Source organism: Capricornis sumatraensis, chromosome 8 (genome assembly GCF_032405125.1).
Source record: "Capricornis sumatraensis isolate serow.1 chromosome 8, serow.2, whole genome shotgun sequence".
Taxonomy (NCBI): Eukaryota; Metazoa; Chordata; class Mammalia; order Artiodactyla; family Bovidae; genus Capricornis; species Capricornis sumatraensis.
In genome coordinates this window covers 8,988,927-9,104,617 of record NC_091076.1, presented here as the reverse complement: position 1 = coordinate 9,104,617, position 115,691 = coordinate 8,988,927, and the positions used below count along the sequence as shown (strand labels likewise).

The 115,691-nt window shown below is 43.1% G+C and overlaps 2 protein-coding genes across 5 annotated transcripts; both read right to left on the bottom strand.

Moving 5' to 3' along the window:
• Window positions 1–27,177: 27,177 nt before the first annotated feature.
• Window positions 27,178–62,065, bottom strand: PLAAT3 (phospholipase A and acyltransferase 3). 2 transcript variants are annotated; one of them, XM_068976036.1, is made up of 5 exons: window positions 62,021–62,065; window positions 61,472–61,549; window positions 43,259–43,361; window positions 40,414–40,682; window positions 27,178–27,249 (listed from the first exon to the last, which is right to left on the bottom strand). In XM_068976036.1, the coding sequence occupies exons 2-5, from the start codon at window positions 61,484–61,486 to the stop codon at window positions 27,214–27,216; spliced, it is 423 nt and encodes a 140-aa protein (XP_068832137.1). In that variant the 5' UTR covers window positions 61,487–61,549; window positions 62,021–62,065; the 3' UTR covers window positions 27,178–27,213. The 2 variants fall into 2 exon arrangements, with proteins under 2 accessions (XP_068832137.1, XP_068832136.1); XM_068976035.1 differs by lacking the exon at window positions 27,178–27,249 and adding an exon at window positions 30,649–33,536.
• Window positions 62,066–66,519: 4,454 nt separating this feature from the next.
• On the bottom strand, window positions 66,520–110,246 carry ATL3 (atlastin GTPase 3). Of its 3 annotated transcripts, none has more exons than XM_068975843.1 (13): window positions 110,161–110,246; window positions 96,894–97,108; window positions 96,614–96,757; window positions 89,980–90,084; window positions 89,427–89,477; window positions 86,661–86,717; window positions 85,744–85,836; window positions 84,649–84,787; window positions 74,665–74,792; window positions 74,010–74,066; window positions 72,850–72,921; window positions 72,041–72,472; window positions 66,520–71,294 (listed from the first exon to the last, which is right to left on the bottom strand). In XM_068975843.1, the coding sequence occupies exons 2-13, from the start codon at window positions 97,098–97,100 to the stop codon at window positions 71,208–71,210; spliced, it is 1,572 nt and encodes a 523-aa protein (XP_068831944.1). In that variant the 5' UTR covers window positions 97,101–97,108; window positions 110,161–110,246; the 3' UTR covers window positions 66,520–71,207. The 3 variants fall into 3 exon arrangements, with proteins under 3 accessions (XP_068831944.1, XP_068831942.1, XP_068831943.1); XM_068975841.1 differs by lacking the exon at window positions 110,161–110,246 and adding an exon at window positions 109,832–109,896; XM_068975842.1 differs by lacking the exon at window positions 110,161–110,246 and adding an exon at window positions 109,832–109,896 and having other exon boundaries at window positions 96,614–96,754.
• Window positions 110,247–115,691: the final 5,445 nt, after the last annotated feature.

The window sequence follows — 115,691 nt, the reverse complement described above, 5'->3', positions numbered from 1 at the left end:
TTTAGGGATATGTCTGCTTTAAAAACCCACAGGCTGAAGGGAATTTCCCTCTTCAGGCCTGTGTATGTCATTGGCCAGCTGCCCCATTCACAAATTCCTTCCCCATGCTGCCCTCCTCTCTGCATTTCCCTGCCAATATTTGTTGACTTCTGAGTTTGTCAAGGAGGCTATGAGGCACATGAAGCACCCTGAGCTGAACATCTTTGTTGACTGTACAGTCTGTACTCAGCTTACTGACACAGAGTCTGACTCACTCTCCTCTCTCTTGCAGGCCAGAGGTTTTGCAGCAATCACCATGGCACTGGGTGTGATAGCCGTATTCGCTGGAGCCGTGTTCTCAAGAAACTAGCAAAATCAATGACCCGAAGGGAGTGTCTTGTCAGCAGTGGCATTAGACATTCAGGGGAGTCTTGTTTTGCTAGACAGTTTTGAGAGAATTAATAGGTAGGTTGATAGGCAGTCCAAGGCCCCTTTAAGGAGGAAGTAAACTTTCCTTCTTTTTCATATTCTTTTGCCTTAGTCTCATAGGCCCTGTGAGCTCTGATATGTCTTGCTCAAGGACATGCTTATTTTAAAGTTCTGTGTTAATTTGCAACAATCTATTTCATTTGAAAACTGGCCTTTTTAGCATAATATATCTTACTCCTGGGTATGGTTTTCTCAGATTCTGTGTCTCTATGTTAGTCATTATAATTGTAACAAATGTTGCCTGGGAGCCTGTTTCCTCACTGCTTAGACAACAATAATACATCTCTCCCAGGGACAGAGTGCTTGAAACCCATTCTTCCACACTAGCCTTGGGCCAATGTTATCTCAATATGTATGTTGCGGGAAAGGGGGTGGATAAAACTTTCTCAGTCTTGAGGTTTTCTTTTTATCTATTCTCAGCAGCCAGTTGAAAAATATATAATGCCTTGCTTAAATTAGTAAGATGGGCCCTCTTTCTACCCCCTTCCGATATCTATGCCAGAAGCTTTCTCTATCCTTTTACATTAAATTAAAATCTTTGCTGCACAAAGCTCTGAGTGACTGAGACTGCATCTTTGGTCCTGGAGTTAAATCTTCTCCTTTGCAGACCACAAATTCGACACCAAACACCATAAGCTATCAGTTTCTGGTTTGGTTTGCGGATTTCATTTTTTCTTACAATAATAAAAACAAAACCCAATAAGGGAAGATTTTATAGAGGACATGCATCAAGATCTGCCTGGCATGAAGTCTGTTGAGATTGCAGCCAGGCTCTGTTCCTGCTGATGCCAGGCTGTGCTCTGGTTCTTTGGTGATTTTCTCTCACTTTTTTTTGTGGGCTGTGGTCTTTACCTGTAGGAAACAAAGTCCAGCACTGGTAATCTCAAGTAATGGGTGTTTCCAGTTGTGTAGGTACTGGTCACCAGCAAGGAAAACAGACAAACCTGACTGATATGCAAGAACAAGAACCAAGGGCAATCAGGACCCTTGACCTGAAACTAGACCCAGGCCGGCTTCTAGGAGTCAGCAGCTGGAGTCTGTAGATGTCCAGTGGGGTTCAAACCAAACCAAACCACAGCCAAAATGAAAATTATATGCTCTGGCCAGTCTTGTTTAAAACCTCCCCTGCTCTCCACAGCTTTTCTCTGCTTTATCACTTCCATCCCCACAATGATCCTGTATCCTCTCCTCTTGGGGCTTGTCACAACCCCAAGTCTCTGATCCCACACCCACTCCTGCGGCTTCTCTTCCCATATCCACTCAGCTTCATCCCTACCCCCTGGCCTGAGAGGAGCTCCTAGCACAAGCTCCTGAGAGAGAATCTGATTGGCTCATTCACCACACTGAGCTGTCTACCAATTGGTTGACTGCCATTGGGTCAGGTGGCCCCACTAGGCCAATCAGCTCTGGCCAGTGGAGCCAGGTCACATGGTACAAGGCTGCCTCAGACCTTATGGAGTGTGGGTGTGGATGGTCCTATACCTGACCTGCCTGCTGCTGAGGCCTCTGGAGAGGGCTTAGGGAAGGAGGTATGACCATTCCTGGTTGGACCCTTGAGATTTGCTGCTATCACTCACTGGGCTTGGCAGATGTTCAAAGTGACCATTTTCCTGAAAAAAGCTTTCGTGCATTCCTCAGAGGCACCCTGATGGGGCCACTTTGTCCTTCAGTCCACAGGACAAGTCTTCTCCTCCATCTAGTTGCCAGTGTTTCCTTGATCAGCTCCGGTTGTATGGGGACCATCTGTCTGTGGAATCCTGGACAGAACTTATAAATGGCTCCTTGCCAGCTCCCTCCTGCTTGGACCATATCTGGTCTAGGATAAACTTGTGCCCTTTTATGCCCCAGTGTTGATAAAGGATAATTTTCTCCCAGTGTAGTTTTTTTTTTTTCTCTCTCTCTTTCGGTTCAGCCCTATTGATGTAACATGTCATGCCAGCTCTCAAGCTCCCCAAACCTAAGAGACACAGGCCAAACATAGAAGGGTGTGTATCTTAGAGCCCCTTCTCTTCCATGGGACAGAATGTGATGTGGACAGATAGACTATAAACCTCCAAACTAACCATATGGGAAAAAAAGAATGAGAAAAATAAACACAAGAAAGCAAATCAAAACACCCAGTTCAGAAAGAAAGAAAAATACAAAAAGTGTGCTGTGTAGAAACAACCAGATAAGATGGAAGAACTAATTCCAAATAAATAGATAGAAATAGACCATAAATAGAAATGAACTAAACTTGCCAAGTAAAAGCAACCATTACACTGGATTAGAAAACTAACCAGGGAATACTGCTTGCAGCAGATAAAATGAATTATAACAACACAAACACATGTTCAAATGATGGACATTTTACATGACAACTCATCTGATTTCTTTAAAATGTTAATGTTATCAAGAAGAAAAATTGAGGGTGTGTATAAATTGTTTTAGACTGAAAAACATGTTGGAGGCAAAACAATTAAATGAGAAAAATGATTATAAAAGCAATCTGGAATAACTGGGAAATTTTAAATATAGAAAGAATTTTACACAACTAAGAAATTATGAATTTTATTAAATGTGATAGGCATGAAATTTTATGTAAAGCACATGATCCAGTTTAAAAATAGATGCAGATAAAGCAAATATGACCAATATAAATTTTTAATCTATACACTGGGTATATGAATGATCATTGTACTTGTCTTTCTACTACTTTTTGTATATTAAAGTTTTCATATAAAACATCTTAAATTTTTCTGAAATTTGAACTTAATAATTTAAATAAAATAAAACTTTCAAAATTGTTTCTATAAATTATATAATTATTTTTAATTAAAAGAAGATATGCTAGGCCAGTGCTAACTAAAAATTGGTTAATTAGGAGTACTAATTAACTAAAAGCTTGTATAGCATTTTCATATTCTATAATATAGGCTTTAAAGCAAAAATGTTTACAAGACAGAAAGAAGATAAAAAGTGGGGCATAATAAGAAATACACTTGGTCTTTGTCCTTGGTTCTGGGCCAGAGCACCTAAAATCCTCAGAATTTCCCGAGTGATACGCTTGTCTTTGCTATTTTTAAGGAACTCCTTTGATCAACCTGAGTTTGTGCTAATGGGGTGACTTAGACCCTAAGATAGCCTTAGGATGGGGCTGGTCATCGGAGAGACTCAATGATTAGAGGGTTGGAAATTTCAGGCTACAGATCTCTAAGAAGAGAACATGGGAGAGGTTGCTGAAGATTAAGCTCTATAAAAACTGTTCAACGAGGAGACTTGAACTTCCTGGTAGTGAACATACCAAGGTATCCGGAGAGTGGCTGCCTGAAGAGGACAGGGAAGCTCCTTGCCTCCTCTGCCGCCACGCCTTGCTCTATCCACCTCTTCCACTTAGCGGTTCCTGAGTTGTATCCATTACAATAAATCACTAAACATAATCCAAGTGCTATCCTGAGTTCTGTGAGCTTCTCTAGCAAATTATTGAACCATCAGAGGGGTTGTGGGAACCTGTGATTTTTAGCCCATTGACAGAAATACATGTGGCCTGGGACTTGCAAGTGGTGAACAGCATCTGAAGGTGAAGGAGGGCAGTCAGGGTGCTGAGCACTGACGTTGCAACGTCTGTGCTTAGTATCAAAATCGAACTGACTTGTTGACCAACCAGTTGGTATCTGGAACTCGGAGAATTACTGGCTTGTGTTAAAAAATACTCCACAACAATTCTGATAAAAGTTGCAACTCAGTAGGAAACTATGATAATTCTAAAATTGTTTGCATCTCATAAAAGTCCTCAAATAGGTACTGAAAATGTTAGCTTGTTGCAAGGGGAAACTAACAAATTGACCATGAGAGTGGGAGATCTACAGACACCTCTCTCAGGAACTGATAAATTAAGGGTACACAAAAACCAGTAAAGATACAGAAGCTTTGAAGAAGTTACCTACAAGCTGGTTTAATGAACACATACAGTACAATTGTGGAATACAGATTCTTTTTCACCACACACAAAGGAATGCTTATGAAACTGACCATGTCCTTGACCTTGAAGCAAGTCTGAACAAATTTCAAGGGACTGGTAAGACAAACATCATTTTTTCTAAACGTAATGCAGTTAAGTTAAAAATCAATAACAAAGAGATAGCTAGAAAAATCCTATACTTTAAGATATTTTAGAACACAGTATTTGATAAATTATGAGTCAGAGAAGGAAACCCAATGGAAACTAGACAATATTTAGAACTAGACAATTACAAAAATATTAAGATATCAGTATTTGAGTCATTCCACTAAAGAGACACCTACAGAGGAATTTATACTATGAATTCTTACATTAAGAAAGAAAAAGGTGCAAATTAATGAGTTAATCAATGTAAAGAAATAGAGGGAAGCAATACAACAGGAAAGACTAGAGATCTCTTCAAGAAAATTAGAGATACCAAGGAAATATTTCATGCAAAGATGAGCTCAATAAAGGACAGACGTGGTATAGACCTAACAGAAGCAGAAGATGTTAAGAAGAGGTGGCAAGAATACACAGAAGGACTGTACAAAAAAGATCTTCATGATGCAGATAATCACGATGGTGTGATCACTCACCTAGAGCCAGACATCCTGGAATGTGAAGTCAAGTGGGCCTTAGAAAGCATCGCTACAAACAAAGCTAGTGGAGGTGATGGAATTCTAGTTGAGCTATTCCAAATCCTGAAAGATGATGCTCTGAAACTGCTGCACTCATATGCTAGCAAATTTGGAAAACTCAGCAGTGGCTACAGGACTGGAAAAGGTCAGTTTTCATTCCAGTTCCAAAGAAAGGCAATGCCAAAGAATCCTCAAATTACCACACAATTGCACTCATCTCACACGATAGTAAAGTATTGCTCAAAATACTCGAAGCCAGCCTTCAGCAATACGTGAACTGTGAACTTCCAGATGTTCAAGCTGAAAGTTAGAGAAGGCAGAGGAACCAGAGATCAAATTGCCAACATCTGTTCGATCATAGAAAAGGCAAGAGAATAACAGAAAACAATCTATTTTTGCTTTATTGACTATGCCAAAGGCTTCGACTGTGTGGATCACAATAAACTGAAAAATTCTGAAAGAGATGGGAATACCAGACCACATGACCTGCCTCTTCAGAAATCTGTATGCAGGTCAGGAAGCCACAGTTAGAACTTGACATGGAACAGCAGACTGGTTCAAAATAGGAAAAGGATGTCAAGGCTGTATATTGTCACCCTGCCTATTTAACTTATATGCAGAGTACATCATGAGACGCTGGGCTGGAGGAGGCAAAAGCTGGAATCAAGATTGCCAGGAGAAATATCAATAACCTCAGATATGCAGATGACACCATGCTTATGGCAGAAGGTGAAGAGGAACTAAAGAGCCTCTTGATGAAAGTGAAAGAGGAGAGTTAAAAAGTTGGCTTAAAGCTCAACATTCAGAAAACGAAGATCATGGCATCTGGTCCCATCACTTCATGGGAAATAGATGGGGAAACAGTGGAAACAGTGGCTGATTTATTTTTCTGGGCTCCAAAATCACTGCAGATGGTAACTGAAGCCATGAAATTAAAAGACGCTTACTCCTTGGAAGGAAAATTATGATCAATCTAGACAGCATATTAAAAACCAGAGACATTACTTTGCCAACTAAGGTCCGTCTAGTCAAGGCTATGGTTTTTCCAGTGGTCATGTATGGATGTGAGAGTTGGACTATAAAGAAAGCTGAGCACTGAAGAACTGATGCTTTTGAACTGTGGTATTGGAGAAGACTCTTGAGAGTCCCTTGGACTTCAAGGAGATCCAACCAATCCATCCCAAAGGAGATCAGTCCTGGGTGTTCATTGGAAGGACTGATGTTGAAGCTGAAACTCCAATATTTTGGCCACCTGATGTGAAGAGCTGACTCATTGGAAAAGACTCTGATGCTGGGAAAGTTTGAGGGCAGGAGGAAAGGGGACGACAGAGGATAAAATGGTTGTATGGCATCACCAACTTGATGGACATGAGTTTGGGTGGACTCCGGGAGTTGGTGACTCAGGGAGGCCTGGCGTGCTGTGGTTCATGGGGTCTCAAAGAGTCGGACACGACTGAGCGACTGAACTGAACTGAACTGAATGAGTTAATCATCTAATTTAAGAAGATATTAACAGAAAGAATCATATAGATGGCCAGTGAAGAGAAGGGAAGCGAAAATCATTCAGTCATGTTGCACTCTTTGTGACCCTATGGACTATACAGTCCAAGGAATTCTCCAGGCCAGAATACTGGAGTGGGTAGCCTTTCCCTTCTCCAGGGGATCTTCCTAACCCAGGGATCGGACCCAGGTCTCCTGCACTGGGCAGATTCTTTACCAGCTGAGCCACAAGGGAAGCCCAGATGGCCAATAGGTAAATGAAAAAATGCTTAACAGTAATAATCATCAGGGTAATGCAAATCAAATCTACAATGAGATATCAGTTCATGGCTATTATCATAAAGGCAAGAAATAACAAATGTTGGTGAGAATGTGGAGAAAAGACAAGCCCTGTCCCCTGTTGGAGGGAATGTAAATGGATGGAACCACTATGGAAAACAGTAAGAAGGTTCTTCAAACAATTAAAAATAGAACTACCATATGATCCAGGAATCCCCCATCCAGGTATTTATCCAAAGAAAAGAAAAAATTTAATTTGAAAAGATATGCGCACTCCAATGTTTGTCCCAGCATTATTCACAACATCCAAGATACAGAAAAAACCCAAGTGTCCATCAATCAATAAATGGATGAAGAAACTGTAGTATACAAAATGTTTTTGGTGGTTAAAAAAAATTTTTTTTAATTTTAAAAAGGTGCTGATTCACTGCAAACTAAAAAATGAAAAAAATTGTGGTATATACATATGGAACAGGACAGCATTCAGTCATAAGAAAGAATGAAATCTTGCCACTTGTAACAGTATAAATTGACCTTGAGGGCATTATGCTAAGTGAAATAAGTCAGATAAATCCAAATACTGTATGATCTTACTTATATATTGGATCTTTAAAAAGACTCATGCTTATTGACACAAAGACCAGACGGTGGGTCTTCGGGGGTGGTCAAAGTGGGTGAGGGAGGTCAAAATGTACAAACTTACAGTTATAAGATAAATAAGTTATGAGGATGTAATTTACCACATGGTTCAGTTCAGTTCAGTTCAGTCGCTCAGTCCTGTCCGATTCTTTGCGACCCCATGAATCACAGCACACTAGGCCTCCCTGTCCATCACCAACTCCCGGAGTTCACTCAAACTCACGTCCATCGAGTCGGTGATGCCATCCAGCCATCTCATCCTCTGTCTTCCCCTTCTCCTCCTGCCTGCAATCCCTCCCGGCATCAGAGTCTTCCAATGAGTCAACTCTTCACATGAGGTGGCCAAAGTATTGGAGTTTCAGCTTTAGCATCATTCCTTCCAAAGAACACCCAGGGCTGATCTCCATCAGAATGGACTGGTTGGATCTCCTTGCAGTCCAAGGGACTCTCAAGAGTCTTCTCCAACACCACAGTTCAAAAGCATCAATTCTTCTGCACTCAGCCTTCTTCACAATCCAACTCTCACATCCATATATAACTACTGGAAAAACCATAGCCTTGACTAGATGGACCTTAGTTGGCAAAGTAATGTCACTGCTTTTGAATAAGCTATCTAGGTTGGTCATAACTTTTCTCCTAAGGAGTAAGAGTCTTTTAAATTCATGGCTGCAGTCACCATCTGCAGTGATTTTGGAGCCCAAAAAAATAAAGTCTGACACTGTTTCCACTGTTTCCCCATCTATTTCCATGAAGTGATGGGACCAGATGCCATGATCTTCGTTTTCTGAATGTTGAGCTTTAAGCCAACTTTTTCACTCTCTTCTTTCACTTTATCAAGAGGCTTTTTAGTTCCTCTTCACTTTCTGCCATAAGGGTGGTGTCATCTGCATATCTGAGGTGATTGATATTTCTCCCGGCAATCTTGATTTCAGCTTGTGCTTCTTCCAGCCCAGCGTTTCTCATGATGTACTCTTCATATGAGTTAAATAAGCAGGGTGACAATATACAGCCTTGACGTACTCCTTTTCCTATTTGGAACCAGTCTGTTGTTCCATGTCCAGTTCTAACTGTTGCTTCCTGACCTGCATACAGGTTTCTCAAGAGGCAGGTCAGGTGGTCTGGTATTTCCATCTCTCTCAGAATTTTCCACAGTTTATTGTGATCCACACAGTCAAAGGCTTTGGTATAGTCAATACAGCAGAAATAGATTTTTTTCTGGAACTCTCTTGCTTTTTCCATGATCCAGCAGATGTTGGCAATTTGATCTCTGGTTCCTCTGCCTTTTCTAAAACCAGCTTGAACATCCGGAACTTCATGGTTCAAGTATTGCTGAAGCCTGGCTTGGAGAATTTTGAGCATTACTTTCCGAGCATGTGAGATGAGTGCAATTGTGTGGTAGTTTGAGCATTCTTTGGCATTGCCTTTCTTTGGGATTGCAATGAAAACTGACCTTTTCCAGTCCTGTGGCCACTGCTGAGTTTTCCAAATTGCTGGCATATTGAGTGCAGCACTTTCATGCCGGGGTCCAGCTCCAGCAGGGAATTCGAAGGTGGGGACGGCGTTGGCGTCTTTGGAAATAACTTACTTAATTACAGATAGAGAGGGATTAGAAGATTAGCAGAGAAAAAGAGGCTGAATAACTTGGTTCACATGGAATACCAATCACCACCTACGCAGGCCGCAGGCGTCTTCCCATTCTCCCGAAGGAAAGGAGGCACTGAGGCCCCCCCCAGTCCGATCTTAGAAGCCCAGGCAAAATTAACAGGCTTGGTGGGTACCCATGCACCAGATGGGAATTCAGCCAGAAAATAGTAGGAGAGAAAAAGGGGCTGAATAACTTGGTTTACGTGGGATACCAATAAAATTCCAAGACAAGGAATTTGCACCATCTACGTTGGGCCACCGGTGCCACTTGAATATTGGAAGGTGCCCCTCCTTGGGCTCCTTCTTGCGTGGGCTTGAAAACTGGGGCAAAAAAGTAGACTTGGAGGGCACCCACGCTCCAGATGGGAATTCAGCCAGAAAAACGGGGAGCAGAAAAGAACAACATGAGGGAATCAGTCTTTCCGGAAACTGATCTGATTTCTTTATTTTTGGGTTTGCTTATATACCTTTTGCTACACATAGGAATGAATACAGAGTCACATGGGGGTTAGCAGTCCTGACCTTTAGCAAAATCAGGTGCCTCACATAAATGTATAAATAAAAGGTCTTAGGAATATTACATCATCTTCTGGCCATGAGACCCGCTGACATTTTATGATCCTTTTTTTCTGATAACCAAAAAACTTATTTCTTCCAAGAGTGTTTTTTCTTAAACCAGGCACCACCCTCCAAATAAAGTTACATTCCTATAGGGTGAGGGTGTAGTGTGTTACAATCAAGAAAGGAATTTATTTAACCCAAGATTAACATGATTAATCTTAAAGGTTAATGCTTATTTCTCCTATATGCTTAAAGGTTAATACTTACTTCTTCCTATATGCTAGTTATATTCATTATAAGGGTAGGGAACATGGAGATTTAGCAGCAAACATCAGCCCAACAAATGAAAATCCTTTCACCAATGCTCCCCTTAAGATCTATTTAGTCTTAAGATAGCACTAAAGTTACATTTTTACATAGCAAGGACACAGTGATTTATAACAAAGTACAGTGATCTATTACAAAAGAGAAAATTCATTAACTCAAAAAGTCTAGTATTGTTAACCTTAAAAACTACTATATTTCCTTTTCTATAGTCCAAATACATTGATTAATATATTCCCAGGTGCCTAAGGATATGGAGGCCTGGTGGCAATCATTGACTCAACAAGAAGAAAAAGCCCTATGCTAATTAAGACTCTCAAAATACTCCAAAACTCTCTGTGCTGCTTATGGTTGAGAGGTAGTAAACAATCATGTGCAGGAGTGTGGATAATCCTGTCACACAAGCTAGTTTATCGGCAGAGAGGTTTGACCTGAAACATCCTTGTCCCACCCAGGGGAGGGAATTAGCAGCAATTATTGACACAACAAATGAAAAACCCTTCACCAATATAATTCCTAACCAACCCACTATACTAATAATTTCCAACTCCCCAAAAGAATTTGCCTTTAGTAAGTCCAAAACATCTCATGCCTGTCAGGTTGGGAGGCTGTAAACAATCACATGTGGCCAGACGAACCTATACAGGTGGGCTAGATAACCTTCAGAGGAGTCTGAAACACTCTTGTCACGCCCAGGAATTTTTATTGCCTTGGAGCTGCACGTTTACTCCTTCTCTGAGAGAAACGGTTATGGGGGAGAGCCCCCCGTAAAGTCAGAGGTGTAGGTGAGAGCATAAAACAGACTCTGGTTTTGGGGTTAGATGCTCGGGAACAGGGGGTTTCCTGAGGCTTGATCACACCTTTGCGTATGCCAAGCCTCCTTCCTCATGACCTTTGCCATGGGCGGAGTTCCTCACACTGGCCCCTGGCACTTTCACAGCATCATCTTTCAGAATTTGAAATAGCTCAACTGGAATTCCATCACCTCCACTAGATTTGTTCATACTGATGCTTTCTAAGGCCCACTTGACGTCACATTCCAGGATGTCTGGCTCTAGATGAGTGATCACAGCATCATGATTATCTGGGTCATGAAGATCTTTTTTGTACAGTTCTTCTGTGTATTCTTGCCACCTCTTCTCAATATCTTCTGCTTCTGTTAGGTCCATACCATTTCTGTCCTTTATCGAGCCCATCTTTGCATGAAATGTTCCCTTGGTATCTCTAATTTTCCTGAAGAGATCTCTAGTCTTTCCCATTCTGTTGTTTTCCTCTATTTCGTTGCATTGATTGCTGAGGAAGGCTTTCTTATCTCTTCTTGCTATTCTTTGGAACTCTGCATTCAGATGCTTATATCTTTCCTCTTCTCCTTTGCTTTTCACTTCTCTTCTTTTCACAGCTATTTGTAAGGCTTCCCCAGACAGCCATTTTGCTTTTTTGCATTTCTTTTCCATAGGGATGGTCTTGATCCCTGTCTCCTGCACAATGTCACGAACCTCATTCCATAGTTCATCAGGCACTCTATCTATTAGATCTAGGCCCTTAAATCTATTTCTCACTTCCACTGTAAAATCATAAGGGATTTGATTTAGGTCATACCTGAATAGTCTAGTGGTTTTCCCTACTTTCTTCCATTTAAGACTGAATTTGGCAATAAGGAGTTCATGATCTGAGCCACAGTCAGCTCCTGATCTTGTTTTTGTTGACTGTATAGAGCTTCTCCATCTTTGGCTGCAAAGAATATAATCACTCTGATTTCAGTGTTGACCATCCGGTGATGTCCATGTGTAGAGTCTTCTCCTGTGTTGTTGGAAGAGGGTGTTTGCTATGACCAGTGCATTTTCTTGGCAAAACTCTATTAACCTTTGCCCTGCTTCATTCCACATTCCAAGGCCAAATTTGCCTGTTACTCCAGGTGTTTCTTGACTTCCTACTTTTGCCTTCCAGTGCCCTATAATGAAAAGGACATCTTTTTGAGGTGTTAGTTGTAAAAGGTCTTGTAGGTCTTCATAGAACCATTCAACTTCAGCTTCTTCAGGGTTACTGGTTGGGGCATAGACTTGGAGTACTGTGATATTGAATGGTTTGCCTTGGAAATGAACAGAGATCATTCTGTCGTTTTTGAGATTGCATCCAAGTACTGCATTTCAGACTCTTTTGTTGATTATGATGGCTACTCCATTTCTTCTGAGGGATTCCTGCCCGCAGTAGTAGATAAAATGGTCATCTGAGTTAAATTCACCCATTCCGGTCCATTTTAGTTCACTGATTCCTAGAATGTCAACACAGTGGTGACTATAGCTAAAATACTGCATTACATATTTGAAAGTTTCTAGGAGAGTACCTCTTAAAAGTGCTCATCACAAGAAAAAGAAAAGTTTGTAACTATGTATGATGACAGATGTTAACCAGATTTGTTGTAGTGATCATTTGCAATATATCCAAATATCAAATCATTATGTTGTGCTCCTGAAACTAAGATAAACAAAGACGATGTTGTATGTTAATTATACCTTTTAAAGACTGAAAAAAAAGAAGATAGAAAGAGGCAGAAGGGAAAAATAGGAAGAAAGTAAAAAGATATGAACCAAAAGAAATGAATCAAAATAAGCAACAAAAGAGAATGCACAAGTTAATGTTTTAGGGGAAAATGGAGATATAACTACAGATGCTAAGGAGATCAAACAACAAGAAATCAACAAATAACATGAAGACAATAAATTACTAAATTTGGATGTAATTAATACATTCTAAGGAAAAGGAAAGGAAAGTGAAGTCACTCAGTAGTGTCCGACTCTCTGCGACCCCATGGACTGAAGCCTACCAGGTTTCTCCATCCAAGGGATTTTCCAGGCAAGAATACTGGAGTGGGTTGCCATTTTTTTCTCCAGATCTTCCCGACCCAGGGATTGAAACTGGGTCTCCCACATTGTAGGCAGATGCTTTACCATCTGAGCCACCATTCTAAGGAAAACATGTTATCAAAATTGAATCCAAGATGAATCCAAATAAAAAAATCTAATCATCTCTATTACCATTAAAGGAATTAAATCAGTAGTTAAAAATTGTCCCACAAAAAAAGGCAGACCTGGATTGTTTTACAGATGAGTCTTACCAAACATTCAAGCAATATATGGATGACATCTCTGTGGAAAAATTATTTAAGGACATCAAAGGAAATCTAGTGATTGGAGAGAGATACAGTATTCATGGATAGGAAACCTCAATATCATAAATGTCAGTTTTTCTCCAAGTTTCATCTCTAGATTCAATGCACTTCCAAACCAAATTCCAACAGGGTCTTTGCTGAAATTTGCTGCCAGATTCTCAAGTGGACCTCCAAAAAGTAAAGAGGCAAGATTAGCTTTTGCATTGCCAAGAAGAAATACCAGACAGGGAGACTTGCGCTATCAAATATCAAGATTATTATAAATTATTGTTGTGATCAAAACAGAGCAGGGGTATATAGATAGATGCAAGAAAAGGCTTATTATAGGAATTGGTTCACATGGCTACAAAGGCTAAGAAGTCCCACGATCCACCATCTGCAAGCAGAGAACAGAAAGCTAGTGTTATAACGGAGTCCAAGCCCAAAGGCCTGAGAACCAAGGGAGCTGATGGTCCAAGTCCCAGTTCCTGGCCTGAGAACTTGCAGCGTGGGGTGCTAGGGTAAGCTCTGGAGTCTAAAGGTCAGAGAACCAGGAAATCTGATATCAGAAAGCTGGAAAAGATTGACCTTCCATCTCAAGAAGAGAGAGAGTTCTTCCTTCACCTTCTTTATTCTATTTGGGCCATCAGTAGATGGGATGATGCTCATTGTCAACCTAAATAAACCTGACTCTTTGCGACTCCATGGACTGTAGCCTGTCAGGCTCCTCTGTCCATAGAATTTCCTGGGAAGAATACTGGAGTGGGTTGTCATTTCCTTCTCCAGGGGATCTTCCCAGCTCAGGGATCAAACACAGGTCTCCTGCATCGCAGGCAGATTCTTTACCATCTGAACCACCATGGAAGCCTAGAAGGTGATAATGAGGTAGAAAGCTCTTATTTGGGATCAAAAAACTACAATGCAGAGCACACAGATGTGAATAGCAACCTAAACTGTGTCCTACTAGGGAGTAACAGTCATGGGCTTTTAAAGACAAAGAAGGGAGGCTTGTTTGGCAAAGAATTTTAATTGGTGCCAGATGCAGAAGCCAGTCCTGGCTGAACAGGATTACTAAAGCTATGACTAGAGCAAGGTGAAAACCCGTTGCTATGACAAGTTTTGGGGATTACCCAGGTGGCACAGTGGTAAAGAATAGGCTTGCCAGTACAGGAGACACAAGAGACATGGGTTCAGTCCCTGGGTAAGGAAGGTCTCCTGGAGAAGGAAATGGCAACCCACCCCAATATTCTTGCCTGGAGAACTGAGCACACACACACAACAATTTTTAGGTGTTTTTTCAGAGTCCTCGGGATTTGTGGTTTCACACAGTTCAAAAGCTGAGGTTCCATCCAAGTAGCATGTGGGAAAGGTCCACCTATTTAATGGCCTTCTGGTTCCATTAAAAAAAAACTTGACTTTTGTGATTCCATTTTGTTTCACATTTCTCATTGCCCACAGGTGAGAGCAGATCTTCACTTAGTCTACTAATTCAAACACTTAATCTCACCTGGAAACACCCTTACAGATACACCCAGAAATAATGTTTCATCAGCTACCAGAGCATACCTTGGCCCAGTCATGTCGACTCAAAATTAACCATCACAGGCAAAAGTATAAAATTTTTAGAAGAAAATGCAGGAGAACATCTTTATGACCTTTCTGTAATTCTGTAGCACAAAATAATACAGAAAATATAATAAAGCACAAAAAGGTAAATTTGATTCCATCAAATAAGAATAATAAAGTAAACGAAAAGACAAGCAACATCTGGGAGAAGATATTTGTAACACAAAAACTGACAAAGGATTGGTATATTCAGTATGCATAAAGAAATCAATAACAGAAAGACAACCCAACAGAAAAGTGGACAAATACATTAATGGGCTTTTCACAGAGGAATGAATACAAACGTCTCACAAACACATGACAAAATGAAGCACTTCATAAGCAATTATAGAAATGTTAATTGAAAGACCCTGTATGCTGCAGCTAGCTTGCTGGCAAATATTTAAATACTGAGCAGTTATACCTCTGGTATTCTGCCAGTGAAAAGCTTCATCTTCCATTCTTTTTCTAACAAAGCCAAAGGTCATACCCTACAATCCAGCAACTCTGGTTTGTGACCCTTTAGCAAGTGATAACTTTTTTTTAAATAAATTTTTTTATTTTAATTGGGGATTAATTACTTCACAATACTGTATTGGTTCTGCCATACATCAACATGAATCCACCACAGGTATACACATATTCCCCATTCTGAACCCCCTTCCCTCCCCCCTTCCCGTACCACCCCTCTGGGTCATCCCAGTGCACCAGCCCCAAGCATCCAGTATTATGCATTGAACCTGGACTGGTGATTTGCTTCATATATGATATTACACATCTTTCAATGCCATTCTCCCAAATCATCCCACCCTCTCCCTCTCCCACAGAGCCCAAAAGACTGTTCTGTACTTCTCTGTCTCTTTTGCTGTCTTGCATACAGCGTTATCATTACCATCTTTCTAAATTCCATATATATGCATTAGTATACTGTATTGGTGTTTTTCTTTCTGGCTTACTTCACTCTGTATAATAGGCTCCAGTTTCATCCACCTCATTACAACTGATTCAAATGTATTCTTTTTAATGGCTGAGTAATACTCCATTGTGTATATATACCACTGCTTTCTTATCCATTCATCTGCTGATGGACATCTAGGTTGCTTCCATGTCCTGGCTATTATAAACAGTGCTGTGATGAACACTGGGGTACATGTGTCTCTTTCAGTGCTGGTTTCCTCGGTGTGTATGCCCAGCAGTGGGATTGCTGGGTCATGAGGCAATTCCATTTCCAGTTTTTAAAGGAATCTCCACACTGTTCTCCATAGTGGCTGTACTAGTTTGCAATCCCACCAACAGTGTAAGAGGGTTCCCATTTCTGCACACACTCTCCAGCATTTATTGCTTGTAGACTTTTGGATCACAGCCATTCTGATGGGCGTGAAATGGTACCTCATTGTGGTTTTGATTTGCCTTTCTCTGATAATGAGTGATGTTGAGCATCTTTTCATGTGTTTGTTAGCCATCTGTATGTCTTCTTTGGAGAAATGTCTGTTTAGTTCTTTGGCCCATTTTTTGATTGGGTTGTTTATTTTCCTGGAATTGAGCTGCAGGAGTTGCCTGTATATTTTTGAGATTAGTTGTTTGTCAGTTGCTTCATTTGCTATTATCTTCTCCCATTCTGAAGGCTGTCTTTTCACCTTGCTTATAGTTTCCTTTGTGCAGAAGCTTTTAATTTTAATTAGGTCCCATTTGTTTATTTTTGCTTTTATTTTCAATATTCTGGGAGAGGGGTCATAGAGGATCCTGCTGCGATGTATGTCGGAGAGTGTTTTCCCTCTGTTCTCCTCTAGTTTTATAGTTTCTGGTCTTACATTTAGATCTTTAATCCATGTTGAGTTTATTTTTGTGTGTGGTGTTAGAAAGTGTTCTAGTTTCATTCTTCTACAAGTGGTTGACCAGTTTTCCCAGCATCACTTGTTAAAGAGATTGTCTTTAATCCATTGTATTGGATTAAAGTGATAACTTTTATTTAGTGGGTCACAGTCAGTATTTTAAAAATCATTCAATAAAGCAGAATGTTCAGTTCAGTTCAACTCAGTCACTCAGTCGTGTCCAACTTTTGCGACCCCATGGACCACAACAGGCCTCCCTGTCCATCACCAACTCTTCCCCTCTCCTCTCTGCCCTAAAACTTGGTGAGTGTTGACCATGACCTTGACCTCACCAGCTCCTTCTGAACCTACATCTCTAACTCTGATGGCTTGTCTTCAGGGCCTTCTTGTCTACCTAGCACGTAGCCTGGCTCCGCTTAAAGCCAGAGCAATTCTCATGTGAAATCTGACTCATGTATCTAAAGACTTGTATGCCTGGGCAGAGTCAGAGGAAAAACCAAACTCTTAAAACGATAAAGGCTGGACATCCAGGCAACAAAACAGACAGACATCATCTTGACAAAAAGATGGCCTTGGTCAGTCTAAACTGCAGATAAGCTTTTATTTAAAAAAAAAACAAAGTCTGTTGGTGGTGATTTCCTTGTTGGTCTGCAGCTCTGGCTCAGAGGGGCGCAGGTACAAGCTGAGACCTGAGGGTCCAGGCTGGGTGGGGAGCACTCCTGCGGGCAGTCCTCAGAAGGCAGGAATGGAGGGCTCGGGGAGCCCAGCCCCACCTCCTCAGTCACGCTGTCCATATCAGTGGGACCAGGAGTGTGGTTCACAGCAGTGGGCCTGGGTGGGCTGTCAGAAAGCATCCTTGTCCCCCCTCATCTTCCATCACAGCAGCCCCTCTGCTTTCCCTCCATCCCTTTATCCTCCTCCACGTGTTCCTTCTCCCTTCTGGCTCAAAAATATCCACACTCCCTGAGTGCTCACCACAGCCTGCAGTATGAGAAAGGCTTTTATTTAGCTTTTGAAACAACCCTGTGATGTAGGAATGGGTGCGTGCATGCTCAGTTGCGACAACTCTTTGCAACCTGAGGGACTGTAGCCCACCAGACTCCTCTGTCCATGGGACTCTCCAGGCAAGAATACTGAAATGGGTATACATTTCCTCCTCCAAGGGATCTTCCCGACCCAGGGATCAAACCCTCGTCTCTTGTGTCTCCTGCATTGCAGGCAGATTCTTTACCGCCGAGCCACCAGGGAAGCTGTGAAGCAGGACTAATTACTTCCAAGTTCACACTCAAGGGCACAAATGCTGTGGTAAAGGAACTTCTCCAAGAGGCAGAGCGGGAATCTGACCCTAGGAGACTCTGACTCCAAAGCCTGAACTTAAAAAACAATTAATTTCTTTAATTGCAAAGGTAACATGTAAATACATTTTCCTTGTTAACAATAACAACACCACAACAAAACAAAACCAAAGCCCAATCAAAACTGTCAGCATTAAGGCTAAAATCCCTTTCCACCATCGTCTCCTATATAGACAGTTTTTCCTTTAGACAGCTGGGTGTGTGCCCTTCAAGATCACTTTTCTACTCATTTGCAGACATAAGTATGGCTACCTTTTCAGTATTGTGTTGTGACTTTAGATTTTGCTGCAGTTTTTCATCTGGTTCCCTGAGTATAGCTCATTTAACAAATGATCGATTGGATCTTTTCCTTTATCAGTCTTTGAAATGATATGGTGAGTCTTTCATACCTTCCAAAGGTAACAAATAAATTTGAAAATATCATTATGAGCACATAGATTTCAATCTATTGGAAACGTTTCAATCTCTGTTATTCTTTTTAATGTGTAATCTGTCACACCTTTGGCCAAGTTGAGTCTTGACTCCTATAATCAAAGGCTTTGCTCTCAGCCATGTCTCCCCACTATCAGCTGGCATCCTCTGCCCACAGCAGTCGCTCAGCCCCCTGGTCAGGGTGTGGCTGGCTCAGCCAGGTCCCAGGGAGCTGCGGTGCTGGCTGACCTCAGAGCGTTCCTGAGATAAAACTCCTGTGGGAGGGGCGTATCTTGCATTCTGAGTGTGACCAGGGCAACATACCTCTTGTTCCGGCAAACTCCAGAAAGGCACTCCCCACCGCCAACCCCAACCACACTCTGTGATCCCCAGCCGGCTCAAGGCCTGGAGCCCAGACTTGAGCTGTCCCAGGATGGCCTTCATGTCCTGGGTTCATAAAGGGCATAACATTGGAAACATTCAGAACTAGGTTTTGGTCTTGCTTTTCTACCTACAGGTGAGAAAGGCCATCTAATCTTCATGAGCCTCAGTCTTCCCATCTCTCAAGTGAGGCAGTGACAGGTCTTACTCGCAGGAATGACGATAATGCGGCTCCATGTTGAGCACCATGTCTGGCATGTCGGGCTTTGCAGGTTGGAGCTCCATCACTCATATCCCTTGCCCAGGGAACGGGGCGGGTGGCCCTTTAGGAGGCATATCAGACCTCCTGGGAGTCAGGACTCACTCTCTGACACACACATACTCTGCACATACAGTGCACTCACACCCAACTTGTGTACATCACTCTGACTCACTGCCCTGCTGCATGTCCACCCACACTGCCTTCTGGACCCCCTCTCTGTCTCGCCTTTGTCCTCTAAAGAGCGCCTTTCCAGCCCAGTCATCCCAGTAAAGGGAGGGACTTCTCACCAGTGCAAGAAGGGCTCCCAACTGTTGACTGCAGGTGATGAACAGAGGGAGCCTGCAGGCTGGACTGGGGCTCCTTGAGGGTCAGGTTCTAGACTGTTCCCTGCCAGGGCTGCCCTCTGCCTGTCTCTGGTTTTCGTGTCTCAGGCCAAGCCAAGACTGAGACTTGGAGACCTGACTGAGATTCCTGCCTCTGGCTGTGAACACTGGGCCTTCTCCGTGAGCAGGGGCTGTGTGAGCCATCTGGCTCCCTCAAGCAAGGACGGGTTCTCTGTTTAAGCCCCAGGGTTGAGGTGGAGAGGGGGAACAGCTGCACCAACATGCACTGGTTCTCCCTTCAGTGCCTGGCACAACAGGCACTCAAGGGCCATTTGCTGACTTCATCATGCTCCCCACCCCCACAGTGTACCAAGGGCTCGTCTTCATTAGAAGTGAGTTCATGGGCAGACTGTTGACTTTATTCTATTAGAGAGTGGGGTTCAGTTCAAGCCAACCCCCAGTTCTTGGGAAGCATCCCTTCCTGGGTCCAATCTCCTATATATTAGTTGTTCTGGAGGGAGGAACAAGAATGAAAAATAGCTATTTCCTTCCAATCATTAACAACTGGCTGCACAGTGTAAGGAGAGGAGCGTGGGCCTCCCAACTGGACAGAAGCAGTTGGGGATCCTCGGTCTCCTGCTCCCTGACTGTGCAACTTGCACACGTGACTTCCCCACCCCCCTGCTAAGTTCAGCTGCACTCTCTGTAGAGCAGATAATAATCCCTACCTCTGGGCTGTGTAGGGATGGAGTGAGGGCGTGTGTGGGGAGGCACTGGGGCAGGCTTGGATAGGTCCTGGACCAACTCCCTGCTTCCTTCCACAGCATCACAGCATTAAAGAGAATGCCCTAACCCTGGAAATAGCATGAATTGGCCAAATAAAATAGATACCTGCAGGTAATGGCATGTTAAGTGAAAGTGAAAGTCATTCAGTCATGTACAACTCTTTGCGACCCCATAGATATACAGTCCATGGGATTCTCCCGGCAAGGACACTGGAGTGGGTAGTCGTTCCCTTCTCCAAGGTGTCTTTCCAACCCATGGACTGAACCCAAGTCTCCTACATTGCAGTCGGATTCTTCATCAGCTGAGCCAACAGGGAAATCCGAGAATGCTGGAGTGGGTAGCCTATCCCTTCTCCAGCGTATCTTTCCTACCCAAGAATAGAACCGGGTCTCCTGAATTGCAGGTGGATTCTTTACCAGCTGAGCTACAAGGGAAGCCCTTGTATGAATGGTATGTTATGCAACCACTAAAACAGCTTTACAGCACATATGCATATACATAGGTGTGCATGTATTTGTATATATATATGTTTATATTCAAAATAAATATATAAAGTAGACTTATTGAAGAACATTTACTAATAGTAAATTGACCCCTTTTGTATATAGTTCTTTGACTGCTGACAAACTCACATATCCATGTGACCATCAGCAGAACCCAGAGTATAGGAGAGTCACTCACCCCTAAAGCTCCCCCGTGCCCCACTGTTGTCAGCCAGCCCCTCACCCCCAGCTCCACACCTCAGCTCCTGTGATCTCTTTTCTCTCCCTATAGCTTTGCCTTTTCTAGAATGTCATAGAAATGGAATCATACAGAAGCTTGCTTTTTGTGTCTGGGTTCTTTAACTTAGCAGAATGCTGAGTTAATGAATGTTTGACATTCATATATGTTGTAGCATAAATGAACTTTGTTCCTTATTACTGCTGAGTGGTATATTGTTTTATGCATGTCCCAGCATTTGCTTATTCACCAGCTGAAGGACATCTTTGTGTTGATATTTGATTGCCAGGAGAAATATCAATAACCTCAGATATGCACATGACACCACCCTTATGACAGAAAGCGAAGAAGAACTGAAGAGCCTCTCGATGAAAGTGAAAGAGGAGAGTGAAAAAGTTGGCTTAAACTCAACATTCAGAAAACTAAAATCATGGCATCTGGTCCCATCACCTCATGGCAAATAGATGGGGAAACAGTGGAAACAGTGACAGACTTTATTTTGGGGGGCTCCAAAATCACTGCAGATGGTGACGGCAGCCATGAAATTAAAAGACGCTTGCTCCTTGGAAGCAAAGCAATGACCAACCTAAAGAGCATATTAAAAAACAGAGACATTACTTTGCCAACAAAAGTCAAACCTGTGGTTTTTCCAGTGGTCATGTATGGATGTGAATGTTGGATTCTGAAGAAAGCTGAGCACCAAAGAATTGATTCTTTTGACCTGTGGTGTTGGAGAAGACTCTTGAGAGTCCGTTGAACTGCAAGGAGATCAAACCAGTCAATCCTAAAGGAAATCAGTCCTGAATATTCATTGGAAGGACTGATGTTGAAGCTGAAACTCCAATACTTTGGTCACCTGATGCAAAAAAACTGACTCACTGGAAAAGACCCTGATGCTGGGAAAGATTGAAGGCGAGAGGAGAAGGGGACGACAGAGGATGAGTTGGTTGGATGGCATCACAGACACGATGGACGTGAGTTTGAGTAGGCTCCAAGGAAGCCTGGGGTGCTGCAATCCATGGGGTCGCAAAGAGTCGGACACGACTGAGCGATTGAACTGAACTGAAGTGAACTGATGGACGTTATCATACAGGTTTGTTTGTATGCATGAACGTATATTTTTATTTCGTTTGGGTAAACACAAGTAGGGTTGTGGAGTTACCGGTAAGTCAATGGTTAATCTTAAGAAACTGCCTACCCACCCCCTCAAAAAAACGAAACAAAATGCTCTTGTTCAAGTTCCCCTCAGCAACATAGGAGAGGGCGCCCTCTACTGGGGAAAGGAAGAAGCCCATCGCGGAGATGCGGAGTCTGGGAGGCAGAAAATGAACCCCAGAAGGAAAATGAACCCAGGAGAGACTCGAGGTTGGGGAATTCTCGGGGGTACAGACAGAGGAGACAATGTGCTTTTCTCATGAAAAAGAATCAGTTCTTGGCGACGTATATCCATGCCTATATTGACCTTGTTTCCTCCACCTTCCTCTTCTCGTTGGGATCGGCAACCCTGGCAAAACTTAAGCACTGCCCATCCTGGTACTGACTCAGCAGAGCCTCTTTCTCTACCTCCATCCCTGCTCCTATAGCTGGAGGGAGCTGGGGCAGGGACTTTTCTTAAATGGCATTTTGAAGCAAAATAAAACAGGTGAGCTAAAAACACACACGAGTGAATTTGGAAGCTGGTCATTGGATAACTCGGCTGTGAAGAGACGGACATTCCTCCGCAGTCTTCCGGTGAGCCCCGCTGCGTCCTTGCAGGTCCAGCGGCTTCTCCCTGATGATTCCAGGCGCATCACTGGGAGATCATTCCAGCTTTCCAACAGGCATATGCATATCCTGCCACCGCAGCTGAGCCTTTAATGCCAACAGGATATTCTCAAGAGGACTTTAGAAGTATATGTAAATGTCTGATTTTCATACTTGCTCTTCACATTGTGTGCAATCAGACAATAGTGACTTAAGAAACATGGGGAATGCAGAAATGACTGCAGGGCAGCAGTAAATATAGTGCGCTTTTTCGCAATATAAGTTGGATATTTCTTTTCATGCCTGAAACAATTTTTAAAGCTTTTTCGTACTAGAAAATGCAGCCATGTTTCACCAAAGTAGACGTACTGTGATTCGAAATCCAATAAATGAAGGCAACGCATGGCTTTCCAAGAGAGAAATATTTGAAGACTGAAAGAAAGTGGGTGAGGCCGGCAGCCAGCCTTTAGAGGTGAATCAGAGAATTTAGAGCTGGGAGAATGTGCACAAGACCAGGCCAAGTGCTTTCCATTTACACATGATAAAAGCAGGTGAGCGCTTCCCTGGGGGCTCAATGGTAAAGAATGTGCCTACCAATGCAGGAGACATGGGTTCAATCCTTGGTCTGGGTAGATCCCACATGCTGCGGGGCAAATAAGCCCGGGCACCACAACTACTGAGTTTGTGCTATAGAGCCCAGGAACCGCAGCTACTGAGCCCAGGCGCCCTAGAGCCCGTGTTCTGCAACCAAACAAGCCACCACGATGAGAACCGAGTGCACCACAACTAGAGGCCAATCTCCACTTTCCGCAATGAGAGAAAGGGTTGTGCAGCAACAAAGACCCAGCACAGCCAAAACTAAATAAATACATTTTAAATAATAATAATAAAAGCAGTGAGAAGAGGAGGACTATCTGGAACCATACAGCAAATGAGCCAGGAACCTCAACTGACAGTGGCTGGCATGGAGAGAGAGGCATAAACAAGACAAAATAGCAGTCCGGAACAGAGTTCAATTGTCTTTTTTTTTTTTTAACTGTCTTAGTTGCAACATACAAAATCTTTTACTGCGGTGCATGGACTCTCTTGTTGGGCTTCCCTTGTAGCTCGGCTGGTAAAGAATCTGCCTGCAATGTGGAAGACCTGGGTTCAGTCACCGGGTTGGGAAGATCCCCTGGAGAAGAGAAAGGCTAACCACTCCAGATTTCTCGCCTGGAGAATTCCATGGAGTGTGCAGTCCATGGGATCACAAAAGTCGGACGCAACTGAGCAACTTTGACTTTCACTATGGACTCTCCAGTTGCAGCATGTGGGCTCCAGAGAACATGGGCTAAGTAGTTGCCCCACTCAGATTTACTTGCCCCGAGGCATGTGGGATCTTAGTTCCCCACCTAGGGACTGAACCTGTGGCCCCTGCTTTGGAAGGCAAATTCTTAACCACTGGACCACCAGGGAAGTCCTCAACTGTGTCTTTAATAGAATCATGCTAGTCTGCATTTCCCCAAATAAAATCTTCCTGTGCTTTTATTTAGTTCCATTAAAATAAGCCTAAATGATCACAGGGAAATCAATAAACAGGGAAATCAATAAACTAAACTCCATGCCTGCCAGCTAAGCAAGATTCCCCTATAGTAACTGGCTGCCTTCATGACAACTCCTTGCACTTACTGCTTTTCCCTCTTGCTTCTGCAGGATGGCAGTGCGGCAGGGGCCGGGCCCACTTCTCCGATGATACCTGCTGTCACGCCTTGTGTCATGAGCACATCAGTGACCTGCAGCAAGAGAAGTGGGGTAGCGCTCAATACCAGGGGTCTGACCACAGATACACAGAACACCAAGAACCTTCAGCTCAGGGAAGACCCATCTGGTCTGGTCCTCTTCAAAGCAACCCCAGCAGGAATAAATACAGCCATGAGAGGGGACATCCGGAGAAAGCCGGCCACCCAGGGAGGAGAGGAGAAAGTGGCCGGCCAGAGGGGAAAGAGTAAGTGGGAGGAGGAGCCGCAGGTATGAAATGCAGAGAAGGGAGGGATCAAAGGACAGAAACTCAACGGCCCTGTGGGTGTAATACCCCTGGAGGGTGTAGGTGCTTAGATGACGTAGGTCATGGCTGACCAACTGGGAGCCTGGAAGCTGGTGTAAAGTGGAGGAAACCACCCCGTGGCCTCTCGCTGCCCACAGTTTGTGGGCAGGAAGCTCGCCTGGACCGCCCTGTGTCCCAGGTGCCTGGCCACCTCCAGGCACATAGCAGGCTTGTGACTGACCTGTTGAACAAATGTCTGAACTCTGGGTAGCACTGAGGTTCTGCTTTTATGAAATAATATTGTCTCAGTTGTGTACTGTTGGGGAGAGGAAGTTTCCCCCTCTGTGCCTCTTGGGTTACTGTGGCTGAACTAATGATAAAACTAATGATAAAATGAAACAACAAATGGAAACAGTGACAGACTTCATTTGCTTGGGCTCCAAAATCACTGCAGATGGTGACTGTAGCCATGAAATTAAAAGACGCTTGCTCCTTGGAAGAAAAGCTATGACCAACCTAGACAGCATATTACAAAGCAGACACACTACTTTGCCGACAAAGGTCCGTCTAGTCAAAGCTATGATTTTTCCAATAGTCATGTATGGATGTGAGAGTTGGACTACCTAAGAAAGCTGAGCACTGAAGAATTGTTGCTTTTGAACTGTGGTGCTGGAGAAGACTTTTGAGAGTTCCTTGGACTGCAAGGAGATCAAATCAGTTCATCCTAAAGGAAATCAGTCCTGAATATTCATTGGAAGGACTGATGCTGAAGCTGAAACTCCAATACTTTGGCCACCTAATGTGAAGAACCAGCTCATTGGAAAAGACCCTGATGCTGAAAAAGACTGAAGGTGGGAGAGGAGAAGGGGATGACAGAGGATGAGATGGTTGGATGGCATCACTGACTCGATGGATGCCGCGGCCAGCACAAGCAAGAGTTGCACCTGCACAGGGAGAGAACGGAGCGTCCCCGCTAAGAAAAATAAGAGAGAGACAAAAGATGGGGTTGAGAGGATCAGACCACAATTGGCTGATGCCTTTCTTTATTAGGCTATAGTATTTATAGGATAATGTACGTGACTTAAGACATGTACAAGATTATTTTTTAACCTCAGGATACAATCACTAGACCCTTACCATTGTGTACAGAATATACTAAGTAATCTATCTTCTATGACATGTTGCAGGACACCCTGACCTTAGGGGCTGTAAAAATTCTTCAAGGGTGGCGGGACAGGGAGCTTAGGAACAATGCCTAAGGCTCTGCATACCTGCGGAGCAGCTCCCAAGACTTAACCCTTTACGGGCGGTCCCCCGCAGATGGACATGAGTTTGAGTAGGGTCCGGGAGTTGGTGATGGACAGGGAAGCCTGGCATGCTGCAGTACATGGGGTCATGAAGCGTCAGACATGATTGAGTGACTGAACTGAACTGAATGATAAAATCGACTCAAGATAGACTCATCGAGAAAAAGAAAACCATTTTAATGCATACACACAGAGCCTCGTGGAAATGGTCCCTAAGAAGTAGCCAAAGCAGGCAGCTTTTAGACATTTTAGACAGAAAACAATACATTTGTGAGAAATTGACAGGACAAAGAAACTAATGTCTTCTGAGTATGGGGTGGTTTGTTGTTGCTGTTATTGTGGCTGTTTGCCTGTTTGTTTGTTTGGCTGCCCTGGGTCTTTGTTGCAGCGCAAGGGCTCCTGGTTGTAGTGCACAGGTTTTCTCTGACTGAAGGCTTGCTCTGCTTGCAGGCTTTCTTTCATTGCACTGCGCAGGTTTTGTTTCCCTGAGGCATGTGGGATCTTAGTATTCTGACCAGGGAACAAACCCGAGTCCCCTGCATTGGAAGATGGATTCTTAACCACTGGACCACCAGGGAAGTCCCAAAACTTAGGTATTGAGTGTTCAGTTGTGAGGAATCTAAGCAGAGTTTGCGCTTGGGGTGGTAAACAAAAGAAGTAATGAGGTGTTTATCCAGGCTTCTTCCCCCAGATGCCCTGTCCCTGGCAATAAGGATGTCCTTCTACCTCCAGGTGCAGCGAGGGCACCTTTCACATGAGGGGTGTATTTCCTGCTTTCAGGGGATCAGAAAGGAGAGTCAGAGCATCCCTCTTGCCTTGGCCATTTCTTAACTTTAATTCAAAATAAGCAATGTTCCATTGTAATCTATTTGGGAGTAGTCCACCCCAAGTCCCAACAGTGCTGGTCAGAAAACGGTTCTAGATAAAGATGTGGATACTCGGGAAACACAGAAGGATGCAGTAGATATGTGAGGATGATCCCCGAAGAGCAGTGTACTCAGCCCAGCTCCACTGAGCTCACCGACACGGTGACATGGACAGGGGTGGGCCAGCTGGTAAGATTGGAAGCTGGGCTTCTATACCCAACAGAGACTTGGAGACAGTAGCCCCATCCTTCCTGGGGACCACATTCAAAGGGATGGCTTCAGGTCCTGGCAGCACTGAGCTTTTTCAGGCAGGCCTCTGAGGGGTCATCCTGCAGACACGGCCTCCTGTTGCCAGAAGCCCTGCTGGAGTTTGGAGGTCCTTTGGTGCAAAAGTCTGGATGCATTTGTTCTGTGGCTCAAGTTCCACTGTTCTCACAGGCCCACGTTCTTACCTAGAAAGAAGGAGGCAGAGGAGAGTCTTCCTAGAGAAACAGTGTGATGAGAAGGATGGCGTGAGGGGAAGAAAGAAAGGCAAGTTAGTGAGTAAACTTTAGTGGAAAGAGTTCCCTGCCAGGGCCAGGGAAAACAAACAGATGAAGGGACCACACACACCCCTGAGCACCTCCTGCAATCTCGAGGGCCTCTTCCTTCCCCAGTAGAGGGGCGTGCACTCCTGTAGTGCTGTGAGGTACTTGGACAACAACTGGGTCATTTCTTATAATAAACATTCACTTACCATTGTTGCTGTTGTTCAGTATCTAAGTACCGTCCAACTCTTTGTGACTCCATGGATGGCAGCATGCCAGGCTTCCTTATCCTTCATCACTCCTGGAGTTTGTCCAAATTCATGTCCACTGAGTCAGTGATGCTATCTAAACATCTGCTCTGCCACCCTCTTCTCCTTTTGCCCTCAATCTTCCCCAGCATCAGAGTCTTTTCCAATGAGTTGGCTCTTCGCATCAGGTGGCCAAAGTATTGGAGCTTCTGCTTCAGCATCAGTCCTTCCAATGAATAGTCATTGGAATGTTCATTGATTTCCTTTAGGATTGACTGGTTTGATCTCCTTTGCCGTCCAAGGGACTCTCAAGTGTCTTCTCTAGCACCACAGTTAAAAAGCATCAATTCTTCAGCACTCAGCCTTCTTTATGGTTTGACGCTCACATCCATACATGACACTGGAAAAACCATAGCCTTGACTATATGGACCTTGGTCAGCAAAGTGATGTCTTTGCTTTTTAATATATATATTGTCTAGGTTGGTCATAGCTTTCCATCCAAGGAGCAAGCGACTTTTAATTTCATGGATGCAGTCACAGTCCGCAAGGATTTTGGAGCCCAAGAAAATAAAATCTGCCGCTGCTTCCACTTTTCCATCTTCTGTTTGCCATGAAGTGATGGGACTGGATGCCATAATCTTAGTTTATGATTCTGCAATCCTACACCTAGTGTTTACCCAAGAGAATTTAAAATCCATGTTCATGCACAGAAACAAACCTGTATGGGAAGGTCTATAGTGGCTGGAATAATTACTGTCAAATATCAAAAACTTCACAAATGTCCTTCAGCTGGTGAATAAAGAAAGGCTGGCACATGATACCACTCAGCAGTAACAAGGAACAAAGCCCGTCATGTGCTACAACATAAGTGAACATCAGACACATTCTGCTAAGTTAAAGAACCCAGACACAAAAAGCAAGCTTCTGTATGATTCCATTTCTATGACATTCTAGAAAAGGCAAAGCTATAGGGAGAGAAAAGAGATCTCAGGAGCTGAGGGGTGGAGCTGGGGGGAGGGGCTGGCTGACAACAAAGAGGCGTGCGGGAGCTTTAGGGGCGAGTGACTCTCCTGTGATCTGCGTTCTCCTGCTGGTCACATGGATATGTGAGTTTGTCAACAGTCAAAGAACTATATACTAAATAGGGTCAATTTACTATTAGTAAATGTTCTTCAATAAGTCTAACTTTTATACTTATTTTGAATATAAACATATATATAAACACATCTGCCTACATGTGTATATGCACACGTGCTGTCCATCTGTTTTAATGGTTGAATAACACGCCATTAAATGCAGGCGTCTATTTTATTTGGCCAGTACCTTGAGCAGTTTCAAGGGTTTGGACATTCTCTTTAATGCTTTGATGCTATGGAAGGCAGTAATGAGTTGGTCCAGGACTTGGCCAAGCCTGCCGCAATGCCTCCCCACGCATGCTTTCACTCCATCCCTACACAGCCCGGAGGTAGGGATTATTATCTGCTCTGCAGGAAGTGCAACTGAACTTAGTAAGGGGTGGGGGAAGTCACGTGGGCAAACTGCACACTCAGGGAGCAGGAGACCCAGGATCCCCAACTGCTTCTCTCTAGTTGGGAGGCTGTAGCTCCTTTCCTTACACTGTGCAGCCAGTTGTAAACTATTGAAAGGAAGTAACTGTGTAACTGTGTCTTATTCCTGTTCGTCCCTCCAAAACAACTAATATATAGGCGACTTGAACCAAGATGAGATGCTTCCCAAGAACCGGGGGTTGGCTTGAACTGAACCCCACTCTCCAGTGGAATAAAGTCAACAGTCTGCCCATGAACTCTTCTCTAATGAAAATGAGCCCTTGGTACACTGTGGGGGTGGGGAGCACGATGAAGTCAGCAAATGGCCCTTGAGTGCCTGTTGTGCCAGGCACTGAAGGGAGAACCAGTGCATGTTGGTGCAACTGTTCCCCCTCTCCACCTCAACCCTGGGGCTTAAACAGAGAACCCGTCCTTGCTTGAGGGAGCCAGATGGCTCACACAGCCCCTGCTCACGGAGAAGGCCCAGTGTTCACAGCCAGAGGCAGGAATCTCAGTCAGGTCTCCAAGTCTCAGTCTTGGCTTGGCCTGAGACACGAAAACCAGAGACAGGCAGAGGGCAGCCCTGGCAGGGAACAGTCTAGAACCTGACCCTCAAGGAGCCCCAGTCCAGCCTGCAGGCTCCCTCTGTTCATCACCTGCAGTCAAAAGTTGAGAGCCCTTCTTGCACTAGTGAGAAGTCCCTCTCTTTACTGGGAAGACTGGGCTGGAAAGGCGCTCTTTAGAGGACAAAGGCGAGACAGAGAGGGGGTCCAGAAGGCAGTGTGGGTGGACACGCAGCAGGGCAGTGAGTCAGAGTGATGCACACAAGTTGGGTGTGAGTGCACTGTATGTGCAGAGTATGTGTGTGTCAGAGAGTGAGTCCTGACTCCCAGGAGGTCTGATATGCCTCCTAAAGGGCCACCCGCCTCCTACCCAGGCATGGGCAGTTTTCGTAAGCATTCCTTTGTGTGTGGTCAGAAAGAATCTGTATCTCACAGTCTATGTGCTCATTGAATCAGCTTGTCAGTACATTGTTCGAAGTTTCTGTGTCTTAACTGATTTTTGTGTGCCCTGATTTATCAGATCCTGATGGAGGCATAGGTCGATCACCCACTGGGGTGAACTGGTCGTTTTCTCCTTACAACAGACCAAAATTTTTAATATCTCTTCTAAGATTTTTATTAGATGCACACAATTTTAGAATTACTAATATCATACCTTCCTAGCGAATTGAAAGTTTTATCAGAATCTTTGTGGAGCGTTTCTCGACACCAGCAGTCAATTCTCTGAGTTTCCAGACATCAACTGGGTGCTCACTGAATCGGTTCAATTTTGACACTAAACGCAGACTTCACAGCCTATGTGCGCAGTCCTCTAAGACTGTCTTCCTTCACATCAGATGTCCTTCACCACTCACCTGTCCTTTTGTCAAAACCCCTGCTACGTTTCAGTAGTTTTCCAGAAAGGCTCACAGAACTCAGAAAGGCACCTTAAATGTTTACCAATTTATTGGGATGGATACAATTCAGAAGCAACCAAATGCAAGAGAGGTGGAGGGCAAGGCGTGGGGACAGAGGAGGCAAGGAGCTTCCCTGTCCTCTTCAGGCAGCCACTCTCCGGATACCTTGGTATGTTCACCACCCAGGAAGTTCATCAAGTCTCCTCGCTGAACAGTTTTTATAGAGCTTAATCTTCAGCACCCCCTCCCACGTTCCCTTCTTAGAGATCAGTAGCCTGAAATTTCCAACCCTCTAATCACTGGGGCTTTTTGATGACCAGCCCCATCCTAAGGCTATCTAAGGGTCTAAGTCACCCCATTAGTACAAACTCAGGTTGATCAAAGGGGTCTCCTTAGAAATAGAAACACATAAAGCCTATCAACAAGGAAATTCTGAGGGTTTTAGGAGCTCTGGCCAAGAACCACGGACAAAGACCAAGTGTATTTCTTATTATGTCACACTTTTCAGCCTTTCTGTCTAGTAATCATTTTTGGTTTAAAGCTTATATTTTCTGATATCAATATAGTTATGCCAGCTTTCAGTTAATTCATATCAATGAATTCACCAGTGTTTAGTTAGTAGTTGCCTAGTATATCTTTTTATTAAAAATATTACTATAAAATTTATTGAAATAATTTTGAAAGTTTATTTTGTTTAAATTTTCAAGTTTCAGCTATTTATAAGGTATTTACTATGGAAATGTTTTAATATACAAAAGCAGTAGTAAAATGGCCGCTCATATACCTGATGCATGGGTTAAAATCTGATTGCCATTTGGCTTTACCTGCATCTACTTTTCATACCATGTGTTTTACATAAGCCTCATACCTTTATCACACTTAATAAGATTCATGATTCCTTAATAGTCTTCATTATCCAGTTCACATTCAAATTTCCCCAGTAAACCCAAATCGCTTCCATAGTCCTTTCTCACATTTAGTTACTTTTTCTCCAACATGCCTTTCAGTCTAGGACAGTTTATACACACCCTCAATATTTTTTCCTTGATAATATTAATGTTTTCAAGATGTCAAACGACTTGTCACATAAACTGTCCATCTTATTAACTTCAGTCTTTATGTCCTTATATTTCTATTGTATCTGCTGTAAACAGTATTCCCTGCATTCGTTTTCTAATCCAGTATAATGTTTGTCTTTTACTTGGCAAGTTTAGTGCATTTATATTTATGGTCACTATCAATATATTTGGAATTAGTTCTTCCATCTTATCTGATTATTTCCACAAATCTCACTTTTTATATGTAATGTTTCATTATTTTGTAATTGAACGGGGTGCTTTTGCTTTCTTATGTTTAGTCTACCTCATTCCGCTTTATTCCATGATTAATTTAGAGATCTATACTCCATGGGTCCACATCACATTCTGCCCAATGTGAGAGAAGGGCCTTCAAAGACTCCCCTTTAATTTTGGCCTGTGCCCCTTGAGCTTGGCAAACTTGAAAACAGGCATGAGATGTTATATCAATAGAGCTAAGATAAAACTAAAAGGAACTAACTGGGAGAAAACTATGCTTATGTCAACACTGGGGAAAGAATGAGCATAAGCTTTTCCTAGACCAGGTATGGTCCAAGCAGGAGGGAACGAGAAAGGAGCCGTTTACAAGTCCTGTCCCGGATTCCACAGACAGAAGGTCCCCAGACAACCAAGGCTGCCCAGGGAAACATTGGCAACCAGATGGAGGAGATGACTTGCCTTGTGGAGGGAAGGACAATTGGCCCCAGAAGGGAGCTTCCGAGGAGCCCACAAAAGCCCGTTTCAGGAAACTGGTCACTTGAACATCTGCCAAGCCCAGCTAGTAACAGAGGCCGACCCCAAGGGACCAATCACGAATGGTCATACCTCCTTCCCTAAGCCCTCCCCAGAGGCCTCAGCAGCAGGCAGGTCAGGTGTAAGACCATCCACACCCACACTCCATAAGGTCTGAGGCAGCCTTTGTACCAGGTGACCTGGCTGCACTGGGCAGAGCTGATTGGTCTAGTGGGCCAGTGCTATCAACCAACCAGTAGACAGCTCAGTGTGGTGACTGAGCCAATCAGATTCTCTCTCAGGAACTTGTGCTAGGAGAGCCTAGCAGGCCACGGGGAGGGATGAAGCTGAATGAATATGGGAAGAGAAGCCGCAGGAGTGGGTGTGGGATCAGAGACTTGGGGGCCATGACAAGCCCCAAGAGGAGAGGATGCAGGATCACTGCAGGGTGGAAGCGATGAGGCAGAGAAAAGCTGTGGACAGCAGGGGAGGTTTTAAACAAGATTGGCCAGAGCATATAATTTTCATTTTGGCTGTGGTTTGGTTTGGTTTGAGCCCCACTGGACATCTACAGACTCCAGCTGCTGACTCCTGGAAGCCAGCCTGGGTCTAGTTCCAGGTCAAGCGTCCTGGTTTCCCTTGGTTCCTGTTCTTGCATATCAGTCAAGTTTCTCTGTCTCTCTTGCTGCCCACCCATACCTACACACCTGGAAACACCCATTATGGAGATAATCAGAGCTGGACTTTGTTTCCTGCAGGTAAAGAACACAGCCCACAAATTGAAAGTGAGAGAAAATCACCTAAGAGCCAGAGCACAGGCTGGCATCAGCAGGAATGGAGCCTTGCTGCACCCTGAACAGACTTCATGCCAGGCACTTCTTGATGCATTAATCCCAATTAAATCTTTCCTTACTGGGCTTCATTTTATTCTTGTGAAAATAAACCTTATTGTAAAATAGAATGAAAACTACAATCCAAAGCAGAAACCCACTAGGCAAACAAGACCCGCTCAATGTATAAAGTCACTGCAGACAGGACTGTATAAAGTCACTGCTTTTGTTTCTTGTTTCTTGAGAACATGACTCCAATGAGGCCCATGGCTGCAAGACCCACTCCCGCGATGCCAACTGCCATGATGGCATCTCTGACCTGCAAGAGAGAGGACAGTGAGTCAGACTCTGTGTCAGGAAGCTGAGAACAGACTGTATATTCAACAAGGACATCCAGCTCAGGCAGCTAGACATGCCCCTTAGCTTCCCTGACAAACTCAGGAGTCAACAAATATTGGCAGGGAAATGGGGAGAGAAGGGCAGGATGGGAAAGCAATTGGTGGATGGGACCAGCTGCCAACAAAGTACACAGGCATGAAGAGGGAAACTCCTTTGACCCTGTGAGTTTTTAAAGCAGACAGAGCCCCAGAGGGTGGCTGCAGAAAGCACGAGGGAGACGAAGCCAGATGGTTGAAATCCTGGCTGGCCAACGGGGAGCTCTTGAAATAAGTGTAAAGTTGAAGAGGAATTGCTATTGAATCCTCAATAAACTCTGACCTCTGTCCTACAAATCCCTCACTTATCTTCACCCTTGCTGAATCCCCAGAGTGCAGTCCAGCCAACCATTGACCTTTGCATGCTCTTAAATATATGACTCAACTATGAAAAAGACTAGTGATGTTATAAACTATTAAGATATCTGACTTCTATTGCTTATAATAGAAAAAAGAAAAACACACTGAGGCAAAAGTAAGAGTAAGTTCCATGGTAAAAATTGAACATATGTCAAATTTCACTCTTTCCTGAACTCCAACTAAAAATACAGTAAGTCATTAGTTTTAGGCATAATTTCACTAGGACTTAGAGAACACTCACTGCAATGAAGGCACAATGCCCCAATCAGCAAAACTGTACTTCTCCCAACTAAAAGAGCATCATAAACATGGATCAAGAAATCTCCCCTGAAACCAAACCAGGCATTTAAGCAGAATCAAGATTCAAAAAGGAAAAGATTTTCTTAATGGTTTGATGCCAAGAAATCCAATGAGACAACCTATCAGAAATCTCAATAAGATAAAGGGTGAAAATGTGGACCTGGAACCCAAAATCCACATCCTTACATGACCCGCCAACTCTGCCCTTGGTACCCGAAGCACAAAGCTTGTTTAGGTTGTATATTTTGTGGCTGAAATACTCACACATGCCCAACATGAAGAACAATTTGGAAAGCTTCAGTGGTTAAAAAATATGTATCTTGGCCCTGTCCAGGCTTATCTGAGTGATAAATGTGTCCAGCAAAGCTATACGAAATTCCAGGAAATATACCAGTGTAACTAACATCACAAGGTACCCAGAACTGGCATACTTGGCAGCAGAACACATGAGGACAGAAGTTTGAATGAAGTAACTGACCTAAGTTCCACTGTCCGTCCGGAGAAGGCAATGGCACCCCACTCCAGTACTCTTGCCTGGAAAATCCCATGGGCAGAGGAGCCTGGTGGGCTGCAGTCCATGGGGTCGTGAAGAGTCGGACACGACTGAGTGACTTCCCTTTCACTTTTCACTTTCATGCATTGGAGAAGGAAATGGCAACCCACTCCAATGTTCTTGCCTGGAGAATCCCAGGGGCGGGGGAGCCTGGTGGGCTGCCGTCTATGGGGTCACACAGAGTCAGACACGACTGAAGTGACTTAGCAGCAGCAGTCCGTCAGTCTTTAGAGCTTCCTGTGAAAGGTAATTAGGCTGGCTTCATGGCACTCGTGGCTCTGTTTCGTTCTTGCTAGGGAACCTGCATATAGCCACTTGTATCCAGTGTTTTCCTTGCTAAGCTAGGCATTAGGGTGGGAGAAATGGTTTGCAGATAGTGGACTAAGAACAATAAGCCCCCAGTTCTTTACAGAACCTCATAGTGTGAGAAGAAATGCTGATGGAGCCAGTTCATACAGAAGGTACTTGGTCAAGGAAAACAACAATAGCCTCATTGTTTGTGCTCATGCTTTGTACAAAGTATGTCATTAAATACAAAAGTAGTAAATAGTTAGTTCTAAGGGTGCAAATTTTACAGAAAGAATAATCTTCCTGGGAGAAACAGTGCTCCCTTCAGAGGCCATTGATGATTTTCTTGTTGCAAGGCTGCTGGGTCCAGCCCAGCCACCGCGCTGAAATTGCAGGAGTTCTGAACATGAAAATAGGCTACATGGTGTGCATCAGAGGTCTTCAATCAGAATAGTATAAAAGAGAAAAATTCTCCTTCATTATCTTTTTTGTCAAAGTGGGCAAACTGTAATTCTATCAGATAGCAGACAACTAGCTGCTTATGCTGAAACGTCCACTCTGAGTTAAGCCCTGGAATTGTTTCTAGGAAAAAGACAGTTTGAATGTGCTTTCTTTACTTTCAGCAATGTTGTAAGTGGATATAACAAGGGTAATATTACTCAGAGAGCAATTGAATTTAGACTATGAGTGGTTACAAACTAAGAATGTTTATAAAATATTTGATAGCAAGTTGGCTTTAATATTTACAGTAATTTTTAAATAATGCCCTGCAATTTATCCAGGTTTATGAAATATACATATTCCCATTGGCCAAATCTTCAATTTCTACTTATCTTAAAATTTTATCTGACGCAGAATAGACTTCAGCCTGAGTGTGTAGCTCCTAGCTGCTTCTTTTAAAATGTACTATTCAATGTGAAGGCTTATTTACAAAAGCTTAGTAAATATACATTTCTTGAAACCTGAGTATTTTTAGGTAGGTAGATGGAAAATAGGGGAATCTGTTTTAGAATACTCGGGCATGGAAAGCACAAACTTCATTTTAGGTTTAATCCATTGCTTCCCTTTCTAACTGGAAAGTTAGACGAGTCACATGTAATCTGTTGAAGGAAAATCTAGTCTGCTTTAAAGAGCTGAACACAAATAAACATAATGACCAATCAGATTCTTTTAACACAAACACAAATGTCCTCATGAGTTCAATGAAAGAGAGTTGCTGCTTTGACAGCGATTACAAAGAACACTACTGCTGGACATTGTCCGGCACCTGCTACTTCCACCCTCTCTGGTGAGATGGCACAAGTGCGGAAGCTGCATTTTAATTTGGCCACACCATGTATTATGATCGTTGCTTGCCTTGGCCAGTGATTCTCAAGGAGGGGACGGGCTTGGCCTCTGGGAGATATTTGTCAATAGCTATAGACATTCTGGCTCTTACACCTGGGGGTGGGAAGGCTACTGGCATCTAGAGGGTAGAAGCCACAGATGCTGCTAAACATCCTGCAATGCACAGAGCAAGTCAGGACAAGGAAGGCTTCACTTCATCGTCAATGGCCCAAAACGTTAACAGTGCTGAGACAGAGAAACCCTCATCGAGGCCAAGAAGTGAAAGAGGAAATCTTTGGGAACAGTTCACATGGCGCCTCCTCTTGCTCTGGATCCTGCTTTCGTGTTCTCTGAAGGGGGTCCAGGAGAACTGCTGATGCTTTTTGCCTTTTTCAGGTGTGTGAGTGGTGCATCAGGCTAAAGGCTCGGAAGGAAAAATGGCGTGTGTCTAGCTGGTGTTGCTTCATTTTTCAGGAAGATGTTTGTAGAAAGAATGAACAATAAACAAATATTTCTTGGTTCTTTTACTATCTCAAGATTTGGAATTGTATTTAAATGCTCTAAATATTATTTTTGTGTACTGACAAATGTATTTTACTAGATTACGTAACAATACTGTGTTGAAATCAAATGTTCTACTTGTATGAACTTATGAATTTGTCCTTCAGTCTATTAATAACCACTAAAGGAAACTAAAAATGACATGATTAAGAGATATTTTATAAATCTACCAAATCTTCCTAATACAACACCCTTAATTCATTACTTCCCAAATGTGTACAGTAATCTCTTTTTTTATTTTATTGCTGCATAGGAGGGTGGACATTTACCTGAAGTTGAAGCTCAGGTCTAATTGGGACCTCAATTGTTATGTAGTACCACAAATTATGAAATCAGATTTATTTTAGCATAAGTTTCTCTTTATTCTGACATCATCACTGCTACTTTTAAAATACTTCTATTATACTAAATATACCAGTAAATGTTAGTATTCTCATTTAAAAAGATAAATAATTGGAAAACAGGAGAGAGAAGATAAGGAAATCAGAGGAGGGCTTCCCTGGTGGCTTAATAACAAAGAATCTGCCTGCCAGTACAGGAGATCCGGGTCCCGTTCCTGACCCGGGAAGATCCCATCTGCCACAGAGCAACTAAGCCCGTGCACCACAGCTATTGAGCCTGTGCTGCGAGCCCGGGAGCCTCGGCTGCTGAGCCCCTCTGCGGCAGCTACTCAAGTCCATGTGCCCGAGAGCCATGCTCCACAACAAGAGAAGCCATCGCAATCAGAAGCCCACACAGCAGCGAAGACCCAGCACAGTCAGAAATGAATAAATAAAAATTTTTAAAAAAGAAAATCAGAGGAGCATTCTAGGGATACAACCTCCGGAATAAAAAAAAGAGAAAATGCAAAAAGTCCCAGAACTGAAGAATTGGGGTTTCCAGACTGAAAAGAGTCATCAAGTTCCCAATACAATTCATAAACACAGATCTATGCAAGGTTTATCATAGATAATTTTCAGAACACTGAAGATAAGGAGAAGAGTCTATAAGCTTCCAGAAAGATAAAACTGGTCACATACAAAGGCTCGAAAATCACAACAAATTCAGACTTCTCAACAAGAATAGCTTAAATGACATAACAATGGAGCAATACCTTCAAATTTGGGGCAACATTTTTTTCAGCCTAAAATTCCATCCCCAGTCAAACTATCAACCAAATGGATAAAATGAAGATATTTTCAGGCACGCAGCCTTTTTAAAATGCACTCTTTCTCAGAACCTATTCAAAGTGGTATTCCACCAAAACTAGAGAGTAATCCAAGAATGGGAAAGATGTGAGCTACAGAGGGTAAAAGCATTAATACAGGAGAAAACTGAAGGGTGTCTCTAAAGGCTGCTAGTAAAGACAGATACTAGGATGACAGTATGCATCAGATGTGGCTCAGGACAAAGGTTGTGAGGGTCATTTTCCCCAACAGACACCTGTGCTGATGCCATAATCCCCCAGATCCCTTCTGTTTGCATCACCTTTGTAACCTAATGAGGTTCTTCTCATGGACCTGCCCAATGACTTTCCCAGAAGGAGGCTCTTATAAACTGTCAGAGAAGTTGACACCAGACTGTGACCCAGAGATTCTGGAACTCTTCACCAAACATTGGCAGTATTACCCTGTCCATACCTAGGTAGGGGTGTACTTGATATTCCTCGATTTTTATATGAATCGCCTTTCACATTCACATATACATACTTATATATTTATTGCATATATGTACATATATAGGGATGAACTAATCAGCATGCAGGTCAGTGTAGTAAACACCGCTGGTTATCAGCAGTATGAGGAAGAAGGCTGAGCATGATCCTTGCTGGTGAATGCCTCCTAAGGATGTCACTGTGGCCCAGACAGGCCAGTGGACAAGACACTGGGTGAACCAAGAGAAAGAATGAAAATGAGGGCCATTATGACTACTTCAACTGCCACGATTTATTAAGAGAATTTTCTTAGTTGCCACTATGCTAAGCATAAGGATGCTCTTACCTAATTCACACAGTAACCCTCCGAGATCAATATCATCACTTGTACTTTACCAAATGGCAACCCACTCGAGTATTCTTGCCTGGAAAATCCCATTGACAGAGGAGCCTAATGGGCTACAGCCCATGCGGTCACAAGAGTCTGACACGACTGAGAGACTAAACCACCAGAGTGGTATTTAACCTGAGAGAACTTGAATCAATCCCCAAGGTCATAAAGCTGACAAAAGGCAGAACTCACATCCAGCCCGGGTCTGCCTGACTCCAGAAGGCCACACTCTTGACCTCCATACAACCACGAAGAGACCAAATCTCAAAAAGTTAAAAAGTAATGAATATCAACAACCTGATGGATCTTAACCTCACCTTTCCTCAAAAGAAAAAGAAAAATCATACTCCTTTGCATCAACTGGTATCTAAGAACTTTTAAAAATAGTGTTGTCTCACACACACACACACAAAAGGAGGGGAAGGGCCAGAAAAGGAGGGGAGGAAGTGAGAGAAAATGAGGAGGAAGTTAGTTTCCCAGGAGAAGTGATTCAAAAAAGAGAGTGGCCATGGCTAAAGTCGGAGAAGGCAATGGCACCCCACTCCAGTGCTCTTGCCTGCAAAATCCCATGGACGGAGGAGCCTGGTAGGCTGCAGTCCATGGGGTCACTAAGAGTCAGACACAACTGAGTGACTTCACTTTCATTTTTCACTTTCATGCATTGGAGCTGGAAATGGCAACCCACTCCAGTGCTCTTGCCTGGAGAATCCCAGGGACAGGGGACCCTGGTGGGCTGCCGTCTATGGGGTCGCACAGAGTCGGACACGACTGAAGCGACTTAGCAGCAGCATGGCTAAAGTCAACTAAGTAAATAAACATCCCCTGGGGGCCCCTGGAGTGCCCCTTGGGTTACAGCAGGACTGGGCACAGTGCTTTTTATAAGCAGGAAAAGCTGTGTCAAAAAGACCTGGGATTCAAATCTCACCTCTGCTACTTATCAGCACAGTTGGAGACAGCTCAGGAAAAGAGATAACACAGATTTGTTTGATGACATGAAAGGCCACCAATAAGTGCTCTGGGGCTCCGTTTCTGCATCTGTAAAGCAGGACAATGAAACCTGCCTCTGGGGCTGTGGGAAGGGTCCATGTCAGGGCCAGGTGGCCAGGGAGGGCTGGGCAACCGGGCTGACTGTGATGCCTGTGCTCAAGCCTTCAGCCAGCATCCCCTACTCCCAACTGTCTGCGGTGCCCATCACCTCACCCCTGTCCCCAGCCTGACTATGATGTTCTTGAGGAGAGTTCTGTCTTTGCTATCCTGTCACGTTTGTGCGCCTGTCTCCACCCCAGCCAAGTCCACACCGATGCCCGCGTCAGCTGAGAAGACAGAGATGGGGGCACACTGAGGACCCACCTGGTCGCTGCGGGGGACCCCGTAGCGCAGCTCATTGACGAAGTGCTCACAGTTCTCGCTGGTCAGCTTGTAGAGAACCTCCTGGCCCACCAGCTCCTCTGCTCGCTGGACGATTTTGCTGGGAGGCAATGGCGAGTATCTGCCATCGTGCTTGTTGTTGACGTGGTACCTGTCTCTCCCAACCACGTCGCACAGCCGCTCCTTCTTCACTAAGGCCTTGTCGGTCAGTGCAGACATGACACTGGCCACACCAGCTCCTGGGATTTCGCCTGTGGATTCAGGATGAGGAACACGATTGGTCCTGGGCCGGCCCCCAGCCCAGCATCCACCACATCCACAAGGGGATGAGCAGATGGGTCAGGGTCAGAGCTGTGTGGCTTTGGATAAGAGCCTTGTGGTCTCTGGTCCCTGGTTTCCTTACCTGAAATGAGGAGTGAAGTTCCATAATTTGTTGTGATTTTTTTAACCTAGAGAAGCTGGCCTTGCACACCCTGTGACACCCCAGTGGCCCTCTTGATTGTGCAAATACAGGCTCTGAGCACACCCACCTCCCTGGGAGAATAAAATGTGAATTTTTTGTCATCCCGCCAAGACTCCACTTCCCTGACACACACAAAGCTGATTACTGCAGAAAAGGTGGATGGATTTGGGGAACGGATCCCATTCCCCTTGGAGCAAAGGGACAAAAACGCCACAGCTGCTCCTACAGGTATGACACCAGGAAGATTCAAGGGGTACACTGGCACAGCCCTGGCCAATGCTGAGGGGCTAGAAGGTGCAACAGATTTCCAGAAGTGAAACTGCCTTGAAGAAAGGGATTTGGGGCCAATACAGGGGAAAGGATGATGTGGAGCAAAAGCTGGTGCCCACACAGAGATCCCTCTTGAGGTCACCAGCTTATATCATGTAGGGAGGGTATAATGACTGAAAACTGGGCTTGCATTAAAAAGGTGGGCCCCAGGGAACATCACAGAGGAGACTCATGTCCCTCAGAGAGCCTCTGTGGCCCTGCCATGATCAGGAGCCCCCAGGTCTCTCCCAGGAGGGGAAGCATCCCATTACACAGGGCAGGACCCATCTTGCACTGTGACGCCATGTGACAGCAGCAAGCAATGGCCAGAGGGTCTGATCAGAGTGCAGGTCCTGTTCTGCTTGGCCTTCCAAAGAGGACTGAACCCCTCTGCCCAGAGAACAACTATGAGATTTGGAAAATCAGAGGAATTCAGATTTCCTCCTAGTAGGGCAGGAGGTGCTTAACGGATTCAGTGAAATAAATAAGAAGGTGCTGTGTTTGAGCCCTGAGTCTGTGGAGAGAGTCAGCGTGGGGACTCGATCAGGGGAGCTCCAGAGGCCCATCTACCTTCAGCCCCTCGGCGGGCAGGTAGCGGGCTGGGACTGGGGAGACGCAAGCTAGGTGCCTAGGGCACAGAAGTTCCAGCCCAGAGGTTCCAGCCCAGAGGTTCAGGAGGTTCCAGCCCCAGAAGTGCAAGTTCAGAGTCAACACCCAACAGTGAGGGCTTCCTTACACTCCACACGCTGGGTGCCACCCTGGTGAGAGTGTGCACAGGCTCAGAGGCAGAAGCAATGGATGCTGATCCTGGTTCCATCACTGCATAGTCTTGACATGTCACTTAGCTGAGCCAATGCTGGGAATCCACAAATATAAGCTAAGATGGATTCATGAACACACATCAATTTAGGAATTTAAAAGTTCTTTTTAAAAGAATTATTTTACGTTTTAAAGTTAGTCTATTAAACAAAATACTAATTAAACAATTGGAGGAAGGGCACCTGGATGAGGCAAACACTCGATGACTGAACTGGGGGGAACCTCAGACTTGACAGCAAAGCATCAGGTTTAAAGGCAGCAAATAGAGAGTCAGAGCCAGGGTTTAAGTCCCACCTCCAGGGCTTCCCTGCCATGTGATCTTGGACAAATTGCTTAGCTTCTCTGCACCCCATTCCCTGCAGAAAATGCCCAATAAGTTCCACCTGTGCCTATAGCCGTGGACAGGGAGCTACAAGGATTTAAGAAACTGACTCAGTAAGGTGCCTCCCCCAGTGCCTGGAACAGGGTTAGTGCCCAGCAAGTGTTCGCTCTCGTTGGTACTCGGTTGTTCTCTAAGTTCCCTTCCAGCTCTGACTTCCACCATTTTCTCAGTAGTATGAGGTCAGTCCCCCCTGCCTCACCTATTTTACAAGATTCCTGTGAGGCTCCAATGAGAAGATGTAGATAGAAGCATCTTTTCCCTTTAAGGAGCATTGCTCACCCAATGACGGTTGTCACACTGTCCACCCAGATCCCTGTCATGCCTTCCCTGTCTCCTGTCCAGCAGTTACACCCACTCAGCACAGTCACGCAATACTGAAGCCCTACTGTGTTCCAGGCCTTGTCCAAGGTGCCGAAGAGGAACATGAACTAGACAGCCCACCTGCCCTCAACTAGTTTATGCTCTGGTGAAAGGACACTGACAATGAACAAATAGAAAAAATAAGATACTTTCAGGGTTTGAAAAGGCTGTGGGGAAGAGTAAGTGAAGCCACCCAGGAGACGATGACCAGGGGAGGCTGCCCTCGCTCGGGCTGGGGAGGGCCATGCCCAGGAATGGCCATTTGAGTTGAGACTTGAATGCTGAAAGGGAGGCAGCTGTGCTGAGCCAGGAAAGAGCATCACAAGCAGAAGGGAGAGCAAAAGCAAGGACCTCAGGAAGGAAGGCTGCAAGGAGCCAGTGTGGCCGAAGTCTTGTTGGGGAGCAAGAAGAATGTTGGGGTCCCCGGTTACCCACAGCTCCCCCATCCCCTCTGCTTCCAGCCTCAGCACAGTGGAGGCCTTGGGTGCCCTTACTTGGTGGAGCCAGGTGGATCACATATCCGTTGCCAATGTAGACAGCCCAGTGCCTGTAGAAAGGGCGGAAAATCTCAATCAGGTCTCCAGGCTGGGGTTCAGGCTGCAAAACCAAGAAGAAGGCTGTTAGAGGTGATGGAAGAGCTGGGAACCAGGGCGGTGCTCAGCCCAGAAGGAGCAGCTCAGCGGCCTTCATCTCACAGCTCTCCAGGACGTCCTCCCAAGCCTGCCCGGCCACACCAGTGCCTGGCCCACTTCACACGCTTGTGTCCCAGAACTGCAGGGACTACGGGCCTGCCCATCTGTCTTTATGACTTGCAAAGTGCACTCCTAAGGGGTTTCTTCATTTGCTGGGGTGTCTATCTTCTTGTTACCCTTAATATTATTTACTGAACTCAAACTCTGAGTCAAGCACTCTGCTAAGTGTCTCACAGGTGCAGCTCAATAAATTCACACAGCCCTCCTATGAGGTGGGCACTGTTCTGAACCCCGTGTGATGAAAGAGGAAATCAAGGCTCAGAGATGGAAAGAAATTTTTGCAAAACTTCGCATCCCCTGAGTGATGTGACCAGGGCTCAGCGCTAGGCCTCCTGATTCCCAGGCCATCATCTTGACCACCATAGTGACCGTCAGGCAAGCACACGGGTTATCTGACTAGAGCTGCCCACCTGGGGGCCCTGCAGAGGCTGCCAAATCTGGGGGGGGCGGTATTCCACAGACACGCCCCTCCCTGACCCAGAGCCTGGCAGACAGGTGGAGTCAGCTACTGGCAGTAATGTGCCCCTGGCTGCTCCTCCTGAGGGTGAGTGTGCGTGCACGTGTGTGACAAGCAAAGAAAACTCTCTCTGCACTGTGCTCACTCCTCTACTTCTGACACTGGATGTGTGGGTTTCCCACACCAAGCAGTTCAGTCCTCGGTGCACACTGACTGGGTGTCCCACAGTTTAACTCAGTTCTGACACTCACAGCCCAGAGTCAGTGCAGACCCCACAGGCTTAGTCCCAGGAGACTGAGCTTCAGATGCCAGGTGCAGGTTGAAGTTGATACCTGCGCTCTAAACAACTGGCTGTAAATTGATGGTTCCCACAGCCCCCTTCCTTGGGTTCAATGGATTGCCGGAACAGCTCATAGAACTCAGGAAAACAGTTTACTTGCTAGAGGACCCGTTTACTAGAAAATATGCAACTCAGGAATGGCCAGGAATGCCGAAGACAAGCTGTAGGGGGAGGGATTCGGAGCTTCCTTGCTCCCTCTGGGGACCACTGCTCTCCAGCACCTCCATGCTCTCACCAACACCCCATGTTAGGGGCTTTATGGAGGCTTCATTATGTGGGCTCTGTTGATGAGAACTTTGCCCACTGGTGATTAACGCTACCTCCAGCTCTTTGATCACCTGGTCAGTTGAAAGAGGCTTCTGAATGATGAAATGCATTCCTCTCACCCCCACCGCTCAGGAAGTTACTCGGGTTTTAGAAGCTCTGTGGCAGGAACCTGGGACCAAGACTAAATATACATTTCTCATTACATCACAGTGAGCGTGTGTGGGAGTGAGAGTGTGCGTGCGTCTGCAGGGGAAGGTGGGAAGGATCTGAAACGCTCCTCAGAGCCCCGCCCTGTGATGAGAGCAGTGGCCCAGAGCCTGAGAACAGTCAGGATCACTGTCTTCAATGTACTGAGGTCCCAGTACCAGACACTGTGCTAAGAGCTGCAGGTGGGGACACTCCGCTCTGGGCCAGAATTGGGGTAATGAGCCTCTCTCACCCAAACCAACCGTAAATCTCTTTGGGACACCTGGAGACAGAGCTCCTCAGAGGCTGTTCCAGCCCTCTGTCCTTTCCTGCTCACCCCTTGCTCTTCAGGGACAGACCCATAGGGGTCTGTCCACATCCCACCTCCAAACTCTGGCCTGACTGAGAGATTCCATCAAAGATGAGTAGGGAGTACGGACTCCCCTGGGGTAGCAATGATGGGCAGTGGGAATAGCCCATCACCACTCTACAGTGGCTGTGAAGCAGGATAAAGGGCAGTTCATTTCTATTTATAGAAGCACTAAAACTGCCAAGAAGCATCCCATGTGGCAGGAAGGATACAGACAAATCATGTTGTCTTATTGTAGCAATTATAATTTATCTTCCCAGAAAAAGGCCCTCAGACCTTACTGAGAATCTATTTCAGAACATTGGACAATGGTTACAACTTACAAATCCCATTTGTTTTCCAAAACAAAGGGAAAAAATGTATATTAATTGTTGGGTAAGAGTTAGGAGGTCTTCAAGGATCCCCAGAAGGGAAATTAAGTGGGCATTTCCATGAATAAGCCAGGACATAAAGGCAAGACAGAGGCCCAGCCCTCAGGGAGCCTAAAGATGAGAAAAGGAGACATTTTGGACTTGAGTAATATGAGGGCCTCCCTGGTGGCTCATACGTTAGAGTCTGCCTGCAATGAAGGAGACACAGGTTCGATCCCTCGGTCAGGAAGATCCCCTGGAGAAGGGAATGGCAGCTCACTCAAGTATTCTTGCCTGAGATTTCCATGGACAGAGGAGCCTAGTGGGCTACAGTCCATGGTGTCGCAAAAAGTCAGACACAACTGAGCAACTAACATTTTCACTTAATATGCTGTCAAGTAATAAGCAGCCAGTAGGTACGCAGACCCAAGGAGCTCACTGTGTCCCAAGCAAATCACAATGAAAGAAGACCAATGCAGAGAAACATGTTTACTATAGATATACACACACACACACACACACAGCAACAAAAATATGTACGAAGAAACTCGGGCTCTGTAACACTGAATACTGATGCTAAGTGAAAAAAGCCATACCAAAAACCTACCTACAGTAAAAATCTACATACTGTGTGATTCCATTTATTTGTCATTCCAGAACAGCCATCCCTATAGGACAGAAAAGTAATCCATGATTGCCAGGGGCTACAAGGGGTGGACAAGAAAGGGGTATGAGGGAATTTTGGAGCAATGAAAGTTTCTGTACTATTCTGTATTTGATCATGGTGAATGGTTACTCAATTGTATGTGTTTATCAAAACCCACTGAACTGAACACCAAATGGAGTAAATTCAACCTTAATTTTTTAATTAATACAATTTTTTAACTTTGAAAAATGGATTTCTACAGTTTGAAAGCAAAAAAGCTGTGATTTTTTTAATATTCAATCATATTGCCTCTCTTATAAAAGGCAAAAGGTACATATTTCCAAATATGAACTAGCTTAAAACATGTCACCACTCAAGGAAATTTCTTTTTAAAAATGATCTGAAGGTGATGGATTCAGCCATGGGGCCGTGTGCACTAGCTAGAAGCAAGGACTCGATGTTCACGTGACAACACAGGCTATCTTAGCTACAGTGCTGAGTGGAAAAATGAAGACTGAGCTCTGCAAAATACCACTTATATAAATTAAAGACGCCCACACACAAACCAATAATACACGTCTTATCAGAACCATACCCAAAAAAGTTATTTTTAAAAAGCAACAACAAAAGCATCTCAAAAACACACACATCATTTTAGAAATTAAAGAACACAATATTAAACATATTAGGATGCTAGCTAACCATTGGGAAGATGGAGAGAAAAATGATGATATAATGAAACTTAAAAGTAAACAGAAGACAAGGGGTCTTGCAAGGACCAGTGAGGACAGGTTGCCATGAACACACACATGAATAATTCACACTCTTTCACTAAACTCTAACTGGAGAAACAACTGCTCAATGACACACAGCCAACTGTGCTCAATCAAAATTAAAAACTCAAGAAATCGTGTTATAAATTTAGAAATACGGGAACTACAGTCCTTGGGCCCGTTGTGTGCCTCTGCTTATTTTTGTCTGCTGGCAAAGAGTAATGTTTACATTTTTTAATGGTTGGGGGGAAAGTCAAAAGAAGAATATATTGTGACACAAGAAATTATATGAAATTCAAACTCCAGCATCTATAAAGTTTTATTGGCATCCCCATCATTTACGTTGTGGCCAATGCTGTTTTCTCTCTATGGCAACAGAGACCAGACATAGTAAAATGTTCCCTCTCTGGCCCTTAAGTTTGGATTGAAAGTGATCCATCCCTCACTCAGCTTGATCCCCAGCTCCAAAATCTAGTGGTATGCTATGCCAGGTGATCTTCCCGCAGGAACAGGGGAGCCAGCAGGAAGCCAGCAATTCTCCTGAGCGCAGTAACCAGGGCTCTCCCACACAACGCAGGCAATGACAATGGCAAAGCTGAGACTCTGCGCCCACAGGATTTCAGAACAAAAGGTCTTTATCCTCTGCACAAAAGCACAGCTTATAATGAGCTGTGTAACAGCTATTTTCCTTAGCAAGCAAATGGGGAACAGTGTCTGGCCTCCACAATTCGTATTGGAAAAACAACCTAGACGACCATTAATAAGGACCAGTGAAATAAATTATCTTATATGTGTATGTATATACAGCCAATAGAGAGAACAGGTTGGTTTTACATGAGCAGACACAGAAGCAATCGAAAAGATAAGTTGGAAAACATTACCCCACTTTTGTTTAAAAAAGATCATTGTGACAAATATATGATATTGCTTTTATGTGAAATCTAAAACTAGGCTACAAATAAACTTATCTGCAAAACAGAAATAGAGTTACAGATGTAGAAAAGAAACTTATGGCTCTGGGGGGAGGGGAGTAGGGAAAGATAAATTGGAAGAATTTATTGACACATACACACCACTATATATAAAATAAATAACTAATAAGAATCTACTGTATAGCTCAGGGAATTCTACTCAATACTCCGTAATGGCTTATATGGGAAAAGAATCTAAAAGAGTGGGTGTATGTATACGTATAACACACTCACTTTGCTGTATAGCTGAAGCTAACACAACATTGTAAATCAACTATACCTCTATAAAAATTATTTTTAAAAAACATTGTACACATATAAGCAAAACATTATACACTATATACGAGCTACAGAAAATACATCAAATTGTTATATACTATATACAGTGCGGGATTGGGATTCAGAGACTTACATTTTATGTTATATTATTCTATTGTTTTTAATCAATGTGAATTACTTTCATGATAAAAAAATTTTTTTAATAATTTTAGATGGGAAAAAATCCTTCATACTGATGACCTTGCAGTTTTTTAATTGGAAAAGGTGAATCTTCTCTGTCACCAAAACCTCTTAAAACCATCTTTCATTTGAAGCCTGTAAATATTACCATGTTAATAATGCTTAAAAATCATTAACATTTAAATGTGTCAATAACACATAAAACCACAAAATAAAACCTAAAATAATATAGGTGGATACATGTCAGATCTTAGAATAGAGATGGACATTCTAAAGATAAAGTCCAAAGAAAAAGGCATAAAGTAAAAGATTGAAAGTTTTTATAGGTTTCCGTGGTGGCTCAGTGGTGAAGAATCCAGCTACCAATGCAGAAGACACGTTTGATCCCTGATCCAGGAAGATCCCACATGCCTTGGAACAATTAAACCTGTGTGCCACAACTATTGAGCCTGAACTCTACAGCCCAGGCACCGCAACTACTGAAGCCCACGCACCCTAGAGGCCGGGCTCAGCAACAACAGAAGCCTCTGCAACTACAGAGTAGACCTGGCTTATCGCAACTAGAGGAAAACCCTCGCAACAATGAAAACCCAGCAGTCAAAAATAAATAAATAAATAATAAACATTTGGGGGGAAAAGTTTTTATGATTGAAAAAAAATGTTAAAGTTCTTCTTATTTCAACTTTCTATCATTGCCTATTATGTTCACACTCCCTCTTAAGAGAAAATGACCACCCACAATCCCGACTGCCCCGGCAGCCACACTTTATACCACGTGACCACGGCATCTCAGCCTCCACCAGCTGGACTAGAAAAAGGCATGGACCCCAAGCAGGTCAGTGTCCTGTGATCCTCCATGGTCCTCTCTCTCACTCTCAAAAATTTGAATCAAGTAATTTTTAAAACTAGCTTTTGACACAAGAGCCTAAATTGAAAAATCATGACATGGAGGAGACAAGAGAGACCCCAGTGAAGCACAGGCCAAACCAAGGGGTGGAGTTCTCACACCCACTCTGACCAAGCAGAAGACCCCCGTGGACAGTGGGAGAGAAGGAAGCAGGCTCATCAAGAACAGCTAGCTCAGTCACGCCACGGGTGGAGCACTGAAAGTGAAAGTGAAGTCGCTCAGTCGTGCCCGACTCTTTGTGACCCCATGGGAGTAGCCTGCACCAAGCTCCTCTGTCCATGGGACTTTCAGGGCAAGACTGCTGGAGTGGGTTGCCATTCCCTTCTCCAATGCATGAAAGTGAAAAGTGAAAGTGAAGTCGCTCAGTCGTGTCCGACTCTTAGCAACCCTATGAACTGCAGTCTACCAGGCTCCTCCATCCATGGGATTTTCCAGACAAGAGTACTGGAGTGGGGTGCCATTAGAGATGCACAAATTTCAGCTTCGGAGTACCTGGAATCACCATGATCCTTAACTGCCTCCCAGCCCCTGGGAGGCCCAGCTTTATTAGAGCTCCTGTACTTAAGTTTTCCCCTTACCCCTCTACATGTGTCCTTAGAATAAACCTTCTTTGCTTGAGCTAGCTTAAGTGGGCTGCTTGTAATCAAAAGAGCCAGGCCAGAAAATTCTGTGCACTGAAAAAACACCACAGACAAACTACCATGACTAACTGGAAGAAAATGATAGCCTTAATATATAAAGAATTTTCATGAATCAAGAAAAAATTTAAACACTGAAACAGAAAAAATGGAGACAGAGTATAATAACTAATTTTTAAAAGAGAAATATATATTACCACTAACACAAGAAAACTTATTCTATCTCAATAGTAATCAAATTAAAGTAAATTAAAAAATGGTTCAGGGGAAATACTAATACTAAATATAAGAAAAGATGCAGGTAAACAGATACCTTCAGTCACTGTTGATAGGCGTATAAATCAATACAACTCTTTTCTGAAGGTCAATTTGGCAATTTGTATCACTAACCTTAAAAATGGGCTTCCAGGCGGCACTAGTGGTAAAGAACCTGCCTGCCAATGCTGGAGACATAAGAGAGGTGGGTTGGATCCCTAGGTCAGGAAGATCCCCTGGAGGAGGGCACGGCAACCTAGAGAATCCTTTGGACAGAGGAGTCTGGCAGGCTATGATTCACAGGGTCGCAAAGAGTCGGACACAACTGAAGCAACTTAGTATGCATGCCTGCACACAATCTTAAATATATTCATATTCTCTGACTCACATCTTTATAGACCAGCTCTTAATAATAACCTGAAACACGTATAAAAGATGTCACAAACTCATATCTAATGACAAAACATTAGATACCTAAATATTCTACATAAAGATATTAGTTAAATTCTGCCATATTTATATAGTATACTGTACAGTTATATTTTAAAAGAATACTTAAGGACAAGAAATAACCATAACATAATGGTTAATAAAAAAGCTTTACAATCAAGGATAACTCAGTATTTTAAGTTTAAAAAAAAATCTTTACACAAAATGGTATTTTTTTTAAACTTTGTTTCAAAAGGAAAACCAACACATTAAAAAAAATTGTGGAAGTACACCAAAATGTAAACAGTGTTCATTACTAGGTGGTGGAATTTGGGATATTAATTTTCTTTTTAATTATTTTCTAGTTTTCCAAAAGTGTAAATACATATACATTTGCTTTAGAATCAGAAAACAATGTAAGGTTTGATAAACATAGTGTGCTCAATCTGGGGTAATCCCTACAATTACTATTATGTAACAAAATAAATACACAAAAGACTAGAAAGATATATACCAACATCCTAACAGGTTCCCTCCAGGTGCTCAGGCTAAGGGTGGTTGTTGTGATTATTTTGTTTCCTTCTATTTTTCTGCATTTTCCAGCTTTTCTGCAATGAGCATTTGTAAGTTTACAGCATACTTTCCAACTTTATTATTTCTCCACTTTATTATGAAAATTTTTCAAATGCTCAAAATTGAAAGCTTTTTTTCATGAACATACCCACCACCTAGATTCTACCATTGTGTTACTGTATGTACTTTATCACAAATATGTCCACCTATTCATTCCAACTGCATGTATCTTTAAACTCCTCTTACGTCTGTGAAAGGCAGACATAAAGCACTGGGGCGCCCAGGACAATGGCAACAGTGACAACAGCAGCGAAACAAGCATGTGACGTGCTCTCCCGCTGACGGGCTCCAGAACTCACTGGGTTCCTGACCCCAAGCCTCCAGCCTTTACCCCGGCTGTGGTCTCAGACCCGAGCCTTGCCCAAATTACAGGGGAGGAGGCTGCCAGCATGCATGCAGAATCACCCTGCCCTTAACAAACGCTCTCTCCTACCTGAGGGAAGCGGTGTAACTGGTCAACAATACCCCTTGAGAATTCTTTCCCCTTGGGGATGCTCACCTCTGCCTGGGAGGGTCAAAGGACTCATTCATTTGCTCATTCCCTCAACAGAGGCTCACAGAGTCAGGTACCTGGGCTACGCCCATGAACAAAGCCAAGATACCCGTCTTCATAGAGCTCTTGTTCAGTATCAGAGAGAGAGAAAGAAATTCTTCAAATGCATTTAAAGCCTCAGTGTCGGTGTGCTTAGTTTCTCGGTCGTGTGCGTCTCTTTGTGACCCCATGGGCTGTAGCCCACCAGCCTCCTCTGTCCGTGGGATTCTCCAGGCAAGAATACTGGAGTGGGTGGCCATTCCCTTCTCCAAGGAATCTTCCTGATCCAGGGATCGAACTCGGATCTCCTGCATTGCAGGAGGATTCTTTATCGTTTGAGCCACCAGGGAAGCCCCAGTAAATGATGATATCAAATAGAAGAGATATCAAATAAGACCAAAAAGAAAGAAAAGGTAAAACAGGATTAAGTGGTCTGGAGCACAATGTGGTTGGCGGGGAGGGGGTTGTGGAACGCAGGCTGCAACAGTCTAAGGGTGTCAGGGAAGGCAGAGAGTGGGCCCCGCAGATACCGGGAACATTCAGGCCAAGGGGACAACCTGAGCAAAGGCCCCAGGTAGGCATGTGTTTGAGGAACATCCTGGAGGCCAGCGTGGCTGGAGTGCGGGGGGAGGAGGAGAGGGTAGGATGGAAGATGGAGAGAGAAGCTGATGGCTCAGACAAGATGGGGACAGCAGCGCATGAGAAAAAATGGATTCTGGACGTCTTTGAAGGTAGACTCAACAAGATTTGCAATGAGGGAAGATTTGAAGGAGAGAGGAGTGAAATGTGACTTCAAGGTTTCCAGGAGGCCGAATGGGCAGGCTGCTGGTGGGGAGGGTACACTGGGGTGAAATGTCCACCTGGAATGGGGCAGCTGCATGTGTGAGTCTGGAGGTCAGAGGAGCGGTCTGGGGTGAAGGTCGCTGCTGATCTTCAGAACAGCTCCTACTGGGAGTTGGAGGCAAAAACCTGGCTGAAATGGGTATAAGAGAGACTAGGAGGAGAGGACCTCCTCCTGGGAAAGGCAGCATCAGAGATTTTTGTTGAAGTCTTGAAAAATGAGGCGGAGCATGTATTCAAACCCAAATCCTGCCCTTTTTTTTTTTTGGCCACACCATGTGGCAGGTGGGATTTCCTGACCAGGGATCAAACCTGTGTCCTCTGCAGTGGAAGCGCTGAGTCTTAACCTCAGGACTGCCAGAGAAGTCCCCCAAATCCTTCACTCTTAACTCTCACACTCCGCTGCAATCAGAGGAGGCAGAAAAGCAGATGGAGAGCAGACAGATGGAGACAGGTGAACAGGGGTGGGGCCAGACAGGAGCCAAAGCACAGCGGTGCGGGCATCTCAGGGCGATCTTAGGGTTGGGTCAGAAGCAGGATCCCTGGGGTGGACCCAGGCCTGGTGTTTTGGGGTTTTTTTTAAGCCTCCAGGTGATTCTACTGTGCAGCCCAGAGGGAGAACCACAGGAGAGGGTGTCCGTAGGGCAGAGAAGGCTAGACAGAGAGGGGCAGTCGTACCTCATTTTGCAGTTGGGGAAACTGAGACTAAGATAAGGTCACTTACCCAGGGTCAGCCCGCAAGTAGCCAGTCAGGAACCTGAATCCCACCTCGTCCCCACCACAAGGAGGAGGGACACCACCCAGCCCTCTAGCAGATTTCGCCATCTGCCCCTGAATGATAACCAACATTCACTCCTGCAACTCAGAGCCAGTGTGAGACCCTCAGGTGTGGGCACTGCACAGGACCAGAGGGGAAAGGAAAGGCACTTCCAGAAGAATTTTTAACCCAAGCATTGAAACAAAGCAAAAGGAATGTTTTTCTTTCATTCAAGACCACTAGGAAGCATTCCAGTCCACCCACGCTCAGCCCCATTTAGCCCCCTTGTCAGAAGTTTGCAATCTGTTTTTTTTAATTAATTTATTTTTTATTGAAGGATAATTGCTTTACAGAATTTTGCTCTTTTCTGTCAAACCTCAACATGAATCAGCCATAGATATACATATATCCCCTCCTTTTTGAACCTCCCTCCATCTCCCTCCCCATCCCACCCCTCCAGGTTGACACAGAGCCCCTGTTTGAGTCTCCTGAGCCACACAGCAAATTCCTGTTGGCTATCTATTTTACATATGGTAGTGTAAGTTTCCATGTTACTCTTTCCATACATCTCACCTTCTCCTCCCCTCTCCCCATGTCCATAAGTCTATTCTCTATGTCTGTTTCTTCATTGCTGCCCTGTAAATAAATTCTTCAGTACCATTTTTCTAGATTCCAATATATGTGTTAGAATACAGTATTTATCTTTCTCTTTCTGACTCACTTCACTCTGTATAATAGGTTCTAAGTTCATCCACCTCACCAGAACTGACTCAAATGCATTCCTTTTTATGGCTGAGCAATATTCCATTGTGTATATGTACCACAACTTCTTTATCCATTCATCTGTTGATGGACATCTAGGTTGCTTCCCTGTTCTAGCTGTTGTAAATAGTGCTGCAATGAACAATGGGATACATGTGTCTCTTTCAATTTTGGTTTCTTCAGGGAATATGCCTAGGAGTGGGATTGCTGGGTCATACGGTGGTTTTATTCCTAGTTTTTTAAGGAATCTCCATACCGTCTTCCATAGTGGCTGTATCAATTTACATTCCCACCAACAGTGCATGAGCATTCCCTTCTCTCCACACCCTCTCCAGCATTTGTTGTTTGTAGACTTTTTGATGACGGCCATTCTGACCAGTGTGAGGTGATTATCTCATTGTAGTTTTGATTTGCATTTCTCTAATAATGAGTGATGTTGAGCATTTTTCATGTATTTTTCATGTGTTAGCCATCTAGAAACGTCTGTTTAAGTCTTTTTCCCACTTTGTGATTGGGTTGTTTGTTTTTCTGGTATTGAGTTGTATGAGCTGTTGGTATATTTTGGAAGTTAATCCTTTGTCAGTTGATTCATTTGCTGTTATTTTCTCCCATTTGAGGGTTGAATTTTCACCTTGCTTATAGTTTCCTTTGCTGTGCAAAAGCTTTTAAGTTTAATCAGGTCCCAGCTATTTACTTTTGTTTTTATTTCCATTACTCTAGGAGGTGGGTCATAGAGGATCTTGCTTTGATTTATGTCATTGAGTGTTCTGCCTATGCTTTCCTCTAAGAGTTTTCTAGTTTCTGGTCTTACATTTAGGTCTTTAATCCATTTTGAGTTTATCTTTGTGTATGGTGTAAGGAAGTGTTCTAATTTCATTCTTTTACATGTAGCGGTCCAGTTTTCCCAGCACCATTTATTGAAGTGGCGGTCAATGTTGATTTTTTTAAATGAAATATTTCAGGAGTACAAAAAACACAGAAAGTAGGCTAGTGAGCATGACTGCTGTGTTTAAAGCAGGATGCATTTGGTTTTTAGAAACTGCATACTGATTACAGCCTTGGGGCTCCGAAGCCATACAGTCAGGGTTCAAATTCCAGCTGTACTACTTATTAGCTGAGTAGCCTTGGTCACCGTTACCTAACTCCCAGCCTCAGTTCCCTCAGCTCTAAGATAAGGGTAATTACAGCACACAATTCAGGAGACTGTCCTGAGGACATGAGTTAGTACCTGTAAAGCAAACACTACCTGGTACACAGGTGCGTCCTCAGTCACTGCAGTAGAGTCTGACTCTTTGCGACCCCATGGACTGTACCCCACCAGCCTCCTCTGTCCATGGGATTCTCCAGGCAAGACTACTGGAGTGGGAATTGAAAGAGACACGTGTACCCCAATGTTCATCACAGCACTGTTTACAATAGCTAGGACATGGAAGCAACCTAGATGTCCATCGGCAGACGAATGGATAAGAAAGTTGTGGTACATGTACACAATGGGATATTACTCAGCTAATAAAAAGAATGCATTTGAGTCCGTTCTAATGAGGTGGATGAAACTGGAGCCTATTATACAGAGTGAAGTAAGTCAGAAAGAAAAACAGCAATACAGTATATTAATGCATATATATGGAATTTAGAAAGATGGTAACGATGACCCTATATGCACAACAGCAAAAGAGACACAGATGTAAAGGACAAACTTTTCAACTCTGTGGGAGAAGGCGAGGGTGGGATGATTTGAGAGACTAGCACTGAAACATGTATATTATCATATGTGGAGCAGATGACCAGTCCAAGTTTGATGCATGAAGCAGGGCACTCAAAACCAGTCCACTGGGACAATCCTGAGGGATGGGATGGGGAGGGCGGTGGGAGGGGGTTTCCGGATGGACACCCATGACTGATTCATGTCAGTGTATGGCAAAAAACACCACAATATTGTAAAGGAACTAGCCTCCAATTAAAATAAATTAATTTTTTAAAAAAGAATACTGGAGCGGGTTGCGATGCCCTCCTCCAGGGAATCTCCTGACGCGGGGATAGAACTTGTGTCTCCTGCATTGGCAGGTGGGTTCTTTCCCACTAGCGCCACCTGGGAAGCCCTGGCAAATAGGTAGCATTCTGTAAATGTCAGTTTTTGCTGCCACTGTTCTTGGGGATGTTTTTATTATTCTTGATTTGGAAGGTTCACAGATAGCTCCAGGACCAACTGGAGACACTCTGGAGGTTGTGAAACCCTCTTTGTTCCCAAATCACATGCTGTGGTGAGTGTGGAAATCCCTCATCTCATCCACTCCATCTCTGATACTCTGGGGAAACCCTCGAGAGGCACGTAATTCAAAATAAAAGCAAAACCCTGAAGTCTGGGGAGGGTGCTGAGAACGGATTTTGCCAGCAGAGAGTTGGGAGTTTTAATGCAAAGACTTTAGGAAGAAAAGAAACCCCGGAGGAGCCCACCCTCATACTGTCTGTCTGAGACTGCATTTTCAGAAGCAGAACCCAGTCCACCTAAGACTGAGGCCCCTTTGCTCCATTGCTGTGTGACCTTCAGGAATCACTTAACCTCTCTGAGCTTCTCCAGCAGAGTTTGTGTCAGGAATAATGGAATAATGGGGGTGAGAACTCTGAAAACCACTTAACACCTGTTAGAGAGTCCCAAACTCATGCCCCAGGCTGGGTGGGTGCAGGGAACTGGGTGAAGGGGGAGGCCAGACTCCCCAGCTTCAGGCCCAGCAAGAAGGTAGAGGAGGGGCTGGGCTGACTCATCACCTCTTCCCTCCCAGCCTCTGGGAGAGGGACAGTAGCAGCTCCAATCAGGCACCAGTCCAGCCCCAGCAGCCCAAAGGTCATGGGTATCCTGAAAAAGGAGGCAAAGCTCATCTGCCTTCCCAGACTCTTGACCCCCACAAGCTCCAGACCTGTTCCACGTGTTGAACCTCAGCCCACGGGAACCAGGACTTCCCCTGAACTCATCTGGGAACCACCACCGCTGCCACCAGGCACCCCTCGGGGTTTTCACAAGTTACTTGGAATCCTTACAGCAGCCCTATTTTAACCACCAGAAAACAGCTCAGAGATGGAAAGTAACTTGCCCAAGAGAACTCCTGAGAAGTGGTGCCAGGGGGCTTCCCTGCTGGCTCAGTGGTAAAGAATCCACCTGCTAATGCAAGAGACATGGGTCCAATCCCTGATCCGGGAAGATCCTGTATGCCATAGAGCAACTAAGCCCGTGCCCACAGCTACTGAGCCTGTGCTCTAGAGCCCGGGAGCCTGCCAGGCTGAACTACTGAAGCCCGCCTGCCCTAGAGCCTGCGCTCTGTGACAAGAGAAGCCACAGCAGCAAGGAGCCCGCAAACTGCAACTGGACACCAGGCCCCACTCGCCACAGCTAGAGAAAAGCCCCCGCGGCAACGAAGACCCAGCACAGCCAAAAATAAATTCATTAACTAAATTATTTTTAAAAAGAAGTGAGGCCAGGATTACACTACAGGTCTTCCTGAACCCGAAGGCCGAGTTCTTCCCGCTGCACCCAGTAATTCACGCGAAGCTTCTGACATCTGCTCACCACCCCCACGGCGGGTTTTGCCACTGCTTCACAAGGCCCTCGACTGTTTGCTAGCAAATCCCCACTCATCCCTCATGTCCCCGCCTCCTCAGCGCCTTCCCCTGACTTCCCTGTAGAGAGGGTTTATCAGCCACAGCCCGTTTTGTCTATAATGATGACTATAATTGTCAGGCTGAGCCCCGGGGAAAGGAGCAATCAGTTTCCCTGCCCAGCCCACCAGCTGCACTGGGCAGCCAGCCAGGCACATACAATGTTCTCAGCAGAGGTTTGTGGGCTCTGCTTCCTGCTCAAGCCCCCTCCACAGTACAGATGAACCCTTGCCCTGCCTGAAGCATCCACTTCTCCCTCCTCCCCTTTGCACCTTAACTAGCTCCACAGAGATCTGTCGGGATGTCAGGCAAACCTAGAGGGTCGTGAAGAGGTCCATAAGAGAGTCTCAAGTCAGAGCCCAGAGCAGGCTCATCAATTTCTGCATATCTGCAGGCAGGAATAGAGATGCAGATGTAGAGAACAGACTTGTGGACACAGGAGGGGAAGGGAGGGTGGGATGAATTGAGAGAGTACCACCGGCTTACGTATACTGCCATGTGTAAAATAGAAAGCTAGCGGGAAGCAGTTTTGTGGCGCATGGAACTCAGCTCAGGGCTCTGTGATGACCTAGAAGGTGGAATGGGAGTGGGGGTGGGAGAGAGGCTCCAGAGGGAGGGGATGTGTGTACACTTATAGCTGATTCGTGTTGTACAGCAGAAACCAACACAACACTGTAAAGCAATTATCCTCCAGCTTGAAATATTTTTTTTGTAATTTCTCCATATCTGGAGCCTCAGAAGCCCTTTGGATCTTCACTTACCCAGCAGCAGCTGCTCAACAAGCCACGGGTTTAAGGACAGGGTGCATGGAGAAGAGAAGGCAAAGCTCTTGGACCACGCCTCCTAAGCAAATGTATTAATAGAACACAGTGGCACTGACCTGGAGGCCTCAGGACTGGACTGAAGGGCTTGGAAAAACGTGGGCCCATATGGTCGACATGCAGCCTCTCCAACCCAGGGAGATCCAGGGAGCTTCTAACAGAATAACTAACAATTGTCAAGTCCTAAAAGCCAGGCTTCCCAGGTGGCTCAGTGGCAAAGAATCCACCTGCCATACAGGAGATGTAGGTTTGATTCCTGGGTTGGGAAGATCCCTTGGAGAAGAGAATGGCAACCCACTCCAGTATTCTTGCCTGGGAAATCCCATGGACAGAGGAGCCTGGCAGTCTATAATCCATGGAGTTGCAAAGAGTAGGACACGACAAAGCACAAACACACACACACACACACACACACATATACACACACACACACACAAGAGCCAGGCAGTGGCATACATAGAGTGGGAAAGTACACCCATCCTTTGGGTGCAGACAAATAGACGAGTTGTCCATAGAGAATTTTAAAGCAATAAGACCTACCAAGAGTCAGTCTGCTGTTTATTATCACCATATGCCGACACTTTTAAACAGTATCAGTGATAATGGTCTAAGTTCTAACTCATGCAGTTCCTGCCAAGATTTAATAACATGCATGCGAGCTTTAAGTAAGCACACATTCCTATTCTTTGAAAAGCTTAGTTTTCTATGTGGAAGTCTAATCAGAGAACACCTAGCTATACAATGAACCTCCAACACACACAGACTCAGCTCCATGTGTCTGCTCCAACAGTAAGTTCTGAATGGCTCAGAATGGTTCAAGTTCACTTTCAGGACAGTTTGGGCTACCAATCCCTCTCTACATTTTCCTGTGTTTAAACAGAAGACAAGCGTCTGCGCTCCCAGCACCAGAAGAAAAGAGACTAAAAGAGGAGTGTCTGAAAGTCTGAATCAATTTCACTGGGAACTAAACTCTCATTCTAAAGCAATGGATTAAATAAATGTCAAAGTTCGCCATCATTCAGCCATTTTCTCTGATTTTTGCCAAAGAAGAAAAACTTGGGAGAATTTTACCAAATAAAAACTTATGATGGATTTTCTGGTGAAGATGTTTTAGTCAAAATGTTTTAAATGTGGATATATTTAAAAGCCACTAGAATGGATAAACAACAAAGTCCTACTGTATAGCACAGGGAACTATAGTTAATATCCTATGATAAGTTATAATGGAAAAGAACATTAAAAAGAATATATGTGTGTGTATATATATATAACTGAATCACTGTGTTGTACAACAGAAATTAACACATTATAAATCAACTATACTCCAATAAAATCAATTTTAAAAATAAAAATAAAAAATCAGAAATTCTCTAGCAGTCCAGTGCTTAGGACTCTCCGATCTCACTGCCTAAAGCCTGAGTTCTACCCCTGGTCAGGGAACTGAATCCCACAAGCTGAACGGCACAGACAAAAAACAAAACAAACAAACCAAAAACCTAGAGATCAACAAACATAAATTAAAAATAAAAGCCACCAGAATTAATTTTTTAAGACATAGGCAGCATTGCAGTTTCTGGAATTTATTACAAAATGGGATTTTTATTAATCTCTGACAAACCAATTCTAATGTTTAAGGCTTTTCCTATTTGTATATCTGTTGTTTCATATGAGAGAAGCTTTTGAAATTAATAAAAAGTGTTCTTCAATCAACTGTGAGCCAAGACAGATTGACAAGTCTGCCTCTACTGAGAGCTGCATATGCAAAGAAGATCAGTTTTGTCAAAGTCAAGGACAACTTTTCAGAAGAAGTTCCAAAACAGAAACTATAATGTTGTCATTATTCATGACTATAACCAACCTAACTATAAGAACAAGTTTTCTTCTAAACTACATTAATGCAACTAAAAACTATTAACCCATTATTTCTATTTTTCTCTATAACATCTACCCTACTTTTCAATTTTTATTTTTTCACTGGCATGATTTCATATACAAAGCTCAACAGAAGCAACTTTACTGTGTTTCTTTTCCAGCCATTACTAAATATTTATTTCATGATTATTACTGAAAATAATGTTGTTAGATAAGGAAGAGGGATGTTTTTAAATGACCACTCCCAGCATCAAATATGCCAGGTACACCCTAATACCACGCATGCCTTAAGCTCTTTACACGGATTAAACCATAATCATAATCAGAACACTGAATTACAGGTGAGCACTTAATATGTGTGCAAAGCACGTTCTGAGCACTTCAGAAGTATTAAGTCACATAATCGTCACTCTGGGACTGGACACGTGATCAACGTGCCACAGCTAGGGAACAGGATGGTGAACATGATCCCAGGGGTGTCTTCCTCAAAAGCCGGGCTCAGAACCTCTCCGCAGAGGGTCCTGATCGGTTGAAAGGAAGCATGTACTAAGCCCCTTTATGATTTCTGAACCACATCACAGATGAGAGATAGGAAAAGTGAAAGTTGGGAAACTGCTGGCAGGGCGCCATGAAGCGTCTCAGCTGAGGCCAGAAAAACGCCCCTGTGGTCAAACCCAGGCGGTGGGGGCGGGGTGGGGTGCAGCAGGTGCAGCCCAGACATCCTACTCCAGGAGCCCCTCCCTGTGCTCTGGTCCGACTCAGGAAGGCAGACAGGACCTTGGCGGAGCAAGTCTCTCCTTGCTGCCTCCCAGCTCCGGTTGGCCCTGCCTTCCCCGGCTCCTGTTTCAGGCAAACAGGACCTGTCCATACAAGTACTCACACTAAGACAATTCTAACCACTGACCGTCTCACGCCTGATGCCCACCCCACCGGCCAATGGAGGTGTGGCCCGCACATCCTCAAGGACCCGTTCTCTGATGACTCAGACCGACCCAGACACGGCCCCCACCCCCAGGCCACGCACACCCGCATTACTTACAAAGGGTGCACGCATCTTCTTGGGTGATGGCGGCCCTCGATTTCAGGCTGGAGTTGACTTTATCAGCTGTGTAAATGCCTGAGGCAGGAGGGAGCGGGGAGTCACCGTCAGTAACAAGAAACCGCGTCCCCAAAACCCCAGGGGCCAGTGACTTCTGGCGGAGGAGACCGTGCCCAGTTGATCTCCAAATTCTCCTGCAACGACCGGCTCACTCCATTCCAGTTCCTTGCCGGTCCCCTCCCAGCCCCTGCACCTGGCCATGAACCCTCGCAGGGCGGGCAGGAAGGTTCACCTGATACCGGAGAGGCTGGCGGTGCAGCGGCGGGGAGCGCGATCGGTGTCACCTGCCCGGGCGGCCGCGCCCCAGAAAGTCCGCGGCGCCGCGCCCGCGCGGCCCTTCCTCCCCGGCCGCTGCGCTCAGCTAAACCGAGCTAACTTGTTTACTCCGGTCTCACCCAAGTCCTCCATCCCCCACACAGCCTGGGACACCGGGAGAGCCACCCCAAGCGTCTCACCCTCCTTACGAGCTGGGATTACTGCTCCACCCACCTCGCGAACTTAGAAGGCAGTAGCGGCCTCCACCAGGAAGGGAACCAGTTAAATGGCCGCAGAGTTCAGGCCCGCATGAGGTCACTCGGCCCCTCCCCGTGTGGCTGATTAGAGCCTCGCAGAGCTCACGCCCAGGGCGACAGGGACAGCCTGCTCCGGCCTCCGGGGCAGACAGGCCAGGATGCTTTCCGCTCACCGCGAACCCTCTCCACACACACTACCCTGAGAAGAGGAGCTCCGAGAACCCAGGTTGGGGCCACCCCCGCGCAATATTTTAAGATCTCGTATACCTATCTATAGAGAAGGCGATGGCACCCCACTCCAGTACTCTTGCCTGGAGAATCCCATGGACGGAGGAGCCTGGTAGGCTGCAGTCCATGGGGTGGCGAAGAGTCGGACACGACTGAGCGACTTCCCTTGCATTTTTCACTTTCACGCGTTGGAAAAGGAAATGGCAACCCACTCCAGTGTTCTTGCCTGGAGAATCCCAGGGATGGGGGAGCCTCGTGGGCTGCCGTCTATGGGGTCGCACAGAGTCAGACACGACTGAAGCAACTTAGCAGCAGCCGCAGCATACCTATCTATACATATCGCACTGCAGAGTAATCAGTTTGCTCATCCCCTCAAGTGGGCTTATCCTGTAGTTTAAAACTACCGCAGACCTCCGTTATCCACGAGTTCTCTATCTGCCCTCCGCTGGGTAAAAAAACAAGGAGAGACAAAACTATGGATAAGCTGAGATTATTTTAGGGTTCCGGACTTCCGGTTTGGGGCATTCCCTGGGGATCTTGGAACACATCCTCTTAGTATAAGGGGGCACTGTATATTAAATTTTAAGGCCATTTAAAGGCAAGGGCCTAGCAGAGAGAAAGTATTTTAAACTATTGGGTCCCAAGCCATCAGATGTCCCTCAAATCTGGCACCAACCTGGCACATGGTAGGCATTTCATGAATGAAGGAATGAATGACCAAACACAGGCCCTTCCTGTGCACTGGGCTGTGACTCTGCAGGAGTAAAAGTAGTTCTGGTATATCACTACTTCCTGACCCTTCGCTGCTGGCACTGAGCTTGGAATCAGGACCCGTTGGCCAAATCCTTAACCTGGCTACCTACAGGGTCAAGAGCACCCTTCCCTCTCTGAGCCTGTTTGTTCATCTCCAAACTGGAGTGCTGATGATATTGTACAATATGTAAGATAATGTATAAAAATACACACAGCATTGCTCTCAGACAGGCTTCTCAGGTGGCTCAAGTGGTAAAGAATCCACCTGCCGATGCAGGAGGTACGGGTTTGATACCTGGGTGCCCTGGAGTAGGGAATGGCTACCCACTCCCATTCTTACCCGGAAAATTCCATGGACAGAGGAGCCTGGGGGGCTACAGTCCGTGGGGTTGCAGAGAGTCTGACAGGACTATGTACACAATGTAACAATAAAAATATGTTCCCCAAAGGGAAAGCAACAGATGAAGCCAGGTGTATAACGTGGGAGCCTGATGTCTGGCCTGGGGCAAGTCCTCACTGGGGACCTGTTGGCTGTTGTTAACAGGAGTAAAGGTACATGCTTATCCACAAACCGGCTTCCCAGCAGGGAGGTCAGAAGCACTGAAAGAAACACCAAAGTTTTATGGGCATACTTACTCACCTAACAAATCATATTATGTGTACTGAGCAAGAGATTATCTGAAAGGCCATCCAAACTCAGAATGGAAAGTTTTGGTTTTGAGGAAACCACACCTATTCCTGCCTCTCCTTAATCTTTGCTTTCAATCAGCCCAGATGTCACTTTTTTTACTTTCTTTCCTCTCCCCCACCCCCCACCCCCCCCACCGACTGTGCCAGGAAAAACAATATCCCCACTAAGGGGCAGGGATGTCAGGAAGTGTGGTTTCACCTTTCACACAGCTCTCAAAAGTGGAGCTCTGTAGGAAAGGCCCCAAGAGAAGCTACCATGTGTTGCCACCACCGTCATCAGCAAAGCAGTCTGTTCTTAAGCCCCATTCCAAGCCCATCACCATGATGTGGGTGGACGGCCAAGTTCAAAACAGCCAGGACTAAACTGCTACCTGCCTACAAAGCCTCTTCCAGTCTTTTCTGCAGCCACAGCTATGGAGGCCCATTCTTCTCGTGACAGGTGGGAAATATTAATTTTTCATTATTTGCCATCTCTCCATTCTCTGTCTTCTGAGGGTTCTCCTCCAGGAGAATCCATTGTTGTGCTGTCTCTGAGGAAGAAGTAACTGAGAAAATGGCACAAGGTTACATGCCAAGAGGGCTTCCCTGGTGATTCAGCGATCAAAAATCCACCTGCAAAGCAGATGTCATTCAGTCCCTGGGTGGGGAAGATACCCTGGAGGAGGAAATGGCAACCCACTCCAGTATTCTTGCCCGGGAAATCCCAGGGACAGAGCCTGGTGGGGTACAGTGCATGGGGTCACAGAGTCGGACATGACTTTGCAACTACAGACCACCAGGCAGAGCAGACCTAAAAGACTCTGCAGGGATTCTGAGCAGGTGGGGCAGGTATGAGAAGCAAGGCCAGGGCAAGAGGAGAGCAGGAGGGAAGTGTGGGCAGACAAACCGCATGTAAGGGAGCAGAATCTACATAGCGTTATGTGACTTGAAAGCTCTGATGTAAATCCAAACCAGATCGCTCCTCAGGGGAAAGGTACCCCACCAGCCAAGCAAATAGGCTTGTGATCTGTATCCAGGGCACTCAGGGCAGGCGATGTAAGGACACTGACTGACAATTCGTTTTGACCAGAAAAATCAGGCTTTTAGGAAAGGAAGGTGAAGTGTAACTTCTTCTTGAATTGCCTAGGTCTGCAACCCCTCAAGCCCTACTGAAGAGGTGAAAATAAACCCCTATTGAGAGGCCCTGAAGAGCTTCCACTAGTAAGTGTGCAGCATAACCACCTCTATTTCCCCTTAAAAGCACATTCCCGAGATGTTCCAGGCTCTCATTCCACTAAACGGCCAGTCTGGGGACTGACAGCTGCAGAGGATGTTTGCTTTTGTCCAGCATTCTCTCATTTGGTGACTCTGCTTGGTGCTGGTGGAGCCACCAGTCACACTACCCCCTATCACCCTGAGGAGGGACACACGTGACCTACATCTGGCTCATTATCATGCCCCAGCCCTCAAGGCAGCCAGGGACCCTGGAAGGAGCATATGACCCAAGGCAGACCAGTCAGAATCTTCCTCTAGGATGGAGGTTTGTATGTATATAAAATACACACAAACCTTGTAATAGGCAATGGGTCAAAAAGCCTCTTTCCTCTGGGGACAGTAAATTGGAATGCTGTAAGCCTGGAACCTTTTGTTCCTGCCCTCCCCAGCAGCATGGAAGAAATCTACATTCAAGAGCAAACGATGCAGCCATTGCAAACAGGGACTTCCCTGGTGGCTCAGACGGTAAAGTGTCTGTCTACGATGTGGGAGACCCAGGTTTGATCCCTGGGTTGGGAATATCCCTTGGAGAAGGAAATGGCAATCCACTCCAGTACTCTTGCCTGGAAAATCCCATGGACAGAGGAACCTGGTAGGCTACAGTCCATGGGGTCGCGAAGAGTCGGACACGACTGAGCAACTTCACGTTCACTGCAAACAGGAAATGATAGTCCTGTTGACATTTGAATTCACTCCAGTTTAACTTCTAGACATCCAATTACAAGCAAATGCTTCCTCATTTAAAAAATTCTTTTATTAAACTAATCAGCATTGGACTTATCTTTGGCAAACTGTTTATAGTAATCAAAGGCAAAGTGTCTATCAATGCACCAGAGAAGTCATAGTTTACTTGACTTCTCACTCACCCATGACCACTTTCCCCACCCTGCTCCTTTCTCCACCCCCAGCTTACAATGATGGAGGGTCAACACTCCCCATACTCTCCATATTACATTAACTTGTGAGTTTGCCCCTTTCCTACTAAACTGTGAACTCAGTGCAACACCCAGCCTGGTATGATCAGGGATGGCGAGCTACTGACCCCACCCAGTGTGTTTCCAGCTAGGAAAGAAATCTTTTTATTGTAGGGCTGAATGAGCTTTGTAAAGTGATCAGTCAATATTTGAGTTCAAACAACTTCTTCACTGCCTCCAAGGTCGCCAGTGAAAAGGGAAAGCTTTCAGTAGAGCTGTATTTACCTCACCCCACTCCCAGAGACGAACCATTTAACCAGTTGGCTCCAGATCGGACAACTAAATGAAAGTGCTCCAAATTCAAAGGTCCTCACAAGTCCATGTAACTATAAAATTTGTGCTCCGTTTTACACAATACTGTCAACAGCACAGCTTTCTCTGGCATTATGCTAGAGATTGAGACACTAGTGCAGTATTATTTTGCAGGACAGAGAAAGCTGACTCACTGCCACCTTTGACACCAATTTTTCATTCCCGTAGAAACCCTATTCACTTTACCAAGCCCAAATCTGCTTAACACATCTTCCTGTATTAAAGAGAAAGGAAAAACACAAGTAACACGGTGCTGTGATCTTTATTTCATTAAATGACCTTAAAACTAAGAAACAGAAACATGCTTTTGATATACTAATAGCATAATCTAATCCATTGCACTTTTTAAAAAGTATATTAAATTTTAAAGCCATTCAAAAAGTCTAGGAGGAAGAAAGTGCTTTTAACAAATCATTTTCTTAAAGAAAAGAGAAATCAGAGAAGAAATTTTGTTTATGCTCAAAATTAGTATTAACTCCTTTAAGGCTTAAGTCCATGACAGCATTTATGTAATTGGAACATTTTGGGAATCAGATGCATCTTCCCCTGGTCATAAGAACACTATATTTATAATTTTAGTTCTGGCCTGTGAGACTGCTTTCCCAAGAAGAAACATTTCTTCTAACATCTTTCTGCCCTTAATTTTGAAGGCCCCTCGTAAGGGGTACTCTGTCACTAATTTTCAAAATGATGATCCTCTCTGTCCTTTTTGCTCATTTTTACTTATGGCTTACAGTTTTCTGTGCATGAAAAGATTCAGAGGTTCAAGTCACAGTGCTAAATTTTTGCTTTTTCAAAGAAAAACAACTTTCAAACTATTTTTTTTAATCCTAAGTACACCTGTTGGTAAACAGGATACTTGTCCATTCATTTTTCAGAGAAGGCACTAGGTCTTTCTAATTTAGAGAAACATTTTCATAGAGCTTGGGTAATCCTCTGGACCAAACGCATCCTTATTACTCCTAACACTAAACTCTCAGTGATTGTATCTGGCAGGAGACCGCCTATTCTGAATCTCAGGCAAAAGGGGTCCACTTGCCTCCAGGCAGCACTGAATTGCACTTTCCCTCAGAGCAGTCTCTCCCACTGCGCTCTCTGAACCACCTGCGATGCTGTTTTTAAAAGTGGTGATTCCAGGGCCACAACCCAGATCCAGATCCACTGAGACAATCCCTGAGTACAAAGCTAGCAATCTGAATGCCTCCCAGGGTTGTTTTATGCACGTCAAGATAGAAGAGAGCCACCATTCAAAACACAGCTACAATATGACTTCACAGAAGGAAAAGTATTCAACTGCAAACGGTCTCTTACAAATGGGCTTCAGAATGTCATTTTACACCACCACCTACACAAATAGTTGGTATGTTAGTAACTGAAGCTTTTCTTCACCATGCTCCTATTCCTTGACTAAAATTTTGATGGATCTAAACATTAAGCCAACTGATGCAACCTGTGTTGGCTACCTTAGATGGCAGCCATTCTAAATAATCCTAAATTACATTTCAATAGTTCCATGGGGGGAAAAAATAGCTCTATTAAGATATCCATACAAGTTACATTTTTTTGTTTAAAAAACCACGGAAAAATAAAACTATTTGTTTTTTAATCACTTCTGCCTGGACTTATATCAACCAGGTAATTTTTCTGTAACTCATACATACTTATCCAAGACACCATTTTCATAAGCCAGGTGGAACGCTGGGTATGGCCTGTTAAATGCACTGCCAGTACGAGGCAGTTTGTCTGTTTGTTCACCTAAAGCATTTTACTTCATGAAAGAGCAAAAAAGGAAAGACCAGGTAAAACAAAGACAATACTCATAAGCAACTCTACCAAGTGTGAAACCACAGAGACCTCCACGTGACAGCTTTCTTGGGATACTGCTAAAATAAGGTATGACTCTGAGGCTGTTTCATCATCTTACATGATCGTTTTCCCTCATTCTGTCTACACATCAATCTAGAAAGAGTCCTCAGTGAAAGAACTGAAATTTTGATTCTATTATTTTTACTTAGAAGCTAACTGGAAGTATTAAAAACAACTTAACATTTAACCTCTCCTAAGTGGTCATGTATGGATGTGAGAGTCGGACTGTGACGAAAGCTGAGAGCCAAAGAATTGATGCTTTTGAACTGTGGTGTTGGAGAAGACTCTTGAGTCCCTTGGACTGCAAGGAGATCCAACCAGGCCACTATGAAGGAGATCAGCCCTGGGATTTCTTTGGAAGGAATGATGCTAAAGCTGAAGCTCCAATACTCTGGCCACCTCATGCGAAGGGTTGACTCATTGGAAGACTCTGATGCTGGGAGGGATTGGGGGCAGGAGAAGGGGACGACAGAGGATGAGATGGCTGGATGGCATCACTGACTCGACGGACAAGGGTCTGAGTGAACTCCAGGAGTTGGTGATAGACAGGGAGGCCTGGTGTGCTGCAATTCATGGGGTCGCAAAGAGTCGGACACGACTGAGCGACTGAACTGAACTGAACTGATAATGAATTCTTTTCATAGAAAATTCTGAAAACCTTTTATATGTTAGTAGGAATGTGCCAACTAAAAATGCTTGCATGGAAAGGCAAAAGTGGCAGAGAAACAAACACCAGGAAAACCTCATGGTCCTAAGTAACGTCCCTGACCCACAAACCAACAGCTGAGGGGAGGTATGAGGAAAAAGGCATTCTTTGCAACCTGGTCATAAACCTCCCCGGGACTACTTACAGCCAGCAATGAGAATGCACCTTTTACTGGAAAAGTTGATATAAAGTCATCAATTCTCTTAAAAAAAAAAAAAATAGAGAGGCCAAAGGAAACATAAAAATCCCCACTGAGAAAACTATAAACAATTTCCAGAGGCAGAATAAGTAAGACCAAAAAAAAAAAAAAAGGGCTTCCCCAGGGTAATTAAACAAAGTTATTCCTTTATGATCAGAACAGAAATTTGGTGAATTTAAACAGTAACTAAATTCTAAGGTTTCATTAAATCATACATGATTGCTTGTTTTTTATTTTTTAAAAATCTAGTATTTTAGTATTGAAATAAGTTTTAAACAGCATCCTTTTCTCATCATTAGAAGTAGGATAATTCTAGACAACTCTTTTGAAATCTATAAACATGCTTATACAGTGCATTAACAGCTAAGTATGTCAACATCTGTAAGGCCTTTAGCAAATAAGTATCAATCTTCAGGAAGATGACAGGCCACCTGAAAATGCACCAAAATTTCAAAACTAAAGTTTTAATTTAATAAAGCTAAGTATTATTGATATGCAAGTAAACAGTTTTTAGAACTAGTTGGAATTTTTCTAAAATTTAACCATGACTGAAAAAAATAGCAAGAACTTCAGGGTCAGATGGTATGTAAATATGAAAAATACATTAAACACTTAGAATTAATTCAAAACTTATAAAAATACTTGAGTGGTAAAGTGTTAGAATAGTCAAGAAAAATACTCTTTGATAAAGATATGACAGACTAGAAAAGACTTTTTTCCACCATCCATTCATATTTCATGTATATAGAACTTACACTCGGAATGTGCCTAAAACTCCCTACCTCCCTCCCACAACAAAAAAAATTATCTTAAGAATTAAGGCTCATATACCTGAATGCTTATATAAATACTTGCAGGCAAGTTGTATGAAGCTTTAGAATCCACAACAATTCACCATGATAAACAAAGGAAAAGGCAACTGATAGACAAAAATTTTTATCACACAATCAAGGTAAATGAAGAATTTTGATATTTTCTAGATATTATATATGCATACTTGGGTGGGACTTGGTCCTTACTAAGCCAAGGATATTTTAAAGCTACCAGACTAGTCACATATAAAGTTAAATAAAGGATGATTCACTAAATAAAACTGAAAGTTTTAGCTTCATTATTAAAAATATCAGACCGTGAGCAGGAGACTACAAATACACATTGTGGATAAAGACCTGATGTACTGCTAAGCCACATGAAACAGGACATCCATTAAAGGCAGCATGTTTGGTAAAAATCCTTCCTCGAGCCCTCGATAAAGTTCTGTTCTCATGAATGACAACTGTGTGTGAGTTATGTGCAATACACATACGTGTTACAGACCTGCAATCAGTCAGTCTGACCAAGGCACCAGTTCAGATGACTTATCAGAGGTCACATGGTTCATTTAAACTCAAGTTTTTTCCTTAAAGTATTAAACTCATTCCTTTTATTATGAGCAGCTCTGGTTTTTCAAGGCATGTTTGCCTCTTTTCTAGAAAGAAGCTATAGGAATGAATGAACAAAAAAACAAAAACAAAAAAAAACCCAGAATATGTTCTAACAAAACTGCCAGCCTGCCAGGAAACAGACCTTAAATTTCAGTGTACGGTAGATTTAAATACAATTTTTCCATATTATGTGGCAAACACAATTCTCTAATATCATAAGATTTAAAAACTGTAATAGCATCATTTTTAGTCAGTCTTTAGTTTTGAAGCTTTTGCCAAGTTTTGTAAACTTTTTAAAAAGGAATCCTTCTCAAAAGAGTATGGTACAAACAAACTGACAGTTCATCTCACAATAGCATCTTTCACGTGCGTGTCCTCGATTTCCTCCTGATTAAGTCCTCGAAAGCATGGGTTCAATCTTAAAAGGCACTAAGCGGCACATAAAGGACTTAAAATCGCATTTCCACTGTTCTTTTAGCTTTCTCCCCCATAAAGTGCACAAAGCAGAGAGTAATAAGAAAACAGACACAAGCTTGGATCTACACCAGCGAAGAAAAGAAATGCTTCCAAGAGAAATGGAAGTGTGTTTAAGAATCTGAAACCACAGGAGAGGTCTGTTCATTTATTAGTTCCGTGTTTTGGCTCTTCCCAGATGGTCCCGGGTCTGCGTTCCTGGAGACCTGGGCCTGTGGCCGTGGCAGAAGCCCAGAAATCAGAGGGAGCTAGAAGGGTTCTCGTCCGATCCTCTCATCAGGATGCTACTGAGCTTTTTTATCCGAGGGTGGTCTCCCAGCCGCTGTATCCCTTGCAGCAGCCTGAGTGGAATTACCGATGTGAGAGGTGGCCTGCAAAAGTCCATTTATTCAACACGTCAGTTAATAAAATTACAGCTCAGTGTCAAAAAAGCAAGCCATTACAGACAAACTTTCAAAAATTTCTGTCTACACTGAGACAGAAAATTAGGGAATGAAAATGCAGGAGTCAGGGAGCCTGTGGCAGCTGCTGATGCCCCAGAAAGTAGGTCAGCTGAACCTTTAGTGGGTGGGCAGCGCGCCAGCCTTCACCACAAGCTTCTAACTTAACTCATCTGTTCCTGCTACTCAGAAAAACAAAGCAGAGTCTCAAATCTGTAAACCTGGAGATCACGCCAATGTCAAGGGCCACAGGTCTGATGAAGCGATTTAAGTGAAAGAGATGCCATCCACTGGCAGATCTCAAAACAGAACATTTCGCTAAATTCACAGCTCATGACTTTCAGTGAAGCAAACTAACCTTGGATGTAGGAGATAATCACACAGGAATTATGTCTGATGAACACGTATTTTAAAAGTTTCCCGTGAAGAACACAATGTATATTAACTTGGAAAGTTTTTTGCATTAATGAGCAGGTTTTAAGCATGGAAACAAAACATCAGGAATAGACATTAACATCCTAAAGAACAGTAATAAAACATAAGGCCTATCAAAAAAAAAGGCATATTTCTCATGCCTTTTATCACTATTGAACTCTTCCAAATGGAGATATTTTACAATAAAAGCATGGATATCTATCTGTTATCAACCGTCAGCCTCCTGGGCTGGCACCACTTACCTGCTCTAATACATACGCTGCACCAGAATCAATAGCACCGCCCAGCTCACGATACTGACCGGAGTACCTGATGTACCCCCAGGTGAGAAGCGCTATCAGCAGCAGTCCAACCATACAGTTGAACAGCTGGGCCACCACCTCAAGACCAACAAAGCCAGTGAGGCCGGAGGCAATGTACAGAGCCGCGATGCCCGTGAAGAGCACCGCGGGGGTTCGGAAGGTGCTAAAGACGTTCTTGCTACTGTTGTGCTTGCAGAAGTTCTCGTAGAGTTCCTTGATCTCCTCCTCCAGCTCCTGCTGGTAACGAAGGCTAAAATCCTTCCCACCCATCTTTTTCGTCTTCTTAAAATGGTCCAGAGCAAGCTGTTTGAATTCGCAGTGCTTCTCCTCTAGAAGGTCTGGAGACAAATAAGGCTTGTCTCCCCCACAAACCTGACAAGAATAAAGACAGAACGCGGTAAAGAATCTTTCAGAAACAAGTGCCAATAAAACAAGTGAAAACACTGAAAAGCTTAGAAAAGTTTAAGATACTAGAAACGAACTTTACAATGATGACTAAAATCAATAAAAGTCTGCGTTCAATTCTTCTGAAAAGCACACTTACTAACCAGGGTGATATTGATCAGCGAGAAGAGTGACACTGTAAGAAAGTCTTGCTTAGAAAGGGTCGTAATTAAAAGGCCCCAATAACCAGGATAACCTGAATGTTGCCTCATCATCATAAGATAAGCAGGATCAAGCTTGGACTTCTGAAGTTAAAAATATTGCCCAGGTTAGATATTTCAGAATAAGACTTATGCCCAACGTACCTCTTCCATGTTGTTGTAATAAACATCTTTGGCAGAGGCTGCAGCTGCTAAATTGTTGGCTTCAGCAGTGGCCTTTTAAGAAAGGAAACCACAAATTACAAATTCTGTCTCTTTTCATATTCTTCCACAAATAACCAAACAGACGTTTTGTTTCACTCTATTCCCCATTCTTCCTTCTTTATGATTTTTCTGTCATTTTTCAGGTTTCCACAAAGTCCAGCTGATTAAATAAAATACACCTTTTCGGCCAGATTTTCTGCCAAAAAAAAATTCTCATACATAAGAATCTTTGTCATAGAACTAAACCTCTGAAAATATTTCCTTTGCTTCTATTTTGTATGTTAAGAAATAGATGTAACTCAGAAGAGAAAAAAATTTATCTTTACAATACCAATCTCACACACTAACTCCCTTTGTGAAAACGTTTGTCTACTAAAGAAATAAACATTTGGCAATAAACCACCTTATCTTCAGCACGTGTAAGTCAGAAATCGTATATATTCACAAAATGGTATCTTGAAAACATCAAAATGTTGATAATAAAACTTGCTGAAAATGAAAAACCTGATTAGTAAATATATAAGTCAGGACACATTTTACGAAAATAGACAACAGGCAACGGGAGAACGATTTGTCTAACGGAATGGGGCATGTTTAACCTGCATACAATACTTTTTGGGGGAAGCTGTTCTGTTCTAACTCCACCACCATGAACACAGACAAGAACATCTGAAGGCAGTCACACTGCCTTTTCAGCTGAAAACATGCTAAACGTGAACAGACCTCAGCATAATGAAAAAGAGGGACCTTCCCTGGTGGCTCAGTGGTGAAGAATCTGTCTGCCAATGCAGAGGACACAGGTTCGATCCCTGGTCCAGGAAGATTCTACACACCACAAAGCAACTAGGCCTGTGTGCTACAACCACTGAGCCCATGCTCTAGAGGCCGTGAGCCAGAACTACTGAACTAACTCGCATGCCCCAGAGCCCAGGCCCTGCAACAAGAGAAGGCACTGCACTAAGAAGCCCCGTCACTGCAACGAAGAGCGGCCCCCGCTCCAGAAAGCCCTCGCGCAGCAAGACCCAGCACAGCCAAAAAGAAATAAAAGTTTTTTAAAAAAAGAAAAGGGGAACTACCAGGACTGTCAAAGAACTGCTTACCTGAAGCATGGATTTTGGGTGAGGGAGATCTTCTCCTTGGTAAATTTTAATATATGCCTTAGAATATAAATATAAAAACAATTATGCAAAATGCCATTCGTCATATTTAACTGCAGCTTACTTTTCAGAAACAGTGACACATACAGTTGCATTTTCCAAAAAGACCTAGATCCACACCCAGGAATTAGCAAAAACACAGCACACCTCTGAGTGCATGTTAGCATTTTTTTAGTTAACTAAAAATGTTCTCAAAGCAGCACACGCCTACCAAGGCTGTGGCTCCCGCCAGACTCCCCATGCACGCTGGCCTCACCACTGCCTGTGGGCAGTGACCGTCCGCCATGAGGTAGCCGTGTCACATCTAGGTGCCGTCTCGCACTCACAGCGACTTCCTAACCACCTCCTCTCCACACCATCTTCCGTGAGGAACAGTCTTCCTTTAGCCACAGTAACCACTCCTCTAAGAGAGTGCAGAGAACATCCATTTGGTGCCTAGACCAATACTGCCACCCAGTGGCCCACTCCTGGAAGGACAATGGTCAGTCTGAAAAGGCTTTGCCTTCCAACTTCCTCCAAGCTTTAAAATACCTAGTTCATAACCTATATCAGTTTCACCAAAAGTCAAATATTTTAGTAATGAAAACCCCATATTTACCTTAAAATACTCCAGCAGTCCCCGACAGGTGACTTTTGAGCCATTGATCTCCTTTTCCATTAAGTTGGCTGGGTTTAATACGTGCAGTATCAGTGTCTGTAACTGTTCTTTGAATTCACTGGCAATGTCTGTCCGCAGGACCAAGAAAAAGGAAACAATAAGCCAAACAGATTTATTCAGCCAAGGGGAGCATAAAGAGCAATCTTCGGTCCATCTGGTTATTCTAACATCTCTAGCTGAAAGGGAGGGGCAGGGGTCCCAGACTGTGAGCCTGGCCCTTTCTGGCAATGACCAGGCTGCTGACGGTCTCTGTTCTCATGTGCCTGTGCGGACTCCCTCCCTTCTACAGTATTAAGTCCTCTCTAGTCCATAAAGAATATGCAGAATATCGCTACCCTGGTTTTCACTCTGCGAGATTCACATCTACTCCCTACACATCCAAGAAATTTTACTTTTTATTTTACGGAACTTCTCTGGCAGTTCAGTGGTCAGGACTTCGCCTTCCAATCAGGAGGTGGGGGTTCAATCCCTGGTCGGGGAACTAAGATCCCATGTGCTTTGTGGCCAAAAAGCCGAAACATAAAACAGAAGTAGTGTTGTAACAAATTCAATAAAGACTTCAAAATGCTCCACATAAAAAAAAAAAAATCTTAAAAAAAAAAAAAAGGAATTTCATTAACACATCTTCAGGAAAATCCTTATCAACCCTTCAGGTTCTCCCAGGCCAGGCTTTTGCCACACCATCACTCTCCCCCTTAAAAGCATTATAAATCGCTATTTATCCATTTGCTTTACTTTTGTTCATTTTTTTAGCATTAAAGGAAGTAGAAGCACCTGAATCTCATGATATTTATTTTCTATTCTCTCCTCAGAGAGGTTCTCTGGGCCACCCCAAAGGGAAGACTACTATTTCAGCAAACATGACAGCTTCTTTCCAGCTTCTATACTATAGAGTTCCCACAGAAGGTTCGGGAAGCTATTAAACAGAGCTCTTTCCTCAAAGTGAGAACTAGCTGGCCCAAGTACGAAAATGCAAGGAATCTGATTTATATGATCCAGCATCTTTGTAATTCAAGTTACTGAATCCAACTAATTCAAACTATCAGCCAAAAATAAAGCAGACAGGAGCCACATACAAGCAGGAACTCCTAACACTGCGTAACCCAAGTTTACAAAATGGAGAGTCTTATGCATTCATTTAACAGATTTTCACCACCTTTTCGTGGCAGGCATTGTTGTACGAGTTGGGGATAGAGCACTGAATAAAACGAAAGTGGTTTACTAAATTTTTTCCAGCTACAAGGATCACCATAAAAATCTCCGCAGAAAAAAACTTCAGGTTATTTTATCTCTAAAGATTATAGGGTCTTCTAAGAGGAATTACTAGGTATGTGAGAAAAATATAAATTTCTGGAAAATATTCAAAACTATTTAAAAAATAACAACCATCCATAAAATCCACCATCAGACAAGCAAAATTCACATTTAAAATACTCTCCCCTTCCTTTTTAAGGCTCTTATATATTGCTAAACTGCTTTTGTAGAAGATTGTACCAACTTATATTCCTATCACCAATATATGAGAAGGCTTGTTCATTACTATGAACGCACGAGATTTTTATTGTTTTTAAAACCTTTACTGACTTGATTGGCGAAAAACCGTGTCTCGCAGCTTCTCCTTCTGACAGTACTAAACATCAGAGAATCGGAAGGGATCTTCTTCCTAAGAAAATCCTGCAAAAGATATATTCTATTCCACTGTAGACTTGGAAGTCTACACAAGGGGCTGAGTAGGTGGGGAGTGAGCTGAAACCAGAGTACTGAGCTAAGTACATGTGAAGCTGTGGCTCATTTGAGGCCATTCACTATAATGGGGTAACAAACTTTGTGCAAAAATAATTCCTGAATTAAGTTGGATCCTGAAACGGGACTGCAATGGTCCTGGGCTGGTAAGCCCCTGGCTCCCTGAAGAAGTAAACACATATCCAATCTCCTCTGGAGAAAAAAAAAAAAATCTGAATAATATAACAAAGAACAGCACAGAGAGATCGGAAGAAAACTAAGATATGGAAGACAGAATACAAGGTTCACAACTTAAAACAGACATACAGAATCTTGACATTGCAGAGAAAGAACACCCAATCGAAAACTAGACAAGAAGAACTTCAGAGGAAAGGAAATGTGAATGGAAATAAATACATGAAAAGATATTCAACCCCATTAGTAATCAGAGAAATGCAATTTAAGATCACAATGAGATACTATTCTATAATCACTAATTTAACAAAACTAAGATGGCTGTTAACATCAAGTGTTGCCAAGGATATGGATCAATGGGAATTTTTATAACACTGATGAAGGGAGTGTAAACTGGAATAAGAACTTTGGAAAACAATTCGGCATTACCTAAGGTGAAGATATATGTATTTCAATTATCCATCAATCCCGCTTTTAAGCACATAACCTGGAAAGTCGCATATATCCACATCCACAAGAATGTTCACAGCAGTGCTATTCATAATAGCAAAAAAAACTGGAGAAGCCCAAGCTTCGACTGAGAATAAATTGTTATATTCACAGAAGGCTCTGTTATCCTACAATGAAACTGAATGACTTACAATCACGTGCAATAATACAGACAACCTTAAAAATTAAGCACACACGGACGGTGACGACAACCCTATATGCAAGACAGCAGAGACAGATGTGAAGAGCAGACTTTTGGACTCTGGGAGAAGATGAGGGTGCGATGATGTGAGAGAACAGCACTGAAACATGTATATTACCGTATGTAAAATAGATGACCAGTGCCAAGTTCGATGCATGAAGCAGGGCACTCAAAGTTGGTGCTCTGGGACAACCCAGAGGGATGGGGTGGGGAGGGAGGTGGGAAGGGGGTTCAGGATGGGGCGACGCATGTACACCCGTGGTTGATTCATGCTGGTGTACGGCAAAAACCACAACAATATTGTAATTAGCCTCCAATTAAAATAGATATATTAATTTAAAAGAAAACAAAATAAAAAATAAAGCTCACAGTGATAACGCAAATTGGCCACATACTATATTTTTATAAAGTTCAAAAAAAAAAATTGAAGAAACTTAGCAAAAGACTGTTAAGTGAATCAAACACAAGGGCCTCCCTGGTGGCTCAGCTGGTAAAGAACCTGCTTTCAGTGCGGAAGGCCTGGGCTTGATCCCTGGGTGGGGAAGATCCCCTGGAGAAGGGAGCAGCTACCCACTCCACTATTCCGGCCTGGAGAATTCCATGGACAGAGGGCCAGGTGGACTATAGTCCATGGGGTCGGACCGAAAGAGTCAGACATGACTGAGCGACTTTCACTTCACACACAAGTAATAACTTTTTAAATTTAAGGACAAGAGAGCATAAGCAAAATTTAGAATAGTAGTTATTTCTGCGGAGAGGCAGGCAGAAGGAAAGAAGCATACAAATATAGAAAACAGCACTGATAATGTTCTTGATAAAAGACTGGAAAACTATAGCCCTTGGGCCAAATATGACAGCTAACTATATTTATAAATAAAGTTTTATTGAAATATAACCATGTACATTTATTAATACAATTGTTTATGGCTGCTTTCTTGCTACAAAGTAGATCTCAGTAACTGTATGGCCCACAAAGTCTAAAATATTTAGTTTAGTCCATTACAGAAAGCGTGCCAATTCTAGTTCCAGATATTCATAGTAAGTTGGGTAGTGGGTTGATGATATTCATTATATTTCATAACTTACATATACGCATTATGTGTATTCTTTCTTATATGTGATGCATTCTTTTGGATATCACATAGCATATTTAAAAATTTAACAGTAGATCATTCTTTTAATTTGCTTTTATTTATTTTATTACTTGTTAGGCCAAACTCTCTCCCATATTTGTTCATCAGCTGATTACCTTTTCAGTGAACTTTTAGGGCCTTTATCTTAGATACTCTTCAGCAAGTAAATAAATATATTGTTCTTTATGTATACTATGATAACTGAAATTTTTCTCCATTTTGTTTGCCTTTTTATAAACATGCATCAGATTATTTATTCAAAACTATAGCACTTTTTCTTGATAATTTCTTTTATTCCTTCTAATTTTAAAGAGTCCTTCCCCAATTCCAGAGGTCAAATAAAATTAATTTTTCCCCATGCTTTCAATTTTATCAGAGTTTACTTATGGCTCATAAATTGAAATCTGCATATTTTTTTCTAAAGAGTAACATATACTTCTAATCACTGATTTCTGCACCATCTTAAATAATCAATCATAAGATCTCTTGACATCAAAAAATATGTTTTTTAATGAGATACCTAAATAAACAGATACCGATCTCCATCTAAATACCCTTAATTTCATAGTCCTCTCAGGATGGAACCAAAATATGGCCCTATATCAACTTTAAAAAGGGGTTGATCCCTACATTTAACATTTGATAAAGGTGACATTTCAACCAGTGAGGACAAGCTGGACTCTTCGACAGTGTTGAGACGCACAGGTAGTCATTCAGAAAATAAGCTGGATTCAAACTGGATCACTGGAAAAGACCCTGACCCTGGGAAAGACTGATGGCGGAGGAGAAGGGGACGACAGAGGAGGAGATGGTTGGATGGCATCACCGACTCGATGGACATGAGTTTGAGCAAGCTCTGGAGGTTGGTGATGGACAGAGAAGCCTGGCGTGCTGCTGTCCATGGAATCACAAAGAGTCGGACACGACTGAGTGACTGAACAGAATTGAACTGTAACTGGATCATAAATTATAATGTGAAAAAATGGGACCCCAAAATTTCAAGAAAAAGTGGGACAAATTCTTTAAAACCCTGAAGTGAAAAACAAATAAGCATATTAATAATATGCTATCCTATGTACATTTATATTTGCTTTGCATATACTAAAGAAACTCTGGAAGCCTACAAAAAAGAGACTTTTCACTGAATACATTTTAATCCTTTTTGGGATTTAAAACATGTGACTGCATTATCCACTCGGAAAAACTTTTTTTAAAGGTTTCAATGGTCATCACACTGAAAGACTGAGAGCTTCAGAAATATTTCACACAAGAAACAGCAGGATCTATAGACACCACAAATGGTATTGTCCATGGTTTTACCCAGATTTAACAGACCCTCAGCAATTAATGTTTCTTTGAAGGCTGTACCAAAATATGAGTTTTAGACTTAAGAGCAGACAAGAACTACTGTCGCATGACTTACACAATTTCAACATCTCATGGCGTCCAAGAAGATTGTTCCCTACAAGGTCTTCTGTTTAATTTCTAGCTAAATATCTCAGTAGTTACTGTATTACGTCTCTCTGCTCTAGTAAAAAAGGAAGACAGTTTTCTTTATGGTGATGACAGTCATCCTGTGTCTGTTGAAAAGGAGTCTCAAAAATGAGCTAATCTCCTAGCTAACTACTGTAGGAAGCAGCAGCTTAGCACTGATTATACCATAACTAAGACTGTGTCTGGCAAGTGTTCACCTCTGAATAAATGGTTATTCTTTTAAAAAATAAAGTAAGACCAGTAAAACAATCCCTGAAGTAATCAGGGGAACATTTGCAGAAACAGCTTCAGAATGCAGTTCTTAATAAATGTAAATGTTCTACAAAAACCACATGAAGGTCTTTTTCTGGATTACCCCTAAACGTTCTCAGGCTAATGTCTTATCCAGGTTATACATAGCAGAGCTGCAGGATCTCAACCAAGTCAATGTACAAGTATATGCTGGAGAAAATACAATGTCTAGGTAATTTTTTTAACTCAGAGAAATGTTATCAACTCTACTTAAAGGTCCCCCACAACAAAGTTTATGTGGTTCTCAGCCAAGCACTTACTTGCCAAATATTCACAAGTCTCACACTACTTGCAATGTAACATCCTCAATTTGCTCTTCACTCAAAACCCTTCAATATCTTGTTTTAAAGGTTCCCTAAAACTACAAATACCCACATACATATACCTTTGCAGAGCTAACAAGAATTCATCAACAACCCTCCTAATGACTACAGTTTCCTTAACAGACACACAACGGCAAATTATTAACATATTTTTAAAGTGAAATAAAAAAGGAAATTTTTATTTCTCAAAACCTTCCTTTTTAAAAAACAACCTCATAAATATTCAGTTTTAAATCATTAGGATCATACAATATATGCTACTCTGCACTTTCCACATTTAACAACATACCATGAACATCTTTCTATGTAAATACAGATGGATCCATCTATCTATTTTTTCCTTTTAAATGATTTATTTTCAGCCCTTTGTGAGATGTACCGTAATTGAATCAATTCCTCAGAAATATATATTTGGGTTGCTTCCAATAATTCACTGTTATAATAATGCAACAAGGGTACTATTCTTGTCCACATATTTTTATCTACTTATATATGCATAATTCCTTAGGAAATTCCTAGGAAATTTTCCTAAAAGTGTAATACTGGATCAAAAGTTGTGAACATCCACAATGCAGCTACTGTGGTACAGACTATACAAATTTGTACCAACACATCTGCACTTTCTTGATTATTGTAGGCAACACATATTTTCATGAATTATGCCTTGACCATCTGTATTTCTTCCTTTGGGACTTGCCTTTCCATGTTGTAAAAGAGGATTTTAACCCTAAAAATGTGTTTTATCGTTTTATCACGCATAGTGAATAATTATAAGACTAAAGGTTGCTTATATAGAATTTGTTCCCTATTTTATAATATGAAGCTTAGCACCCTTAATGTTTAGTGACAAACCCTTCATACCTGTAAATCTGTGTACTCTGGAGTGTCCCCCACTAAAATGCATGTCTATCTGGAATCTCAGAATGTGATCTTATTTAAAAATAGAGGCTTTACAGACGTGATAAGTTGAGATCATACTGGATGAAAGTGGGACCTAAATTCAAAGAGCAGTGTCCTTGCAAGAAGAGAGAACACGGAGAAGGTGGCCATGTGACCACAGAGGCAGAGAGCAGAGTGATGAAACTAAAGCCAAGTGGTTCCAAGGACTGCCAGCGACCACCAAGAGAAGGACAGGACAGATTCATTCCCCTCAAGAGCCTCCAGGAGGAGCCTAGCCTGACAACACCCTGATTTTGGAATTCTGCTCTCCTGAACTGTTAGCGGATGAATTTCTTTAAGAAACCTAGTTTATGGCATTTTTTTTTACAGCAGTTCCTAGGAAACTAACATAAAATACATACCCAAGGGTGATAGAAAATTTCAAAAGTCAAGGTTACAGAACTGTAAAAGGCTCTTCCTGTTCCCTAGAATAACATGATGAAAATTAATTTTAAAACAGAATATTCTGAAATATTTAGATGTTGAATAATATGGAGGAATGTCATGTTTGTATATTATGTATGTTACTCACAAGGAGATCCAACCTGTCCACCCTAAAGGAGACCAGTCCTGGGTGTTCACTGGAAGGACTGATGCTGAGGCTGAAACTCCAATACTCTGGGCACCTCGTGCGAAGAGTTGACTCACTGGAAAAGACCCTGATGCTGGGAGGGATCGGGGCAGGAGGAGAAGGGGACGACAGAGGATGAGATGGCTGGATGACATCACCAACTCGATGCACATGAGTCTGGGTGAACTCCGGGAGTTGGCGATGGACAGGGAGGCCTGGCGTGCTGCGATTCATGGGGTTGCAAAGAGTTGGACACAGCTGAGCAACTGAACTGAACTGAACTGATGCCCAATAACCTGAAACAACCCTAAAGCAAGACAAAAGGTATGAGGAGTCACTTCCATCCATCCTCTCTTAAACATCTTCAGTTAAGATTCCACTGGATAGCTTCCCCTACCACTGATGAATATACCAGAGCTCAGATTTGGTAAATGCATGTCTAATAATGGAGGGTTAAAATCCTCAAGAACACCTCACCTACAAACTCAACTTTCTCACCTACTCAACTCAGAGAATCCACTCCAGTGTTCTTGCCTGGAGAATCCCAGGGACAGAGGAGCCTGTTGGGCTGCCGTCTACGGGGTCGCACAGAGTCGGACACAACTGACGTGACTTAGCAGCAGCAGCAGCAGCAACTCAGAGAATTCACTCACAGCTGCTCTTGTTTCAGCACCAGTGTTGCCTAAGCAGATTTCTCTCCAAAGGCAGACCCCCACCTTGGGTTTCTGAACTGCCAACCTACAGGCTGTGAAAGTTTCCCACTCAGGAAAGCTGCCAACCACATAAAATGTCACACAGGTGGCAAATAGAAGGTAAAGGTAAGCCTTTCAGACTCAATTTTTTTTTGCAATAATAAGACCAGCTGGAATGTAAATCTTAAGCTGAATGAGCATATTAACTTTCTTGAATCCACTGAGTTACATAAATTGAAAATTATGCATTTTATGTTTAATACAAAGTAATAAAAAACTTCCACTTCACAAGGCAAGTTCCAGTAACTAAGCAGTGTAAATCCTCTAAGTGACTTGCCCAGTACAGAAGATAGCACACTACAGCTTTGAGCAAGAAGGATCTGGACGTGGATCTCTGCCCCACCACCTACTAGCTGAGTACTCTGAGCAAGTCATGTAACTTTTCTAAGCCAGTTTCTTCATTTGTAAGATAAAGGCAATAATACCAGTTCCATGGAGCTACTGGGAGCATTAAGTCTAAAAGTAACTAGCGCAGGGTTGGCGCTAGTCCCTCTAGTTGCGTCTGACTCCCCGCGACCCCATGGACTGTAGCCTGCTAGGCTCCTCTGTCCTTGGGACTCTCCACAAGAATACTGGAGTGGGCTGCCATTTCCTACTCCACAGTGTGTTGCTGCTATGGTCTGAATGTCTGTGTCCTTCCAAAACTCACATGTTGAAATTCTAACCCCTAAAGCTGATAGTATTAGTAGGCGGAGCCTTTGGGAAGTGATTAGGTCATGGGAGTGAAGCCAGGTGGGATCAGTGCTCCTATGAAAGAGATCCTACCATGCTCTCCAGCCCATTCCCCCCAAGAGGATACAACCAGAAGTTTTGAGGCCAGAAAGACCACCTCACTGGATCATGCTGGCACTCAGATCTTGGAAATCCAGCCTCCAAAACCATGAGAAATGAATTTCTATTTTTTATAAACTACCCAGTCTATGGTATTTTGTCACAGCAGCCTGGAGAGACTGACCACTGGGAATACAAATGGCCTTTAAAAATGGCAGCTATTATTTCAATTTTACTAGGAACCTAAGAAGCTCAAATGGGCTTCCCTGGTGGCTCAGTGATAAAGAATCCACCTGCCAATGCAGGAGACGTGGGTTCAATCTCAGGGGATCAGAAATATCCACTAGAGAAGGAAATGACCACCCTCTCCAGGATTCTTCCTGGGAAATCCCCTGAACAGAGGAGTCTGGTGGGCTACAGTCCATGGGGTCACAAAAATAGTCAGACTGGACTTAGTGATTGAACTAAACAAAAGTGCTTGGTTAAACCCATGGGTACACTGAGGACCAGCCATCAAATGACTCAAGGTTTCAGTGAGGAAGGATCAAAAATAAGACGGTGGAACCCAAGAGTCCCACCTCTGATTTCTCTAAGCTACCGTCTGGTTAGCACTTCCTGATAGTAACTCAAGACCCAGCATCAAGTCTGCTATAATCACAAGTAAACAACAGCCTTGCCGTGCATCATACTACCTTTGTTTGGGACTTTAGTTTCACTTCATAAAAATGAGCTGACTAACGTTAAGTCTTCCTTTACCTAGCATTTTTATCTCTTGTAGACCAGGAATCACAGCATCATTCTTAGAAAGATCATTAATGGGTATTACCACAACCATTTCAGATGGAGAAACTAAGATAATATAATTCTGATGGTCACACTAAGGCAGGAGGAAAACACTGAACTAGACTCTAAACACTATTCTTTCTAAAAGAACATAGTATTTCTGTTAAGGACTTACTATTCACAATTGATATTTTCTGGTCACTCTTTTTAATTCCAAAGATAAAAATCACATGTATAAATAACATCATTTGCAACAAACCTTTCAATTTGCCATCAAAGTCAGGGCTTGTGGCCACCTGGAGTCCTGGATGTGGTAGCAGAAAACAGGAGACACTGGAGAAACAGGAATGGATGTGATTCCGGACATTCTGAATTTCTTCATGCTGATGCTCTTTTACCTGCCGATAAAGGCCAACGGTTTACAAACGACCATGTGTTTTTCCTAACCAGCACTCACTAGTATAGGACAAAGGGAAGAAGACGTTCCAACTCTAAAAGATCATAGTGGCCCAGGTGCTGTCCAATGAGAAAACTCAGAACCCTGAGAAGCAATAAATGCATAAATTTGATTAACTATGGCTTGGCTCCTAGGGCTATCAAAGAACAGGTACTAACGACTTTCTTAAAAGAGTACTGCACAACACTTAGGAAGAATAAGGAAAGATTTGTGGGCACGAAGGACAAGGAAAGGTTTGTGGGCACCAGTGAGCAATAACTGACAAAGGACCCCTGTGTTTTAATTTTGGAAAACAGGCTAAGCCTGTTTGTATTCACACCAGAAACCAAAAGCACATATAAACTCACATGTGAATTGTGAAATGGAAATTGGAATCAAAGCTTGGGCTTTTGCCTGGGGTTTTTCTCTCCAATCCCTGTGAGTTATATACACAGGTTCTATAACCTTACCATGAATAATATCAGTTTGTGCTAATTAATATTCCTAAGTATTTAATGCACAATGTAACTTTCCATAATCTGCTTTAAATACAGTGGTGGAGAGTGGTTTAGTTGCTAAGTCGTGTCTGACTCCTGTGACCCCATGGACTGTAGCCAGCCAGACTCCTCTGTCCATGGGATTTCCCAGGCAAGAATACTGGAATAGGTTGCCATTTCTTTGTCCAGAGGATCTTCCTGATCCAGGAACTGAACCCAGGTCTCCTGCGCATTGCAAGCAGATTCTTTACCAACTGAGATAAGAGGGAATCCCTTTAAATACTTTGCTAAAGTATTAAAATATTTAAATATTTTAATCCTTTAAATATTTGAAGCAAAGTATTTAAATATTTGCTAAAGGCAAATGAGAAAGTTATCACTACTTTTAGGTACTTCCTCAGAAGACTATATTTCTATTTACCTGTAGACGCTTTTCCAAAAATGACATTCCTCCCTGTAATCCATAGTTGTATTCATAAGGGAAACTCCAGTCTCGAACCAGGAACATCAGTGTCTATTTAGAAAAAGAGCAGAACGCATTATAAAACTGCATAAATGTATTTTCAAACTAACCACTGAAACACTTCTTTGCAAAATGCCACCTTCTTCAAAAGGGGCAAGAAAATGTGCTAAAGGATTTATCTACCTAATCCTACCCTGTAATGTCTTAGAAACCCTATAAAGACTAGAAGGACATGTATAAGCCATTTGGGAGGTCAGTATATCCCATCTAATATTTTTGTCCTCATGGGCTAAGAGGAAGAGATTGATGAAAACAGACTGATGGGAAAATGCTACATTTGGGGGTCTGCTCAAAAGGCAAGTATGAAGACTATGATGAAGGACAAGAAAAAAAACAGCGCTAGCTAATCATAAAATGAGATCTGTTAACATCAGACAGGAAAAGAAAACTAAAATAAAAAAGAATGCTTAGAGATCCTTTAATCTTACTGAGGTTACTGTGCATTCTCATCCTCATAAAGCAATTTAGCTAAAGCTGGGGTCAGCACACGTTTTCTGTAAAGGGCCAGAGAGTAAATATTTCAGATTGTTGTAGCAAAAAGCAGCCATAGGCAATACAAATGAGTGTAGCTGTGTTCCAATAAAGCCTTCACTATGGCCAACTGACATTTAAATTTCAGATTATTTCCACATACCATGAAATATTATTTCTCTTTTGATTTTTTTTCAACCATTTAAAAATATTTTAAAAAAAACATTCCTAACTCACAGGTCATACAAAAACAGGCAGCTGGCCATATTTGGCCTATGGATTATAGTTTGCTCATCTATGAACTAAAACAAAGATGTGACTTATATTTACAGTTAACAGCCTACCTGGAAGGGTTTTTGGAAAATTTCATCCATTGCCAGACGACCATATTCTGTGAAGAGCTTTAAAAAAGAAGCGTTATGGTTTGTAAGGCAATATTACATAGAGAACTTTAATGGCTGTTCTTTAGCAAATAATTCTTTTAACAGACTGAATACTACTTACATGAGACCAAAATTCTACACTCCCACAGGAGTCAGAAATCTTAAAATAATCTAGACTATTTCTCTCTCAGAAATTCCTCACTCCAATTCATTAGCAAACCCAAAATCCAACCACATGCAACTTCCACATGGCTTAGAATATTGCGATAGCTTCTCACTGTGTCAGCCCCACAGACTCTCCTCAATACAGCGGCCACAGTGGCTCTGTTATACGCAACGTTAGACCACATGATGCCTCTGCTCGAAAGCCTTCAACCTCACTGCGAATAAAAGCCAGACCCTGCAGTGTGATCTGGCCACACTGCCCTCCTTGATGTTCCTCAAACCTGCTGCGTGCACTGCCATCCTAGATGCCTCCTTCTGCCTGCAACGTCCTTCCCCCCAAACACCTGAACAGCTACATCACTCCTTCAGCTATTCACTCCAGTGACTCCTTCCTAATGAAGCCTCCCATGGCCGTCTACCTAAAAACACTACACCTCTCCACCCAGTATTTCCTATCCCGTGTCCTTTCAAATTTTTCTTCTCACTTGTCTATCTAACACACTATACCTTTACTCATCTTGATTAATGTCTGTCTTCACGACTAGCATTTAAAGTCCATGAGGGCAGGGATGCTCTGTGCACTATGGGACCTCCAGCACCGAGGACAGCATGTGCCAGACCTGTAGGATGCATGCCGTTCGGATGACCCAATGAAGGAATTCTTTCAAGTTAGGGTTTACACATTTACCTCTCTTTCTTCATGCAGCTGCACCGAAAAGTATAGCAAAATGAAGTGCAAAAGTCATAAACTCACAGGACAGAGAGGAAGAGAAAGGGTATGAAAGAGAAGAGTTGTCACACTCTAGAAAGAGAACAAATGAGAACTGCCTTGGGTTTTGGCTTTCTCCACCCCGCTAAGAATAAGAAATCTATGAGGCAGGGGCCAAAAAGTAACAAGCAGCGTCTCTGAGCAGAATCCCTGAAAGGCTCAGAAATTAAAGCGCCAGTTACCCTGAAAGAGGAGGTGAGGGAGCGGGGCTAATGACTAAGGAAATGGGTGGAAGTCTGTATATATATGATATACACATATCACTTCCAGCTTCCCCAACGGTGAGATGATACATTTCTACTGTTTTAAGCCACCCAGGTTGTGGCACTCTGACGTGTGTGCAGTCGTCCTGACACATCACTCGTGCCTAGTCATTGCTGCACCCTCTCACCGACTGGACCACAACATCCGTAAAGAATCAAGTCTGCCTCACACACCAGTGCATCTACAGCACCTGGCCCACTGCCTCACACTAATTGCTGTTGCTGTCTAGCTGCTCAGTCAAGTCCGACTCTTTGCGACCCCACAGACTGTAGCCCGCCAGGCTCCTCTGTCTGTGGGATTTCCCAGGCAAGAATACTGGACTGGGCTACCATTTCCTTCTCCAGGGGATCTTCCTGACCCAGGGATCAAACTCACGTCTCCTGCGCTGGCAGGTGGATTCTTTACCACCGATCCACCAGGAAAGCCCTCACACAAATTAGGTATTCCAAAAAAATGTGTGAAAGAAAGGAACTTAGAAAGGGGTCAGTTTCAGGTGAAAACGTATCAAACACAAGTTTTGATGGATACGTATCACAGAGCAACAGCTCTCAACCACCAAATCGTGGCACTGGTGTAGAACCACCAATTATGAAGTACAAGTAACTGCTAATAGTAACATTAAGAGCCAAAATTGTGGAGTTTTTTTTTTTGAAAGGAATATAAATTAAAACTAATTCAAGGTAATCTCTATAATAAATGACACCCTCAACTCTCATATTCTGATATATTTCTTGAATGTCAGTGGGAGGAGTAGAATTCGAGAAGCATGCCAGACTGCATCCAACTCTGGGATACCCAATGAAGAGGATTTTATAGGAAAAACGTGTAAGAACTGCTGCTATGGAGAAGAGAAGACAATGACTAATAACAGTAACAGGTTTAATAAGTAACAGCTAGCACATGTTAAGCACACACTATTTTCCAGGCAATGACCCTATGCCTTTTATAAATATTAATTTATTTAGCCTCACTTGAATTATTGCAGTAGGTTCATAAGCAGTCTCACTGAATGCATCACTGCACCTCTAAAAATATACTCTATAAACACAACAGTCACCATGATCCTTTTATCACATGTCAAGCAATATCACTCCACTGATCAAAACATGGCTCCCATCTCACCCAGAGGAAGAGCCCAAGTCTTTACAAAGCAGGGCATCACTGGAAGCCGAGCGCCCGCCTCTCTGACTTTGCCACTTGTCCGTCTCTTGTCTCATCCTCCAACCCCACCCGCTGGCCTCCGTGCTGTCCCTGGACCCCACCAAGTACACCCCCCCCCTCACGCTCTGCCTTCCTGCTGCTTCCTTCCCTGCACCACTTTCCCCCTGCTCACTTTTTTCGGTCCCCTGCTTAACTCAGTAAGAGCATCCCTGACCACTCCAATCAAAGATACACAGAGTGAAGGATTACCACAAGCCCACACCTTCCTCCACATTTCAATCTTCTGCTGAAACTACTCAGTTCTAAAATGCACCTCGACCTTAAAACTTCTAAATGACATTATTAACATTTTTATGAGGAATACATACCTGCAGCTGTTGAAGATCGTCTTCTTGAATGTTCTGGGACAAATTATAAATCTGGAAAACAAAAATTCAGATTGATACTACTCTAGTCTACTTCAGATGAGTATCAAGTAAGTCTAAAGCAGTGAACAGACGCTTGTACAGTTAAAGGTCTGCATATAAGAATACGAGGTCTGTTTCAACAGTAATATTATCCGTCTTTTTGGAGAACTATGCATATAAGGTTGAAATTGCATAATTCTTCCTTTATAGTTTAAAATACAATTTTCTTACTTTTTTATACCAAGTCTACATTTCCCATATAATGCAACTGATTTAACTTCAATTTCCACTTTTCAGACTTCTTCTGGAATAACTATATTATTACCAAAGTGGAAAAATATTAATAATTTTGGCTGCTTCTTGAACTTATAAGAGCTTCACTGATATCTGCAGTATAAAAAGAACATTTTCATGTCACCATAGGAATTCTGATAACAGAACAAGAGCTGAAACCAGATGTGTCCTCTTTATCCCATTTCTTCTACAAAATGTTTTCCTAGTCAAGTGGTTTTACCTGAACAGAGCTAGTCATGGTGCTCAGAGCGAAGATGGTAGCACAGTCTTTCACAGTGGACTGGCTGTCAAATGCCCCCTGGGTATCCATCAGAACAACTGCAACCTATAAAACACACACACACACACACACAAATATGTTAAAGTGAGAAGGGGGAAGCACATGCTTGCAGGTTCTATCAGAAAAGCACAATTACAGTTAACCCTTGAACGACATGGGTTTGAACCACATGGGGCCACTTACATGCAGATTTTTTTCAATAAAGATAAGTATTTAGATGCCTTGGTTTTTTTCTGACCAGAGAACTTTGCTGGAAAAGATTACCTGCTCTGACAGAACAGAGGTGTACAGAGCAATATGATCAGAGAGCAAAATCACCCTAACAATTAAGACAGCCAAATGCTGAAGCCAATTAGCTCACTTTCCAAGCCAGTCCTGAGGATGTTTTTGTTGAGGAAAAACAAATTTAAAATATTGACTTAGTTTAAACTCAGGCTTTATCCAAGAAAAATAAAACATATGGCCTTGTTGGCATTTCCCTGCAAAGCTGAATACTTCTCTTTAATTTATAGGGTTTTCTGGTCATTTGATAAAAGAAAAACAAACATTTATTTCAATCTTTACAAAAAAGAGACCACACCACAGATGCCAAATGAAAGCAACAGAATCAAAGCTATCATTCACTCTATGTAACCAGGTTTCATGAAGCCTCATTCTTTCCAAAAAGAACTTAATGACCCAGTCCCACCTTAAAAGTGAGATTTATGTAAAATGTTAAAAAAAAAAAAAAAGATGTAGTATCTACCATCCCTACATAACTTCCTATAACTGAAAAGATACCTGTACTCCCACACTCACTGCAGCATTACTCACAATAACCAAGGGACAGAAACAGGCTAAATGTTGTCTGACTGATGAACGGATAAGCAAAATGGAGTAGATATCCATACACTGGATTATTTTACCATGGAAATAAGTCAAGTCTCAATACATGTTACATCATGGTAGGGCCTTGAGGGCACTGGGCTGGCTGGAAGAGGTCATACAAAAGACCCATATTTATACGATTCCATTTGTATGAAACAGCAAACATGAAGAGGAAAGGAGATCGGTTGTGGCCAGGGGCTGGGAGAAGAGGGAAAAGGGATGTGACCGAGTTATTTTTTGGGGGTGATGAAAATGTTCTGGCGTTACATGGTAATACTTGCACAGCCTTGTGAGTGTACTAAAAATAACTGAATTACACACTTTGAAAGGATGGATTTTACTGTAGGCAAATTATATTTCAATGAAAAAGAAAATCATAATATCTGCTAATAAGAAAAAGGAGGCTAACTAGAGGGAAAAAGAAGAAATACTAAAGAGAAGCTCTTTGAGGAGTGGGAGTCGTATGTACACTTAAAGTGCTGGGTATTTGGAGGGAAATGGTATTTATGTATCATGTAGTGGAACAGTAAAATGCCCTAACGACCTTCAGGAACAGTTTGACAATAGTGAGAAATAGAGGAAATGGGTATTCTCAGACCCAGTAATTCCACTTTCAAGAGACTTTCCAATGTTTTTCACTATAACCCACAGTAAGAAATATATTTTATATTACAATCAAATGTGCACATGTATTAAGCTGAAACTTAATTTTCATTTGTACTATATATACTCTAATATTTTCTAGTTCTTATTTTTAAAAAACTGGTCATAATAGTCCAAGTTCGATGCATTAGACAGGGCACTCAAAGCTGGTGCACTGGGACAACCCAGAGGGATAAGATGGGGAGGGAGGTGGGAGGGGGGCTCGGGATGGGGGACATATGTACCCCCATGTACATGAACACCCATGTTCAAAATTCTCCAAGCCAGGTTTCAACAGTATGCAAACCGTGAACTTCCAGATGTTCAAGCTGGTTTTAGAAAAGGCAGAGGACCAGAGATCAAAGTGCCAACATCCGCTGGATCATCGAAAAAGCAAAAGAGTTTCAGAAAAACATCTACTTCTGCTTTACTGACTATGCCAAAGCCTTTGACTGTGTGGATCACAACAAACTGGAAAATTCTTAAAGAGATGGGAATACCAGACCACCTGACCTGCCTCTTGAGAAATCTATATGCACATCAGGAAGCAACAGTTAGAACTGGACATGGAACAACAGACTGGTTCCAAATAGGAAAAGGAGTACATCAAGGCTGTATACTATCACTCTGCTTATTTATTATATGCAGAGTACATCACAAGAAACACTGGGCTGGAGGAAGCACAAGCTGGAATCAAGATTGCTGGGAGAAATATCAATAACCTCAGATATGCAGATGACACCACCTTTATGGCAGAAAGTGAAGAGGAACTAAAGAGCCTCTTGATGAAAGTGAAAGAAGAGAGTGAAAAAGTTGGCTTAAAACTCAACATTCAGAAAACGAAGATCATGGCATCTGGTCCCATCACTTCATGGCAAATAGATGGGGAAACAGTGGAAACAGTGACAGACTTTATTTTGAGGGGCTCCAAAATCACTGCAGATGGTGACTGCAGCCATGAAATTAAAAGACGCTTACTCTTTAGAAGAAAAGTTATGATCAACCTAGACAGCATACTAAAAAGCAGAGAGATTACTTTGCCAACAAAGGTCTGGCCAGTCAAGGCTATGTTTTTTCCAGTGGTCATGTATGGATGTGAGAGTTGTACTATAAAGAAAGCTGAGTGCCGAAGAATTGATGCTTTTGAACTGTGGTGTTGGAGAAGACTCTTGAGAGTCCCTTGGACAGCAAGGAGATCCAACCAGTCCATCCTAAAGGAGATCAGTCCTGAATGTTCACTGGAAGGACTAATGTTAAAGCTGAAACTCTAATACTCTGGCCACCTCATGCGAAGAACTGACTTATTTGAAAAGATCCTGATGCTGGGAAAGACTGAAGGCGGGAGAAGGGGACTACAGAGGATGAGATGGCTGGATGGCATCACTGACTCGATGGACATGAGTGTGAGTAAACTCCGGGAGTTGATGATGGACAGGGAGGCCTGGCATGCTGCAGTCTATGGGGTTGCAAAGAGTTGGACACGACTGAGCAACTGAACTGAACTGTACACCCATGGCTGATTTATGTCAATGTATGGCAAAAACCACCACAGTATTGTAAAGTAATTAGCCTCCAATTAAAATTATTTAATTAATTTAAAAAATAAGATGAATAATCTGAAAAAAAGAAATTGGTCATAAGCAATAAATTGATTTCTCTACTCTTTATTGGGTCATGGACACAGTTCAAAAAACTGTGGCCAGGAGACATGCTTGCACATTACTCACAGAAACATGTTTCAGGTTGTTCACTATAGCAGGGATTACAAAATGAAAAAAAAGAAACAATCTAAATGCCCACCAATAGGGAGATAGGTAAATAAAATACAACATATTCATTTGATGATTACTATCCCTGGTGGCTCAGACAATAAAGAATCTGCCTGAATTCAGGAGACTCGGGGTTCAATCTCTGGGTTGGGAAGATCCCCTAGAGAAGGAAATGGCAACCTACTCTGGTATTGTGGTCTGGAGAATTACATGGACAGAAGAGCCTGGAGGGCTACAGTCCATGGGGTCACAATGAGTCAGACATGACTGAGCAACTAACACTTTATGAAACAACAGTTGCAAAACACTGGGCATCAGGTAACAAAGGATAATGATCCTTGAGAGAAAGGAAACAGATGAGGTCAGCCCTGCAGGTGACACAGCTAACTGGCTAAGGCACGGGGAGGGGGAACTCAGGCAGAGCAACAGAGTCCCTGAGTTGAGAAAATACAGCTGAGTCAGGGAGACCAACGCAACGGGACTCTTAGGCAGCACCTGAGAGGAGAGGGCTACAGAGTCAAAGAACACCACGGAAAGCAGAGAGTCCCCATCAAGTGTTCGGCTGAGTCTTGACAAGCTCATGTGAGTAAGGAAATTACCTGACGCTGGAGAAAGAGCCATTGAAAAGACTTAGAAGGAAGAGCACCCACTGTTCACAGAGAGCCTAGAACAGCACCTCTTCCCTCCAGTCAGACTACAAAAGCCCTGTGATTCTAAAGTCTTGCCTCAGTAGTACGGAACAAATAGCTCTAGTTTAAATACAGCTGTCTCATTTAACAAACCCTAAATTCAAAAGCGAGACCCAAAAGGATCCATCAGCTTCCAAATTTCTTAAATGCATCCCATATAACAAGCTAAGTATTTTATGGGAATTCAAAAATATCTAGCATCCAGCTAGTTAAAATTCACACATCTTGCATCCAACCAAAAGTTTGCAGGCATGCAAAGATATGACCCAAATGAGCATGCAAAGATACCACCCAAATGAGGAAAAATCACTGTCACAGACGTAAAACAGAAAATGACTCTAAAACAGTACCCTATATACCTGTACTTCATATATTCAAAAAGTTAAGTGGCATAAAAAACATTAAAAAAAAAAAAGACCTAAAATAAACTTCTGAAGATGAAAATCTCAAAGTCTGAAATGAAAAATATGCTAGATGAGGGACATCCCTGATGGTCCAGCGGGTAAGACTCCACACCCCCAATGCAGGGGGCCTGGGTTCAATACCCGGTCAGGAAACTAGACACCACATGTCCACCGCAACGAATAAGCCCCCATGCCGTGACAAAGGCCCTGTGAGCCACAATTAAGACTCAGTACAGTGAAAATAAATAATAAAGAAAATATATTTAAAGAAAAAAATACACTAGATGGGATTAACAACAGATTTAAAAGACTGGTGAACTAGAAGACTGAGCAACAGAAACTATCCAAAAGGAAACAGAGAAATAAAATTTTTTAAATGAATGGAGCATCAGTGAGCTGCGGGACAACTTCAGGCAGACTGACATACATGTATAACAGGACTCTCCAAAGAGGATAAGGGACAAAAAAGCATTTGAAGAAGCAATGGCCCCCCAAATGTTTGATTTTTATAAAAATTATAAACCTGCATATTGAAAAAGCTCAAAAAAATTCAAACACAAGAAACATAAAGGGAAATAACACAGACACGTCATAATCAAATTGCTAAAAAAAAAAAAAAATGATAAAGAAAAAAATTTTTTAAGCAACCAGATAAAAAAAGACACATTAAACAGAGACAAACAAAAATAAGGATAATAACAGATTTCTCAGCAGAAACAATGTCAGCAAAAAGGCAGGGGACTGACATCTCAGAAGCACTGAAGAATAAAACTCCCATCCTAGAATTCTATACCCAGCATAACTATTTTCAAAACAAAGGTGAAATACTTTTCAGACACAGAACAAAAGCTAAAAGATTTCCACAGCAGAAGGGTAGCGCTACAAGAACTATTAAAGGAAGTCCTTCAAGCAGGAGGAAAAATGAACACAAAAAACAGAAATCTGGACACAGAAAGTCAAGTACAGTTAGTTAATGGTAACTGCGTGTGTAAGTACATGGCTTTTTTCTTATTATTTAAATATCTTTAAAAGATAACTGAACATTTAAACATAAATAAAAATAAAAACAATGTTATTATAGTAAAATATATGACAAAAGCTCAAAAGTTGGGAGGGGAGAAATGGAATATCAATTGCATCTTAATAAAGCTGTCAAAAAAATTAAAGAATATGGATAAAATAATATCTAAAGATTCCTCCAAGCAAAAGTTTCTAACGTTATATTTCAAAAAATCCTCATTCTCCTCCAGGCTCTTCCTACCCACCCCCTCTCCCCCACGGTTTATGGGATCTTAGTACTCTGACCGGGAATTGAACGTGTGCACTCGGCAGTGATCACACAGAGCCCCCATCACTGGACTGCCAGGGATTCCTCTACATTCTCTTCCTTTAAAAAAAAGTGTAAAAATCTCCCTATTTTGCTACACATTTTTTTGTATGCATATCTAAGCACTGAAAAAAAATTAGAGGGTTTTCTAATATACCTTTCTCCTGAAACTTCACTAAAACAGAGAGAAACAAAATATTTAAAGAAATAATAAGGAAATTCATAAAATAAAACAGAAGCTGTGGAAACAGTGATCAAGAGTCATGCATCAATTCTCTGTCTCCCAAAATATTTAATAACTTAACATCAAGGAAAAGGCTGAAACTGAACAACGTGAAGGGGAGATATGAAATCTTAAGCCTTGGAAAGACTCAAAAAACGAGAGGCACAAACAACCGTGAAAACATGCTTTAGGGTGAGACTAAAAACAGAAGGAAGGGGTTAAAGTCTATTTAAGAAACAGTCGTAACCCCAAATTCTCTCTTTCCACTTGAGGAGACATATACCTTGCCCCAGCTGACCCTTACAAAGAAATCTGGGGAGAAACTCTGCAACTGAAGCTTAGGAGGCTCATGAGATGAGCTGCTGACAGCCGGAGGGGTGGGTAGAGTGAATGTTGACAGATGTAAGAGTGTAAAGTAACTTCTGAACAGCTGAGAGCATTAGCCTCTGGGAAGTGAAAATGAGCAGATGGAGGACTAGGTCATATTAGAAGCCTTCCATTACCACTGGCCTTTTAAACTGCATTCATGCATTATTTTTAAATCTTGAACTTATATCATTTTGACAAAAATCATTTTAACTGGATTATCAGACTACACATCAAAGTTTTCATTTCACTGTGTTTGTTAGTTTGTAAGTCTTTTTCTTCCCTACCTTCTTTCCACCTGGCTTCTCCACGGTGAAAACCTCACTCCAGATCTGAATTCCGGTGGTTTCTGGGTCAGAGCCCCCTCGCCATGAAAACCCTGTCAACGGTTCTTCTGGGTCACCTAACCAGTTTGAATGGCCACCTTCCTTCTGTAGGAGAAATAAGAAATTTCCATTAAAACTTATTCAAGTAACTTTACACATCAAGGATAACTCATGAGGTGAGTTTGCTCTTTTGGACACAAGTGTCCACTTTCCAATTTGAAATGAAGTAACTCTACCTTACCTGGAAATATAAATATCGTAGCATGAAGTCCAGAAAGAAGGACTTGCCCTTTCGGAAGGCACCAGCCACTGACACCACCACCACGTCAAGCTCTCGGATGTGGTCCTGTAAGAGGATGCTGGCCAAGGCTTTCTCTTCTAGCTCAAAGGAATGTTGGTCTTTCTGAACCAAAACAACCTGCACTGGACCAGGCTTTCCACTCTCCATAGCATCACCTATGTTGTTATAGAGATTAAAAAAAAAAGTTTCAAATATATGTATTTTTAGCATGCTGCTAAGTCGCTTCAGTCGTGTCCGACCCTGTGCAACCCCACAGACGGCAGCCCACCAGGCTCTCCCGTCCCTGGGATTCTCCAGGCAAGAATACTAGAGTGGGGTGCCATTGCCTTCTCCAATGCATTAAAGTGAAAAGTGAAAGTGAAGTCGCTCAGTCGTGTCTGACTCTTAGCAACCCCATGGACTGCAGCGTACCAGGCTCCTCCATCCCTGGGATTTTCCAGGCAAGAGTACTGGAGTGGGTTGCCATTAGCATGGAAGAGTAAAAAGTTTTTAAACAGAGCACAAAAGCACCCAACCATTAAAAAATAAAAAGACAAACTAATTAGATTTCATTAAAATTAAGACTTTTGTTCATTAAAAGATATCATTAAGGGAGTAAAAATGCAAGTTACAGGCTAAAAGAAAATATTTTAACACCTAAATCCAAAGGACGCATATCCAGAATCATTACAGAAATCCCAAAGAAAAAGACAACTATTCCACCTTTAAGAAGAGTAATAAGCAAAAGATTATGAACAGGCATTTAATTTAAAAAGGATATCCAAATGGTCAATAATCATACGAAAAGGTTCTATACCATTACTTAACAAAGAAATGTAAACCAAAACCATAAGGAGATACCACTACTTGCCCATCAGAAAGGTACAACTGTAATTCTCATACACTCTGATGGGAATGAAACCGCTCTGAAAAGCTGTTAGGCAGTAACTACTAAAACTAAACCTAACTTTAACCCAGCCAATTCCACTCCTAGGTATATACCTAAGAGAAATGAATGTGTATATCCATCAAAAAACATACACACAAGAGTGTTCACATCAGCTTCATTCAAAATGGTCCCAAACTGAAAATAAACCAAAGTCAACCAAGAGCAGAAAGGGCACCTGCCACTGCCAAGCCTTTCACATACATCATTTTACTTAATGCTTAGAACTCTACCAAGTAAATAATACCGCTCCATTTCAAAAATAAAGAAACTAGGGCCTACAAAGTAATAGGTCCCAACAAGTCCTGGAGAAAACTTGAAAAGATCTGTAGGGACTATGCTTTGCAGATCACTTTTAAAAACCTAGTCAAGGTTTTAGAGGCAAGCAATTCTTTAGCTCAAAATTAACACTAACTCGTAGTTTCTCTTCTAGAGTTAGAAACACAAAGATATTCTTTGAAATTCAGAGCCACTTAGCTATGTGGATTTAAGGAAAGTATACAAAAAAAAAAACCACAAAGCAGCAGTGGAGCCTATGAAATGAAGCAAAGCACTACTTCCTGTACTAAAGGAGATGTTCTTAGGTAGTTAAAAGGACACCTGTTGTTAAGTCACGTCCGATTCTTTGTGACCCCACAGTCTAGATGGAACTCTCCAGGTAAGAATACTGGAGTGGATTGCCATTTCCTTCTCTAGGAGATCTTTCCTACCCAGGGATCAAACCCATGTTTCCTGCATTAGCAAGCAGATTCTCATAACTGGGTATTTAATGAATATTAGGAAATTATGAATGAGTAAGGCAATGCCAAAGAATGTTCAAACTACCACACAATTGCACTCATCTCACACGCTAGTAAAGTAATGCTCAAAATTCTCCAAGCCAGGCTTCAGCAATACATGAACCGTGAACTTCCAGATGTTCAAGCTAGTTTTAGAAAAGGCAGAAGAACCAGAGATCAAATTGCCAACATCTGCTGGATCATCGAAAAAGCAAGAGAGTTCCAGAAAAACATCTATTTCTGCTTTATTGACTATACCAAAGCCTTTGACTGTGTGGATCACAACAAACTGTGGGAAATTCTGAAAGACATGGGAATACCAGACCACCTAACCTGCCTCTTGAGAAATCTGTATGCAGGTCAGGAAGCAACAGTTAGAACTGGACATGGAACAACAGACTGGTTCCAAATAGGAAAAGGAGTACGTCAAGGCTATATACTGTCACCCTACTTATGTAACTTATATGCAGAGTACATCATGAGAAACGCTGGGCTGGAAGAAGCACAAGCTGGAATCAAGATTGCCGGGAGAAATATCAATAACCTCAGATATGCAGGCACTACCCTTATGGCAGAAAGTGAAGAGGAACTAAAAAGCCTCTTGATGAAAGTCAAGTGGAAAGTGAAAAAGTTGGCTTAAAGCTCAACATTCAGAAAACGAAGATCATGGCATCTGGTCCCATCACTTCATGGCAAATAAATGGGGAAACAGTGGAAACAGTGTCAGACTTTATTTTGGGGGGCTCCAAAATCACTGCAGATTGTGACTGCAGCCATGAAATTAAAAGACGCTTACCCCTTGGAAGGAAAGTTATGACCAACCTAGATAGTATATTCAAAAGCAGAGACATTACTTTGCCAACAAAGGTCCGTCTAGTCAAGGCTATGTTTTTTCCAGTAGTCATGTATGGATGTGAGAGTTGGACTGTGCAGAAAGCTGAGTGCCGAAGAATTGATGCTTTTGAACCGTGGTGTTGGAGAAGACTCTTGAGAGTCCCTTGGACTACAAGGAGATCCAACCAGTCCATTCTAAAGGAGATCAGCCTGGGTGTTTTTTGGAAGGAATGATGCTGAAGCTGAAACTCCAATACTTTGGCCACCTCATGCGAAGAGTTGACTCATTAGAAAAGACCCTGATGCTGGGAGGGATTGGGGGCAGGAGGAGAAGGGGACGACAGAGGATGAGATGGCTGGATGGCATCACCGACTCGATGGACATGAATTTGAGTGAACTCCAGGAGTTGGTGATGGACAGGGAGGCCTGGCGTGCTGCAATTCATGGCGTCGCAGAGTCAGACGTGACTGAGTGACTGAACTGCACTGAATTAGAAAACAAAACCATGTTTTAGTGGATTATTGCTTAGAAGGAGGCTAAGTTAAAAAAAAACTAATGAATTTTAAGTAAATTGAAAAACAAATATTAAGTTGAGCATAGTAGCTGCTGCTGCTAAGTCACTTCAGCATATTAGAGACAGCTAGATATGGCTAAAATCATACATATGGTCCCAGAAACCCTTTCATCTGGGAAGCATGAAAGGCTGAATGATCATAGCAGGCAAAGTAGACAAAACAGGCTGACTGCCAGACTCTACCCCTAAAGTAAGCACTGCTGCTCATTTTTTAAACTTACAGTATCAGATAGCAACAAAAGGCTGGCCATTTTTCACTTTTTTTGCGAACTACTAGAAAATAACCTGTAACTACAGATTAAATGTGATGCTGGCATTATAATACACAGATACTCACATTTTTCTTTCCCATTATTTCCCATTATAAAAAAAATTTTTGTGAATAATCTTTTGGAGTTCTTACTGACATAACAGCAGGTGAATCCAGGGCGTGAAGACCTTCAATCTTTCATATAAAAGAACAAATGAGAACAATTTATTCACACCTCATGGATAAGGCACGGGGTTGAGTGCTGTGCAATACTCAAAGCAGTACCAAAGTTCCTGAGATGGCTGGCTGCTCCCCCAGCATCCGTTTTTCTCCCGCTGCTATGGTAATATTTTTAGCCAGGCATATAAATACTCAGAAGAAACACATTTCCAAACCAACCCTGTATGTAGGGTATCACTATGTGCCTAAGTTCTGACTGGAGATGACACAGCAACTTTCAGATCATGCATCTTCCCCCCTTCTTGCTGGCTGGATCCAAAAGTAGGAGCAAGTCACCCTGGACCAGGCATGTGAGGGTAACACCTCAGGAATATCAGAGCAACCAGAGAGGTAGGGCTGAGGACTTCAGTGTCGCAAAACTGCCACTGCTGGCTCACTTGCACATGAAAGGAAAATGTCTACCTTGTTTAAGTCACTTATTTGGAGGGTCTGAGAGACGGCCAAACCGAGTCATCCAGGACTTCACAATTAACTTCATGGTACTGGGTCTTTCCATCTCATCTATTTCACCATTAAAGTTTATTGAGCAATGTGAATTTCCAACAGAAAGCAGGCACACAATAAACAATTGTTAAATAAGAATGCATATGTATGTAATACAGTCGAAAGCTACCACCCACCCTTAAGGATGCAGGTGGTACTGTCAGGGCAACAGGCACGGAAGATAACGTTACCTGGACTACAAACAAGACAGAAAAATTCCGTGACAGAAATATATGCAGTTGTATGCAATGAACTGCACTTCAAGAAAAGATGAAGACCACTAAGGACAGTTGAAAAAAAAAAAAAAAAGATAAAACCTTTCCCCATCTCTTCCTCTTTCTGCCTATAGTAAAGTGAAAAGGAAGAGAACCAGGCTATATTTAGTTGAGGGAGCTGGGGAGATCCTGCATTTCTCTCTAACAGTACACTAGGCACATAGGACATTAAAAGATCTTGGTTTGGGTCCACTTAAGGGAAAAACCATTTTGAACTATACACATCAATAATTCAAACACAGGTGCTCACTTTTCACCATACCATATTTATCTCTCACTTCCTAAGACAATAAAACTATATTATTGATCATCCAAGTAAAAATCTTATTTTCAGGTATCATGTAAATATCCTTTGTTCATTTATCTTTGCATCTCAGATCCCCCCAGTCCCGTAAAGCCCTTAATCAAAACCTCAGGGCCCTCTCCTTTAGCCATGCCAGCTTCCAACATTTCCTGCCTATCAGGTTGATCATTCAAGTCAACATCTCCAGAGTGTTGCTTTGAATTGTCACCTCATTTCCTAGGGCTGAACACCTTCATTACAGTACATAAACACAACATGACAGCAACTACGTAACAAAACTATCAAAAATATTTTATGGATTGATGGCTCAAAGCTAAAATCTTAATTCTGTAAGTCAAAGCCTTTCACCATTCACCCTGCTGCCTTAGTTTCGGTAATTCTTTATTCTCCTCATCCTCCCCAGTAAATTTATACTCCTCCTAGGAGAAAGTTAGGATCCACATGCTGTTCTAATCTCAAAATTTCAAATATACAGCCTATTCAACTATTTGTTTCCACGGCCTGAAATGTGCCTTCCGCTCAACTCCAGCAAACACTTGCTCGTCCTTCATCACTCACCTGCACCCTCCCTCAGGCCTGACCTCCCACCCAGTCCTCTCACAGGTCATCACTTTACACTAAAAAGCAATCAAGAGAGTCCACAGGGCTTGAATCCTTACTCTCTTACCTCCAGAATGTAAGATCTATGAGGACAGAAAATTTTGTCTCTTTTGTTCAATGCTATGTCCCCTAAGAACCAGAACAGTGCCCACAGACAGGAGACATCCAGTAAACACTTGCATAATAAAGAAGCAAACTCCACCTCTTAGTCACAATGTGACTGTGGATAAACATCTAACCATTTGTAGTTCCATTTATTTATAAAATTAATACCATCTCAAAGCAACAGTGTCTGACAAAAACTGCGAGCATGCTCAGTCACATCCGACTCTTTGCAACCCCACGAGCGGTAGCCTGCCATGCTCCTCTGTCCATGGGATTTCCCAGGGAAGAATACTGGAGTGGGTTGCCATTTCCTTCTCCAGGGGATCTTCCCAACCCAGGGATCAAAACCAGGTCTCCTGTGGCTCCTGCCTTAGCAGGTGAATTCTTTAACACTGAGCCACCTGTGAAGCCTGTATCACACATCTTATGGACTCAATCTTCCTATTTCTGCTACTAGTAAATACTACTGGGAGGTGGGGGGGGAGTGTTGAAGAGGGAGGGGACATATGTACACCTATGGCTGATTCATGCTGATGTATGGCAGAAACCAACACAATGTTGCAAAGCTATTATCCTTCAATTTAAAATAAATTAATTTAAAAAAGACTACTAGCACATACTATTATTCTACTTGGGGCTTCCCTTGTACTCAGCTGGTAAAGAATCCGCCTGCAATGCGGGAGACCTAGGTTCGATCCCTGGGTCAGGAAGATCCCCCTGGAGAAGGGAAAGGCTGCCCACTCCAGTATTCTGGCCTGGAAAATTCCATGGACTATACATTGCCCATGGAGTCTCAAAGAGTCAGACACCCATTGAGTGACCTTCACTGATTACTCCACTCATTGCAACTTTATATCGTAATAAGCTCCTGGGGAGTAAGGAAACGGTCACGTTCAGGCCCAGCACCTACCATAGAATAATAGCTTCCTAGTATCATGAACACTAAATCTAACAGTGCATGCAAAGAATTGCGGTAAAAGTCAGTTTCTTCCCTTCCTCCTCCCAGTCTCCTTTCTGTCACTGTCAGCCTCCTTCAAGTCTGTCTTCATGCACTCATCCCCTTCTCATCACCTTGCCATCTGACTTTCCTCTCAGTCTCTCTGTTGAAACCGCTCTCTAGCCCATCAGTGACCTTACCTGCCAAATGCAATACGCCTTTCTTGATTCCCACTCAACCCTAACCTGTGATAAAACACATTGGCCCACGACTTCTAACACTTCTTAAAAGCTTTGAACTCTACAACAGTGCCCACTCCTCCTTCCCTTCCAGCCTCTTATCAACCTCTTTTCAGCCTGTGATACCCACCAATGCCGCTTAAGCCTTGTGCAGTTCTCATCCTCTCCCTGATTGAGCTCTCTACTCATTAATTTCACTGAAATTAGTGAAATCAGTCATGTCTGACTCTTTGCGACCCCATGGACTACACGTACAGTCCATGGAATCCTCCAGGCCAGAACACTGGAGTGGTTAGTCTTTCCCTTCTCCAGGGGATCTTCTCAACCCAGAGATCAAACCCAGGTCTCCTGCATTGCAGGTGGATTCTTTACCAGGTGAGCCACAAGAGAAGCCCATTAATTAATTAATTTCACTACACCCTCTATTTTGGTGATGCAACTTCATTAATTTCTAACCTGGACTTGGGTTCAAATGTGCAACTGCCTAAGGCACACATTCACCTGGATATTCCACAATCAGCCCACTCTCGGAGGAGTATTGTATAGAAATAAATGGGTATAAGAGTCAGAGGACAAGTTCCTGTTCCAGTTCTCCCACTAACAACCCGTGTGATTCTAGGCATGTCCAGCCTTCAGTCTCAACAGTAAAATGAGTCAAGATTAAACCTCTACCATTTTATAACTCTGAATATAGTATCATTAGTCACTTGGTATCATCAAAGTGAATCCTGTCAGCTACTCCACTCTTTCAAATCTCTGCCTTCCAGCCTCCACATCTTTCCTGACTCATAGGCAATGTACCACCAAACCCTATCATTTCTTCCTTCTGTAACTTCAGCTCCTGGTTTGGCAAACTTGGTTATGCAAGTGAAGGAGTATGTAGAGGAGAGAGGCCTTCCTAACAATCAGGAAGGCCAGACTTCAGGGCCCAGTTTCGCACTAACTGTAACAGCACGAGTAAATCATTTCACTTACCTATGTCTCAGTTTCTTCTACAAAATCAGGCAGTTAGGTAAAGCCATTTTCCAGCTCTAAAACTCGATGCTTCTTCAACAACTGAAAACTTCCTGAATATCCAAATCGGCCAAACTTGCTAAGGAACCTATTCATGCTTTGGTTTAACTTAAATTGTATAGGCCTGGCTAAAGAACAGATCAAAATTCATGATAAAAAAAGCAACTTGCACAGGAAGGACTCCACAAAAGACTTGAGGTTTTTTTTAAGGGAGAGAGACACCCCATTTGCAGTGAAATTACTTCCATTTCTCTGGAATCATACTGGAGATCTAACCTCCAGGGATGGTACTAGAAAAACCTTTAAGTGGTAACCTTATATGCCTTCTCCCTTAGCAAAGTAATCATTCTCCAGGTTGACATTTTCTGAGTAACACTCACTTATATGAACAATTAATATCTGTTTAGTATATGAAGAGTTCATGCTTTATCATGTTCACTTACATGAACAACAGATGTGACATTTTATATACATACAAAAGATATGACCTGACCAGTCATACCTAGCCTCAGTATACACTTTTTTTTTTTTGGGGGGGGGGGGGGCCTCCCAGTTCCCAGACCATTATAAACCTAAGTTTAGGAAAAACTGAAGTTTAGTGAGCTTAAAATCTAATTAAAAAAAAAAAAAAAGGTGAGTGGTAAAACTATTATACTGCTAATTATTAGTGCTGTAAATAGCTCAAAGTAATACTGTATCAGTCATCATTTCAAAGTATGTAGAAATGTTGAAAATATTTGGATAATTATAAAGGATTCCAATAATTGACATGGATGTTTTTTCTAAATACTTTTAAAGCACTGACTTAGCCTCTCCTTTTTAATACACACCTTAATCCAGATTAACCACTAGGTTTAAATATGCTTATTTAATCGATGTATAATTGGACTCAGTGGACATGAGTTTGAGCAAACTCCAGGAAATGGTGAAGGACAGGGAAGCCTGGCATGCCACAGTCCGTGGGGTCGCAAAGAGCCGAACACAACTAGGCAACTGAACAACTTCACCAAAAGGACAGACAAATAGAATGGCTGAAAGACTAACAAGTGAAATTAATTATTACTGGGAAAGATTTGTAGAGACTATGCAAATTACAACGCTAATTCATCCTGCTGCTGCTAAGTCGCTTCAGTCGTGTCCGACCCTGTGCGACCCCATAGGCAGCAGCCCACCAGTCTCCCCTGTTCCTGGGATTCTCCAGGCAAGAACACTGGAGTGGGTTGCCATTGCCTTCTCCAATGCAGGAAAGAGAAAAGTGAAAGTGAAGTCGCTCAGTCGTGCCCAACTCTTAGCGACCCCATGGACTGCAGCCCACCAAGCTCCGCTGTCCCTGGGATTTTCCAGGCAAGAGTACTGGAGTGGGGTGCCATTGCCTTCTCCTAGATTTCTGAATTTTTAAAGGACAGAAGACCACGTAGCAGCACAGGCTAAACAGAAGCAGATGAGACAACTGAATTCTAAGTGGCCTTCCTAACCCTGGGAAACATACATTTTAAGGAACAAGTTCTATCAGGAAAAGCATTATGGGGGAAAGAAGTTTAAATGCTCCTCAAATATTTGAAAACAGTGATAAACTCAACGAAACCAGTTATTTGGAAGCAATAATTGCTATTTCAGGTAATTCAGACTGAAGTTAGTACATCAATTGAACAGTTTAGACCAGGGTTTCTCAACCTCAGCACCACTGGTATTTTGGGTGGATAACTCTTTGTTATGGGGAACTATCCCACTCACTGTAGGATATTTAGCAGCATCTCTCACCTCTTCTCACCAGGTACCAATTGTGCTCCCTCTTGATTGGGAGACTCATACATGCCTCCAGGCATTGCTAAGTGTCCCAACCAGGCAAAACCACCCTGAGTTAAAAACCACTGGGGCAGAGCGCGCCTCAGTTCTCATCCTTCCTGTCCAGAGAGTTCTGAAAAGCGAATCCTAACTATACTTAAAGAAACATTTCACTGAGCAGCGTGCATGACTCAGGGTAAAGTTATGACCTGAGTTTTCCATTCTCCTTTTGAAATACCACAGTTTCTAAAGAGCAAAAGCAACACACCCAAAAACAGAAGCATACCATTTTCATGCCTTGTTCTTGCTGGCAGTCTTTTAAAGTTCCCAATTCACAAAGAACGCCAAAGAAAACACATCATCACATACAAAGGTACTGGGAAACTCTCAGCCAACTCCAGAACTCCTGGGTGTGGCTCCTTTTTGCTGATGGTGGGAGTGCCTTTTGTCTCAAGGTAGTATACTGGTAGATACACATATTTCTAAGGTTGTTTCCATGAAAATACTATTTAAACACAACTCAATAGAATACTAGGGGAAACTTACATTCTAATTAATTAAAAGTTTACAAGGAAGATTATTTTCATCTGCCGTAGAAAATTTTTGTATTTTAGCACAGGTAGTGGTTTGGTCACTAAGTCATGCCCAACTCTTGCAAGTCCATGGACTGTAGCCTGCCGGGTTTCTCTGTCCATGGAATTCTCTTGGCAAGAATACTGGAGTGGGTTGCCATTTCCTTCTCCAGAGGATCTTCCCAACCAGGAATGGAACCCAGGTCTCCTGCACTGCAGGCAGATTCTTTACCTACTGAGCTATCAGAGAAGCCTCCACAGAATGCTTAGCGCACAGAATGTTGAACAAAAGCACTTTTTCTTAGTCAATTAAGAATTTTGCAGTGCTTCATGGATTTATGAAAATCAATTATGTCAGAAATGCACAGACTGAATCTAAAAATAAGAAAAAATCTTTTTAATAGAAAGAATTCAATATTCACCTTATTTGACTTTACCCTAAAAATAAGAACACCAAAATCAACCTGGTTACCTGAAGGTTTTAATTATCTGTATTCCAGTTGAATAAGACTTTCTTAACTGGCAATATTTGATTTGGATTCCTCATCATTTCAAAACATAAAGAATTAATCTATTTCTCTGCTTTTTCACATACTATGTCTGTAAAATCTACTTTCTAATTTGTAATATACTTTAGCCTCCCTATGGACTGTAGCCCGCCAGGCTCTTTTTTTCATGGGATTTTTCAGGCAAGAATAATGGAGTAGGTTGCCATTTCCTCCTCCAGAGGATCTTCCCAACTCAGGGATGGAACCCCTGTCTCCTGTCTCCTGCATTGCAGGCAATCGGATTCTTCACCCGCCAAGCCACTGGGGAAACCCAGAAGAGTAACAACTCAATACAAAAATACTGACATTACAAACTATACTTCCTATAATGCAACAAATCAATTCAAATTAAGCAACAACCTATAGGGAAATTTGATTATCTATTAATATAAAAATTAAATTGCTTGGGTTTTAGGAGCTTTTTCACTACTGCGTGGATCCTCAATGAGTTAAACTGGAATCTGTGAGTTAGCTCCAAGCATTGGCAGGTTTTTAAAAACCCAAGTTATTCTAAAGTGCAGCAGAGCTGGGAACCACAGCTCTATAGCAACTAAAAGATTTTTTTTTCCTTTTAACTAAAAGCTTTCCCATCATGTTTCCCCCTTGATATTTTTTAGAGAACATGCTTTTAGAATCTCAAAGTCAGGAAAATGTTTTAAAATTCAGACTAACTTTAAACTATAGTTGTGTTGTTTAAACAATTTCTCAACATGAAACACAAGGCCACAGAAACTTTAAAGGCATGCCTAGTCATCAGAGGTAAATTTTAAACCAATTCTCAAACAAGTTCACATGCCCAAGGGTTCCCTAATATTTCAAAGAAATATTAAGACTATATGACCAAATTGTGAGTAATGGCTACCACTGAGGAACTGGGGAGGTAGAGAAGACATTACATTTCTTCTTACAAGTCTCCATTATTTCATTTTAAATAATTAGTGAGTATATCTTCTATGACTTAGGAATCATAAAAATGAAAAAATGCATGTGCTACACCTTAGAAAACCAATTCTACAAAGGCCTATTCTAAACAGGGAAGCCTGGTGTGCTGCAATCTATGGGGTCACAAAGGATGGGACACGACTGAGCAACTGAACAAGCCCTGTTTAGTGAAAACCAGGACAATTATGCTAGCACACATCATCACATTTCTTTTCTGCTACTACTTTTCTTAACTTTATGACTCCAGTAAGACAGTAAACAATAGCTAATAAAACAACCTGCTCTGCGAAACTAATGCCTCATTAGGTAGAGATCTTCAGTCAAGCGTTTCCTTGACAGGTGTTAAAGCAGCCAAAGAGATTTTGACACTATGAGCTACTTTCTGTGGGGACTGAAAAAAAAAGCACTCATTTGAAATTCAACACTGCAATGCTGAATACGTATCTTGGCTTAAAACTACATAGGTTTTGATTCTCCAAAAGCCAGCCAGAATGGGAAACCCCGTTTTTGGTCCGTTAGTTCTTTTCTCTCCTTCCCAAAACATTCTACCCAACTTCGTGTTCAAATTTCAGGGCTGAGATTTACTGAAGAGTCTTCAATGTTCTCTTGTTGCCTTTAGATTTCGCAAATGAAACGTCTGGCCATTTCAACAGAACACACAGCAAACAAAAATAAAGTCAGGTAAAATGATAGATGAAATCAAAACCGACGAATTTATGGTGACCATTTGTTTTTATTTAATACTTTCACTATTCTTTATGTCTTCAAGAAAGCAAAAGAACGTATTGTACCACACGTACTAAAAAAACTTCTTAAAAATCAATTTAGGCCACATTCTATTATCTCCTTTAGGGAGATAAGTGTGGGTTGAAAATCAACCTTCCTAATACTTCTTGTAACTCAAGGTCGTTAGGATAAAAATAGTTTCCAACTCAAAGACACTTCGCAGCCTCCACGGCTTTTTGAAAGGCTGAACAATACGGCATCTATATTTTCTCAGCTCCCTGGGCCCGTTAACAAGGCCAGAGCCACTCGGCCCGCGAGTGTGCGAAGCGCCCAGGAAGGAAGGGGACCGCAGCCAAGAGCGCCCAGCTCAACCAGGGCGGGGCCCGCGGGGCAAAGCCTCGGAACGACGCCCCGGGACCACCGACCCTCGGGGCCGCCCCAGACGAGGAGGGGAGGCGCCAGGCGGGCGGCAGCAGCCCCAGGGGGCACCAACAGTCTCCCCCGAGCGCAGGGCCCGACCTCCGAAGGTGGCCGAGGAAGGCCCCGCCCGTGCCCTACCGTCCCGACCCCGCGAGCAGCCCCTGGACCCGAATAAGCCGGCCAAGGGACACCAAGGAGGGGCGCGCGGTCCCAACCCCGGGACGAGGAAGGGCGGCGGCGCGGGCGTGCGGTCTCCTCGGAGCTACAGCAGCGAGCGCGGTGGAGGTGGCCACGGAGCGGGCTCGGGGGAAATCGGGCGCCTCACCTGCTCCTCCCGATGCAGCCGCTCGCTGAGGGGACAACATGGAGCCTCCGCCTCCAGCAGAAGCAGCAGGGGCGCAAAAAGGGCAGGGCTGGGGCGGGAACGAACCAGGCCCTGGAGGCGGGAAACGGGCGTGGCCTGGGCTCGAACAGAAACTAGCGAGGACGGGCGCGCGAAGCCGCGAGAGAGCGAGAACACAGAGGGTTGGCAAGGGTCGACCGAGGCGCAGCGAGCGCCTAGCGGACTGTAGCGGGAAAGCGCACGCGGCAAAATCCCGCCACCGCCCGACGCGTGTGCGCGTGCGCTGGAGTCAGACTCTCGGTCTGGAATACCTGGGGCTGCGCACTGGGAGCAACGGTCCCTTGGGAATTGTAGCCCCTCGTTCTCTGGTTACCCGCCAGCGGTTCCCGTTTGGCGAACTCATCCGGGGCGGGGAGGAAGCGGAAGAGAGGGACTGGGACTGTCGCGGCTCTTCGACGACTGAACTACAACTCCCAGCAGGCCATGCGGGGAGAACCGAGCCGGCCAGTGGTCCCCGCCCAGCTTAGTCTTGAGGCCAGGCCCAGGTCCGAGGCCTCGGTGGACCCGGCCTCAGACCCCTACCGGCCGCGTTTGCGAGGGTTTCGATGTTTAACGCTGGCCGGAGCCGTAGGTAGGCGGCACTCTACCCTAAGGACCGAAGGGAGGCTTCAACCACGGATGACGTGAGCATCACTGGTTTTTTAAATGATTTTGACTTCACAAGGAGAGGAGGGCGTGACTTCATTATCACCATTACAGCTACTCCCGATATTCCTGTCTCTGCCCAAGCCTGATGGCCCACCATCGCTACTCTTAACAGCTAACATGAGAACTTCTAGGGAAAGTCCTTCCACTGGCTTTGTTCTTTCTAAGCTATGGCCGTATTTTGTAAACCTCTGGCTTCCTGGAGCTTGTCTTGAAGTTGCTTTGGCAATGACACTCTTACTTAAACTGTATGGTAGATCAATACAAAACACGGTTCTCCAGAAATGCTTTTATTCACACTCATATGTGATTGCAAAACTGGCAGTTGTCACAATTGAAGAATATTGTTATTTTGGATTTGTTGGGGTAGGGACAGTTGTCTTGGGGGTAAGTAGCTGATGAGAGGCTGAAGTGTCTGTCGCCACCACCAGCACCACCTCTTGCATCACCCTTGCTTCATTCACTTGACACATAATTCCACTTTCTTCTGTCTTACTTTTTATAACCTACCCAGAACCTCCTTCCAGCCATCTCTAGGCTGTGCGATGCCCTTGATCTGTGTTTCATTCCCAGAGTGATTAGGCCAGCAGTGAAGAAGTAAAGATAATTCTACCTAAACTTACCTAAAGAGGTCCTGTTTTGTTTTCTTTTCCCCTGCTCCTTCTGATTCTCTGCAAACTCTCCAGATTATTTAAACACCTCCTCCAGGCATTTTATGCGAATCTAGATTCAAGCTAAAGTAACTGACCAAGGAGAAACTAGATGTGAATATCAGGACAAGTGGTTACCTGGGTTTCACATTGTCTGCACAGAAAGCAGGACCTGCAAGATGTTACACAAATCCAAGGCATATGCGGCATGCTCAGAGAAAGGGGCCAGAGACTAATGACTTGTCACAATTGCAATAAACAATTTAAGAAGTTAAATTGAACATGGTGGTGATGAGCATATAGTGTTAGTCATTCAGTCATATCCAACTCTTTGCAACCCCATGGATTCCTCCATCCAGGAGGCTCCTCCATCCATGGGATTTTCCAGGCAAGAATACCTGAGTGAGCTGCCATTTCTCCAGGGGATCTTCCCAACCCAGGGATCGAACCTGAGTCTCCTGCATTGCAGACATACTCTTTACCATCTGAGCTATCAGGAAAACCCCTATACTTCCCTTCCCCATCCTTCTCTATAAGACTGCTCAACATCTAACCTCTGTTTTAGTTTTCTTTTTGTTTGTGTCTTCCCATTAGAACATAATTTACAAACAGACAGGAATTTTTGTTTGTGTTCACTGCTTGTATCTCCAGTGCCCCCAAACAGTGCCAGGCAGAAAGTAGAAACTCAAATACTTACTGAAAGGATAAATAAAGAAAGTGCATGTTACACGTAACATTACCCACTCTCTCTTTTTGTTCCTTTAATACTAAATATCTAATTTTTGCTTTTGAACAACATACCCTGTTCTAATTTGTGGTAGTCACTCAGTCGTGTCCAACTCTTTGTGACTCCATGGGCTATAGCCTGCCAGGCTTCTCTGTCCATGGGATTCGCCAAGCAAGAATATTGGAGTGGTTTGCCATTTCCTTCTCCACTGTTCTATTTTAAGGGTTCCCAATAGAGATACATTGAAATGCACCCTGTCAGGAAGTGACAGCAAATACTGACATTACATCTTGCTCAGTATAACATCATCAAGGTCAATGTCAGCACCTCAGCCTTCTGCATATATTGTAGAAGTTTTTGGCACTCAGAACAACACAATACAAATGATAGGTAGACTTTAGGATTAGTCCCAACTCAGAAAAGAACTCCTATAAACAAGAAGCCTGTTTTGTTATTACTGTTTCCTTCTCAAGTACTCATGGTTATCAAAACCCTGGAGATAAACAATATAGTATGACCAGAGGCTGAGCTTTCCTTGTGGTTTTCAAGAAGTAGATGACGTATAGATATGTTTGAATGGTCAAGGCCACTGCCTTTGTGGTCAGACTGACCTGGTTCTGAATTCTAGCTCACTAGCTGTACAGTTGGGTGAGTTAGTTTATCTCTTTGAACTCATTTCATCATCATCTGCCAAATAATTAGAATACTCAAGCCACAGAGTTGTCATAGTTAGTTAAATGAGATGTGTTTGGTAATTATGACTGATGCATGATTAGTGCTCAAAAATTGGTAATTATATTCATTCTGGAAAAGCAAAACAAAGTCATACATATTCAACATACTAAAGTATGTTACAGAGGACAAAAATAGCAAAATTGTTTTCTGCAGTAAGATCCACTGTGAATCAGGTTCCAAAGCTTTGCATAAACAGGGTGTTTGTTATGTACCAGGCACAGTGATAGGCAGTAATGCTGCCACAATACATAAGGCACATTCTTGTCCTCCAGAGACTCACAGCCTTGTGGGGTAGACAGCCAAATAAATAACCTTCACTCACTGTGCCGGGACACACTTCAGACTCCTCTGCTACCACCGACTCGCAGGATCCACATTTAAGCAACAGTCTAGGTACTCACAAGGGACAGACTGGACAACTGGCATTCCTGGGTGTATGTATCTCTATTTAAATACCTTACTTTGCTTGTGTATAAAATGGGGGAATAACTTGTTGTCCTAGTTTGTCAAAAGAAAAGTCAATCCTAACTCTTAGGCTGTTATAAGTTGAATATCAGGCCCTCAATATAGTAACAGAATAAAACCTCTAAATCTATCAGCTGCTTCGTTATTGTTAACTGCAGTCAACAGCACAACTGTCTTAATGCCTAAAAAAAAGACACTAGAAAAGATCACTAGAATTTGCTGTTAAGGAAAGGAAGCACTATCATTTGTGTTAAAAAGGGTGTGTGTGTGTGTGTGTGTGTGTGTGTGTGTGTGTGTGTGCACTCAGTCGTGTACTCACTCTGTGACTCCATGGACCGTAATCCCAAAGGCTCCTCTGTTCGTGGGATTTTCCAGGCAAGAATACTGGAGTGGGTTACCACTTCCTTCTCTAGGGGATCTTCCCAACTCAGGCATCGAACCTGCATCTCTTGCAGCTCCTACATTGGCAGGCAGATTCTTTACCAATACACTACCTGGGAAGCATTGAAAAGGTAGATAAGAATGTAGATTTGCTATATTCACCTTTGCATTTGCCACCAAAAAAGCTCCTGACAGCAGTTACCTCTGTGAGTGTAGAGGGGGAGACCCGTGGGTACAGAGAGGTTAGTGATAGATTAAAATTTTATAGTATATATACTTTTGAGAATAAACATATATCAGTCCAGTTCAATTGCTCAGTCATGTCCGACTCTTTGCAACCCCATGAAGCGCAGCACGCCAGGCCTCCCTGTCCATCACCAACTCCCGGAGTTCACTCAGACTCACGTCCATCGAGTCAGTGATGCCATCCAGCCATCTCATTCTCTGTCATCCCCTTCTCCTCCTGCCCCCAATCCCTCCCAGAATCAGAGTCTTTTCCAATGAGTCGAGTCTTCGCATGAGGTGGCCAAAGTACTGGAGTTTCAGCTTCAGCATCATTCCTTCCAAAGAAATCCCAGGACTGATCTCCTTCAGAATGGACTGGTTGGATCTCTTTGCAGTCCAAGGGACTCTCAAGAGTCTTCTCCAACACCACAGTTCAAAAGCATCAATTCTTCGGCACTCAGCTTTCTTCACAGTCCAACTCTCACATGCATACATGACCACAGGAAAAACCATAGTCTTGACTAGACGGACCTTTGTTGGCAAAGTAATGTCTCTGCTTTTGAATATGGTATCTAGGTTGGTCATAACTTTCCTTCCAAGGAGTAAGCGTCTTTTAATTTCATGGCTGCAACCACCATCTGCAGTGATTTTGGAGCCCCCCAAAATAGTCTGACACTGTTTCCACTGTTTCCCCATCTGTTTGCCATGAAGTGATGGGACCAGATGCCATGATCTTCGTTTTCTGAATGTTGAGCTTCAAGCCAACTTTTTCACTCTCCTCTTTCACTTTCATCACGAGGCTTTTTGGTTGTTCTTCATTTCTGCCATAAGGGTGGCGTCATCTGCATATCTGAGGCTATTGATATTTCTCCCGGCAATCTTGATTCCAGCTTGTGTTTCTTCCAGTCCAGCATTTCTCATGGTGTACTCTGCATATAAGTTAAATAAGCAGGATGACAATATACAGCCTTGATGTACTCCTTTTCCTATTTGGAACCAGTCTGTTGTTCCATGTCCAGTTCTAACTGTTGCTTCCTGACCTGCATACAGGTTTCTCAAGAGGCAGGTCAGGTGGTCTGGTATTCCCATCTCTTTCAGAATTTTCCACAGTTTATTGTGATCCACACAGTCAAAGGCTTTGGCATCGTCGAGAAAGCAGAAATAGATGTTTTTCTGGAACTCTCTTGCTTTTTCGATGATCCAGCGGATGTTGGCAATTTGATCTCTGGTTCCTCTGCCTTTTCTAAAACCAGCTTGAACATCTGGGGTGTGACTATATTAAAATTTTAATTAAATTTTTTCCTAAAAGTCAAGGAAAACAAACTGACAATAAAATGACCTAGAAGATGAAGTGGGAAATTAGCTTTGTAAATACTGTCCTATAAAGACAGGACCAAGCAAGTTTTCCCAGCTCAGTGCTTCGGCCGTAAAAATTGCTCAGCAGAACTCCTGAGAAATGGCCGTACTCCAGCGAGCACGCTAGCAATTCCATCTGAGCCCTTCCCTGCCTGAAAAATTATACTGAATCCTCATAAGCCTTCATTCTTTAGGGCTCTGCTTCTATTTCTAAATACTCTGGCCCTGAAACATCTCCATTTTCTCTCCCTTTTGCCCCAATTCAAGCCCTTGGCTCTAGCCAACCTGGACTAACTACACCCAAAACATCTCACACTTCTAAGCCTCCAGTCACCTCAAAAGGCTGTGGGTCTTGTGTTGCATTAATGCAGCCTGTGGAAGGGAAGGGCAAGAGAGGATCAAAGCTAGGCCAAGTGCTGCCAGACAAGCCAGCACTGAAGTGCATCATGGACTGGGCTGGGAGAAAAGTGTGCTTTTTTTGTGTGATTGGTCTGCCCAGAAGGAGGTCTATTGTATACCTGCAAAAAAGCACCCCATGGATTTGCTTTGCACCATTCTCTCTTGCTTTTAAGGACCTCCTTACCACTCCAAGCTCCTA

What these genes read in the sequence shown, in the direction of transcription:
- PLAAT3 (XM_068976035.1), bottom strand. An exon ending in GATCCACCTGGCTCCACCAA is followed by an intron (nt 40,683 to 43,258) that starts GTAAGGGCACCC and finishes CTGAATCCACAG; the next exon opens with GCGAAATCCCAGGAGCTGGT. An exon ending in GGGTCCCCCGCAGCGACCAG is followed by an intron (nt 33,537 to 40,413) that starts GTGGGTCCTCAG and finishes TCTCTCTTGCAG; the next exon opens with GTCAGAGATGCCATCATGGC.
- ATL3 (XM_068975841.1), bottom strand. Translation starts at nt 109,871, where the DNA reads ATGTTGTCCCCTCAGCGAGCGGCTGCATCGGGAGGAGCAG. An exon ending in CTTTGATGGCAAATTGAAAG is followed by an intron (nt 74,793 to 84,648) that starts GTTTGTTGCAAA and finishes TCCTGCGGACAG; the next exon opens with ACATTGCCAGTGAATTCAAA. An exon ending in ATTACAACAACATGGAAGAG is followed by an intron (nt 72,473 to 72,849) that starts GTACGTTGGGCA and finishes TATTCTTGTCAG; the next exon opens with GTTTGTGGGGGAGACAAGCC.